Source organism: Diadema setosum, chromosome 4 (assembly GCF_964275005.1).
Source record: "Diadema setosum chromosome 4, eeDiaSeto1, whole genome shotgun sequence".
NCBI classification, from domain to species: domain Eukaryota; kingdom Metazoa; phylum Echinodermata; class Echinoidea; order Diadematoida; family Diadematidae; genus Diadema; species Diadema setosum.
This window is the reverse complement of record NC_092688.1, coordinates 46,071,328-46,202,488: the sequence shown is the minus strand read 5'-3', so window position 1 is coordinate 46,202,488 and position 131,161 is coordinate 46,071,328. Positions and strand designations below refer to the sequence as shown.

General features: G+C 38.8%; 4 protein-coding genes and 4 long non-coding RNA genes across 9 annotated transcripts in view; 5 read left to right on the top strand and 3 right to left on the bottom strand.

Annotated features, from left to right (window-relative positions):
* Positions 1-5,188, bottom strand: part of LOC140227353 (uncharacterized) — a 6,483-nt gene extending 1,295 nt beyond the window's left edge. Inside the window, exons 1-3 of the long non-coding RNA XR_011901044.1 lie at positions 5,153-5,188; positions 2,256-2,403; positions 1-744 (exon numbers count right to left, since the gene is read on the bottom strand). The exon at positions 1-744 is cut by the window's left edge and continues 1,295 nt beyond it. This is a non-coding gene — a long non-coding RNA (uncharacterized lncRNA). The remainder of the gene's footprint in view (positions 745-2,255; positions 2,404-5,152) is intronic.
* Positions 5,189-14,950: 9,762 nt separating this feature from the next.
* LOC140227352 (uncharacterized) lies at positions 14,951-21,243 on the top strand. Of its 2 annotated transcripts, XR_011901043.1 has the most exons (4): positions 14,951-15,162; positions 17,327-17,461; positions 18,535-18,683; positions 20,653-21,243. It is a non-coding gene; the product is annotated as an uncharacterized lncRNA (long non-coding RNA). The 2 variants fall into 2 exon arrangements; XR_011901042.1 differs by lacking the exon at positions 14,951-15,162 and having other exon boundaries at positions 17,241-17,461.
* A 4,256-nt stretch (positions 21,244-25,499) lies between these two features.
* LOC140227351 (uncharacterized) lies at positions 25,500-31,929 on the top strand. Its single transcript, XR_011901041.1, has 4 exons — positions 25,500-25,556; positions 27,872-28,003; positions 29,060-29,207; positions 30,708-31,929. It is a non-coding gene; the product is annotated as an uncharacterized lncRNA (long non-coding RNA).
* Positions 31,930-34,385: 2,456 nt separating this feature from the next.
* On the top strand, positions 34,386-53,250 carry LOC140227349 (vacuolar protein sorting-associated protein 33A-like). The gene is made up of 15 exons (XM_072307766.1): positions 34,386-34,528; positions 39,734-39,799; positions 40,841-41,080; positions 41,848-41,952; positions 42,781-42,897; positions 44,952-45,126; positions 45,862-46,070; positions 46,767-46,857; positions 47,298-47,372; positions 48,320-48,399; positions 49,243-49,329; positions 49,927-50,058; positions 50,514-50,682; positions 51,517-51,633; positions 52,718-53,250. Exons 1-15 carry the CDS (start codon positions 34,427-34,429, stop codon positions 52,837-52,839), a joined length of 1,887 nt encoding a protein of 628 aa, XP_072163867.1. The 5' UTR covers positions 34,386-34,426; the 3' UTR covers positions 52,840-53,250.
* Positions 53,251-59,762: 6,512 nt separating this feature from the next.
* LOC140227348 (bleomycin hydrolase-like) lies at positions 59,763-72,681 on the bottom strand. Its single transcript, XM_072307765.1, has 11 exons — positions 72,582-72,681; positions 70,076-70,230; positions 69,390-69,539; positions 68,341-68,571; positions 66,314-66,406; positions 64,607-64,762; positions 63,685-63,843; positions 63,046-63,113; positions 61,352-61,475; positions 61,116-61,191; positions 59,763-60,443 (listed from the first exon to the last, which is right to left on the bottom strand). Exons 1-11 carry the CDS (start codon positions 72,586-72,588, stop codon positions 60,274-60,276), a joined length of 1,389 nt encoding a protein of 462 aa, XP_072163866.1. The 5' UTR covers positions 72,589-72,681; the 3' UTR covers positions 59,763-60,273.
* A 443-nt stretch (positions 72,682-73,124) lies between these two features.
* LOC140227937 (beta-1,3-glucosyltransferase-like) lies at positions 73,125-87,060 on the top strand. Its single transcript, XM_072308321.1, has 14 exons — positions 73,125-73,200; positions 74,613-74,653; positions 75,754-75,879; positions 76,359-76,435; positions 77,332-77,440; positions 78,356-78,486; positions 79,327-79,390; positions 80,569-80,766; positions 81,606-81,675; positions 82,186-82,299; positions 83,286-83,388; positions 84,231-84,353; positions 85,080-85,224; positions 86,439-87,060. Exons 1-14 carry the CDS (start codon positions 73,125-73,127, stop codon positions 86,589-86,591), a joined length of 1,530 nt encoding a protein of 509 aa, XP_072164422.1. The 3' UTR covers positions 86,592-87,060.
* Positions 87,061-92,072: 5,012 nt separating this feature from the next.
* LOC140228047 (uncharacterized) lies at positions 92,073-114,144 on the bottom strand. The gene is made up of 15 exons (XM_072308447.1): positions 114,007-114,144; positions 111,506-111,607; positions 110,581-110,851; positions 107,063-109,449; positions 104,327-105,196; positions 103,585-103,731; positions 102,731-102,887; positions 101,832-102,230; positions 100,850-100,985; positions 99,768-100,149; positions 97,179-97,684; positions 96,032-96,218; positions 95,327-95,452; positions 94,221-94,478; positions 92,073-92,553 (listed from the first exon to the last, which is right to left on the bottom strand). The coding sequence occupies exons 1-15, from the start codon at positions 114,142-114,144 to the stop codon at positions 92,380-92,382; spliced, it is 6,240 nt and encodes a 2,079-aa protein (XP_072164548.1). The 3' UTR covers positions 92,073-92,379.
* A 2,078-nt stretch (positions 114,145-116,222) lies between these two features.
* On the top strand, positions 116,223-119,609 carry LOC140227527 (uncharacterized). The gene is made up of 3 exons (XR_011901057.1): positions 116,223-116,409; positions 117,936-118,099; positions 119,502-119,609. It is a non-coding gene; the product is annotated as an uncharacterized lncRNA (long non-coding RNA).
* The last annotated feature ends 11,552 nt before the right edge of the window (positions 119,610-131,161 follow it).

Genomic DNA, 131,161 nt, shown 5'->3' with positions numbered 1-131,161 from the left:
ATAACATGAAAGAGTTGTTCAATGTAAAATAGCAGAGCATGTGAATAAGTGCTAAAAATAAAATCATTTGCAAGACCTCCAGGACAGTTGGACTTTCAGAACTGTAGTATACAATTTCACTTGTAGAGACAAACAACAACAACAGAAATCGATATTGACCTGCTATTGTGATTAGTTGCATGGTCAGACTATTCAATGTAAGGAGCCATTACTGTCACTAAACTCTCAAGAAATGTTGAAACTAAGGCTCCCATTTCTGTGCATCAACATACCCTGGACATAGGGCACAGTTAAGTGATGAGATCATTTCTTGCCACAGAAATGACCAAAGCATGGAGCTGTAACATATGTTCTATGTGGATGCTCCACACCATTCCTTGACTACTGGCTTAACCACACAAAGAATGACATTGTGCCTCATCATCTGTGTACTATACAAAGAATGAGCTCTTTCAGAAGGGAAATATCCACAAGATTCTTTGAAATCATAGTCAACCAATACTTCGATGAGTTGTGATGAATTTGGAGTGTTGCAGCCTCTGACCACCGTCTGCTCATGACTTTCTTCCCTTGCTTACAGAGAGTGACGACCCCAGCCTGATGAAATGTGTTCAGAAAGATTACTGCCTTCTTTTATCTCCACTGACTGTCGACAGCGAGCTACTCATCCTTTGCGTGCTTAAATAGTACCACCTTCCAAGTTCAAGCTTGCCGAGTATGATGATTGAGTCAACTGAGTTATACCTTCAAAAGAGACAAGAAATTTCGGAAAAAGAAAGTGGAAAAAGAGAATGAGATTATACTTCACACATAAAACATCTCCCAAGAATCTAACACATGCCTTGTGTTAAGATATATGCACTCAGATGTTAACCTCCCCATATTAAAGAAAAAAAAAGACAAACAAATAAACAGGAAGATTCGACATAGCAAATATGAAGACTCTTGTGAAGGCCTATTTCATGCATTACAATAGGCCGAAAGACATCTGAATTATGTAGACTGCTGTAGTTGATCATTATCAGAAAATGAAGAACATTTTCATCTTTTAAGCAAAGTGAGACTTAATATGAGATGATGTCTCACCTCTTTATACACAGAATATGCAATAGATTTAAAAGAATGTCCTTTCAATGGAGTAAATTATTATTTATAGTCAAACTGCATTGCAAAATTCCTGCATATGAACTGCCATAAAGTTTTATTGTCTCATCATTATGTTATGCATTATTATTCTTATGTATTGTAAATATGTCTGTGCAGCTCTGCATTCATTTGTAGACACGTGTGCATTTCTGCCACCATATATCTGAAATTAAAATTTGCTTGCCGGTAATTTATACCTATTGTGAGAATACCAATTGGGAAGTAAAAATCGGTATACACATGTTCTTGTGAGTTAGTTTGTGTGTGAATTCATTAAAATTGTGATACATTTCCATTAAGCGTTGTACAATCATTCAATCATATTTCAACAGTTTAATGTATATGGCTTTCTCAATATCTTTAGATCAATAATAGATAATTACCAAGTGGCTAAATTCTTGTACGCAAGACAAATCCAATGCTCCAATAACATAATGTTGCTATCAGTGCAAGTTTTTTTTTTTTCTTACCTTATTGGTTAAGACACCAATAGCTCCTTTCAAAAAAAATAATAACTTCAAATGCCAAACTGACACTAGCTCGCGTTCTTGCATGACACAGGTAAGAACCCAGAATATGATATAAAGCATTGGTTTTAACCCTCACTATAAACTGTCGAGGAGGGGGCTAGAAGGTCCCCCTCGGCGTTCCTAGCAATGTCGTCTTCGCAGAAAAACTATGGCTGTGATGTTTCACAACTTCTTCATTTCAAGTGTCTGCCGCATTCTCCCTTTAGAGACCAAATTTTAGATACCCAGGAGGAAATTGCATATAAAATATGTACATGCATGTCAGACCAAGATATGCTCAAAAACGTGATACAGTTGGAAAGAAATTTGTGCTTTCAGTCAAATTTCACAACAGCATGATTATTTTTGCTTTTCTCGATTAAAATCAATGAATAACATCTTTTCATGCTCCGAATACTGTCAACTACATATTGCAATCACACTGTTGAGATCTGGAGGGGGGGGGGGGGGGGGGGCTGGGAGGAGCCTAACTAAGATTACCCCCATCCCTCCCTTCCCCCTCTTTTATCTTCCTAAACAGTTGAGGTTAACACAATGATAGTAGTTTGGATGAGTTCACGTACTCAATGAAACACTCACCACATAACTCCTTGTTTTTCCAGCTACAGAAGAGCAAATGCACGTCAAGGAGATTGGCACTGTCTTGTTGAAGTATGGCTTGGCAATGGGTGGACTGATAGTCTCCCTCTGAATGTCGATCAATTCCCCAGCTGATGCATTTCTTGAGCTAATTCATGGTAATAAACACAAGAGTCAACCTTTCATAACTTGATTACACTCAACTTCAGCACAGTGGCAGGTGACAGATCACACCCCCCCCCCCCCACAACAACAACAAATAAAATACTAAACCCAGGACAATGATATTCCCTGAAAGTATGAAATAGTCAACATCCCCAAGCATCTGTGACTTGAAAGCCTGAAATTCATCAAACAAATCATATTTGTAGGGGTTTTAGTGCCCTCAAGCACTCAATAAAGGAGCCTGAAGATAGAGTAATGTCTTAACCTCATTCACACACTTTGAGTCATTTCTATCAAGAATATTATTTTCAATGAGGTAATATTCAGTAAACATCACTTCACAAAATGTCTGCATATGAAATTTCATAGAGTTCATATGCTGTTCATTAAGCACTATACATGTGCATGAGTACATGAGAATGTAATGTGCATTACATTCTCACGTACTGCAACTATGCCTTAAACCCATAAACTGCACACATGAAATTTGTAAACATGTGTGCATTTCTGTCACAAGATTTGCAAATTGATATTTGCTTGATTCGTGCCTACTGCGAGATTACCAACTGGAAAGTGAAAACTTAATGTAAGCATACTTGTGTATTTCTTATTATTTTTTATATATTTTAATTTATTATCGTTCATACAACATAAAGTTTTGACTGAATCTTAACACAAGTAATAAACAATACCGAGTGGCTAACTCTCCAACACAAGACAAATCTTAGAATGAAAGTATGAAATTGTCAACATCCTCAGACAGCAATAACTTGACGTCCAAAAAATCATCAAGGCAAAGGATGTTGAGGAGTTAAGTGATTTAGAATAAGGGTAAAAGATCTAGATTAACCTTACAAAGTAGTATTCAAGGTTTATTGGCTTTGACTTGTGCCTACTGACTTAAGGATCACACACTACTCAGTCAACCTGAATGAAAAAGAAAAGCTTGTTTACTTGCCCATAACCGTCTATGATCACCTGTCATATGACATTTTTGTGTGAGTGGGAGAGGGTTGTGGGGAGAAGGAATGATCACATATTGTTTTGTTACGAGAAATAGGAATGGGAAAGTGAAATGTGATGACCAAGAGGAGTATGATATTAGTTACTGACCAATGATAAACTTCCAATTGGGACACACATACATAATACCTCTACATTCATATCCACATTAGATATTCTGCAGACACAACATACTGTTTATAGTTTAAGAACTGATTCAGCCAGCAAAGTGAAGAAAAATAAAACATGTTACAAATATGCCACCTGACAGAAATTTGAACACCTCAAGATCCAATTTCATCATCTTGTGAGTAAATGCAGTTCACTGTATATTTTGATTTTCTGATTTTTCCTTTTTAATGGCATACATATTGGTAATACACTAATAACTGTTGTCAGCCCAAGATATCGTTACATTTATCTTATCTTTTCTGACATGACGTACTGCTGCTATGGTTCAGGCTAACATCACAATCTTTCTTTGACTTTATTACAGCAAAGTGGTTCCCAACCCTTTCTAATGTATTGATTTTAACTTCACATTTTTCTAATGTGATCATACACAGCCATGTCGCTGTAAATGAAGTTGCGATGCCATATATGCTTTGCACGGCGTCTGTTCAGGCTAGTGATCAGTAAAATAGTCTAGTCTAGGAAGATTACAGTACTTATCAATACATATTCTTTGCCTAAGAATTCAAAACATAAGTGAACTGGGGGGGGGGGGGGGAAGTAACGTGCCCCATGTGCATTGTATGTCATTATGTGAAGATAAGCAATGTGTGAAGAATTAAAAAAAGCAAAATATTATGCCTTTGCTAGTAATATGCTGGGGAAATACTCCATGTCTATTAGTTGATAAGTAAAACTGCTCTGCTGTTCCACGAATCTCCAACGTACTGATCAACATACCTATATCATACATATTTACATATATTGGATTCCATGATCATGGAAACTACAAAAAAAGAGACAAAAATATTACAGAATGACTATCCCAGTGACCTGTTATTAGTCAATTTTCCATGTCCAACCATAGATACAGCCAACATAATTTGTACTGGTGCCTCTGTTCCTTTCCATCATTGTTTGGCCTTGCATTAACTATAATTTTCAAGTCTCACCTTAAATATGCACTTTACAAATTTGATAATTTTCAGAATTATGAGGGTAAATACTACGTATAGATTCTACTGTACTGTCTAATTAGTCTTTTGTATACTGTAAGTGTAACGTTAAACAGAATAGACTCTAACAATATTTAGGCATATTCCTACTTGTTCACAATAAGTACAATAATAACATGTAGGTCTAGGTCTACTACTACTAGTCTATTTATAGGAGCCTACTACTAGTACAAAATAAGGCGCTGATGTAGTTTGGTTCTGTGTAATTATTGAGATTTGGTCATGGATACGACGGTACATCATCAGCGCCTATAGTATAACCCACAAGGCCACATATTCATTCATGGCAATCACGACGGCCGCGCTCCCCCAGAGCTTCGGCGGGCCACACCGTCAGGAAAAGTGAAAGTACAAATACTAAGGCTGGAACTTGGAAGACGGACAAGTCGAGTAATTTTGGAGTGCATTTTCTAATCGTGTACCTACAGTTTTCGTATTAACTGCAATTCTGTATGACATGAGACACATTAGTGTAATAGACAAATAGTTTGTATTGCTATTAATCAATATCATGGGCGAAAAAAAAAAATCAAATGAACTTACTGTCACAGAGGGGTGCAATGTCGAGTACATTCAGAGTAGGCCTAGGTCCGTTACTTCGCGTGCGGTGCGGTACATAGGGTACGTCTACATGTCTTCAATGGGCATGCAGTCTGCCACAGGACAGCCAACGTTAGCTTATACTGTATATCATATGAAAGGTAATTTATTGTCAATGGTGATAAAAATGATAAAAAGGCACGATTTGTAACATGAATAGATAAAAGAAAATGATAATGTACTGTTGTCTGTAGACTGACTACTAAAGTATAGACCTGTATTACAATTTTTATTATATTATTTTTTAAAGGATATAAAGCCTTGCGCACGGCTAACTTTCCAGTAGCCTGGCGGGGCGTTAGGGTACACTTGACTACACCAGACGTTACGTGTGCCTACACCTCGCGTAACGCGTGGTGGACTACGTGTAGTGCCAGGTACAACCACACGTTACGCCAGGGTACACGTCGCGTAACGTGTACCCACACGTCGCGTAACGCGTGCCTCACCACACGTAACGTGTGGTATGGGTACGCGTAACGCCAGGTCGGGCTCGCCTATGGGTTTTGCACAGTGAAGCCTGACCTGGCGTTACGCGTGCCCCCACCACACGTTACGTGTGGTGAGGCACGCGTTACGCGACGTGTGGGTACACGTTACGCGACGTGTACCCTGGCGTAACGTGTGGTTGTACCTGGCGCTACACGTAGTCCACCACGCGTTACGCGAGGTGTAGGAACACGTAACGTCAGGTTAACTACACGTAGTTAAGTGTACATTAACGCCACGCCAGGTTACTGGAAAGTTAGCCTTGTTTCAGGCTAAAAGTCTCAGTGCATGTCTATTTAAAATAATGTTTTGACCAGAGCAGATATTCTGTCGGATAGGGGTGATATGATTGCTGGAAATCTGTTCATTTCGATTATGACATGGTAACGGCAGGCCTCAGGGGCATAAAAGAAAGGATGGGGGCCGGGGTGCTTTTATTATGAAAATCTGTTGATCCATGATCTAGGAAAAGTTAAAAACAGTTTAACAAAAGCAATGCCAGTTTGCCATGGTGACTTGTAAATTGTCATTTAATTGTTTTAACAGACTGCAATTCTCCCACAGTAGTAATTACAAAGTAAATGAGAAATAATTCTGCCACAAACATTTATTGATAAAAGTATCATACTTTACAAAGCTTCCTGAATTCCCATGCACAATAAATATGACAAGTCGTTTTTGTTATAGGCCCTATATACCTCCTTGCTTTATATATGACAAAGTAGTGCCTACCACTAGCCCTTTGCTATCACAGTGTGATTGTAGTTCCTTTATTGAAGTGAGTAAAAAGATGGAAATTAACATAAAATGACATAATATTAAATGAAAAGTAAGAATTTGGGCCTTATGCCCGCGGTCTATACAATCGGGATCGGAAATCATACAGGAATGAAAGGGGGAAACTAGATAATCAGACATATAGGCCATGACAATGTAAAGGGCTCGTGCTTATTACACCATGATCAGGGCGTGGACAGAAGGCTTGCTGGCACTCAAACATACACTAGGCAGGGATGCCAAGTTCAAAAAAAAAAAAAATATGAGTGAGATATTCATTAATCGGCATCTCGGCATGCGAATCAATGCGCGCGAGCAAGGGTGTGGGAGGGGTTTCCCCCCCCTGTGGCCCGAGTCCCACGGTAGGGAGCTTTTTCAATTTCATCAGCTAGGTGCATACTTATAAGTGACTATTTTTTACTTATTTTGAAAGACAAAAGGGAAATATACCTTCATTTGCAACTATCACTTTAATCTTTTGAGCTATACTCATTATTATAGGCCCAAGTTCCAGACTTGGCCCGATGCGTGAGAAAAAATGGGTGCCATGCGTGAGATTGTGAGATTGCCCCTAAGTGATTGAGTCTCACGCAGAATGCGTGAGACTTGGTAGCTCGGCATATAGGCCTAACATAACCGCATTATTCAAGATGGCACAACCAAAGAGTTTAGTCAGGAGAGATTACACATTACATTCATATATGGAATCAGAGTGTTTTTATATTCTTTGGGCACAATTTAAGACACTGATTCCATATACGAATGCAATGTGTATGTGTAAGACCTGACTATATAGCAGATCACAATACAGTAATACAATATACAACGTAACGTACGGCACTGGTAACGTCTTGTGAATAGCACCCTCTTGTGGCCACAGACGTATCTCTTTGTACGCATATACGGACTGTTACGGGGCCGGCGCAGCCGTGGGGGCTCGGGCCCCCACGCTTTTTGTGCACGTACCATACAACGGCGTAAATCAGTGCTGAGGAGTGGGGGGGGGGGGGGGATGATCGGCGATAGTCACCATCACCACGATTACAAGCCCATAACCGGACCGGCGCAGCCTTTGGGGGGGGGGGGGAAGCTTGGTACCCCCCACCCCACCCCACCCCCCCCACACACACACACACACTTTACAAGGATCGGATATCCCACGCTTTTGCATGAAATAAAAGTGGGAGGAAAGCAGGAAAGTGGCAGCAAAAATATGAAGACTTTTGGTTCTTGTTTTTGCTTTTTTTTTTGCTTGTCAGATGACTTTCGGCGGAAAATCAGACCTTAAAAGTATGAAGACATTTCTTTTTGAAATATCTGTGAGAGGGAGCGGAGCGACCGAACGGGGGGAGGGTGTGTGTGTGGGGGGGGGGGGGGTATCCCTCTCCCACACGAGGAAGATTTTGCATTTTGAGACCTGAAATTCAGCGATCTGGGGGGCATTTTCATGAAGCGTTTTGGTCGGATATTTTTCTGACAAACTATTACAAGCTATCGAAATCCTTGCATCTGATTGGCTAAGAGCAAATTTGTCCGACAACTTTGTCGGCCAAAATGCTTTATGAAATGCCCCCCTGGCGCACACTTTTGGTGACATTTTTTTTTCATTAAAAAAACAATAAGAAAATGAAATATACACAATATATTATTGAATGACTAAATCGTGGTATTTCAGCTCTTGCTCCGCCTGTGCGACATCACTGTGAAGACCTACTAAATACTGGGGCCTATCACCAGCGTATAGACAGGATTTGATACGGAAGCGGTGTTAAATGCGAGGGAGCGAAGCAAGCGAGGGGGGGGGGGAGGGTATGGTACTGGGGTTTTACCCTCCCACGGCGAAATGTTTTTGCATTGAAAATTCTGACATTTTACAGTCCAAAAACTGTCGTTTGTAGCTTGTATATTCTTCGCCTTGGAAATTAAGGGGCGGGGCGGGCGCAACTGCTGTAAATCACTGGCAGCAACATCACGAGAATGGCACAGCGATTAAATGCGAGCGAGTGGAGCGAGCGGAGCTTGAAAATTTTGACATTTTACAGTCTAAAAACTGAAGTTTTTAATCATACTTTTTCGCTTTGGAAATCAAGGGGGTCGCACCGGGCGATACTGCTGTCAATCACTAGCAGCAACATCAGGAGAATGGCATATCGATTAAATGCGAGCGAGCGCAGCGAGCGAGCTTGAAAATTTTGACATTTCACAGTCTAAAAACTGCCGTTTATAGCTATAATTTCTCGCTTTGGAAATTAAGGGGGGGGGCCACACCGGGCGCAACTGCTGTCAATCACTGGCAGCAACATCAGGAGATGGCACAGCGATTAAATGCAAGCGAGCGAAGCGAGTGAGCTTGAAAATTTGGACATTTTACAGTCCGAAAACTGCCGTTTTTGGCTGTATTTTTTCGCTTTGGAAATTAAGGGGGCGCACCGGGCGCAACTGCTGGCAGTTACTGGCAGCAACATCAGGAGAATGGCATAACGATTAAATGCGAGCGAGCGAAGCGAGTGAGCTTGAAAATGTTGACATTTTACAGTCCCAAAACTGCCATTGTTTTGTAGCTATACTTTTTCGCTTTGGAAATTAAGGGGGGCCTCACCGGGCGCAACTGGTGTCAATCACTGGCAGCAACATCAGGAGAATGGCATAGCGATTAAATGCGAGCGAGCGAAGCGAGTGAGCTTGAAAATTTGGACATTTTACAGTCCTAAAACTGCCGTTTTTGGCTGTATTTTTTCGCTTTGGAAATTAAGGGGGCGCACCGGGCGCAACTGCTGGCAGTTACTGGCAGCAACATCAGGAGAATGGCATAACAATTAAATGCGAGCGGGCGAGCGAAGCGAATGAGCTTGAAAATGTTGACATTTTACAGTCCCAAAACTGCCGTTTGTAGCTATACTTTTTCGCTTTGGAAGTTAAGGGGGGGGGGGGGCTGCACCGGGCGCAACTGGTGTCAATCACTGGCAGCAACATCAGGAGAATGGCATAGCGATTAAATGCGAGCGAGCGGAGCGAGTGACCTTGAAAATTTGACATTTTACAGTCTAAAAACTGCCGTTTGTAGCTATACTTTTTCGCTTTGGAAATTAGGGGGGGGGGGGCGCACCGGGGGCAACTGCTGTCAATCACTGGCAACAACATTAGGAGAATGGCATAGCGATTAAATGCGAGCGAGCTTGAAAATTTTGACATTTTACACTCCAAAAACTGCCGTTTGTAGCTATATTTTTCGCTTTTGTTTGTCCCACTTTATTTGGGAACCATCCCCCCCCCCATCGACGCCTCTGCATATGAGGGAGCTTTTGTTAAGTGAAAGATCTGCTGCACACTCTTTGATGAATCAGGGAAATATATACGTCAATCTCAAAAGGGTACAAAGTCTATCGAAAGGGATCCAGTATAGCGGCAGCGGAGCTTTTGCATGTTTATGATTGCAATTCAACGATATGGTGCATAGTTCTGGCGGTATTTGGACAATTTTTCATTAAGAAAGTTCGAGATTTGTCCTCATCTCGGGAATTGTCATCACTCACTGTCGTTTCTAACGAATGATTCAGGAAATGGAGGGGGTTCAATAATGGCGATATAGTTTTTGTTATTGTTTGTTTGTTTTCGTACATATTTGGTAGATGGTCCCCACTTACTCGCGTTATAGCATGTTTACATGTAGGCCTATACTTTTTAACGTTGTCAACGTCTGAGCCATACCTTACAGTGTATTTCGATGTTACTCTCTTCGCGAGCGAGCGAAGCGAGCGAGCGCTTGAGAAAATTATGTAATTATGTATGCATTTTCCTACAAGAAAGAATACTGTTCAGCTCTGTTACCTGTCTGAAGGCCGGCGTACAAACGTCATGCAATATGCCATAATTGATACAATCGCATTTCTGCTTCCTCCATTTTTTTTCCCCAAAATTCAGGGGGGGATGAGTGTACAGGCCATCCCCCCCTCCTCCATTTCAGGGGGGATATATCCCCCCCATCCCCCCCGGGATTTACGCCCATGGTACCATACAAAGGAATATATAAGGTGTCATCACTTTGTTATAGCTCATGAAACCCGGAAGTGGGCCCCCACACTATGAAAACACTGCGCCGTTCCCGTGTTATGCCATGAACCAGACACAGGCAGTGCAGTATAGGATATGCATAACCTTTCCAAAACATCACATTCTGGACACATGGACAATTGCACAACATCCACTATTGACCTGGACATACACATACAACTTTACACAAAAATTGCTTTATTCCTATATACTTTCACCACCAGTTGTGGGTATATTAAATCACTAATTGGGGAATTCATCAGAATAATATGCCTGTATTCGAAATTCTCCCTCTCATCTATACCTCACGCTTAGATTATCCGAACTGGGATGTAATAAATCACCATAATCCCGTGCATCATAATTATATCAGTAGCTATCTGTCTTTTTTCTTCTTTTTTTTTTTGCAATCACATCCGCTCACAGCAAACAACAGTAAAACGAAAGAATTTTGTCTCTCAACACTGACAACGTATAGTTTTGCTTTGACAGCGTTTATGTGTGAGAATGTACTTGAGAAATGCAATATGTGCATGGTCATATCACGTCCTAAAAATAGAGTAATGCAATAATTACCTGAAAGCTAAATGCTAAATGACAGTGGTTGCATGCTGGAGCCCATCCTTAAATTGCAGTCTAACTATTGTTGGTCCAACTTTATCTATTTTATTCTTCTAGACTGGTGCAACGCATCATACAAGGCTGGACATTACATTTTCGCCGTGGCCCGAGGACAACAGAGAAAGGTGATCGGGTCACAGAAATCTGTATTTGCACATCTTTCTTGCAAAGAAAAAATGAAGAAAAACACACAGGTCACATACTGCATGCATTCCAGCTAGATGCTTCTCGACAAGACCAATGTTACCAGAGCACCATTAGTCTCCCATGGCCATAAACCTCGGTCTGTTGTGATACAGCCAAACCCGCTATTCCTTTTTTTCTCTAATGGCCAAATTGGACAATAAAATTTATCTATCAATGACAAAATTTGACGTATGTATACCCCCAACGTTAATAATTTTCATGAACATAATGTGTCATGGGGAAAAAACAAAACCTGTTTATATCTCAGTTCATCATTCATTGATGTGGTATGACTTTATGAACTTTGTCAAAGTGCATGCTATTCGAATTATGTTAATGACGCCATTTAAGCACTTTTTCATAGTAATATCCTTATACCATTATACCGTACCTGCCAAAATTGACATTATTATCGTGGTCCATAAATTGCATTATTTCTTCATGAATTTCACTTCGTAGGTATGGCTTTCTTTCTATCTTCAAACTCACAAACCATTTATGAAACCCTTTGCTATACCTGCAGTCTCTTCACGTAATTTCATGACTTTTGACTGTTTTGATATTTGATGACATTTTGTTTTCTTCCTGATTTTTCGTCATGTTTAGGGGCATTCAAAATATTAAATTTGATGCAACAAGAAACATTTATGTTCAGCCTTCCCTAATGGACGCAGGTACACTGCAGTCATTGTGTACTGTCTACTTGTAGAAAATAAATGTGACCGTGCATCACAAAACCAACAAAAGGTCGCAACCCTTAATTTTACATCAGGACTCACTGAAACGCTCATCTGTTTCACCATTCAGTGCTGAAACAGGCAAACCAGATCAATCTTAAGTCTTTCACATCTATTCTTCTTCACTACACTATTTCTCATAAGTTTGGGGTCATTATACATGCATGGTAAAGTGTGTTTTCAGCAGTTTTTCTACAACCTCTTTTTTGTTGTAAAGTGAGGGAGATCAAGTATATTATGTTTCAGCATGGAAATCCCATATCATCTTCCAAACCCTTAGACACACTCTTCACTTTGAAGTAACAAGCAATGCTACTGCTTGTAAAGTTGGCATCATAGCCTGGACAGAATATGTTACTAGAGCATGCTCTATTTCAGCTTAATCTGATAATCCCTTCGTTGCTGTTGATCCTGTGGTTTAGATCCCGTTTTTGTCCCATACACGGCACAGCTATGTATACTGTTTGGTGAAGATTTAAAAAGCGCATGAATACACCCAGTACTTCAGATCCTCTTTCCTCAGTTCACACTTTTCAACAATGTGTGATTTCTTTCCAATAGTTAGATTAGTTACGAGAGTCCATTTGAATTGAATACATCATTTAAAGCTCAGAGTGTGTTCTTTTAGAATTTGCCCTAAACCTAAGAAATTCATGTCTTGTGACTTTTTGTCGGTTTTGAGATTCAGGGTCTCAAAAAGATAAATGAAAGAGAAACACAAAAGAAAACCGATATCATTACCTATGTCTCGTATTTATCGCATTTGAATTGTGCTTCGATCGTATATCATTCCTGCTTAATGAAAATAAAGAATATGTCATTGTTTTTCTTCGATGGATAGATTCATGTTTGGTAGACATGCCGATATCAATGTACACAGGAGCGGATCCAAGAATTCCATAAAAAGGGGGGTCCATTGGCTGACGTTGTCTTTTTATTTCTATCGTTTTAACAAAAACAAAATAAAAGAGGCGGGACACGCTCGGTGCGCCCACCTCTGCTGGATCCCTAACAGGTACATTAATGTAGATTGAATTGATGAAAATGTTCGGTTCTTTCCAAGTGCTAGTAGAAAACCTGCAAGGGCTTCAATCTCTTGGGCCTGTTTTTACAAAGCTAAAGCCCTCACTATGATAATACAACTGCTATACAGATGACATAAGCAGATGCCACTGTCGGCATCTAATGACAAGAATTCGCCATGATAGGATGGAGTGGTATGAAAGAAGCTTTCTGAATAGCCAGCATCAACGCAGACTCTGTTATGGTGCGTGTGTTAAAAACGGAAGACTGAGTGATTTTTCAGCACCATCGTCGAAGTTATGGATTGTTTTGACCACTTTTTTTTTTCGTATATATACGGAGCCCAGGGAGAGACATGTGAAAAAATATTTCTATTTCATCAAAGCAAGATATAATTATCTCTTATCAGATGAGATATTGTGTCATTTTGATGAGATATTTTCTTAATTTCATGAGAGTAGCAAGTCAGTTCTTTTTAAATGCGATTATTGACAATACAGGTATTAAGCTACACAGAAATTGAGTAGTTCCATGACATGGGTCCAAAAAGAAAGAATTTCGACCTTCTGCCGGAATTAAACTGACCTGAAAGAAAAACAACAATAACTAGCAATCTGCCAAATAGAGATTCAAATTGGCAAGTGTTTATTATGTTAGTTATGATTAGGACGTATACAGAAAACTTCAGTTGATTGTTGTTCACATGTATACCACATAATACATGTACATGACGGCACAACTCAAAATTATTACCAAAAAATATACACAAAAATGAACGAATGCAAATCATAATCTCTGCAGGCAGCACATGCAGCATACATAATAGTATTACAACTTGAATTTCTACAGTGCATTTAGAATAAAACTTTCATGTTATCATTTTCATCAACAAATATTTGTGGAAGAAGAATTTGTAAACGGCTTTATAATTATTATTGTGCGTGAATTACAATCCAAAAATACTGAATGATAGACGTGCCACTCCATGGTACCGTTTCATGAAAGTTGTCAGAGCTGACAAGTTGTCAAGGCTAACTAAATTGATGAAACATCCCCCAGGAACCCATACCATAGTTATGTTTTTTTTTTTTCTTTATCATCCAATTAGAAACAATAATAGAAAATTAAATGGTTCAAAGAATCTCCCGCATCACATCACCTACACAGGATATCTCAGCTCATGAAAAATAATTAGACACGTATAGGCTATAGCAAATAAAAAAAAAAGACATGTCCTGAAACAAGGCTAATTTTTCAGGAGCCTGGCGTGGCGAAGCGTACACTTGACTACGTGTAGTCAACTTGACGTTACGTGTGCCTACACCTCGCGTAACGCGTGGTGGACTACGTGTAGTGCCAGGTACAACCACACGTTACGCCAGGGTACACGTCGCGTAACGTGTACCCACACGTCGCGTAACGCGTACCCACAACACACGTAACGTGTGGTGTGGGTACGCGTAACGCCAGGTCGGGCTCGCCTATGGGTTTTGCACAGTGAAGCCTGACCTGGCGTTACGCGTACCCACACCACACGTTACGTGTGGTGTGGGCACGCGTTACGCGACGTGTGGGTACACGTTACGCGACGTGTACCCTGGCGTAACGTGTGGTTGTACCTGGCGCTACACGTAGTCCACCGCGCGTTACGCGAGGTGCAGGCACACGTAACGTCAGGTTAACTACACGTAGTCAAGTGTACACGACGCCACGCCAGGCTACTGGAAAGTTAGCCTTGCGTAAGGCTTATAGCCTTTTAAAAAATAATTAAATGAAAATTGTAATACAGGTTTATACTTCAGTAGTCAGTCTACAGACAACAGTACATTATCATAATCTTTTATCTATCATTCTTACAAATCGTGCCTTATTATCATTTTTATCACCATTGACAAATTACCTTTCATATGAAATAAGCTAACGTTGGCTGTGGCGGACTAGACTGCCGATTGAAGACACGTATAACGTAACTACAGACAGACGTATGGCAGGATTGTACCGCACGAATTGCGAAGTAACGGATCTAGGCCCCTACTCTGAGTGTACTCGACATTGCACCCTTCTGTGACAGTAAGTTCATTTGATTATTTTTCGCCCATGATATTGATTAATAGCAATACAAACTATTGGTCTACCACACTAATGTGTCTCATGTCATACAGAATTGCAGTTAATACGAAAACTGTAGGTACACGATTAGAAAATGCACTCCAAAATTGCTCGACTTGTCCGTCTTCCAGCCCTGTACTTTCACTTTTCCTGACTGTGTAGCCCGCCGAAGCTCTGGGGGAGCACGCCCGTCGTGATTGCCATGAATGGATATGTGGCCTTGTGGGTTGTGTATAGGTATAGGCGCTGATGATGTACCGTCGTATCCATGACCAAATCTCAATAATTACACAGAACCAAACTACATCAGCGCCTTATTTTGTACTAGTACTGTAGTAGGCTCCTATATAAATAGACCTAGACCTACTTATTGTGAACAAGTAGGAATGGGCCTAAATATTGTTATTCTATTTTCAGCAAGTGTAATACAATGTAACGTTAGATCTACATGTTTGACGTACGACAGTATGCAAAAGACAAATTAGACAGTACAGTAGAATCTATACCTAGTATTTACCCTCATAATTCTCAAAATTATCAAATTTGTAAAGTGCATATTAAGGTGAGACTTGAAAATTATAGTCAATGCAAGGCCAAACAATGATGAAAAGGAACAGAGGCACCGGTACACATTATGTTGGCCATCTATGGTTGGACATGGAAAATTGACAGGTCATTGGGATAGTCATTCTGTGATTTTTTTTTTCTTTTTTGCTAATTTCCATGATCATGGAATCCATGCATATATATGTAAATATGTATGATATAGGTATGTTGATCAGTACGTTGGGGATTCTTGGAACAGCAGAACAATTTACTTATCAACTGATAGACATGGAGTATTTCCCCAGCATACTAGCAAAGGCATAATATTTTGCTTTTTTTTTTTTAATTCTTCACACATTGCTTATCTTCACATAATGACATACAATGCACATGGGGCATGTTACTTTTTCCCCCCAGTTCACTTATGTTTTGAATTCTTAGGCAAAGAATATCTATTGATAAGTACTGTAATCTTCCTAGACTTATTTTACTGATCACTAGCCTGAACAGACGCCGTGCAAAAATGTAAAGCATATGGCATCGCAACTTCATTTACAGCGACATGGCTGTGTATGATCACATTAAAAAAATGTGAAGTTAAAATCAATACATTAGAAAGGGTTGGGAACCACTTTGCTGTAATAAAGTCAAAGAAAGATTGTGATGTCAGCCTGGACCATAGCAGCAGTATATCATTTCAGAAAAGATAAGATAAATACAATGATATCTTGGGCTGACAACAGTTATTAGTGTATTACCAATATGTATGCCATAAAAAAGGAAAAATCAAAAAATTAAAATATACAGTGAACTTCATTTACTCAAAGATGAGGAAATTTGATCTTGAGGTGTTCAAATTTCTGTCAGGTGGCATATATGTAACATGTTTTATTTTTCTTCACTTTGCTGACTGAATCAGTTCTTAAACTATAAACAGTATGTTGTGTCTGCAGAATATCTAATGTGGATATGAATGTAGAGGTATTATGTATGTGTGTCCCAATTGGAAGTTTATCATTGGTCAGTAACTAATATCATACTCCTCTTGGTCACCACATTTCACTTTCCCATTCCTATTTCTCGTAACAAAACAATATGTGATCATTCCTTCTCCCCACAACCCTCTCCCACTCACACAAAAATGTCATATGACAGGTGATCATAGACGGTTATGGGCAAGTAAACAAGCTTTTCTTTTTCATTCAGGTTGACTGAGGAGTGTGTGATCCTTAAGTCAGTGGGCACAAGTCAAAGCCAATAAACCTTGAATGTTACTTTGTAAGGTTAATCTAGATCTTTTACCCTTATTCTAAATCACTTAACTCCTCAAAATCCTTTGCCTTGATGAATTTTTTGGACGTCAAGTTATTGCTGTCTGAGGATCTTGACTTTTTCATATTTTCATTGAATTTCAGTTTCCACAGTGATTGTTGTTGTTGTTGTTGTTGTTTTGTTTTTGTTTTGTTTTTTTTTTTGGGGGGGGGGGGCAAAGGGTTGTGATCTGCCATTTACCACTGTCCTGAAGTTGTGTACAATCAAATTATCAAAGTTACTGTTGTGTCTTATCACCATGATGTAGCTCAAGAAGTGACTGGGACTGTATTGACATGAATTGAGAGGAAGACTGTCAGTCCATGCTTCACCCAGACAGTGCCAATCTTACCGATGTGTGTTTTGCTCATTAAAATCTGGAAAAGCAAGTGATAGCTTAGTGGTGAGTATATCATCAAGTACATCAACCGCTATAATGTATCATGAATCACAATTTCTAATGAAGTTATACAGTAGGTAAAACTGTATTTTTACGAGGTTCAGGGTTCTTGTACATGGAATATGGGAGGATGTTTCTGTTCAGAGCAAACAGCTACAGTGTAAGAATCAGTTTAACATTTGAGATAATTTTTTTTTAATTTCTTTTTTTTTAGCACCTTTTGGTGCCTTTACCAAAGAAATGGATCAAAAGCCAAGCCTGCAATACTGAGTCCCACCTCCCTGGAAATGTCAACTGTAAGTTGTTACACCATGAGATTTGTCTTGTGTGGGAGAGTTAGCCACTCAGTATTGTTTGTGACTTGTGTAAGGATTCAGTCAAAACTTTATATTGTAGGAATAATAATAAATTAAAATATAAGAAATAATAAGGAATACACAAGTATATGCCTACATTAAGTTTTCACTTTCCAGTTGGTAATCTCGCAGTAGGCATGAATTAAAGCAAATATCAATTTGCAAATCTGGTGACAGAAATGCACACATGTTTACAAATTTCATGTGCGCAGTTTAAATGGGTTTAAGGCATAGTTGCAGTACATGAGAATGAAATGCACATTACATTCTCATGTACTCATGCACATGCATTGTGTGGAATGAATCAGCATATGAACTTTATGAAAGTTCATACGCAGACATTTTGTGATGTGATGTTTACTGAATATCAACTTACCTCGTTTAAAATGATATTCTTGACAGTAATGAATCATAGTGTGTGAATGAGGTTGAGACATTACTACATCTTCAGGCTCCTTTTCATGTTCAGGCTCCTTTATTGAGTGCTTGAGTGCACTAAAACCCCTACAAATATGATTTGTTTGATGAATTTCAGGCCTTCAAGTCATAGATGCTTGGGGATGTTGACTATTTCATACTTTCAGGGAATTTCATTGTCCTGGGTTTAGTGTTTTATTTGTTGTTGCTGTGGGGGGGGGGGGGGAGGGGGTTGATCTGTCACCTGCCACTGTACAATCAAGTTATGAAAGGTTGACTCTTCTGTTTATTACCATGAATTAGCTGAAGAAATGCATCAGCTGGGGAATTGATCGACATTAAGAGGGAGACTATCAGTCCACCCATTGCCAAGCTACGCTGCAACAAGACAGTGCCAATCTTCTTGACATGCATTTTGCTCTTCTGTAGCTGGAAAAACAAGGAGTTATGTGGTGAGTGTTTCACTGAGTACGTGAACTCATCCAAACTACTATCATTGTATTAACCTCAACTGTTTAGGAAGATAAAAGAGGGGGAAGGGAGGGATGGAGGTAATCTTAGTTAGGCTCCTCCCAGGCCCCCTCCCCCTTCCAGATCTCAACAGTGCGATTGCAATTTGTAGTTGACAGTATTCGGAGCATGAAAAGATGTTATTCATTGATTTTAATCAAGAAAAGAAAAAATAATCATGCTGTTGTGAAATTTGACTGAAAGCACAAATTTCATTGCAACTGTACCACGTTTTCGAGCATATCTTGGTCTGACATGCATGTACATATATTTTATATGCAATTTCCTCCTGGGTGTCTAAAATTTGGTCTCTATAGGGAGAATGCGGCAGACACTTGAAATGAAGAAGTTGTGAAACATCACAGCCACAGTTTTTCTGCAAAGACGACATTGCTAGGAATGCCGAGGGGGACCTTCCAGCCCCCTCCTCGACAGCTTATAGTGAGGGTTAAAAGCAATGCTTTATATCATATTCTGGGTTCTTGTGTATGTCATGCAAGAACACCAGCTAGTGTCAGTTTGACATTTGAAATTATTATTTTTTTAAAAGCAGCTATTGGTGTCTTAACCAATTAAGAAATAAAAAACTTGCACTGATATCAACATTATGTTATTGGAGCACTGGACATGTCTTGCAGACAAGAATTTAGCCACTTAGTAATTGTTTATTATTGATCGTAAGATATTGTGAAAGCCATATACATGTACATTAAACTGTTGAAATATGATTGAATGATTGTACAACGCTTAATAGAAATGTATCACACAATTTTAATGAATTCACACACAAACAAACTCACAAGAACATGTGTATGCCAATTTTTACTTCCCAATTGGTATTCTCACAATAGGTATTGGTAAGCAAATATTAATTACAGATATATGGTGGCAGAAATGCACACGTGTCTACAAATGAATGCAGAGCTGCACAGACATATTTACAATACATAAGAATAATACTGCATAACATAATGATGAGAACATAAAACTTTATGGCAGTTCATAGGCAGGAATTTTGCAATGCAGTTTGATTATAGATAATAATTCACTCCATTGAAAGGACATTTTTTTTTAAATTTCATATTCTGTGTATAAAGAGGTCAGACATCATCTCATATTAAAGGGGCATTCCGGACGATTTTCATAATTTCACATCATGAAGTACATAAATCAACAGCTCCATGTATAGATTCGTGGAATTTATTGTGGTCCTTGAGCAGAGAAACCAATAAATTGAAAATCTTAAACAAATTACACTGAACAGTGTTGATGACATCAGAGCCTCATATATTTCATAAATGTAGCAGTGTAATTCCATTACAATACCACTTGCTCAACAAGTTCACCTGTGAAAAATCTATGCATGCCTTCTTCTTTTGTTCTGCTTCCTTGAGCCCCAACTCATGCATTCTTATCATGCTTATGGTGAGGCTGGCATGTCATCATCCTTGTTCATTGCAATTTGTTATAAATTTTGAAAACATTCTCATTCCTTATCCCAATCACTATAAATTCTGAAATTCTGTACTCAGTTTAACTGATTTATAGCTGTTCAAATGTAAAAGTCTGAAAATCATCCGGAGGTCCCCTTTAAGTCTCACTTTCCTTAAAAAATGGAAATTTTCTTCATTTTCTGATAATGATCGACTACAGCAGTCTACATAATTCAGATGTCTTTTGGCGTATTGTAATGCATGAAATAGACCTTCACAAGAGTCTTCATGTTTGCTATGTCAAATCTTCCTGTTTGTTTGTTTGTTTGTTTTCTTTAATATGGGGAGGTTAACATCTCAGTGCATATATCTTAACACAAGACACATGTTAGATTCTTGGGAGATGTTTTATGTGTGAAGTATAATCTCATTTTCTTTGTCCACTTTCTTTTTCTGAAATTTCTTGTCTCTTATGAAGGTATAACTCAGTTGACTCAATCATCATACTCGGCAAGCTTGAAGTTGGAAGGTGGTACTATTTAAGCACGCAAAGGATGAGTAGCTCGCTGTCGACAGTCAGTGGAGATAAAAGAAGGCAGTAATCTTTCTGAAGACATTTCATCAGGCTGCCGGGGTCATCACTCTCTGCAAGCAAGGGAAGAAAGTCATGAGCAGACAGTGGTCAGAGGCTGCAACACTCACAAATTCATCACAACTCATCGAAGTATTGGTGCTTGACTATGATTTCAATTAGAAACTTGTGGATATTTCCCTTCTGGAAGAGCTCATTCTTTGTACAGTACACAGATGATGAGGCACAATGTCATTCTTTGTGTGGTTAAGCCAGTAGTCAAGCACTGGTGTGGAGCATCCACATAGAATATATGTTACAGAGCCATGCTTTGTTCATTTCTGTGGCAAGAAATGATCTCATCACTTAACCGTGCCCTATGTCCACGGCATCTTGATGCACAGAAATGGGAGCCTTAGTTTCAACATTTCTTGAGAGTTTAGTGACAGTAATGGCTCCTTATATTGAATAATCTGACCATGCAACTCATCACAATAGCAGGTCAATATCGATTTCTGTTGTTGTTGTTGTTGTTGTTGGTCTCTGCAACTGAAATCGTGTACTGCAGTTCTGAAATTCCAACTGTCCTAGAGGGATTGCAAATAATCTCATTTTTAGCACTTATTCACATGCTCTGCTATTTTACATTAAACAACTCTTTCATGTTATCTCTGAGGAGTAAGATCAGATGACTGGCTCTTCAAAACTCAGCAAGGCATGCATTTTCAATATCTGCCTTTTCAAATTTACAATGTGCTTTCATTCTGGAATTTACTCTTTAACATAACTCAAAACTGACAATTTCTTTCACTTTGAGAGCATTAACTAAAGGGACGGTGTATAAAATGGTGATTGTGCACGGAGCTTTGTTCTTGGTCTACAGTGTAAAATGTATACAAGCATTCAGTATGAAAAGGACAAGATGATTGTTTTGCAACAAGTAGATTTTAGTGGGGCATAATGCATTTCTCATATAGTATATGAAATCATGTGCTTTTATGATTAATGGTGTGACCGCATCAAATATGCAGACCGTGAAAGTGTTTTTTACATGGTGAAAGCCACAGATAACAAATGACATATGTGAATAAGAATGTTTACTAGTATATGTGCGTGTATGTATGTGTCAATATACATATCAGGGGTGGATCCAGAAATTCTGTAAAGGGGGGGGGGGCAACTAATATTCCTGGTGCCACTTCCAGGTTTCATTTCATTTTTTTTCTTTTTATATCTTTTGTTTTTAACCTAAAATAAAGGGGGGGGGGGGTGGTGTGGGCCATTTGCGCCCCCCTAGATCCGCCACTGCATATCTATATTTCGTGTACATATATATATTCTATATATATATATATATATATATATATATATATATGTGTGTGTGTGTGTGTATATAGATAGCTTATGTCGGATACATTCAAACTTTAAAAGAAAAGTAAACAACCACTGCACAAATACTAGTAAAAAGATTTTCAATGCAGAAGTATACACTGTAAAAACATGGGTGTTAGATTTAACACCACGGGTGTTAAATCTAACACCGATCAAACTTCAATAAAGGACCACACCCACAGGTGTTAAAAATGCACTGTGATGGTGTTGAAAAGTGTTCACCTGACACTTCGTGGTGTTAATTTGACACTGTACCTGGTGTTATTTTGACACTGTACTGGTGTTAATTAAAAAATGACACCACATGGTGTTGATTTGATACTTGTTGGTGTTAATATCAATGGTTTAACACCCGTCCAGCTTCAATAAGGGACCACACCAGCTGGTGTTACTTTGGTGTAAAATTATTTTCAAATTTTTTCAAAAATCTAGTATTTTAATGTAAAATTCTTGATCGTCTTGTTTAAATCAAAAATCAACAAGAAGTGCAGTTACTAAGAAACTCTTCAAAAAACAGTTTAAAATTTGGAAATGACACCCGGGGGTGTTAATTTAACACCATAAATGAGCACCGAAAATTTAACACCAGCTCGGTGTTCACTATTTAACACCGGACTTTTTGCAGTGTAGCAGTTTGATTAATGAGTAAAATTTGTCGCAGATATGGACATTTGTCGCAAGGTTAAGAGCTGTGACAAAATTTCACCAGATTTTGTTTGGTGGTGCTAATGAATACTTTCATTCTCAAAATATGTTTGTTTTCATTGTTTCCAATTGGATGATTTTGGGGAACAATGCAATGGTATGCCAGGTTCCTTGAGTGATATGTTTATCCTTCACTGTTTACAGACTGCAATATGCACACAATGACTGTAACAAAGCAATTTAGAAATAACTTTCAATAGCTGTGAAGAGTAATGGTGATCTGCCATCACGTGACGATAGCTCAAATACATGCAATTAGTGAGCCGTGAGATCTTCCATTTTCTAGGCAAGGAAGACATATAGGAACAATGGAAATGCTCACAAATTTTCAGTGACCCGTTTATCTCTTACTGTTGTCCCTAGACCAAGGATAATGTTCAGCCTTGTATTAGGTTATTGCAACAAAACCAACATTTCAAGTACACACTGTAATACATATAACTGAAATTGGGCCAAGAAGCAGAAGCATGTTCATTGGTACATACTAGAAGTGGCATGAGCATATGAAGAGTTTGTTTGCAAAAACCGATAAGTCCATTTTTGAAGATTTTGAAGTACGGTCTCTGCCATAAAGTACAAAATAATACCTTTTAAATGATATATTGGTCATTACATATAAAGGTACATTTTTGAAGTTATGGTCAAAAGAAGCAAAAATTTTGTTATCATTCTCTTTATTTTTCTTGACCTTTAATCGCAAATATCTCCATTCGACAAATATGGACTTATCGGTTTTTGCAAACAAACTCTTCATATGGACCATGGCGGCAATTGCATTACTGTATTTTATTGATATGTGCATTACATAATTAAAATTGTGATTTCATTGAAAATATGATTCTCAAAACAAAAAATTGTAAAATTTGATGGGAAAACAATTGTTTTGTTGTTGTGAGCCGAAATGATTGCATGAATGACAGATGATGGTTATCTGATGCTTGTGATTGTGATAAAGAGCAAGGTAGATAAAAGGGGGAATCTTTGGAAACTGGCAAATTATTCTGATAAATTCCATATTCCATAGATCCACAAGTTAAAAGTGAAAGTAGTAATAAAGTTATAGAAAAAACTGAATTGTATGTATGTGATCGTTTGTGTGTGTGTGTGTGTGTGTGTGTTTATGTGTGTATGTAAGGTGTGAGTGACTGTGTCCATCAGTGTTTAGCAGCTCAAATTTTCTCTGCCTTTTTCTGCTCCACAAGCTCTCTTCTCTCCACTCCTCTCCTTTCCGATCTCCCTCTCCCTTTCTTTTTCCTGTTTTTTTTTTCTCTCTCTCTCTGTGGCTAAACTGACCCTCTCCGGTTGTTTCATTTTCTCCTCAAACAATCAGTTTCCAGTTGTGGTTGAAAAGGAAGAATTTAATTGCTCAGCCAACGACCTAAATTAAACAATAACGTAACTGGCATCTATGTTCATCACTATTATGTGGACCAAATACTGTACAGGTACTGTAATGATCAGTGCAAAGTGATACTGAAGAACAGTATACTGAAGAAGCGGTAAAAACAAATGAAAGTAACATGAAACAAATGCCTACACATATAGGATATATAACATAAGAAAAAATAAGAAACAATCACAAAAATCATAATCCGTGAAATTAACGCCATAGGCCTATTCATTAAAAGTCAACAGACTACACTAAAAAGTATCGATTTCATTTTAGCAGACACAAAGTAAAAAAACAAAACACTCTCATTAAAAATGAAATAATGAACTCATAATTCCGTAACTTAGATATTCTTCCCCTACACAAGATATCTCAGCTCATCAAAATTATTTAGACACGTATTTTTCCCCTACACAAGATATCTCAGCTCATTAAAAATATTTAGACACGGATCGACTATAGCAGATTAAAAAACAAAAACATATCCTGAAACAAGGCTAATTTTTCAGGAGCCTGGCGTGGCGTCGTGTACACTTGACTACGTGTAGTCAACCTGACGTTACGTGTGCCTACCCCACGCGTAACGCGTGGTGGACTACGTGTAGCGCCAGGTACAACCACGCGTTACGCCAGGGTACACGTCGCGTAACGTGTACCCACACGTCGCGTAACGCGTGCCTCACCACACGTAACGTGTGGTATGGGTACGCGTAACGCCAGGTCGGGCTCGCCTATGGGTTTTGCACAGTGAAGCCTGACCTGACGTTACGCGTACCCACACCACACGTTACGTGTGGTGAACCACGCGTTACGCGACGTGTGGGTACACGTTACGCGACGTGTACCCTGGCGTAACGTGTGGTTGTACCTGGCGCTACACGTAGTCCACCACGCGTTACGCGAGGTGTAGGAACACGTAACGTCAGGTTAACTACACGTAGTCAAGTGCACACTAACGCCCCGCCAGGCTACTGGAAAGTTAGCCGTGCGCAAGGCTTTATGCATATCCTTTTAAAAAAATAATAAAATAAAAATTGTAATACAGGTCTATACTTTAGTAGTCAGTCTACAGACAACAGTACATTATCATTATCTTTTATCTATCATTGTTACAAATCGTGCGTTTTTATCATTTTTATCACCATTGACAATAAATTACCTTTCATAATTATGATATACAGTAAGCTAACGTTGGCTGTGGCAGACTGCATGCCCATTGAAGGCATGTAGACGTACCCTGTACCGACCGCACGTTTGCACCGCACGCGAAGTAACGGACCTAGGCCTACTCTGAATGTACTCGACATTGCACCCCTCTGTGACAGTAAGTTCATTTGTTTTTTTTTTTTCGCCCATGATATTGATTAATAGCAATACAAATTATTTGTCTACTACACTAATGTGTCTCATGTCATACAGAATTGCAGTTAATACGAAAACTGTAGGTACACGATTAAAAAATGCACTCCAAAATTACTCGACTTGTCCGTCTTCCAGCCTTGTAGTAGTTGTACTTTCACTTTTCCTGACGGTGTGGCCCGCCGAAGCTCTGGGGGAGCGCGCCCGTCGTGATTGCCATGAATGGATATGTGGCCTTGTGGGTTATACTATAGGCGCTGATGATGTACCGTCGTATCCATGACCAAATCTCAATAATTACACAGAACCAAACTACATCAGCGCCTTATTTTGTACTAGTAGTAGGCTCCTATGAATAGACAAGTAGACCTAGACCTACTTATTGTGAACAAGTAGGAATAGGCCTAAATATTGTTAGAGTCTATTCTGTTTAATGTTACAGTATGCAAAAGACTAATTAGACAGTACAGTAGAATCTATACCTAGTATTTACCCTCATAATTCTGAAAATTATCAAATTTGTAAAGTGCATATTTAAGGTGAGACTTGAAAATTAGAGTCAATGCAAGGCCAAACAATGATGAAAAGGAACAGAGGCACCGGTACAGATTATGTTGGCCGTATCTATGGTTGGACATGGAAAATTGACAGGTCACTGGGATAGTCATTCTGTAATATTTTTGTTTCTTTTTTGGTAGTCTCCATGATCATGGAATCCATGCATATATATGTAAATATGTATGATATAGGTATGTTGATCAGTACGTTGGGGATTCGTGGAACAGCAGAGCAGTTCTACTTATCAACTAATAGACCTGGGCCCCGTTGCTAGAAACTTTGCGTTTAAACGCAACTTGCAACTGATTGTCACTGGCCAATCAAAATCATTGTTGCATGCATGTCTTCTTAATAGGGCAGACCCTGAGCCAATCAGAATGGTCAGTGACAATCAGTTGCAAGTTGCGTTTAAACGCAAAGTTTCTAGCAACGGGGCCTTGGAGTATTTCCCCAGCATATTACTAGCAAAGGCATAATATTTTGCTTTTTTTTTTTTAATTCTTCACACATTGCTTATCTTGACATAATGACATACAATGCACATGGGGCACGTTACTTACCCCCCCCCCCCCCCGTTTACTTATGTTTTGAATTCTTAGGCAAAGAATATGGTATTGATAAGCACTGTAATCTTCCTAGACTAGACTATTTTACTGATCACTAGCCTGAACAGACGCCGTGCAAAACATATATGGCATCGCAACTTCATTTACAGCGACATGGCTGTGTATGATCACATAAAAAAAAAAATGTGAAGTTAAAATCAATACAGTAGAAAGGGTTGAGAACCACTTTGCTGTAATAAAGTCAAAGAAAGATTGTGATGTTAGCCTGGACCATAGCAGCAGTACGTCATGTCAGAAAAGATAAGATAAATGTAAAGATATCTTGGGCTGACAACAGTTGTTAGTGTATTACCAATATGTATGCCATTAAAAAGGAAAAATCAGAAAATCAAAATATACAGTGAACTGCATTTACTCACATGATGATGAAATTGGATCTTGAGGTGTTCAAATTTCTGTCAGGTGGCATATTTGTAACATGTTTTGTTTTTCTTCACTTTGCTGGCTGAATCAGGTCTTAAACTATTAATAGTATGTTGTGTCTGCAGAATATCTAATGTGGATATGAATGTAGAGGTATTATGTATGTGTATCCCAATTGGAAGTTTATTATTTGTCAGTAACTAATATCATACTCCTCTTGTCCATCACATTTCACTTTCCCATTCCTATTTCTCGTAACAAAACAATATGTGATCATTCCTTCTCCCCACAACCCTTTCCCACTCACTCAAAAAGGTTGTGCTGGTAAGTAGACACTATGACCGGTGATCATAGGCGGTTATGGGCAATTAAACAAGCTTTTGTTTTTCATTCAGGTTGACTGAGTAGTGTGTGATCCTTAAGTCAGTAGGCACAAGTCAAAGCCAATAAACCTTGAATGCTACTTTGTGAGGTTAATCTAGATCTTTTACCCTTATTCTAAATCACTTAACTCTTCAAAATCCTTTGCCTTGATGATTTTTTTGGACGTCAGTCAAGTTATTGCTGTCTGAGGATGTTGACTATTTCATACTTTCATGGAATTTCAGTTTCCACAGTGATTGTTATTTTTTTGTTTTTGGCAAAGGGTTGTGATCTGTCATTTACCAGTGTCCTGAAGTTGTGTCCAATCGAATTTTTAAAGTTTCTATTGTGTCTTATCACCATGATGTAGCTCAAGAAGTGCCTGGGACTGTATTGACATGACTTGAGAGGAAGACTGTCAGTCCATGCTTCACCAAGACAGTGCCAATCTTCCTGATGTGTGTTTTGCTCATTAAAATCTGGAAAAGCAAGTAGCTAAGTGGTGAGTATGTCATCAAGTACATCAACTGATATAATGTATTATGAGTCACAATTTGGAATGAATTTATACAGTAAGTAAAACTGTAAATTTACACGAGGTTCAGGGTTCTTGTGCATGGAATATGGGAGGATATTTCTGTTCAGAGCAAACAGCTACAATGTAAGAAACAATTTAACATTTGAGATAACATTTTTTTTCTTCTTTTGTTTTTACCACCTTTTGGCGCCTTTACCAAAGAAATAGGTCAAAAGTCAAGCCTGCAATACTGAGTCCCACCTCCCTGGAAATATCAACTGTAGGTTGTTACACCATGAGATTTGTCTTGTGTGGGAGAGTTAGCCACTCAGTATTGTTTATTACTTGTGTTAAGATTCAGTCAAAACTTTATGTTGTATGAATGATAATAAATTAAAATATAAAAAATAATAAGAAATATACAAGTACATGCTTACATTAAGTTTTCACTTTCCAGTTGGTAATCTTTCAGTAGACATGAATTAAGCAAATATCAATTTCCAAATCTTGTGACAGAAATGCACACATGTTTACAAATTTCATGTGTGCAGTTTATGGGTTTAAGGCATAGCTGCAGTACATGAGAATGTAATGCACATTACATTCTCATGTACTCATGCACATGTATTGTGTTTAATGAATCAGCATATGAACTCTATGAAATTTCATATGCAGACATTTTGTGATGTGATGTTTACTGAATATTACCTCATTGAAAATAATATTCTTGACAGTAATGACTCAAAGTGTGTGAATGAGGTTAAGACATTACTCTATCTTCAGGCTCCTTTATTGAGTGCTTGAGGGCACTAAAACCCCTACAAATATGATTTGTTTGATGAATTTCAGGCTTTCAAGTCATAGATGCTTGGGGATGTTGACTATTTCATACTTTCAGGGAATATCATTGTCCTGGGTTTAGTATTTTATTTGTTGTTGTTGTGGGGGGGGGGGGGTGTGATCTGTCACCTGCCACTGTGCTGATGTTGAGTTTAATCAAGTTATGAAAGATTGACTCTTGTGTTTATTAACATGAATTAGCTCAAGAAATGCATCAGCTGGGGAATTGATCGACATTAAGAGAGAGACTATCAGTCCACCCATTGCCAAGCCATGCTTGAACAAGACAGTGCCAATCTCCTTGACGTGCATTTGCTCTTCTGTAGCTGGAAAAACAAGGAGTTATGTGGTGAGTGTTTCATTGAGTACGTGAACTCATCCAAACTACTATCATTGTGTTAACCTCAACTGTTTAGGAAGATAAAAGAGGGGGAAGGGAGGGATGGGGGTAATCTTAGTTAGGCTCCTCCCAGCCCCCCCCCCCCCCAGATCTCAACAGTGTGATTGCAATTTGTAGTTGACAGTATTCAGAGCATGAAAAGACGTTATTCGTTGATTTTAATCAAGAAAAGCAAAAATAATCATGCTGTTGTGAAATTTGACTGAAAGCACAAATTTCTTTCCAACTGTACCACGTTTTTGAGCATATCTTGGTGTGACATGCTTGTACATATTTTATATGCAATTTCCTCCTGGGTATCTAAAATTTGGTCTCTAAAGGGAGAATGCGGCAGACACTTGAAATGAAGAAGTTGTGAAACATCACAGCCGTAGTTTTTCTGCAAAGACGACATTGCTAGGAATGCCGAGGGGGACCTTCAAGCCCCCTCCTCGACAGTTTATAGTGAGGGTTAAAAGCAATGCTTTATATCATATTCTGGTTTCTTGCGTATGTCATGCAAGAACACCAGCTAGTGTCAGTTTGGCATTTGAAGTCATTATTTTTTTGAAAGCAGCTATTGGTGTCTTAACCAATTAAGTAAGAAAAAAGAACTTGCGTTGATATCAACATTATGTTATTGGAGCATTGGATTTGTCTTGCGTACAAGAATTTAGTCACTTGGTAATTAGTTATTATTGATCTAAACATATTGAGAAAGCCATATACATTAAACTGTTGAAATATGATTGAATGATTGTACAACGCTTAATGGAAATGTATCACACAATTTTAATGAATTCACACACAAACCAACTCACAAGAACTTGTGTATACCGATTTTTACTTCCCAATTTGTATTCTCACAATAGGTATAAATTACCGGTAAGCAAATTTTAATTTCAGATATATGGTAGCAGAAAAGCACACGTGTCTACAAATGAATGCAGAGCTGCACAGACATATTTACAATACATAAGAATAATAATGCAAAACATAATGATGAGAAAATAAAACTTTATGGCAGTTCATATGCAGGAATTTTGCAATGCAGTTTGACTATAAATGATAATTTACTCCATTGAAAGGACATTTTTTTTTTTATTTATTGCATATTCTGTGTATAAAGAGGTGAGACATCATCTCATATTAAGTCTCACTTTGCTTAAAAGATGAAAATGTTCTTCATTTTCTGATAATGATCAACTACAGCAGTCTACATAATTCAGATGTCTTTTGGCCTATTGTAATGCATGAAATAGGCCTTCAAAAGAGTCTTCATATTTGCTATGTCAAATTTTCCTATTTATTTGTTTGTTTGTTTTCTTTAATATGGGGAGGTTAACATTTCAGTGCATATATCTTAACACAAGACATATGTTAGATTCTTGGGAGATGTTTTATGTGTGAAGTATAATCTCATTCTTTTTTTCCACTTTCTTTTTCTGAAATTTCTTGTCTCTTTTGAAGGTATAACTCAGTTGACTCAATCATCATACTCGGCAAGCTTGAACTTGGAAGGTGGTACTATTTTAGCACGCAAAGGATGAGTAGCTCGCTGTCGACAGTCAGTGGAGATAAAAGAAGGCAGTAATCTTTCTGAACACATTTCATCAGGCTGGGGTCATCACTCTCTGTAAGCAAGGGAAGAAAGTCATGAGCAGACGGTGGTCAGAGGCTGCAACACTCACAAATTCATTACAACTCATCGAAGTATTGGTTGACTATGATTTCAAAGAATCTTGTGGATATTTCCCTTCTGGAAGAGCTCATTCTTTGTATAGTACACAGATGATGAGGCACAATGTCATTCTTTGTGTGGTTAAGCCAGTAGTCAAGGACTGGTGTGGAGCATCCACATAGAACATATGTTACAGCGCCATGCTTTGTTCATTTCTGTGGCAAGAAATGATCTCATCACTTAACTGTGCCCGATGTCCAGGGTATGTTGATGCACAGAAATGGGAGCCTTAGTTTCAACATTTCTTGAGAGTTTAGTGACAGTAATGGCTCCTTATATTGAATAATCTGACCTTGCAACTCATCACAATAGCAGGTCAATATCGATTTTTGTTTTTGTTGTTGTTTGTCTCTGCAACTGAAATCGTATACTGCAGTTCTGAAACTCCAACTGTCCTAGAGGTATTGCAAATAATTTCATTTTTAGCACTTATTCACATGCTCTGCTATTTTACATTAAACAACTCTTTCATGTTATCTCTGAGGAGTAACATAAGATGACTGGCTCTTCAAAACTCAGCAAGGCATGCAATTTCATTATCTGCCTTTTCAAATTTACGATGTGCTTTCATTCTGGAATGTACTCTTTAATATAACTCAAAACTGACAATTTCTTTCACTTTGAGAGCATTAACTAAAGGGACGGTGTATAAAATGGTGATTGTGCACGGAGCTTTGTTCTTGGTCTACAGTGTAAAATGTGTGCAAGCATTCAGTATGAAAAGGACAAGATGATTGTTTGGCAACAAGTAGATTTTAGTGGGGCATGATGCATTTCTCATATACTAGTAGTATAATGAAATCATGTGCTTTTATGACTAATGGTGTGACTGCATCAAATGTGCAGACTGTGAATGTGCTTTTTACATGGTGAAAGCCACAGATAACAAATGACATCTTGATGTGAATAAGAATGTTTATATGTGCATGTATGTATGTGTCAATATACATATCAGGGGTGGATCCAGGAATTCTGTAAAAGGGGGGGGGGGGGCACAACTAATATTCCTGGTGCCAATTCCAGGTTTCATTTAATTTTTTTCTTTTTATATCTTTTGTTTTAAACGAAAATTAAAGGGGGGGGGGTGGTGTAGGCCAGTTGCGCCCCCTAGATCCGCCACTGCATATACATGTATCTATATTTTGTGTACATGTATTATACATATATATACATGTATATATATATATATATATATATATATATATATATATATATATATGTGTGTGTGTGTGTGTGTGTGTGTGTGTGTAGATAGCTTATGTCGGATACATTCAAACTTTAAAAGAAAAGTAAACAATCACTGCAAAAATACTAGTAAAAAGATTTTCAATGCAGAAGTACAGCAGTTTGATTAATGAGTAAAAGTTGTCGCAGATATGGACATTTGTCGCAAGGTTAAGAGCTGTGACAAAATTTCACCAGATTTTGTTTGGTGGTGCTAATGAATACTTTCATTCTCAAAATCTGTTTGTTTTCATTGTTTCAAATTGGATGATTTTGGGGAACAATGCAATGATATGCCAGGTTACTTGAGTGACATGTTTATCCTTCACTGTTTACAGACTGCAATATGCACACAATGACTGTAACAAAGCAATTTAGAAATAACTTTCAATAACTGTGAAGAGTAATGGTGATCTGCCAACACTTGACGATAGCTCAAATATATGCAATTAGTGAGCCGTGAGATCTTCTTCCATTTTCTAGGCAAGGAAGACATGTAAGAACAATGGAAATGCTCACAAATCTTCAATGACCCGTTCATGTATTACTGTTGTCCCTAGACCAAGGATAATGTTCAGCCTTGTATTAGGTTATTGCAACAAAACCAACATTTCAAGTACACATTGTAATACATATAACTGAAATTGAACCAAGAATCAGAAGCATGTTCATTGGTACATACTAGAAGTGGCATGAGTATATGGACCATGGCAGTAATTGCATTACTGTATTTTATTGATATGTGCATTACATAATTAAAATGGCGATTTCATTGAAAATATGATTCTCAAAACAAAACATTGTAAAATTTGATGGGAGAACAATTGTTTTGTTGTTGTGAGTCGAAATGATTGCATGAAAGACAGATGATGGTTATCTGATGCATGTGATTGTGATAAAAGGGGGAATCTTGGAAACTGGCAAATTTTTCTCATAGATTCCATATTCCATAGATCCACAAGTTAAAGTGAAAGTAGTAATAAAGTAACATAAAAAACTGAATTGTATGTATGTGATCGTTTGTGTGTGTGTGTGTGTGTTTATGTGTGTATGTAAGGTGTGAGTGACTGTGTCCATCAGTGTTTAGCAGCTCAAATTTTCTCTGCCTTTCTCTGCTCCTCTCCTCTCCTTTCCGATCTCCCTCTCCCTTTCTTTTTCCTGTTTTTTTTTTCTCTCTCTCTGTGGCTAAACTTATCCTCTCCGGTTGTTTCATTTTCTCCTCAAACAATCAGTTTCCAGTTGTGGTTAAAAAGGAAGAATTTAATTGCTCAGCCAACGACCTAAATTAAACAACGTAACTGGCATCTATGCTCATCACCATTATGTAGACCAAATACTGTACAGGTACTGTAATGATCAGTGCAAAGTAATACTGAAGAACAGTATACTGAAGAAGCGGTAAAAACAAATGAAAGTAACATGAAACAAATGTCTACACATATAGGATATATAACATAAAAAAATAAGAAACAATCACAAAAATCATAATATGTGAAATCAACGCCATAGGCCTATTCATTAAAAGTCAACAGACTACACTAAAAAGTATTGATTTCATTTTAGCAGACGCAAAGTAAAAAAACAAAACACTCTCATTCCAAATGAAATAATGAAATCATAATTCCATAACTTAGATATTCATCCCCTACACAAGATATCTCAGCTCATCAAAATTATTTAGACACGTATTGTTCCCCTACACAAGATATCTCAGCTCATCAAAAATATTTAGACTCGTATCGACTATAGCAGATTAAAAAACAAAAACATATCCTGAAACAAGGCTAATTTTTCAGGAGCCTGGCGTGGCGTCGTGTACACTTGACTACGTGTAGTCAACCTGACGTTACGTGTGCCTACCCCACGCGTAACGCGTGGTGGACTACGTGTAGCGCCAGGTACAACCACGCGTTACGCCAGGGTACACGTCGCGTAACGTGTACCCACACGTCGCGTAACGCGTGCTTAAGCACACGTTACGTGACGTGTGGGTACACGTAACGTGACGTGTACCCACGCGTTACGTGTGGTCAGGCACGTGTAGGTGTTTCGAGGTACGTGTAGTTACCTGACGCATTGACCCGAACGGCTTGCCATAGATGCGGGCGGCTTCATGCGAGACCAGCTAGAGCCATAGAGCTGTATTTACAGCTAGCTATGGCTAGATAGCGCCGAGATCGCGAGAGCGAGGGACCGCCTACCTACCCACCAAGCAAGCAGCGAGATGGCAACTCATCTTGTCAGTGGACGTGTAAATTTAGCGTTTTGGAGGGAAGTAGCAAGAAGGGAGCTTCTGGATTGTCTTGACAAATGTAGCGGGAGCAAGGTATTGTAAGCCCGACTGGGAAGCTGGCTTTCCAGATAGTAATTATGACCAATTTCGCCCACACAGTCCCACTAACTTATGTTGATGTGTGTTGGCTCTTTATAACCATGTCCATGGCTTATGCAGCTGTCATTTGTATGACGCACCTCTTGACCCCCGGGAAATGTGCGTCATGGTCGCGTCAAGTACCACCAATTTGATGACGCGTGGTGCCGTCACGGGAGCAAAATGTCCGTCACAATACTGACCCATTATGTGCGTCATAGTCGGTCATTTAACCAGAGTGTGTCAAAAGGTTCGTTAATGGGACCGTCATGGTATAATTTTGCGAGGCTTCTTGCATGGGGCATGGTATCCCTCCGTAACATCTAAAACAAACTCGCGATCGCGAGTCGGCCGAATTCACCGGCTCCTGGAAACGCGAAAATGACACAATTTTCAATCAGTTTTATTATAACATACTGATACTCACTTCATTCTCGTATGTCTTCTTTTTCTATCTGATGTCAGACTAAAGGTCTTTTCAGAAAGTTTGAGTACAAATTTGCTCCAAAACCACACTACCAAACACGATTTGTGATTAAAATCATCACATACAGCCCGCGGCATCGCGAAGCTCGCTATCCTTCAATCGCATTCACTGTAGTGTAGCATCGACCGTCGACCGTGGAACATGCAGCAAAACCACGTGCGTGATGTCGACCATGTGGTACATGTATACATACAGTACACGCGTACATACGTATGCAGAAGGCGAGGCATGGCAGAGGCCAGGCCCCAAAACACATACAAACGATTATGGAACTAACATTACTGAGAGTCTGTTAAAACCTGCATTAACTTAAAATAGTAAATTCTAGCCATTCACTAGCCATATAAACCATGTACCTAACTTGGGTTTAATAAGGTTCGTGTTTAAATAGGCAGGGGCTTCAATCAAGCTGTTTTCGAATCGGGGAAGGGGAGGCGGGAGGTTACGGAAAATATTACTGTGGCCAGGCCGTAGTTTCGCGAAACTAGATAGTTTGCCATAGCAACGTGTATATCAAAACACGCGTTTCTATGGGATGTCCATGAACTAGGGAACGGTTTAGAGAAATTCGAAGTCATTCGAGGTTGAAGTGGTTTTTTCCTACGCATTTTTTTTTTTTGTTGTTGTTCATATCTAAAAAATTCGATTTCTTATTTTTTTTCAACTGGTATTTGGGAGTCTTGTAATATATTTAAAATGTTGATAGAAATTTCTGAATATATTCAGAAAGTACGCCTAGGCGCCTACTGTTTGGATAAACGATAAACATGCAGTCTACGTTCGATACGAAGAAATCATTACGTCTTTCACGAGGAAAAACATACAAAACAAACAAAAAACACCTACGAACGAATGTTGATAGCCAAAACTTTGATAAGTAATAAGCAGTTATCATGAGCGTGAACTGAAATTAATTGTCATGATTTTGTTGTCTAACCAGGTGATGACTGCATCTCATTGAACCTACTCGTAGTGAATTTCTCTGGGCATACGAGACCTTTTAAGTATTTCTGGCTCAGTTGCATTTTTAATTGACTGATTAATCGATCTTTTTTTTTTATTGTTCAGGGAACATAAGATATTCGGTCAAGTACATTATATTCGACTGTTTGATGTTTCCTACTATGCGCCAAAAGAAAGGCTATAGAATCACGATATCTTTGCAATGATTCCTTTAATTCAACTAATGAGCTGGTTCTTCGATCGATATTTCCATGATATTTACACGCTGTTTATTCCAGTGCGCGCATTCTTCCGTCTGGCACGCACCTGGGTGTGGCACCTGCTTTTGTGGAAATTTCCACAAGGGGAGAGGGGTGGGGTGTCAAGTTTCTTCGAGCCGAAGAGACTGCATGTAAAACAATCTCTTCGCTCTAATTTATTGTCATTCGTGCTTTCCCCTTATTCTTTGCTGATATTGAACATTTAGATTTAACTTTACGAAGGTTGGTAGCACGTGGTTCTATTTTGTTGTGAGGTGTATGTAATTTCTTTTTTTTTATCATTCTTGGAAAGGAAAAGAAGAGTAAGGGGGAAAGAATAAGAGGGAAAGTAAAATGGAACGAACGGCACGTACGCTCAGCATTCACAGTAAGCCGTCTTTTTACACCAGCATAGTATCATCACCATCAGACATCACTCAGACCATTTTAGCCTTTTCCTATCAACATTAAGAAAAATAAATAACAAATACAAAGTATCAACACCTCCCAACAACACAAATATTTAGAAAAGACAACACACGGCACACTACAGCGGCTGGTATCAAACTTCGTCGCTTCGATTCGAAAAAGTATTGCAGCAAAGCGGAGAAATCGCCGTTACGAAAATAGCAGTGCGAGACACTTGAAAGAATTACGTCAAATACTTCAAAGTATAAAGGGAACGGATAAAGTGATATAAAATGGAAGAAATCGTACCAAACGATGTGTGAGAAACGACAGTGAAAAACGTTAAGTTTAGTAGTAGGCTTAGGCCCTAGCAACAGTTTACAGCACCGAAAGCTACGCGAAAATAAGGTGAAAATAAATACACATTGGAAACTCGGTATTGCGACAAGATCCTTAGGATCAAGTCAATAAACGATACAAAACAAAGGAAATCAATTCATTTTGACCGGAAAATAGTTTGTTATAAGTATTCTGTTGTATGAGATCTCCTTTGATAGGCCGAGAAATACATCGAGCTTCCACGATACTCGGGAAAGACAGTTCGAACGCTTTTCACCTGCACATACTGCAGTGCACATCAATACACGAACAGAAACTCACCTCTTCCTTGCAGAAAAATGATGCAATAACGTTACAAAAAACACACACAACACTCTAAAAATCATTTCATACTTGGGAGGCAAGGGACAAGCGGATGAAGAAGAAGAGAAAAAGAAGCAGACATTGCACAACGGAACGCTTCTACCCCGATTCGAATCGAAACAGGGTACTGTCGTGGCAGCTGGCTACAGTGTGCAGCTAAGCTACTATACTAACGCTCCCCAGCCGCCCACAGCATGGGGATACAGTACCACGGCGATCGAAGTAAACATCCAGGGTCCGTAGGCGACAGGGATTCACGCGGGCGAAGTTCCGTTCGGTGTACACAGTTCGCAGGCAGCGAATTGCGTGAGCGCACACAGAGCTCTGCAGCATTCCAGTCTGGCACGTACTGCGAATAACATGTGCGTCAAGGGTCAGTCATTTTCACGAAGAGGTGCGTCACCATTTTGACTGGTTAATGCGTCAATGTCTCATAGAGGTGGGTCACTTTTTGTGACGGAGGGTACGTCATGGTACCTAAAAGGTATGACGCACATTGGTACTTTGACGCACCTATCCCGGGGGTCAAGAGGTGCGTCATACAAATGACAGCTGCATTAGGTTAACCGCAGCAGCGACCCCATACAGACAAATACGTACCGTAAAGGTTACTGTTACTGTGTTACAGCGCCCCGCGACGGGGTTAGGCTTAGCCTTTAGGTTAGCTAACTGCGCTGCGACCAGCCCGAACGCTCCCACAGTATAACTGTATGAAGGAGCGCCCCGGGATTAAACCATGTCATGAACTTAAGTATCCTGAAGAAGGCAGGCCAAGGGGCAAGAAATACTATTATTAACAGTAGTAGCTGGTAACATAGAGCTCTACTATCTGATTTATAACCAAATAATTACTTAAATTAGATGGTCTACGTGTTTGAGTTAAATGAATAGGACGTTGCTCGTAGGATAGGAGTGGTCATTTTTAGATGTTGAAGGAACGAGAATTAATGTTGCTCTGATTCACAACATGATTTCTATAATTTCACATCATGTAGTGCATAAATCGACAGTTCCATGTACTATACATTATTGGAATTTATCGTTGTCCATGTCCATTGGGCATGAGCAAAGAAATCAATCACTCTTGAAAAATCTTATCATAGTAAATTATACTGAACAGTGTAGACGACATAGGGTAGGAGCCACACATATTTCAGAAATATAGGAGTGTAGTTCCATTACAATACTGCTCGCTTTAACAAGTTCACCTGTGTATAATCTAATCATGCCTTCTTCTTTTATTCTGTTTCCTTGAGCCCCAACTCGTGCGTTCTTATGGTGAGACTCCCATGTCATCATCCTTGTTCATTGCAATTGTTAACCTCCAGTTAAGACTCCAGTATGAGTATTCAGGAGGATCCCAACCAAGTACCAAGTATAAATTTTGAAAACATTAAAATTCCTCATCCCAATCACCATAAATTCTGAAACTCTGAAATTCCATACTCAGTATAATTAATTTATAGTTGTTGAAATGTTAAAGTCTTAAAATCATCCAGAGGTCTCCTTGAAGTAGCTAGACACCCCCCCCCCCCCCCCCCCCCCGATTGCGATTGATTGACAGATTACACTGGACCAGACAAGACAAGACAAGATTCATATTCAGATACAGATTTTACTCATATCTGTAGATCTAGAAATCTAGAACTAGAGAGTGATCTCTAACTCAGCTGTGTAAGTGTACAATTTTTCAATCAGAGCTAGTTATGACTTATAATACAGCAACCCATGACCAAGATGTAAACTTTTAATGATTCCATGTGTTTTCAAATTTACAATATCCAATTGGTCAATTAACTACTTAGGAAGTAATTCCTGCTGCTTCTACTGGAACATTCTGAAGTGTGTGATGATGTTCCTCTCCCCTGAATATCTTTTTTTTTTAAGATTTTTTTTTAATGTCTCATTGTGAATGATAATGTCAGTGATAGAGTTTTTGCAGGGTGTGGATTTTGTTTTGTCTCTCTCTTTTTTCTTTTTTTTTTAACACAGCTGTTGAAGAAGCAAAGGCTTAAATGAGCAACCATGGGACTGACTTAAGTCCCCTTGGCAGGACTTGGCAATAAGTATGAAATGGCTTGCCCAGAGGCACAAACCTGCTATTATTTATTATAATTATTAAAATATTATTATTATTTTGTTGCTTAAGTTAAAGGCATGTCATTCAAGGTTGGACTTAAGCTTCTGCTACCTATGGACTCAAATATATAATGTCTTATCCACTGACTACATAATTGGGCCAGAACTAGAACTGCCCCTTGCCTCTAAATAGATCCAAAGTGACAATTAGACCACCTAGAATTGTAAAATATCTTTATGAATCTATTTTGCTTTTCTGCTATGAATATTTGTCCTATGCAGGCAGTTGTCTGGGATGACTTCCTGACTGGTCCAATTGGCCTTATTGCAGAATACTCCTTGTTAAAGGTATGTCATTTGTTTGTTTGTTTGTTTGTTTGTTTTTTGTGTGTGTATTTTTTATTCAGATTGCTGTTAGATATAATTCCTTCCAAGTACTGTAGATAAATGACTGAGATGATCTGTCTTTTTTGTGGATGAGTCATTTTATAATCTGTTGATTTTATATGCCTGTGTATATCAACTATTTTACTAGAATTCCAGGATTGTTGTAGACAGAATCCTAATGAGTTTGCATTTCATTTCTTTTTGGTTTCCCCACTATCGATCATAGTAGTGGTACTTAAGTACTAGCGTTAAATGCATTGATGTTGTGTGTGTTGTAGCACCTGCACTTACTTCTTATCACCGCAATTACTTGATAACTACAGGAGGTACTTCCATAAAAGTATGTCACATGAAAGAAAGCGAATATTAATGCAGAAGGGAGAAACTAAGCTGTAACAGCTTATCAAATGTTGCCCTCTGGTATTTTTAAGATTGCAACTGCTGATCTACAATTTTAACAAATGTATTAGGGGGAAAAAAAACATGAAACCAGTGGGATATGCCACATGTTGGCATCACAGTACAGAGATGACTGAAATCAAAATTTGGTCACATGGCTGAAGTGAGGTCAGTGGAGTGAGTTCAAAGGTCAAAGCTTTGCACTTTAAATGTACATGCTCATGAAGCATTTAATGAAATTCATTTACACTTCTTTACATTCATAATGATAGGGTTATCCTCTTGATCAGATAATTAGTATATCCTGTGCATTTCAGTGATCAAGATCATAAATCTATGAAAGTTACCTTTATGAACTTAAGCAATCTACAAATGACGCTTTATGATCACTAGAAGAATGTCATTTATATAATGAATATAAATATTCTTAGATCTTGAATTCATGTTTGATGTTGTAGATACATATTAAAAGTTCATTCATTGTTGGAAATGCCGTAGGAGGAAAGACGAGATATGATAATGCAAACGGCCCATAGAGAATAGTCTAAAAAAGTAGACTGTAAATGGCAAAATTTAAATGTGACCGTTGAACCCTGTTGCCAGGAACATGAAGTTGACAAGATGTTCCCGCTACGCATGGGGCGTCTCCCCCTCACGGCCACCTCCAGTGGAGTGGGCGGGGCCATCCAGAATGTCATTTTCATCGTGCGTCCCAAGCTGGATCTGATGACCATTGTAGCGGACAACATCCACAAAGCGCAGGAGATGCAGGGGCGTTTCAGGAAGGAGTTCCACATCTTTTTTGTTCCCAGGAAGAGTCTGCTCTGCGAGCGGAAACTCACAGTGAGTTATTGGACAATAATTTTGTTGGGGAATAAAGAAATTTGAATAGATAGCAATCATTTCTTGAAGAGTTAGAAAAGGAGTAAGTGATCTGTGATATGATTTTGAAACATTTTGTAATGTCTGGGCATAATGCTCAAGTTTTTCTTAATGACCCATCGAGTGTTGATTTCAGTAAGAACTCCATCAAACAATGTATTTTGTCAGCCTAGATTTGATGCCACTCATTCTACATTGGGTATTGAGATTCTCTTCTAGACTTTGTATAATTATGTAGGTGATGGACACAAATATGACATCACTGCATCAAAACAGGGAGAGAAGAAGACGTAAGTTTTTTCCCTATGAGGAAGTGCATCTGAAGAAAAACAAAAAGTGATTTCTGCAGTTGTATGTAGTGATTACTAAATGAAACATGTTCTGGTACTTCATCACCCCGATTTGACATGATGCAAAGAGGAACAAATCATAGAAAAAGATGTTAAACCATAACTTAGAAGTCAATTTTATGACATTTCCATGAACATTTACACATCATTACTCAACCTAAGTTGTTGCAGAATAGGTACCTGGTATGTCAGCTGCAGAGAAGGCATGATTAAAACCACTTTTTAAATAACAGAATCATCAAAAGAAATGATGGCATCACATTAAGAAACATGTACAATATTTTTTTTTTTTTTTATGCTGTTTCCCTATTGGTTTGAAAGGAAAAGTTCCCACTGAAAATACCTTTACATTATCACCCCCTCCCCACACCCCTACAGGAGCTTGGTGTATATGGTGACTTGACCACTGTAGGAGAATACGGACTTGATCTCTTACCCATGGATAGTGATGTCCTGTCAATGGAATCTGACTTGGCATTCAAAGTGAGTTCTGGGAAACCTTGAAGTGCTATGATTCCTGTGATGTGGTTTCATCTATAGAGGAAGGCTTTCCCTGTCATCCAAACGTTACTTACATTAGCTTGGAATATTGAAGTTTAGTTGAAGTTGCGTACACGTATCTGGCTCTTGTTTTGTGTGTGGGAAAGTTTAAGTGTGAGAGTGTTAAAGGTCTATGAGTATGTTTGTGAGTATACAGTATGTGTGTGTATGTGTTTGAAGCCTCCAAAGGACAACCAGTGCAAAGATGTTCACCATTCTAACTTTCACCATTTCTCCACTGAGTTTGTCCAACAGATGTCAAATCATGAAAAATGATCATGCATTTGTTTTCAATCAATGTGTGTTACTATGCAGGGGACACATATTTTATTTATTCATTTTTAACTAATGCGGGTTGTAGAGCAGAACTGATGATGATATTGATAAGTTCCTTTTCTATGGGATAATTGGTCTGACTTAAATTGATTTACTTTACTGAGGACAGGAATATCTTACGAATATACAAGTCGTAGCCCAATACAAACAATGAAAAGTACTGTTAAATGATTGAAGTGCACCTATGATACAATTTATTAGTGAAAAATTGATCAAAGAATATGGAATTCCAACAGGATTTGAATCCGAGACCTCTGGATTGGTAGACATGTGCTCTACTGACTGAGCTATAGAAAGCCATAGTACAGTGTTCATCCCAGAAACCCCTTATTCTCAATGCTCATATGGTCAGAAGCTACAATGTATTGTAGTGTGTGTGTGTACACTTACTAAACACTCGGTTTGACATGAATGGCGTGTTGTAATGTTTTGCAGGAGTGCTATCTCCAAGGTGACCCGACGGCCCTGTTTCACGTTGCCAAATCCTTGATGAAGGTCCAAGCCCTCTATGGCATCATTCCTCACGTCTACGGCAAAGGAGAAGCCGCCAGGGTTAGTCAAATTTTGATGGTAGTCTCTTACAGGTTGGCAGACCCAGAGGAAGAGAGTCGTAGGTACTGATTTCGCAGGATTCATCATTTGATACATCTATGCCCCTCTGCATTGAATAATTGCCTCAATAAGGAATTCCATCATAGCAACATCCATTGAGGCATGAGAATATTTCTTGGTGCCATGGCAATTGTTGTTACCCACTATGTTTTTGAGTCACCAGTTTGACAGTGGTTACATTACTTTTTTGTATAATGGCCATTGCTATTTATGTACTGTCTTGAAAGTAACTTTGTAACTTAAAATGTTGACATATTCCACATGTCATTGCTACTTTCAAAATGGACAATTTGAAAAAGATGATTGATAGTAGAGAAAGATGTCGACAAAGTTGATGGAAGAAGAGGAAGAGATGGAGGTTGTGGTAGAAACAAAATATTATTTGGTGAAAACCAGAAGGGCGCTACTGCTTTTTAAGATTTGAGCATATATTGAAATGAAATAAAAAGCTTATTAGGTAAGAAGTGGATAGATGTATAACATTGTTCCAAATGTCAGGTGAAATAACTCCCTTTTTAACATATTTTGAGAGTGAAAAACAGTTCAAAATTGACACCATCATGTAGAGGAGATCAACTTTACAATATGATGCCAATAATTCATTGCGATAACCCCCTTCTGGTTCTTAGCCGATGATATATACCATTGGCAGATGTTAGTTCAACCCAGGTCAAGACTTATTACCTGATGGGACGTTTTTGTCCCCGCTGAACGAGTTCGAGCAGGGGACTATGAAACGGGCTCCGTACGTGTGTGTGTCCGTCCGTGTGTCCGTCCGTCCGTCCGTCCGTCCGTGTGTCCATCCGTGTGTGCGTCCGTGTGTGATCAAAATCTTCAATTTGCTACTTCTCTGTCATTTAGGAGCCAATTTTGATTCTGTTTGCTTTATATGATAGCACTACATGGGAGCTTTGAAACTTCTACACAGAATTTCAGTCGTGACCTTTGACCTTGACCTTTGACCTATATTGTACATTTTGCTACAAAATGCTACTCCTTCGCCATTTCTAACCCGATTTCGATTCCGTTTGCTTTATATGATGGCACTAGGTGAGGGCTTCAAAACTTCGACACAGAATTTTGACCTTTGACCTTGATTTTTGACCTGTATTGTACATTTTGCTACAAAATGCTACTCCTTCGCAATTTCTAACCCGATTTCGATTCCGTTTGCTTTATGTGATGGCACTAGGTGAGGGCTTCAAAACTTCTACACAGAATTTTGACCTTTGACTTCTTTGACCTTTGACCTTGATTTTTTGACCTATATTGTACATTTTGCTACAAAATGCTACTCCTTCGCCATTTCTAACCCGATTTCGATTCCGTTTGCTTTATGTGATGGCACTAGGTGAGGGCTTCAACACTTCTACACGGAATTTTGACCTTTGACTTCTTTGACCTTTGACCTTGATTTTTTGACCTGTATTGTACATTTTGCTACAAAATGCTACTCCTTCGCCATTTGTAACCCGATTTCGATTCCGTTTGCTTTATGTGACGGCACTAGGTGAGGGCTTCAACACTTCTACACAGAATTTTGACCTTTGACTTATTTGACCTTTGACCTTGATTTTTTGACCTGTATTGTACACTTTGCTACAAAATGCTACTCCTTCGCCATTTCTAACCCGATTTCGATTCCGTTTTCTTTATGTGATGGCACTAGGTGAGAGCTTCAAAACTTCTACACAGAATTTTGACCTTTGACTTCTTTGACCTTTGACCTTGATTTTTGACCTATATTGTACATTGGCTACAAAATGCTACTCCTTCGCCATTTCTAACCCGATTTTGATTCCGTTTGCTTTTTGTGATGGCACTAGGTGAGGGCTTCAAAACTTCTACACAGAATTTTGACCTTTGACTTCTTTGACCTTTGACCTTGATTTTTTACCGATATTGTACATTTTGCTACTAAATGCTACTTCCGGCGGGGACATATTTTACGCACCGCGTAATTTCTACTTTTCCTTGTTCTGTTCGATTCACAGCAAGTGACTGAGATGCTTCTGCGCATGCGGAGAGAGACGGCGAGCACGGAGCGTCCAATCACCCCCCAAATAGACTGTCTCCTCCTCCTCGACCGCAACGTTGACCTCTTGACCCCACTGGCGACGCAGCTCACCTACGAGGGCCTCATCGACGAGATTTACGGCATCGTGAACAGTAAGGACGGTGTTAACACTTTCTGTGCCAGGGACTTTGGACAGTGTGTCAACCTTATGGGGTTTTTTTGTGCCAATCAGCACTCAAAAAACACAAAGGCTTAGATATTTTGTGTGGTAGTAGCTGCACCAAGAAGGGATTCTAGGCCTGGCCTTCTAGCATCAAGGCAACATGATGAAACAAGTTTAACCATACAATGACATATTTTGATGAAGATAAAAGAGAGTTAATGACTGCAAATTATAAATAAAATTACCTTTTCTCTTTCTCTGTCAAGATCTTTAAAGGTCTGTGCATCTTTAGGAATATCCGTGAAACAAAGTGAACTCATTTCTGAATATGGATTTGAGAACAAAATTTGACACAGTTGCTTGAGGTAGGCATTCAATGGAAGAAAATATATGTTGAAAATGATCTTACTGAACACCTAGAATATGGAACTAATGCTCAACGGTCCACATCAGGGGCCTGTGGACACAGATCAGTGGATTTTAAGTGTCTGAGATAGAAGAGTAACTATTGATATCTGTTCCCTGTGAGTGCAGTTGTGCTTAAAAGCAGATGTTTCTAATGAATGTTGAATGATTTCAAGCTATTTGAGTTGGAGAATCGGCAGCATCTCTTGGACCATTCAACTCACAGACCAGAGAAATACATATTCAGAGCATGAAGTTTGGCCCTTAGTGCTTGGTCTAGTTATGTTGAAATCTCACTGGCGTCGCATTCAACCCTCAGCCACAGTCAAATTGCCGCCAGAGAAGTTTGCCAAGAAAGACGAGGACCCAAAGCAGCAAGAGAAGCCTGCCCCGGACCTCCCCACGGAACCGAAGAAGATCCAGCTCAACTCGGCCGACGAGCTCTTCTCCGTGATCAGGGACAGGAACTTTCACGCAGTGGGACCAGAACTGAGTCGTCGAGCCAAGATCCTTTCAGCTCAGTATGAGGTCAGACATAGAATTATCTCCTTTTGGACTTGCAGGTTTTGAACTCCTTGGTACTTCTCTGTGCTTTGTCATGTCTTTTTGTTTTGTTTTGCTATGTTTTCTTTGTTATTACTTTCAGTTTTAATGTCAGCTGTATTCTTTATTTCTGTGACCATGATTATTTTTGCTGAAACTAATGATACCATTTGTAGTTGGCAAATTTGAATTGACTGTGATGTAAGATAGCAAGATGAAATGAGTAAGTATACTCTCTTTGACTAAAGAATTTTGTAAACAGAATTTCATAAATTAATCGAGAAGTGTCAGAACAGAAAATATGTTTAGACGTGAGATTTGCTGTTTTTATTAGTCTGAACACATACCTAACAAAATCCCTGTTCAGAATTCCCATCATATTAATGAACATGACCAGCACAAAAGCTAGTCTACATTCAGCCACAACAGTTACACAGGTCTGAGAGATTTTCTGTTTGTGGGTATATACAGACAGTGAGGTGATGTGGCCTCGACGTACAAACCATGTACTGTTTGCATTATGGGGATCCTTTGTTTCACTATTTCAGTGCTATCTAGGCAGACAAATATGGTATTTGCTAGTCCAGGCTTCAAGAAACCTTTTCAGACCTTTTTTTTTAAAGCCATTTCTATTTGCCATTTCACTTCTTTACTGCTGATTGTTGTTTTTCTGCTATACAGGAAAGGAAAGATGCAAAGTCTGTTTCTGCAATCAGACAGTTTGTCTCCAAACTCCATCACATCCAGGCAGCGAAGATGTCTCTTGCAACACGTGAGTCCAATGTTAGACCTCCTAGTGAAATCTCCATCTAACTCTTGTCATTTGTTAGAAAGGCAGTCATTGACTATCATGCCATGCAATGTGATGTGGTTATGACGCTGTCTGAAGCATGAAGGGTTATCGTAAATGCTGATTTTTGTGGGTTTGTTTTAGTTTTGTTTGCAATGTTTTTGCACACTCCTGATGCTGTTTCCATGATCTGTGGATATAAATTCAGTGCAATACTTTCGGTGCATGGTGACCACTGCTGGGTGGGTACTCCATGCTGTGTTTCTTGGCACATTATTGTAACAAAGCGGTCACAAATTATCATGACATTATTATTTTGCACACTCTACTGGTATTTATGTAATTGATCTTTACATAATCTGTGAACACTATTTTTTTTTTAACCTCTGCGAATTTCATTCCACTCTTTGTGTTTCCTACAGATACATCGATAGCAGAGTTGATCAAGGAAAGGACGGATAAAGAAACGTTCATGGATTCTCTGCAAGCCCAGCAAGGTGGGTGAGACCCAGCTCTACATTTCTGATATTTAAAACCCTTTCGGTGCCAGGGACTTTGGACAGTGTGTGTAACACTGTGGGGTTTCCTGTGCCAATCAGTGCCTCAAAGCACACAAAGGGTTGAGCTGCTTTGTTTGTTGTGAGTTTTGTTCAGGCTGTCAAATAGGTAATGTAAGGAACTACTATTCTTTCCACTTTTCTTTTAGGGTCCTGTATGACATATAACGTCATTGCATTGACATGTCTTTTTTGTCAAAGTAGACATCATGCCTTCAAATCCTTCAAACAAGCTAGGTCAGACCATTCATTATATTAAGTTGATGGTGTTTATCTTTCTCATAAATTTCCCAGTTGGATGTAGATATACAGTCTACAAGCATTTGTGATTTTTCCCCTCTGTGTATGCATGTGTTTGTCAAATATGTCAGTTAACTCTTTAAAAAAAAACACCAAAAAAAAAAAAAAAGCTATTTTTTGTTAGCTCGTGACTAGTTGTCATTATAAATCTTTCAGAATGATATTTTGCATCAAAGCCATGTTCTTAGCAAAGAACGTCTGCTTGTGTTGGCAGTTTTACCCATTACTTATGGGAACCTGATGGCCTGTATATTAAGTCTGTGGAAATCTCAGAATTTAGTATGGAATGGGTTAAGAGTGAAAGGGAATTTTGTTGTCCTAAATTGTGTTGCATCTTTATGGATATATTATGAATCCACCCATGAAGAAACATATGAAAGTTCTGCAAATGAAACAATTTTATATGAAGAACAAAAACCTTACCTGAAAGATCATACTACCTTGTGAAACACTACCAATGAATAGTAAAATTGTAATAAACAACCATGATACAGCACTGAACCTTGCCAAAGTGGTGTCTTGGACTACAAGGATGTAGACTTACAGTGTCCCCATCATCTTCTCAATCTTTTCTTCCTTCCTTCAAGAATTCATGAATGGCATTGATACGGACAAAGTCAATGCATACATCGAGGATTGCATCGCCAGGAAGGAACCACTGATCAAGGTGAGGTCTTGTCCTATCCATTATTCAGAAATTTCTATCTTGATGGCATTTGGAGTCAACAACGCACCCTTCATTTTTCGTTTTTCAATTTTCCTTCATATTGTTATTGTTTTTCAGTCATGCAGTATTTGTATTAAAAAATCGACAACTCAAGAAATCAGTGGAACAAAAGAAATTTTAATTTAATTTTAAATAATGCAGGATGTCTTGATGATGTATTACTCTAATACTCTACAAAATTAGAAACTAAGCAACCATCGAACACTTTTAAATAAAAATCAGATATGTATCTTTTTAACTCTCTTTCTCTATAAATAATTATCTGTAGTTTTCAGCAAGTACGTTGGACCCCATTTCATAAAAAGTCCCTAAGATAGCAACCCTTGCAGCAATGGCAAGTGTCATGGTAATGACGAGGATCCCCTTTCCTGATTGGCTGTTACTAGAAGAAGTTGTCATTCTATAGAGCAAAAAGTACTATCATAACGTATTTTACAAAATAAGACCCAGGTGCTCCTCCATCAACACAGTAGAATACATCTATGTAGTTCCTGCACTTTAGAAATGTTTGTTTCATGATGATGATGACGATGATGATGATGATGATGATGATGGTGGTGATAATGATTTCTTTTTTTAAGTGTATGAAGGGTCATTCTACTGTAGTAGCAGCATTATTATTATTGAACCGTTTTGAATGTATATTTCATCAATTTTGACAGAATTAAAACATGTCAAGAAGAAAATGATTGCTCTGATTTTGTACTATTGAGTTATTATTTTCTTTTTTTTATCTTTTCTGTTTTTTTCTCTGTTTTGTTTTTGTTTTTTGGTCTGTTACAGGTTTTGAGACTTCTTTGCATGCAGTCTGTAACAAACAACGGTTTCAAGCCCAAAGTCTACGACTTCTACAGGCGAGAAATACTTCAGGTAAGCTTCATTTGCGATGCGTTTACTAATTAGGAATTGAAAATGTGATTTAGATCGGGAATACACAAATGCATTTCCTGGTGCATGGTGACACAGTGTTTCTTATCTTTCTGTGAGAAAAACAAGCTTACAAATTAAGCTAATATGAAGCGACCTTTGATATTCGAATCTGTGTGAATTATCAGTTTGAAGAGCAGGCATTTGAATTAGTTTGCTGTCAGTATTAATTCTAACTATAGATTCCATGTTGTTGATCATACTCATAGTAGACTTTGCTGCATTTGTAAGGTGTACCATGCTTTATAATCTTGTTAACAGTTAAGGAAATAAGTGGCTGAAAACACTGGAAAAATGTACATGAATGAGTCTAATATTTTTGACTTATTCTGGCACTTAAATAAACATTTAGAATATTGCATGCAACATGCTGAATAACTTGATTTTGTTACTTCTTGATACTGACGTGGTGTAAATGTTTTGTATACAGCTGGACAAGAGATTGTCAACTACTGAAACTTTATGTCTTTTGTGCATTATAAAACAAATGAATTGTCATTGCAGTTGTGTTTGCATTGATATCAAATGTCCCACCCCCAGACCTATGGCTACGATCACCTGCTGACACTACAGCAGTTAGAGAGGGCGCACTTGATGAAGGTTCAGGAGCAGAAGACATTCCCCACCATTAGGAAGACGCTCAAGCTCGTCAAAGAGGATGTTAATGAACAGGTATGTGGGGGAAAAAAAAATTGGGGGGGGGGGGTCTTTTCATGTCATTATTAATATTGGCATGGTATCGGTATTGTGGAGCAGCATTGCATATGATTCTGAGGAAGAGGAAAAATGGTATGAATATCCCTGAAAAGTTATCATCTAGCCTGAGAACAATGTTGAATATACAACTCAGTTGAAAACTGGAATAAACTCTCTTGATGCATATTCTATATTAAAGTCACATGTTGTGAGATATCTAGTTAACCAACAACTCTGTTCACTGCAAATGACACCAGATTTTTATATCATTCACTCAACCCTCAGATATAGTGTGGTATGAAAATCCACTCAATGCCCCCCATAAAGGATTGTATTGCTGTGTGTATGTAGCGTTTCTTCATTGAGGAACCAGCGCATGTTGTGCAATATGGATGGTGTAGGATTTTTTTTTTTCCGTTCTCGGTTCATAGAATCCAACAGACATCTCATACGTGTACAGCGGCTACGCGCCTCTCTCTGTCCGTCTGGCCCAGTTCCTCGCTGGATCCGGCTGGCGAAGCATTGATGAGGTCCTCCGCCTCATCCCAGGTTCTACAATCGAGGAGGTCCAGGCCCTGCCCCCTGGACTCAAGAAAAAGAGTGAGTATTTTGCCCCCTAATTTAATATCTTGCAGCTACCAGGATTGTAACTCAAGGTCGGGTATCATTTAACCCATTGAGGACAGTTTGACTTTGTTACAACACACATTTCTCATAGACACCTGCCTGATACAAGTATACTCGGGACTTGTCCTCGACGGGTTAATGGCCTACAGACTTTCCAATCCCATGCATTTGGCTTGAGACACAGACCTCAGGGGTCTTTCTCAAACTTTCACTCCTGATAAGCTTTTACTCACATCTCATAAGATAAAGTCCAAAACAACAACAACAACAAACATATAAAAGCACTGATTTCCAACCATCAAACTAGTCACATGTTGGAACAATCCCTATTTATCAGAATGAGTCAAACTATTATATTCACTATGCACCAGATCGCATGATTTACAGCTTAAAAACGCTATAGCTTTTGTGTTGACCAGTTTTCAACACTGCAATGAATAAATGAATGAATAATGAATAATGAATAATGAATAATAAATAATGATATATAATGAATAATGATTAATGAATAATGACAAATAAAAAAATGAATAATGAATAATGAATAATGAATAATAAATAATGAATAATGAATGAATAATGAGTAACAAGCTACATGAAGAAATGCCAAGATGAGCTCTTTAGCATAACATTGTGCTGCCTAGGTGCCTGAATTTTGTGTATTAAACACATGCAAACAAATTTCATTATATATTATTTAAAGTGTATGTTATGTGGGCCGAAATGGCATATCCTGGGCATGGAATTTCATTCGTCCCTTGACTCCGCCTCCTTCCTCATCACCCCTCCCCTCATCTCTGTCACCAGGACCAATGATCGGGGACAGCCAGGGGGATTCCCCCAAGGTCACCCTCGTCTTCTTCCTGGGAGGCGTCACTTACGCCGAGATCGCAGCGCTTCGCTTCCTCTCACAGCAAGAAGACGGTAAGCCAAAACCAGTATTTGCAACGGGAGTGATAAAGACCTCAAAAGAGAGCTGTTCATTACCTCCGCCAAGGGAGGAGGTTATGTTTTCTTTACTGTTGGTTTGTTTGTTTGCTTGTCTGTGTGCAAAATAACTCAAAAAGTTGCGCACAGATTGGGATGAAGCTTGCAGGAAAGGTTGGGAATGACACAAGGAACAGATGATTAAATTTTGGTAGTGGTTCGGAAATTTTTGTGGATTTTATGAAGGATTTTCGATATTTTTGCAGGTAGGGTCAATGAACTTGCGAGTCCAAGCTGCGCATTTTTGAGGTTTTCTTATGCGCACTAAAGTGAGTGCTTTAGTTTCTGCTAGGGCGAGGTGCGCCACGCAGCTGAGTGTTTATGACTTAACAAAGGCTTCTATATTGGGAAATCGGGCGATTTTTCAGCATGCATACCTATCACTGATCTTTACGGAAGACCAAGATCATCAGTGGAAATAAGCTGCTTGGCGTAGGTCTGCGCTCTCAGAGTGCTTTTCTAGTTTACAAGGTCTCTACCCAAATCACTCCTCCCCCTCACACACGTACATTCTCTTTCATGCCATCTATTCAAAGCCTGTGTACCATTGCAATTACTTGCTGTGAGTGCATTATGAGCTGTATATAATTTCTCCCGGGATTGCCAAGTTACTTGATTGAAGTAAGTGTTGACATTTGTTTGCCTTGATGAACCAAGAGTTTGTCTTGTAACAAGTGTACTCTCTGTTGAATACCCCTTTTATTCCCCACCCTTCTCCCCCCCCCCCCATGCAGATAATATTTCTAATTATTTTGACAAGTCTTGAATAGGTTTAGCTATTTGAGCTCTGAGGGCTTGCTGTCTTAATTTTTCCTAAAATGTAGTGCTTGCTGCATTTTAAAAGGGCATGTGATTTGCATAATAGCACCAGGACATACATATATTTATATATTTTTTCCTTTTTTTCCCTCTTTTTTTTTTTTTTTTTTTGCGCCAGAAGTAGAAAATCAGGGCACTGTGCAAAACATGTCAATGCAGAAAATCTCTTCAACGGTTGGTTTCCTTTCATTTGTCTCGGCAGCTCCTACAGAGTATGTGATAGCAACGACGAAGATCATCAACGGTCATAGCTGGCTCAAGAGCATGATGGATGGACCGGACATTGCCCCTCCGGACTCCTCTACTGCCGCTAGGTCAAGCTAAGGGTCACTGCAGCTGGACTTTATGCAGAATTGGCTCTCGGAACTTTGTTTCATTCATAGCCTGGCACAGCTTGTGGAGAACCCGAGTTTGATACAAACATTGGCAGTTTTTTCCTCCCACTGGATTACAAGCTACTTCTGTCTACCACTGGAATGGTGGATTGGGCGTATGTAATCCCTGTCATAGTCTATTTCCAGACTCCAGCAAGTTTTTATTGAGTTTCTGGAGCAGGAATTCTCAGTATTACATTAAGGATGGGGGGGGGGGGGGCTGTTGGAGAGAGAAATAATTCATAGCTTAGGCTTAGGCCATGGAAAACTATCCATGCCTAAATGAAAAAATGTAAAATCTAGACCTAATTTTCACAAATTATTTTACATTTTATGTGAAAATGTTTCGGAGAGGAGAGTGTATTATATGATAGATAGGATCTTGCCTATTTGTCCTCATGTATTAAACAGGCTTCAATACTGTAATAATTTCTTACTTTTTCCTTTAATCTTCAAATGCTGTTTAGCCATTCACAAGTAATACCTCAGTTGAGCAGAAACGATCGAACAGACTTGCTTGCCAACTATTTGTTGCAGGAAAGTGAGTGTTTATGAATGGAGAACTCCTTTCTTTCTTGGCAAAATTGTAGGAAGTTGTAACTTCATATGAAAAGAATATATAGTAATGTCACATATGAGTAGCGTAGGGTAGTCACATATAGAATTTGTATGTTTGGGGGACATCTTTTAGTTCATTTAGAGCTCTGCTCTTTCGTCCTAATTTTGAAAGCAGCCCCACAGGCATTTGTCAGGACAGTTTTATACTGGATATGTGTTGATGAACAACTACATCAGAAGCATCAGGATGTATTTTAAACAATCTTTTTTTAAGCCAATAAATTTGTTTTGAAAAATAAATTAGTTTGGAGAATTCAGAGAGCCAGCAAAACAGAATGAAGTTTGTGGTCATATGTCAGAGTTGTAATATGAAATTTACTGTGTGAGCAAAAACTCTAAAGGTCCTAGTGGACATGAGGTCATCAAACCAGGTACTTGTGGTCACAGTTTGACAGGATATTAAACTCAACTTGCTGATTAGATTTGGCGGTCATGAAGATGAAGGTTGGGATCAACTTTGGGAGTTTGACTTTCTTGACATAGATTTATTTAGAATTCAATGCCAGTACCTCCGATTTGGTACATCAATGAATAATTATAAGAGACATAAATGTTTATATTTGAGAGCAAAATATGGCGCAGGTTGCTGTGTTTGTACAACTACATATATGTGGCTAGGACATGCCACTGTTAATAGGAGGCATATCTGTTAACATTTTGACATAACATCTATAGATATGTGGAAGATTGTTGATATTGCATATGGGGTAGGATCATCGTACATACTGGTACAGGTCTGCCAGAGTACACTCTGTTCTTTAGTGTATGGGATACTTTATTATTATTGTAACTTTTGCATATGAAGCAGCACTCCAGAGTCATATAGAAACTTTCCACACTGTGAGGTGCATGTCTTTTGTTACGTAATAGTTGTCTCAATGCCATTTCTGAAGGGGCAAAGGAATTTTATCCTCATCCAAATGTGAATTTTGATTTTCCTACTTCTCCCACATCCTCCTCCCCCCCCCAAAAAAAAAAGAACAACTCATTTTAATTGGTAGATATTCCTCTTATAGATTGATGTTATGCTGTAAGTCTTAATTGCAAACATAATCAGTGCCATTATCATCCGAACTAAACGCAATGGCAACAACAGTAACAAAAAGTAGATGGAAAGATGTTACTTCATTTTGATGATTGTTATCAAACTCAGCCATTGACAGAACATTTTACCCATTGAGGACGGGCCGATTTTGCTACAACATGCATTTCCCATAGACACCTTGCCTAATATACTCGGGACTAGTCTTCAACAGGTTTTAATGAAATGATTGCATACCTGCCAACTGTTCAGATTTAATCTGAATATTCAGATTTTTCACTGTTCAAATGCATTAATTTAAGTGTGTTCTGATTTTTTGAAAATATCTGTTAATAGGTACAGTAAGTATATGAAATTTATAAAAGTTCAGATTTTTAAATAATTTTTCTTTGTTTGTTCAGATTTATTCAGTCTCGAGGTTGGCAGGTATGTGATTGTATCAGAGTGATTTCGGGACAAATATCAGAGTGGAGAGAACAGTAAAATCAGGGGATTGGTTGAATTATAAGAAATGTGATATTCACTTCAAATTCTGAAGTCTTCATTCATTTCTACGTCCAGTTTATATCTCAAGTCTAAGGATGTTGTGCAGTTTAAGACTTTAGAATTTCATTTGAATTGTGCTGAATGTCAAATTTTCTGCAAACATGCACTTAAATTGATATAAATTTTTGAAAAATTGTTACATAGTTAATGCCATTTTCATCAATTTTGTAGTAGGGTTTTTTTTCCTTTTCTTTTTTTTTAAAATATACTGAGGCAAATTATATCAAAATTGCAAGCTTGGAGTCTTTGGATGCCAAAAATTTGGAAATTGATGTTGAGTAACTTTGTGAAACTTAAATGGGTAAAAGTCATACATTGTGATACAAGTGTTATTAATATCACCGACACACATTACGTACATCCATGCCTGGCATGTATGAGCTATTTTTCAGTTCTTATTTCTATTGAAGCTGTAGAATAGATGGCAGTGGCAAACTGTATGCCACTCATGCTGTATTGAAAATTATGTAATTTTTGTATGTAAAAAAAGACTTGTACAGTGCAATATGCCACATACATGTATTAAAGTCAGATATTTCAGCTATGTTGCCTTCATTTTGTCAATTTGGTGATCATCATTTAGTCTAGGTTGTGTGTGAAAAGGTGGAGACATTTTTCTTAACCACAGACATAGACAGACACACACACATATATCTATATCTATATCTATATCTATATATATATATCTATATATATATATATATATATATATATATATATATATATATATATATATATATATATATATATATATATATATATAATATATATCTATCTATAATATATATATATATATTATATATATATATATATATATATATATATATATATATATATATATGTATATATTTATATATATATATTTATATATATATATATTTATATATATATATATATATGAAGAGTTTGTTTGCAAAAACCGATAAGTCCATATTTGCCAAATGGAGATATTTGCGATTAAAGGTCAAGAAAAATAAAGAGAATAATAAGAAAATTTGTGCTTCTTTTGACCATAACTTCAAAAATATACCTTTACATGTAGTGACCAATATATCATTAAAAGGTATTATTTTGTACTTTATGACAAAGATCGTACTTCAAAATCTTCAAAAATGGACTTATCGGTTTTTGCAAACAAACCCTTCATATACATTCCATTTCAAATCCAAAGGGACCAGTGAAAATTCTTCAACCTATGTGAAATTTACGTTACAAAACAGGATTTTTCTTTTGCTTGGTCAACATTTTGACCTGTGTGAGCTGACTTAGTGAAGTTGACTGTAATTCTATTTGTATATCTAGTATCAAACCTTCTGCAAAAATAATATGCTTTCCGGGTAAGCATTTGAACAAAAGACAATGAGCGTATTGATTCGTATTCGAGTATATTTGTCCATGTAAAACATACTTGAGAATCGTATTATTAAAATGATCTGTCTTGCAGTCTCATGAAATTAAATTCTATGCACACATTTACCGTATACAAACATCCAATTTCGATATCCTCGCATCAGATATATAGTTTTATGAAGAGTATTTTCTCACGCATCAACACAAGCCGACGGAATGCATCTACATTGAGGCAAAAGACACAGACTTTCAGTATGTAACATTTACATGACCATATGCAGGCCTTGAGGGGAATATAAGAAAATATGGCCCCGGCTGGTGCAATATCTTCTGGCATATCCTTCACACTGACACTATGGTCACTCACTACATATACCAGGAACAGTTCATATATGCTCTTCCATGGTCTTTTTATGGTACAACAAAAAGCCTGACATGAATAACAATCATTGATAATGACCATTTAAGGCATTAACAGTCTGAGTATTGTGACAGAAAAAGAAAACTTACATATTGAAGATGGATAATATGCTAAAGGAGTTACAATTGCTTATGCACATATTTTTATGCCAAAGAAATAATGCTAGAATATGTAATGTTCTCCTGCAGCATTGCAGTGGGTAATAAAAATCGCAAACGAAACCTTGGCTGAATTAATGATGCAATGAAATTCTTTACCATCAGCAAGGACGAAAAAATGACAACATGTTCATATAATGCACGTCAGTGCGCCAAAAAGTCTGAGTAATAGTAGTATAACAAAACTTACAAGCTCAACATATTTGTGAAGCATGACTTGAGATCAAACCACCTATTACAACCCAAAAGGTCTGCAGTTTTGTAGACCTGTATGATACAAACACTGGTTTGATGTTGATATTTCTCACTTCAGAATCTGCACTAATTAGAAATGTAGTTATCTACGGTATTTTCTTTGTCTCCATGAGAGCATTACAGAAAAATAAATGCGTCAATTGTATTTTTTTTACATATTTATTTGCTGAAAAACGAAAAGTCAAATATAGTATGGAGAGAAACAGATCCTTATAGAGTTATATGACAGATGTAGTGTATTGTACGAAACATGCTAGAAATTAGAAACTGAGAGAGAAAAAAAAAACCCAATAAGCTCTTACATACAAACAGAGCTAACAAATGCTACTTATACTTTGCAGAATAGCCATGAGTACATTGCCAAATCACAGACACATAAATTATTACCGACAGCAAACACTTCTTAATACAAAAATACTTTAATCAAACAATGCATAATGATGGTTCTTGTTTAGCTTGCATCCGTAATCAAACACGATGCATTGCACACACAAGCACCAAAATGCAGTAAGCCTGTATTAAAGTATTGCTGCCCTTAAATTTTGAAGTGTGCTTCAATTTACAGATTCAACATTTCTGGCAGATTTGCTATCGTTTGAGCTGGTGCAGCAAACCATAATGCAGCACGCCAGTAACATGATTGGTATGCATTTATATTGGAGAATTGTTCACTTTAAAGAGAGAAGATTTCTAGCAGTTTTTTTTGCCCACAATTTCTACAAACTCAAATATTACACATGGCAGCCCCCCCCCCCCCATTCACAAATTGGCATGGATTACCCAGTAAGCATACTAGAACAATCCAGCTATAGTCACCTGTAAATACACCTACACTCACAACATGTCTCTTCATTCCCAGGCAAGAGGAAGCTCATAAAACATGATAATCACATTACCAGTAAATCCTAGCAAAATAGCTTCATCTCTTGTTACCTTTGTGTGAAGCAAATGCTTAAATCAAATTTGATACAATGTTCACATTCTAGGTCACCTGGGGAAAAAAATCTTATGGAAGATGAGCATGCTTTTACTTGAGCTTCCCAATCTTTCAAACTTCCACCAACATATATATATATTTTTTTTTTAATTCTTGACACCGCTGACTCAGAATAGGTTTGGAGCAAGTTGCCATGTGAGTGACAAATGTATGTATGCCGACTAAGATGACACTGGTATGTACGTCACATACCGGTAGTTTTGAAAATCTAGAGCCTTTACCTCCCTTCATATCAGTCAAATCCAAACCCACATCTGATCTTCACTCCTGGAGGCTTCAGAAGAAAAGAGGACAAAGTCTCCATGCCAACTCTCTGAACCTTCGACACTTATCATTCAACAGGTGTTCAAATGAAGGCCCATGTAAAATCACTATAAAAACACAGATAGCTGAAGAACAACAATGCACGCTGGCTACATACACTCGGGAAGTAAAACTGTGCAATTAAATTGGACTACAGAATGATCATTTGCCGCACATTGTCAAAAATAAGCCCACTACTGTTACATCACTCGTACTTCCAGCATCGCACAATGGGGTTCAGTAATACAAAAATTAATACGAGTTCATTGTCTGCAGTCATACTGCTAAAAACTGAACAATAAAAAGATGCAAAGAGAATGATTTATCAAATGCTGCCTGATGGAGGGGGATAAAATTTCAGAGTTTGCAGAAAAAAAATCTTTTAATTTTCCACACTTCATGAAGTTTTATACACACTGGTAATTACTCTGACTAAACCACAACTGAAGGTTTGATAGCACTTTTGGCAATTGCTTGTAAAAACAGAGATTCATGGTGAGAAGATTGCATGGGTAAGCGGCCTTCTCTGGCATTGTGGGAAAAATAATCCATGAGAATAATCAGACGCCAAAATCTATGGTTGGGACTGTTGTCCATAAAATTATTACGAAGGTATCAAGGTATGTGTGTATGTGTGTGTGTGTGTGTGTGTGTGTTGTGTTAAACACTGTCGTAAAATACTATGTTTCGTCTATTCATTTTGTATCTATATATTAACCAATGAAATCAAAATAAAGATTTGGAGAAAAATAATCCTAGACATAGGAGTTCTTTAGTCTTCTCATATGACACATAAATGTGTAAAATGCTCCATAACATTTCATAAGGTGAGGCAAGTACCATTTTAAGAAAAAGAGAGGAAAATGAATCTTACGCTGGCTTCCCAGTACCATGCAGGCTGGGTTGAGGAGTTAATTCTCAAACAACATTTTCACTGAGCCTATCAAGTCTTGGGGTTATTTTCTGCAGCAGGAATTAGTCTTCACTGTCTTCATGAAATTGGCAACACCGAATTTCACTGCTTAACTTATTCTGAAGAAAGAGTAGCTGGAACTGGTTACATACATCAAATCTGCACAAAATCAGAGGGGGAAAAAAATCACCAATTTGAGATAAAAACATTCGCTTGGATAGTCTAAACTGTGTTGCCAATTTGAGAATCCAGTATAAAGTAGCATTGGGTTATTCCACAGATGAAGTTATCAGTTTCATATGAAAATATAGTTATATGAAAATATAGCTCAAGTTAAAGAAAAGTTCTTATTCCACCATGTGAAATACTGGCAATAAATGATAAAATAATGAAAAAAAAAAAAAAAAGAGCATCAAACCTCAAAAACATGGTTTCCTGGACTAGATAGGTTAATCCCTGGGAATGTAAAAGATCAACAAGAAAGGATTCTGATATTCTCGCACTAGCCTAATGTTTAGGAAAATCTGGGCAGTTTTTGGAAATCACTAATGTTCTCTACGTACATTGATGCAAAACACACAAGCCAGTACTGTAGAGTCCATTCATGTGGATGTGCACTTCTGGCACTTTACATCATAAAAAGTGATTATCAAAAAATACCATTCTCTCTACAGATATTGATAGTCCTACCTTAAGTATATTATCATGAGTTTTCTAGCTATCTAGGAGTCTCCCTCGTCAAGAGTTCCTCTTCTCAATCGCCTTATATTGCGGAGGGTGGCTATAATTTAGAAGGCAGCGGCCCGGCTAGCGCCCCCATGGGGTCCCACGGTGGCAACACGATGGGCTCTTTGCTCTGAACTTCAAGGACCTCTGGCGGAATGTGGGCCTTGTCGACCACCACCTCGAAGACGAACTCCTCGAACCAGCGGTCCGTCATTAGAAAGTAGCCTGCCAAAACACAAACCCCCAATTCAAGTGAGAGTCATCATGGGTAAACACAGATCAATGCAGAGTATCTATCTCCCATCATATCTGATAAAGGTATCCTTACTAATGACCAATATCCATTCGCCCTCAGTTTCCATTAAAATCACATATGAAATCATAGGGAAAATATTACCACTTAAAAAAAGACTTTATGCTAACTTCATGAAAGTGTTTCAGACAAATAAATGTATGTCTTGTGTGCATGCATGTCTGTCCATACTGAAATAGTGCAGATACATCTCTACATGATATGGCTTTTAAAATATTAATATTATGACTTTCAGAGCTAATGCTCTTAAACTTCTTTGAAAATCATAAACTGAAAATCTGATGACAGCATTTATAAAAAATTGCTCACAACTGCACCACTGAAGTGATTTATTTAATTGTTTTTAAAAGGTAGACAATGAAATGTTAACTTGCAAATGCATTAAATCTCTCATAATACTTTAGAACTCTTTTATAGTTTAGAAGAGAAAGGAAGAGACAGCAGAAGAGAGAGGGAGAGAAAGAGAAAAAGAGATCAGAAGGTGAGGAGTGTTTAATACTGAGAGAGAAAGGTGGAGTTAGGTTCGGAGGAAAGAGATATGGATGCATGAATTCTGAAAGAGATTCATCCCCTGCTCTACTTACCCTTCTCTCCAACATCCTCCCCCCAGGAGTTCTCCACCCTCCATCTCTGTATGGCCTCCGACTCACTATCCGACTCCTGTCATAAAAACACATCACAGAGATATCAATCGGTCAGACTTTTCCATTACTGTACGAGTGGAAATTTTCATTTACTCATTCTGCGCGAATTGAAACAAGCATGAAAGTAAAAGAATGAGAATTTTAAAAGAATAGTGCTGCCTGTAATCACAACCTACCGGCGTTGTCGCTGCGACACCGGTGAAGACCATCGCATGGGTCATCATGGATTCCCCGAAGCGGAGTCGGTCAGACTTGTTCAGCTGCAGGGATTTGATGCCAAACACTAGCTCATAGTCCACCCTAAGATGGAAGTAAATAGGAAAGAGCATGCAAACAAACTCATCCAATATTACAAAGTTAGATAGACAGAAATTTTAAAAAAAGATTGGGTGTCACTTTTGATTTTTCCTTTGTTTCAGATGACAGGTGAAAATTTTCCGGAAGTGAGACAGAGCTCAACGTTGTGCATGACTAAAAATGTCTCAATATTCAACATTACATTGCTGATAAATGAGCATTAAACCACTCTCACTTTCACAGAGTTGTGCGGCAGTTGTGACTGTTAATCAATGGCTTGCTCCTGCATTGAATGAAATATGTCGTGAAGAAATGCAATCTTCACTAATGAGTAATACACTCGCGGCGACCAACAAAGATAAATTGTTTTGAAAGTACTTTCGCTACTTCAAAAACTGTGTTGTTTTTCCTCTACAAGGCTGCACCCTTGTCTGCAGTTTAGTCATGTGACATTGTGCATACGATTCACACTATAGACCTTAAATCTTGACCCCTTGACCTCTGACATGGAAATCTTGGGTTAATTTCCATCAGTTGCTCAAACATGTTTAATACCCATGTCAAGTTTGCATGAATTCAAAGAAACAGCACACACTCCTGGCTTTCCGAAGTCACCTTGTGACCTTTAAACTCTATTTTTCAACTTTGACCTCTAATCACTGAGACCAGACTTGATCATCACTAGTAGGATCATCTTGATAAAGTTAGGACACACATGTCCTCTTCCAATAAAGGTGTTCCTAGCTTCTCTAGAGGGATTTGTGAATGGAAATTCATAGAGTTTAGCTATATTGTATGATCCCCTAAGAATACATGTTAGACAGAAAGACATCTTTCGTGGTGGGCTGATCTTTATACAAATAGTGAATGGTCACGAGTGCGATGGTACAAGATTTTGCACAAGGTGAAAGATAGAGGCGCTCTATTCAACGAGGCGAAGCTGAGTTGAATAGTGCGCTTCATCTTTCACCGAGTGCGAAATCTTGTTCCATTGCATGAGTGAAGACCATACACTATTTGTTTTATACAACACCTGGAACGTCAACAGATGTGGTCCACACAGATTCTTGAATTTAGCACAGAAATGGCAACCATTTTCTGTGAAAGACGAATGAGTAGCCACTCAGTCACAGTGTACGTACTACATGAAGCCGATTGGTTGAAGTTGTTTACAAAAATGAGTACCAAAAGTACACGCTCGTAAGCGCGCTTGTAATAGTTGAGTGCGCGCAGCAAATGTTTGTTTATTGTGACATCAGAGCCCTGCGATGAAACAAAAACTTCAAGTCAATCGTGAGTTTAACAGTGGAAATGGGTGACGTCAGCCATGCGCTATCCATTTTTGCTCAAACAAAATTGCACGGCTGACAGCCACAACGTGCGATGGAACTTTTAACTAGATGTCACGTGATGGGCAATCGACCAATCGGATAGCTACATTCTAATCAGGTGTTGTATGATATGACATGATGATGACAGGCAGGAATGTTGTGGAAAACAGGTGACATAACATCACTTCAAACGATCATCAAATGTGAGAAATGAAATAAGAGAAGAATGACATGCAACATACGCTTGTGGGTCCAGGATTCCTGTCTTCTTTGTTGAACACTGTCCCACATCACAGCCAAACCAGACAGCCTGTGTCATTGGGGGGGGGGGGGGGATAGGGAAGGAAAGTGAGCATACAAGATGCATGATTTCAGAGGAATGGGAAATGAGGCAAGAGGGCAACCTTCTCACATTTATTTTTTGTGAGTTAACTGACTGAATTCCGTCAGTAGCACTGTGTATCTGCATGCCTCATAGCCAATCAAACTAACAGTCCATCAAACCTAATATTTCTTTAACTTGCATCACCACATTTTCTTTTTAGCCTGTATCGATTGAAATTCATATGTATTCATTTCACAAACTACACCTGTTAAAATCACTCCCCCTACTTTTATCTCATGTATAGTTTGCCAGTTTCTCCATAATAGTAATAATAATTCCTCCATAATTCTTTTCAGAAGAAAAGAGCTAATACTAAATTTCTATCATGTGACCAAAACCCTATGAAAAGGATAATCAGACAAAAAAGATACATTTAAAAACTAACAAACTATATTCAATCTGCAAGCCTTGCAAAACTAATGAAAAAGATAATTTACATATAATGATTACAAAAGACACCGAAAATGATAATTATAGAATAAAAGCATGAACTCACTTCTCCATTTTTGATGGATTTTAGAGAGACCGATTTGATGACTTCAATCGGCTGGTTGTTGTATAAGGTCTTCTGCCCACCAATCATGTTGCCGAGGTACTGCACTGTGTACATCTCTCCGTATTTGTTCTGCGGTCTGGGATCGTTGACAAGACAGACCTGACACAAACAAACAAACAAACAGACAAACAAACAATCCTTCTCCATCATTCTGAAACATCAACAAGATTACCAGGTTAGTAAACTCCTGAAAAGTTGCCTGTCATTACAACTCTCCCATATATGGTATGAGATGTTTTGATACTATCAGAACAAGATTAAAATAGTCAAAAGTAAAATAGTAAAAAGAATGCAAATCTATTTACTAGATCTCACCTGCACTGCCATCACTCACAACAAAACTGACTGAAACAACAAACTCAACAAATTACTCTGTAACTGTTGATAGGAATTATTTTAAGAATGACAATCAAAATTATGGCTGGGAATAGCAAGATATTGAGTGATAATGCTAGATATGAACTCTACTGTCGTAGTAATGAATTAGTCATTGAAATGTATCCATGCAATGTATCCAGTAAATTTTCCATCAGGTTACACGATCAAAAAAAAAAAGAAGAAGATTTCTGTCCAAAAATTTGTTCCTGTTATAAAACAGATGATGTACATGTCCTTTTTGCGCATCAATAGGAATAGTGTGCATGCGGTAACAAGAGACTTTAGGCTATCAACTAATTAACCTTAGACCTAACCCACTAACTCTAACGAGAGACTTCAGGCTATCAACTAACCCTAACCCTAACCTTAATCCACTCAGCTTTGCCGCATGGTTTAAGCATTGCATAGTTACCTTATGCACACAATTACTTAGACCTATGCATCATTTGTAAACTAATTACTCTGCAGGAGGATATATCATCACCTTGTCTTCCATGTTGAAGGCTGGCTTGATATGCTGGTGATAGAAGTCCTTGGGGGAGATGGGTCCCACCTTCTTGTAGGTCTTGGTCTTGTCATAGTACTCCCAGGTGAAGGTCGCCGGTGGCGTTCCAAGGCATATACACGTGATACGGAAAATCTGGGGCGTGATGTGAACGATAAGAATAAGCAACTGTCACTTCTAGATTTACAAGTGAATATTAAAAATAACAACCTACTCATTCTGCTCGTCAACTGCCTCCAGATGCCTTGAACACTGATCAATATTATGCAATAGTTCAATGCAACTGCAAACTCGCAATCATGTCAGACTCAATCATAGTCACCTATCTAAAAGTTTACCCCATAAAACTGAGTCATTTGCATTGAAGATGGATGAAAAAACAACAACAAAAGGGTGAGAAAGAGAGCGAGAAGAAAGAAACAAAAGAGGTCATGCATAAAACAAGGGAGTGTGAAAAAAAAAAATAAGTGAGTAGGGATAAAATCTTAACCCTTTATATGTCAGAGATTTTGGACAGTGTATACAATGCTATGGGGTTTTCTGTATCAATCGGTACTCAAAGTACACAAAGGGTGAAATCTGGTTTGACAAAAATCAAGACAACAAAATGATGGCAAACCATAGAAAAAAAAGGAAAAATCGCATCAGAATGAAAATATGTGCCATTGTGACAAAAGATGATCTCTTCCACATGTGAGTTTAACTTCATTCATCTTTTTTTTTAATTTTAAGTCAATGTGTAAGACACAGATAAAAAATCAAGCTCAGAAGATTTGTCAACGATTCCTCACAGCCTGCTGTAACATTTATCTTTCTTTACTCACCAGTCATTAATGTTGCAAGCAGTATTACTGTAGGTACTCCACAACTCAGTGCAAGCCAAGAACATACATCAGAACACTAAGGCCCTAATTCGCGAAGGTGGTACAATCTTTGTCCATGGCTTAAACCATGAATAAAGAATGTAGTTTTGAACGGGGTGTCAAGTGTCGCATGGCCCATTTTGTTACGAAATTAGTCATTTCTTTGATGAAATGACAATTTAATTAATGAAATTAACATTTTGTCGACAGGTGGACAAAATGACCTCGACGAAATGACTGATTTAAAAACAAAATAGGCCATGCGACACTTGGCACCCCATACAAAACTACGGTCTTTGTCCATGGTTTACAAAGATTGTACCACTTTCATGAATTCAAGCCTCACTGTACCAAGCACTAAAGACTTAAAGGTACAGTTTACCACTTGGAGCAGTGATTTTTAAAATGCATATGTGTAGGTCAGTTGTATTACAAAACATCCTACCATATAAAAATTTTGCAATAAAACCTAAAATATAAGGAGATATCACTATTTTTCTCAATTAACCATAGCTGTAGACAGTTTAGTCTAAAAACAATTTTATCATAACAATTGTTCAACGTTTTGTAAATTTAACAGTATGTGACATTGATTATCACATTACAGATTTTTACATTGATTCTTTCTATCCTTAACTCACATTTTAGAACAATTTAAAGCACTAAAGCTGGGTTTTTGTTTCATCTGCAAATGGTAAATAATGCCTTCAAAATTGACTACCAGTGCTGACAAGTTGAAAGTTTATGAAAGGAAAACTAACCCCACCCCATGAATGCATATGCAAATGAGTGATGAATCACATGACCCTACACTACTACTGACCTCCGACATCTGCTGTGTAATTCTGGTCTGGATCTCTTCGTCAGTCGCCTTCTTCTCCACCATCGACTGCAACACGTGAGCGTACTCTCTCAGCTGTAACGGCAACAGTCACACAGCAATTTCTTTAAAGGGATTGTACAGTTTCGGTTAAGACCTAACTTCAGGTTTCTCACATTTTGGGGTGAGATAATGAGAAACCTCTACTAAAATATGAAAGAGCATGTAATTTCAAGAGGAAATCAATGTTTACTTGATAAAAAATTGGTTTTTAAATGGCTGAGATACCCAAAACAGAGCAATCCAAACTAGAAATGTCGCTACAGCGACTGGTTATACCCCCGCCAAACAACATTTCATAAGCTTTGGTCAAAACAACATTTCATAAGCTTTGGTCAAAAAACTGAGGAAGTAGTTAAATCTGCAAGATCTTTCCTTGATCTTCTGCCATTAATATGCCGTTACCATGGCAACGTACTTTCGGGTACTGTCGAAAAATGCGTATTGCACATCTACAACCAAAGGCACACATCTGTACCAAGTTTCATGGAAATTGGGCAAAAACTGAGAAAGTAGTTTGCAACACAAAATTTTCCATCATTTTGGCTCATAATATGTGAGCTGTTACCATGGCAACATACTTTTTGTCACTGTCAAGAAATGTGTCATGCTGACCTATATCCTAAGACAAACATTCAATATGAATTCCATGAGAATTGGAAGAACACTGATGAAGCAGTTTTGCCATGAAGCATTTTGCCCTATATTTTACCAATAACATGCCGTTACCATGGTAACGCACTTTTTGCCACTGCGGAAATATGTGTCTTGCACATTAACATATTCAGATGAACATCTGTACCTAATTTCATAAAAATTGATCAAAAACTGTGGGAGGAGTTCGCGACGCAAGATTTGTACCCATTTTTGCCCATAATATGCCGTTACCATGGCAACGTATTTTTGGGTACTGTCAAAAATTACGTCTTGCACATCTACAACCCAAGGCACACATCTGTGCCAAGTTTTATGGGAATCGGTTGAAAACTGAGGAAGTAGTTCGCGACGCAAGATTTGCAACGGACCGACCGCCCAACTGCCCGACCGACCGCCCGACCGACTGTCCGCTGATTCCTATATACCCCCTTCAAACTTCGTTTGGCGGGGGTATAATAAAAGGTGGGACCCATTTTTTATTACGACAACTTTGTTGTACTTTGTTTTTGGATATCTCAGCCATTCCAAAACCGATTATCATCAAATAAACTTTTGAATTCCCCTTAGAATGGTATGCTCTGTACTATTTTACAAGTGTCTCCCAAAAAGTAAAAAGCCCTATCCTCATCTCAACCAATAGGGCCTACTCTAACATCCCTTTAAATCTCATCTTTTTAATGTACTCTCTTCCTCTTCCCCCCTTTGTTTTGACATAATTATAATAAAGTTGTGAAGAATCATAGACCGAGTAATTTACCAGCAGGTAAACCATAAGTTCACTGCTGCATGGAAATTTATGTAAAAATATGATAAAATGCTACATATACTTGTGGAAGTCGTTGATTTTACACAGGTACCACATACCACTCTTTGCACAGAGGTTGGCATTACTCCTCATCCACTTGATAGGGAGGGTATATCAAGTATTTTACACAAACATCTCCTTGTCTAGACATAACAAACATATCACAGAAATATCAACACATGAATACTGACAGAACAGTGTCTAATTTGCCCTGGACTGGAAGCAATGCTTGTTGCATAAATTATGTCTGCACACTTATGTGTAACATCTCCTCTTTCCAGAGTATATTCCCTACATGTCTACATGGTTATAAGTCAAGCCTATCATTCACATTTCCGAAAGGTTACCAAAAATGCCTGGGTAGACAGAAATAATGCATCTGTACGACTGTCTGTATCATAGGACGCTACTATCACGGCATGGACTTGAACCTATGATCTACTAATTGTGAGTCCAGTGAACAGACCACTGGGCCATGAAAGCTCTGCATGTGCAGCTTCAGCCATACCTTGGAGGTGAGTGTGATGTTGAGGCGGCGAGAGGCACCGGAGCTGTGGACGTCCGGGAAACACTTCTTGGGGATGACGCCATACTTCTTGACCAGGTTGACAATCATGTCCCACTGGCCACCATCATTGGTTGGACAGGTCAACATGAAGCTGACCAGTCGCCCCTCCACTGGCTCGTTTTGCCGGAAGATCTCCACCATGGAGTGCAAGAAGTAGTTGGATCTCTCTATCTTCAAGGTTAATGAAAAAAAAAAAAGAGGTATGAAAGTTATCACATCTTCTTCCGCCTTTCCTTTGATGAATCACATCCAAAGAACGACAAGCGATTTGCATTTCTCCAATTTTCATTTTGCTGTTACGAATACAAAGTGTGTAATTGCTAGAAGGAACAAATCATTGCTCTGAATTTCGTTAACAGAAAATCCTAACATTCGCTGTATTACATACAATGCTATACCCTTTGTGAAGGCAAGAAGCATTTTTATCAGCATATAAATATCTACAGAAAAATGTATCTTTGTATAGGGTCTAAGGAAGAAAAACATTATACCGGTACACACTGATATTTTCATGTACACACATTTTAACATACACTAATGGCAGTTGATTATACATTTCATGGGTTATTTTGTGGTTTTTGCATTATCATGATAATTGCAACAACAACAAAAATGTTTAGAAGAAATTTGACTATTTTGTTAAAATCTTGCTGGAAATGAGATCAAATATCTCAGAAAAAAAGGAATAGTGATCCAAGGATTTGTGAAGGGGGCTTGATACCATGACTCCATGGGCTCTACTACTCGTAGACACTTGATACTGTAACATCAATGTGCAGGCATGGGACAGTGCATGTGGGGCAAATTTTTGTTTTACTTTTTTCCCCCACATTTTCACAATTGAGAGCCTATTCACAACATTGGCAACAATCAAACCACTGTTAAAATTTCAGTACGTATGGAGTAAGCACAAACTAGTGCTCAGCAACGCTGATCCTATTCCGGTCAGTAAGCAGGAACACAGCTAGTGTATTGAATCCTTTTCTCACCTTGTCCCAGAAGAAGAGGTAGTTCTGACTGAACTCAAACTCCTCCAAGTTGAACTTTCGAATGAATGGAATGCGCATGGTGTTGAGGGCAGCAAAAATCCAGCATCTTCCAGAGTTGCGTTGATTGGTCATGGGTTTGGCCTCTGTGACCTGCGAAGTGAAACATGGGAAACCATCCACAGTATAATGAAAGTTAAAACCCTACTCTAAGTTCAAGTTCACTTTGGAAAAAAAAAAATAGTTATTAATGGTCAAATGACTAGAATAGTGAAAGTTTTGTTGAAATAGAAATAGCAGTTACTACCGTGGCTGTATAAAATATTAGAATAACTGTGAACAACTACCCATTGACTTGGGGGAAAAAGACATTGTAAATACTTACACAGAATGGGTAACTTTACTCTCTCATCTTTATTATACATTTGGGGGGGGGGAAGGGGGTGTCATTGTACATATATTCACTTTGAAAAAAATATGCAAGGGCTAGAAGATTTGTTTATAGAAGTTTCCATTGCCAATACAATTGAGTTAAAAGCTTACAAGTAAGTTCCTTTGAGAAAAGTGAAATAGCAGGGAATTAGATTTCTCTTTCTAAGCATTTTGGAAGAGTTCCGATGATTAAAGGTGAGAGAGTTTTCAATGATAATAACATTATTGGCCTCTAACAAACAGACAAGTGAACTAACCCTGTGTGTGTAGAGGTGTTGGTTGCTGGGCACAACACTGGGAGCGATGGAGAACTCCAGAGGGTCATACTTGGTGGCGCTGTTCTGAGCCAGGATGTTCTTGGGGTCGGCATTGAAGGCCTCCCGCAGGGAGCTGATCTGTGCTTCAGTGATTTCTAGCAAAATATACAAAACACATTCAGCATGGCAGAACACACAAGTAAACAATGACAGATATGCTCTTGACTTAGTATTTGCTTCACATCAGCACAATGCAGGGCAAATGACCTTTTGTTGAATTTGCATAATGAAAGGTCATTGTTATACATGTATAATTATATGGAAATGCTTTTTTATCAAATTAATGAATTCCTTCATTACTTTCTGCTCTTTTTTCTTTCCAATTGCAGAGTTTACTGTGTTTCATATCTTTTTAAAAATGGCATTCAAGAAAATTCACATATTGCTGATGATCCCAAGTGTTGTTTGTGACAACGTATCACACACAATCAAAAATAAAGGTAGACCTGACACTAGCACTTTAACCTTGCTGCCCTGTTTTATTCATGACTGATTCTTGTGCTCATTAATGCATTTAATATTTTCTGTACGAGGGACTACGGACAGTGCTTACAGAGTTATGAATTGTGCTGTGTCAATCGCCACACAAGGAACACAAAGGGTTAAATAAAATTGTAAATTTGGAACTCAGCAATAGGCATCATTTATATGGGGGCAGCAAGGCTGAGGATACCTGGGGTAATGCATAAGCTGTTATTTTCGCGTACAGATATTTTCACGAATTAGAAGTTCACAGACATTTTTGCGAGATGTTGTTTTCGCGAAATGGCACTTGCGCTATCTTGCATGCATTGTTACTCTAGTGTATGGCAACATTTTTGCATGTTGTAAAATTCGCGATCCAACTGTGATTTGCGAAATTCACGAAAATTAAACCCTCACGAAAATATCCACTTATACAGTAATACTTTCCATATGTAGGATAATAAAGACTTTCAATGTGGCTAAATGCACTTTATTGCAATCATATCAAGTCTGTAGTATTCACCACTTACTGTACAATACCTTCCCTAGAAACATACTAGTTCTACATCTACTTCAGATGAGAGAATTTCTGAATTCTCTTTCCATTTAAGAAAAAAAAAAAACAAACAAGATTTTTACCTGCCCAGATATCACGGAAGACATTTTTAGTGGTGACTGAGTAACTAAGTTAAGAAAATCCATTTTGCTAAGAGTGAAAAGGGCAGGTAATGAGCGATACAATTTAGGCGATTGCATTTCATAATTCCAGTAGTAAAGCCACCCTAACGGCTTGACTAATATTAATAGGTAGGTAGACAGACATGATTTTACTGGACACTACATGGTCACTCCAAACGCGTATGTATCTCTGATCTGCGAGTAATATGATGGTATTCTGTGCGCATGGGACTTTGCATAAGATGAATAAGATGTGAAAGACGTCGATTAATCCATTATGAAAATCATGTTTGGAATTATGATGTGTGTTTGCACTGCACGAAAAGATAACTTTTTGTGTGGAGGAGTTAACTTAGAAATATATTTTTCAAAAATCAGAGGAAATAATTCACATAATTTGGTGAATTTGTAATTTTTAGGACTTTGTGAATAGCTAGGCCTGTAAAAGATCAAGTGCTAATTTCACTTTTGTTTGAAATTTCATCCTCTGAGGACGGAATTCAGAGCAATTAAAAATAAATGTTTGATAACACAATAGTCAATACACTCTCCTAATTATCAGTTACGTATGTGTGTACTTTTCAGATACCTCATCTTTAACTTTGTGGTAGAGTAGTAACCTTAGTGAACTTGTAATTCTATATGTTCTATAGCTTTTGACATTGTCATTACATAGGTATCTAGCTAAACAATACATGTATTTCAAACTTGTATTCTGTTGGCATTGTTTACTCTGGTTTGTTTTAGTTCTTGTTTTTTTTTTTTTTTTTTGGGGGGGGGGGGGCTTTTTTTTTTTTACTGATTAGATCAACCATCAAACTCCCCCACCACAAAAAAGTAGATAGATTATTTTATCAGTAATATATCCTCGAAGACTCATTTTAAATCTAAATTTATGACATGTTTATACAACTCACACATGTAGATATATATCGAGATTCTAAATGTTTTAATGATAAGATAATTTCAGTACGATTTTGGCTGCACTCTCAGACCCCAAAAGGGAATCCAAAAGAGTCTCTAAAGGACTCAAGGTTGGCAGACCCGGAGTTTGGAAATTCCCAGAGGTTAACAGTTTTGAACAGTCCCATGCTATCATTTCTGTGTTTGAGAGATCACTACATGAGTATGCAATATTACACGCTTCTCTTCTTCGACATGTTCGACAATCGGCGACCAAGACCAACAGCAACACGACCATCCAACGACAACGTCTCACACTCGCATCAAAAAAATCCCACCATTGGCATTATTGGCAAGACTTCAACAATCAATGACCATGATTGCAATCGTAAATACATACCAGCCATTTGCTTCGATTTTTTGAGGTCGGCGTCGATCTTTTCACGGGTAAAGTAACCAGTCTCAACTCCTCCTTCCTCCTCAATGTTTCTTGCGTAAACTCCAATAGGCCTAACGTTACTCGTTATTGTTTTGATGCTATCAAGTGTGCAAAACTGAAGGTACTACCTAAAAGTATTTCCGAAGCCGCTCCTAGTATGCGCAGTGCGCACCCACCCGCGAGAATAAATGAAGGAGCGCAGGAGTGCCGGTGCAAAGGTCAACAATTTAGCGTTTATTTCAATTGTGTACACGTCCCACTCGCTCCGTGTGGTTTATTAGTAGACATACAGGCGAAAAAGCGAGAGTGAGGCCGTTGTCTGTCTGGCTAACCGGAATTCCCGGAAATCGTCGTAATATTCAAAGATTTAAACGAAATTGTAAGTTTTGACAGTGGCAGATATCTGGCATGCTCTGAATGTTGCTGAGCCTTCTTTGTGAGAGTAGGATTGCCGCAAGTTAACGGTATAGCAGCTGAGATCGTATGTGAGGGATTGTCGTCAAGATGCATCGAAATTTACTAACTATCGCTGCCCTGACCGTCGGGCTGGCGGTGTGTTGTGTTCCCGCTGTTGCCGCAGGTAAGCATGCTTGCTTGATGAATGTACACGTGTCTACGCCAGTCTCTTTCTACTCCTCCAAAGAAACTAAAAAGCAATGTTATTTATCCAAGAAAGAAGAAATAAGCTGAATTGCAGCTAGTTTTTTACACTCGATCAATGAAAGTAGAGTCTACATGTATGATAACCTGACATAGTGAGTGACAATGCCAATTTGCAACAATAATAAACTTGAAGACGGTTTGACGTTGGTGAAGTAAGATGACAATCACCATAGTAACACAACAGATCAGACTTTTTCTGAATCGTATAGAACACTAAATCATTCATGTTTACTACCACTTTGTAGGTAAATGTGGAGAGTAATAAATTATGAAATTTTGATGAATTTTGGTACCGTACAACATTCACATCCCGTCTTAACTCCAGTACTACTACTAGTACTAGGCAATGCGGTCGCATCCTGAATTGCCATCAGTCCTGGGATATTAAAACAAATTCACTTGAAAAGATGACTTCATGTTATAGAGCTGATAATCATATGAGACGGCTACCACTCATGAATGAGTCTCGGCATAGAGGCAGATGAAGCGAGCATATAGTCTTTATTAGTACGGTATAAAAGAGGCTTCTCTTTTTCAAGTTTTTTTTTTTATTTTTTATTTCATGATATCAAACAGTATCTATGAATTTAAAGACATTTTAGCAGAAAATTCAAAAAGTTTAGAATTAACAACCCGTTGAGGATGGTTTGATTTTGCTACAACACGCATTTCCCATCGATGCCTGTGCGAGTATACTCGGGACTCGTCCTCAAAGGGTTAAACTATTCTAGTTAGGAGTAATAAAAATGATAAAGCAAATGAGATTGGCTGTTGCAACACTTTTCTGCAATATTCCTGGAAACAGCAGCTATGAAATGTCTAACTAGTGCACAGGCATGTATTTTTTCATGCTGGTTTCATTTTACAGACTTCACTCTATACTGGCCAACAATTTGTTACATGCTTGCTTTTGAAGGGGGTTTACTAGCTTCAGTATGAATTTACCAACTCCCTGATGGTGTGTCACTTTTTGGAGATGGCAAAATCGCAGAGAATGCATTAAAAAAACTTTTTAAAAAAAGAGAAAAATGACGTGCTAGAAATGTATATATGATATAGATATTTTAGAAATATGAGCAAAGAAAATCATGACAGAATCCTATTTCTTTGTTCATTTTTCATTGGGAAACAAAGGCCCAACAAACTATGACAGACAAAAGACCAATGCGAAGCACTTTCGAGCATCAGTTTTGTTTTGTTTGTTTTTTCACTCTATTCACGAACCAATGTGAATTTGGTATTAAATATTATGCCTACTTCAGCATGTCTTTGCAATGAATAATTTGCTTTCAACTTGTAAATGTTTTTTTTTTTTTCAACTTTTCCCAGGTACATTCAATCCCTATCAGGATTTTTCAAGTAAACCACATGTAAGTTGTTGGACTTGCATTTCTTTCTTCTTCTTCTTCTTCTTCTTCTTTTTTTTCTTTTGGGGGGGGGGGATGTATTATTGATATTACTGTTTATTCAATACCTGTTCATATGCATTTTAAAAGTTTGTTAGGTGGTGCAAAACCAGTCTAGACAACATGCTTGTGTTTTTCCAAGTTATTTATGTTTTTATAGAATATGTTTTTGTTTCCAGTATTCAAATTACACTTATGTTTTTAAATTTGAAATGCAAAGTCTGGCCATGTCAGACACAGCATTTATGCAACAATCATAATGAAATATATGATATACCAGTATGTGCTGCTTGGACACTGTGTTGAGTTCCCCTCGTTACTCTTCAAGTTTGCTTCAAGATTTGTGTTCCAGTCAGTGAAGAAAATGTAACACATAGACTAGGCTAAAAGTAGTAATTGGGAGAAGTATTGACTCTTTCCAAAAAAGTTTTTTTTTTTTTTTCCATAAATGCAGTATTACCAATATCAATCATTTTCAGTTACTCCCTTCATTTCTCATTTGTTTGAAGCTACTGTCTACCTTTGGGAGCAGTGATTTAATTTTTTTTTTTTGAGTTATCACATGTGATGCATATTATGTGTAGGTCAGTTTTATCACAAAACATCGTACGGCATAAAGAATTTTGCAGTAAAGCCTAAAATATAACCTGGAGATACCACTATGTTTCTCAGGAAACCATAAATGTAGACAGTTTAGTCTAGAGATAATTTTGTTATAACTATTGTTCACATTTTGTTTATGTAACAATACTTAAAATTGATTATACTGATTAACTTTTTTACTCTGGTTGTTTTTATCCCTAACTCACATCTTGGAACTATTTTTAAGAACTAAATATGAGTTATTGTTTCATCTGCAAATGGTAAATTATGCCTTTAACTGGTATGTCAATGCATAGTTTTGATGTTGAAGAAACCATAGAATTTGTTGATATTTCACTTTCACCACACAATGTCTATCCTCTCAGTGCAAAGAATAGGCAGCTTTGCTGGATCATGGGTTGATAATTGCCAGTATGTAAATGTATGACACGGGATTCTTTTTTGCGACCATTTTTCTTCAGGGTGCTTTCAATGTGACGGTAGATGATGTCCTGTTTGTCATTAGAAGCCAAGCCGCCTTGCCCCACCGACAATGGGCCCAGCAGGTCAGAGACGACATCATTCAGCAGACCAGGGTGCAAGAGTTGGTGAGCATTACAACAAACAAACAAACAAACAAACAAAAACCAAACAAACAAACAAACAAACAAACAAACAAGCAAGCAAACAACTAACTGTGTCAGTGGCCATTTTTGCAAACCTTTCAGGTTTCCCCCCAAAGAATTACACGGTCTTAAGTTGTGACTATCTGTCTATTTACTTGTTTTTTGTTTATTTTTTGTTGTTTGTTTGTTTATTTGTTTATTTGTTTATTTATTTATTCATTCATTCATTCATTCATTCATTTATTCTTTCATTCATTTATATATTCATTTCTGCTCATCCATTTACTTAGGTACTTTTATGTCTATCTAAGTAAATATTTGTTTTAAGAATATGACTTGCATAGAGAAGCGATGAGATTATCTGTCAACTTGATTATGGTATCAATTTAGGACAAACTGATATGTTTAAATGTATTTACATTCATTGTGTCTTTGATCCTCTATTATGAATGTCCATCCAGGGTCAAGCAGAAGTAATTTTGTTGCACGAAAAATATGGAAGCCATGGCCAGTGGACAATGCTGCCCGTCCTCCCCAAGTAAGTATTAAATGCCAGAAACGATTGTGATGTTTGTTTTCATCTTAACCTCTTGAGGACGAGTCCCAAGTATACTCGGGCAGGTGTCTATGGGGACAGCGTGTTGCACTAAAATCAGCCCGTCCTCAATGGGTTAATGTCATTACCAATAGATGAATTTTGTATCTTTACATACATTTCTTGTTATACCATGTTTGTCTGTCTGTCTGTCTCACTGTGTGATTTGTATGTGTTTAAAGAATTGTCTGGAAGGGTTTCATCAAACTTTCCATGATGCTGGCACCAACTTTGTCAATCCACTGAGTAGATGGCAGGAAAAATTTCAGTGAAAGTCTTAAGTACATAGCTGCATAGCTCATGATTGTATTCTAAAACATCTCTGTTTGTGAGCATACTTATTCTGGGATGTGATATAATGAGGCTTTTCTCAGATTAGATTTATGGTACATTTTGGTTAGCAAACAAAGCAAGCTAGTCTCCTTATACCTTAGCTTACACATACCCATATTTGTCTTGGTAACTTTGTTGTCTAAGTAATTGTTTTGTTGTATTTTGTATTGCTTCCATTCTCTTTTCTTTTCACTTGATACAGATCTATTTCAAAACAATGATGAAAAAGAATTGTTACCTTGTTTTGACCAGTTTAAACGGAAGTTTGACAGTTTTCATAAATAATTGATTATCACCCATACTTCCAATATAAAGGAGCATATAATGTTCCTCTGTCTCAAAAGTAGTTAGTACATGTACTGTAATACATTCAAGTCCAGTGATTATCATTTGTAACTCAGTGTGCATAATCACGTACATCCTATGTGCTATTTGTGCATCTGTGATAAGCCCCTACTACTGCTGGGAACTAAATTCGCAACCTTCTCTGGTTCACACCTATACAGGATTTTCAGGGAATACAGCAACAAGAAATGGTTCTTTTTCTGCGAGGAAGATACAAGGGTCAGCGTGACAGGGCTGCTTGTCCTACTGAGCAGATTTAGCTCTGACGAGGTAAAAAAGACAACACAAAAGCTGTATATGACCTGTTTTTATAGTTTGTTGTAGCTGAATGCCATTCCATACTTGGTAGTGACTGACTTCATTCAAGCAAAGATTGTTCTTAATCCTTGTATTGACGTTGTTGTGCAATGTAAACAATATCATTACTTCTTCAACTTTCATTCATTTCCTCTTTAATTTCTATGGAAAAAAGATTATGGATATCTTGGCAAGAGCTGCATTTTTTGTTGTTTTTGGGGGAGACTGTGAAGTGAGTGTAATGATAATAAGAGTGATAATGATATTGAAGTCCATTTTTTTTTTTTTTGCTAAAGCTGAGCAACAGTGGAAAATGGAAAATGGAATGTTGTAGGATGACATAATTTTCAAATTTATGTATGCAGGAATCATGTATTGTTTGTACCTATCTTTGTACCTTTCTTATTGATACATAAAAGACTTTTTTGGCATCATCTGCAAACTTTTGCTTTAACCTTTAGTGTGCGTTGAGTGCTGATTGGCGCAGCAAATCCCATAGCATTGTAAATAAAGCCCAAAGTCCCTAGCCAACGCTACACACTGGCAGAGATCCGATGGTCCAGCCCGGTAAAAATCAGTGTCAGACCAGTTTAAAAAAAAATTGAAAAACTGGATACCTAGACACTGGCACTGGTCCGATGGTCCAGGACCAGTAAAAATCACAGTCCAACCAGTAACTTTTTTCGGAATGAACCAGTAAAAAAATGGACAAACTTGGTACCTACTGGTCCAACAGACAGGTTGGACCAGTAGAAAAAATGGGTTAGTGTGCAGCCCTGCCCTAGTGCAGATAGGGTTTATGTTCATCAGGGTGTATGTGTAAGAAAGAATCACCTTCTCCACCAGTGTTGACTTAATGCAACCGATTATTTCCCCCTTCTCATCCAGGAATGGTTCTTTGGGAAGACACTTTACGACCAGGAAGCCACAATCATCCATCACTTTCACAATCCCCAATCGGAATTCATCTTCCCGGACTTCGATGCGGGATGGATCCTGAGTGCCACGCTACTCAGCAGGTGAGGCTCTGGGTATTTTTGATGGAAGATTTTGCCCAGTGGAATCTCAGATGGATGTAATTATCATAGAAGTCTCTTGAGATTGTTTTATTTTCATATTTTAATCTTCAAATTTTAAGTTTCAAGTTTCTTTATTTCACCGAGGCAAAGAAGACATTAAAAACAAATGCATACATCAACATTAGAATACAATTACAAACATATCAGTTAAACAGTGTAAAAAAAAAATGCTATGGTAGGCAGCAGCCAGAAAGGAAATGTCCCTTATTTTTCCTGACCTAAAAATATTAATTAGATTTCTGTTACCAATGTGTTCGAAGCAAGTGAAACATAAGAACAGGGCAAGACAAAGACAAAACAATCAACATACAATGCAAATAACAAAATGATGTCTCATAACATAAGGGATAAGAAATGATACTCTTGACTTTGGTGAGTTTTAATTTCACTTTGCTTCACTCTGTTGAGCCTTTTTTTTTTTTGGTGGGGGGAGGAAGGGGGTTAAACTCATGAAGGAAAAAAGCAAAGTTAGAAATGGAAGTGAAAACAAAGAAATCAAACATATAATGTTACAATTGATTTTTTAGAAAAGAGCATAAAGGAAGAAGTTCCTTTCATGATAGCTCTCTCTTGGAAATCATTGTAAGTCATTCCCTTACATTGACATTTGTTATGTGTTTTTGGACCTTTGTCAAATTCTTCCTGCTGACTCTCAGAGGGAATCTAGTTTTTTCTCGTTCTTTTAATTTCATTTATTGTATCATGTCTTCAGGTACTACTCTTTATGATTTATTGTTTACGTGATTTACGTATTGTGGTTCGTCTACTCTAAACGAAAAGCGTCGCTGCAAGGATACAGAAGGAGACACCGAAAGTGGACTTCAGCATTGACGTAAAGCACGAGGTATGACCATGTAGTCAGCTCAGAGAATTGTACTCATCACTCTCCGGTAACCTCAAAACCAAAATGTGTGATGGTAGCTGGACTATGAGTAGATGTGTTCATTACTGTCAAGTTTAAAGTGAAAAATTTGTTTGTTTTGTTTTCATCGACAATGCATGTTGCCAGTGTAATGTGTGTGTAGAAAGAAGAGAAAGTTTCAGTAAGGTTGTAGACACCAGTAATCAAATAAGATATCAAAATAAATCATTGACTCAAATTTGAAAAATATGCTTCGAGCTTGTGAAAACTAATTCCAAAGCAGCAAAAAAAAAAAAAAAAAAAAAATCATTCTGCCCATTTGTTGTTGATGAACAGGTTTAGAAGGATTTGTGGTTTTATGTGAGTATGATCTGAAGTTAAAGGGATCGTATAGTTTCGGTTGAGACCTAATTTCAGGTTTCTAACATTTTTTTGGTGAGATAATGAGAAACCTCTTATGAAATATAAAAGAACATGTAATTCTATGAGGAATTCAACATTTATTTGATGAAAATTGGTTTTGAAATGGCTGAGATATCCAAAAAAGAGCGATTCTAATAAAGTGTGGGACCCACACTTTATTACGATCGCTTTGTTTTACTTTGTTTTTGGATGTTTCAAACATTCCAAACCCGATTTTCATCAAATAAACTTTGAATTCCTCTTAAAATGGTATGCTCTGTACTATACCATAAGTGTTTTCTTGGTATCTCGCAAAAAGTTAAAAGCCCAATTCTCATCTCCACCAATACTGTACCATCCCTTTAAATTCCTGCAATTATACAAAGAATTTGTGTAGTAAAAATGCTTGTGTATTTGGAGAACTTGCAATACCTGGTAGTTGATGATGTGATGCTGAGTTTGTCTAGAATATTCAAGATTTCAAGCTCCATAGTGTTGACATGACATTGTCATAAAGAGGAGGAAAATAATGTGACCAGAACTTTATAATTATGTCTCTTATGAAAATTACAATCAATTGCAAATCTTCCCTTTTCCCCACTTTGTATTGCTCTACAGCATGTACCATTTTGTGTTATCCAGAAATGGTTAAAAAGAGTACTCAAAGAATTAATGTATGGATTCATCCCTGTGTAGTTCTTAGTTTACCATGTTTTTTTAACAGTATTTTTCGTTTTTACAAATCATGTCAAACATAGCTTGCTCTCTACATCTGGAATGAAGAAGGCGGGCTCCACCTGACCGGCCTCCCCCAGATGTGCGCAGGAAACATTGACCACAGTCCCCTGCCGCTGACCGCTGACCAGGTCCGGCAGAGGGTGGAGGAGGGCAAGACGAAGCGGTCCAAGTCAGACTCCATCTGTGTCACCGCCTACCCCAAGTCTCTGCCCAGATGTGTGAGTCCCTTTTTTTCTTTTCCCACCCACGCTTGCTCCGGCACATTCTTCTAACTCTATGAGATGTCTGAAGTCAAATATCGTCAGTTTTTTCTTTTCACACCCATGCTTGCCCTGGCACATTCTTCAAACACTATGAGATGTCTGAAGTCAAATATCAGAGGGTTTTTCTTTTCACACCCATGCTTGCATCAGCAAATTCTTCAAACTCTATGAGATGTCTGAAGTCAAATATCATCAGTTTTTCAAGAAAGATTATATTGTATGCCTTGTCTTGGTTCAAGCAACATGCTGTAGGCTGAAATGTCACACTTACACAAAAGACACTTGGGAGAATAGGGTGGACAGAAAGAAAATTGTAATAGGATGATGGTGAGATAGGTGTTAAAGAAGAGATACATCAGTGGGTGTAAAAAGCTCCTCCCTCCCCTATAGCCATAGAAATAACAGAAATCATCAAATGGTATGAAACATGAAATATTATTTATCAAGTCATTCATATGGTGACTCAGATTGATGGTATGACAAGAAGAGAAGAGTCACTATTTAAGGCAGCTGGTGGTAAGATAGTAGTCAGCTTGTAGTAAGCTGGTAGTAAGTTTGTAGTAAGCTGGTGGTAAGCTGTCAGTAAGCTGTGGTAAGCTGGTAGTAAGCTGGTAGTAAGTTGGTTATAAGCTGGTTGTAAGTTTGTAGTAAGCTGGTGGTAAGCTAGTAATCTAGTGTAAGCTGGCAAGGTATTTGATGCTACATTAACAAAACAAAGTTACCGTTATGGCAATGAAGGAGCTGTTATTCGTAATTTGTTCTTAATGTGTTGTTTGTTTGTTTTTTGTTTTCAGGGAAGTGCTGTTCCAGGAGATGATGTTCTGTTTGCGGTGAAAACTTGTGAAAAGTTTCATAAAGACAGAGGTATTGCACCCCTGCACAGATATTCCTTTATATGCCACTACATGTAATGGCATATTTTGATAATGATTTTAATACAATGAAACCAAACATAAAAGAAAGAAAGAGGATAAGTACAGGTTTTCACAGTTGTGGTTAGCAATCACAATCCTGGTCACAGTCTTTCTGTCACATCAATGGTATTAGAAAAAAAGATATAGTTTATAACTATATAAGACTATGAAAGTCATAAACGAACATGCAAGGTGTACAAGAAACATGCAATATGCTTTCTATGAACGTTTGATATTTCATGATGTGGACATTTATTTTATTTTTGTACAAACTTTGTGCTCAACTAAATAATTGCAATATAATAAAGCATAAATATTAGTAGATATATCAGTTAGTGCACAGGAATACTCTCATATGCAGATTTCATAGAATTCATTGAAATGGTCCACTCTGACAGTTATTGTTCTGTTGATTTTGACTCCATACTAAATTCATGCCATGCTCTCCTCAATACCCCAGTGCCCGTGGTAAGGAAGACGTGGGGAAACTTTGCAAAGCATTTAGTGTATTTCAGCGACAAAGAAGACAAATCCATACCAACTGTGGAATGTGGCGTGCCAAACACAGAGCGAGGTATTTCAATGAACTTTGACCTTCGTGACAAGATTAGATTGATATTTCTTCCAGTGTATGATAATGATCTGTGTCTGTTCTGTAATAGAAAAGTGAACAACAGAAATGTTATGAATGTCAAAAGTTGGTGATTAGCTGTGAATCTCACTTTATGATGTGCAACCTTTAACCCATTGAGGACGTGTCCCAAGTATACTAGGGCAGGTGTCTATGAGAAATGCGTGTTGTAGCAAAATCAGTCCGTCCTCAATGGGTTAAAGTGTACACAGTGCTAATACTTAGATTTGTGCCTAAACTTTGATGATACAAGCATATGATGGAAGTACCTGAGGTACTTTTTCTGTGAGTGAGTTTCTTTCCAGTTAGAATTGCAATGTCTTGACTAAAGAAAACTGGACATGCCTGTGGCCAAATTACCTAAAAACACTCAGCTGATATTTGCAGTTTTATCAAAATGATCTGTATACTTTAAAAGGATAATATAGTATTAGTTGAGATGAGGATTCAGCTTTCAACTTTTTGAGAGGTACTTCGAAGCCACTTTATGAAGTGTTAGAAAGCATACAATTCTAAGGGGAATTCAATATTTATTTGATATAAATCGGTTTTGAAATGGCTGAGATATCCAAAAACAAAAAACAAAAACAAAGCAATCCTAATGAAAGGTGGGTCTCGCCTTTTATTAGGATCGCTTTGCTGTGGATATCTCAGCCATTTCAAAACCAGTTTTCATCAAATAAACTTTGAATTCCTCTTAGAATTGCATGCTTTTTCATATTTCATAAGAGGTTTCTCATCTCAAAGAATTATCATCAAGAAGTCAGAAATCTGAAGCCCCATCCCAACCAAAACTGTTCCATCCCTTTAACCATTGGGTAATTTCTGTATTCATGTTCAAACCTGAAAGAATATTGTTTTTTTTTTTTAAATGGAAGTTTCACAAAGCTTTGAAGGAATATATCTTGGATATCATTCTTCCCACTTAGGACACTGCGCTAAGACATTTGTCATCATGGAGAAATTTCTAAGTGAAAAGGAGTATGAGAAATTCAAGTGGCTCGTTATAGCGGATGATGACACAATTCTCAGGTGAGTGATGATATTCCACGTCAGATTAAAGAGATTGTCTATATTTCAATGACACACACATTGTCAAAATACAGAATGGTACAGAATGTTGATGCATTAAAAAAAAGGGGGGGATAAATATGAGAACAAAACAACTTCAAGCTTTTGAAATGATTTGTTCAAACTAAAGTTGTCATAAGTCATTGTATCCATGATCCAGATTCAACAATTGCAAATGATTCCAACAAGTATTAGACCTTTAAGTGTGTTGTTTAGATAAGCTTTCTTGATATCATTCTTTTTTCTTAATTTGCTAAATTTCATGTTAATGTACTGATTGTGATAGACTGCAGCCATTCCGATAATTCCACAATTTTGATCACCTCATTCCTGTTTCTCAGTGATTCTGTTTTCAGAATAAGAGTTTGCAAGTGCTGTGATTTCAAATGTTGCTATGTTAGCACGACAGGATTTCGCAGATAAGATAATGTCACCCTTTTGAGAGTTAGACATACTCCTGGTATAGGTTTCCTACTTTCTGAACTCTCATGTGAAAATTGCTAGGATACAGTTCCCACATAAAGATATGTGAATTCTTTTCTGTGATGTCATAGACGAAATGGCGCCACCCTTTTAGAAAAGTTGGTTATAAAGATCATACTTGTGTGGGCTTTTTGTACTTTCAAATTGCTAGTGCTTGCCAAGAGTTACCATGACACAATTATTAAGAGAAGATATGCAATATCTTTTTAAAGTTAAATATACAACTCCAATTTAGCCCTTATCAATCAGTGCCAACCAGGCAATCCCTAGATGAGTAGAACTGCAGCTTTCATCTGCTCCTTTGAATATTTTCTCCTCAGTGTGGCGCATTTGGAGCAGCTGCTGTCGTGTTACAAAGCCGAAAATCCAGTAATAGTTGGTGAGCGGTATGGATACGGGCATGTAAAGGGACACGGCTACGATTACGTCACTGGTGGAGGAGGGTAAGACGAACATTTCAGGCAAAGAGATTCAATGACAATTAGATACTGTAAAGGTGCACGTTTGTGCACAGGTATTTTTTCTTGCTGAAGCTCAGCAGGGTAGGATGAATATCGCATGTTTTTAATTTTGTGGATGGTTATGACAACTGAACAAGCACTTCAAACACTCTCCACTGTCATTGCATTAAGGGCTTTTGCAGCACATACTGCAGTGAAAGGTAACTGATCCACATGATCTGCAGATTCATTCATGCTACAGGAATAGCAAATGTGAAGAAAACAACAAATATCAAAAAATTAAAACAAAAAGCAATTTTTTCGCATTTTCTCTTTGCACCAGTTTCATGTTACACAAAGTCTGTGAAATTGTCCACTTTTACAGTGAATACTGTGATACATATACCATACTTTCCTTTGTGAGGATGTGAAGAAAGTTTGCAGCAAGTATCTGTGATGAAACTTCAGCAGAAAATACAAACTACCGGTATATGTAACATCATTAAAAAGAGAATCAGTGTTAACTCACTATCGCTGCTTTTCTTTGTCTGCTGTGTTTCATAATGTTCTAAATACTTGTGTATGTAAACCACTTCCCCAGTATATTTTTTACCCTTTTATTAATGAAATGTGTGGAACAATTGTAAAGCAGCCATTCTCTACAGGCCAACCTCACTGTTTTTAATGAAAAGAAGACTTGAAAAATTTGTTTGACCATTATTCTGACAGAATGGTCTTCAGCCGGTCGGCTGTGGAGACGCTGATCTCAAACGGATGCAAGTGCAGCAAAATTGACGACCCTGATGATATGATCATTGGGATGTGCGCCAAGAGATACGATGTACCCATCGCCCACTCTCCCCTCTTTCACCAGGTGAGGGCGTGACTCGCATTGTGTCAAAGGTCACCACTTCTGTATCATGTGACTTGGCCTTTCTCCAAGATGCATGGTCATGTCTTCTTTGGCATGCCCCTGCCTACAAAGATATTTTGTTTGATTCTGATTACCTGGTAGTGGGTAGAAAACGGTTCCTATGTAACCAGCTGCAAAAATTGTCAATTTTTGTTCTAAAAAGGAGATATATGCACAAGAAATGTGTGAAATAATGCTGTGATAATGTGATTTCAATTGGCTATTGACAAAAATGCAAACTGTTACCCAAAATGGTCTGCCAGTATTGCAATCTCAGAACATGCTCGACTCCGGTTGCTATGTGACGATTTATGATTGATTACATCAATTGCAATATACCGTATTGGAACATTGTAGCAGCAGCAGCAGCATCCATCATGTGAGAGCGAATAGCATTTGCAGCTTGTTAGCTAGCTGCATGCAATTCAATGCTATTGCTAGGGCATGTTTTGGAACAGTAACATTATTCCTACCCACTACAACACCGTCTTTTATTAGTTCACACTTGTGATTTGGAAATATTCCAAAACTACTCATCATCCTGGCAAATCGTGTTAACCAGACAATTTTTCATGGTAGAGCATTTTGTTGTAGTGCAGGCAAAGTCTAAATGGTGGAAGATGAAATTTGAGCCGTACTGAGAATTGTGATTTAGCCTTTTTAAATGTAATGTGTGTAGAAAGACCACTTGTCTCCAGAGGCTACTTTGTGTTTGACTCTTCTGATTGGTGATGATATATTTGATATATTGTACCATTTAACCATTTTTCTGGTGTCTTCATGTGCATTTGTAGCTGATTATGGACTTTAACACTTATAGGTTCCAAATTTCTACCTCATTAACCTCACTACTAGGGTTTTTATCTCACTTCATTTACCGAACTTCTCATTTGTTGTTCTCACAAAATTGTGAAAATCATCAAGCAAATATTTATAGAGTTTGTATGCATAGTTCTTCTTTTTAATCATGGCTTAACAACCATGCTTTATTCAAATGCACTCATAAATCAGTGTGTGGTTTTGGTTGTTATGTTTGTTTGTTTGTTTGTAAGGATAAGCAGAGGAGTGTTGAGCATTGGGAGGAGAACTTTCATGTAAAAGAATTGATTTCAAGAATCAAAATTAAACATGAAATAAGAAGCTTTAATAACTTTGACCACTGCCTATCCCTCCAGGCCCGACCAGATGACTACGCCAAGGGTTTACTGGCCCACCAGACACCGGTCTCCTTCCACAAGCACTGGAACGTGGATCCCGTCCGGGTCTACGGGGAGTGGTTCCGGCAGAGTGACGAGCAGAGCAGAAATGAGTCCCACGATGAGTTATAGCGCCCTCTATCATCATGTACCCCTCCTTCCCCCACCCATTTGTCCGTCCAAGCTGTGGTATTTATTGCTTTCCCCCCACACTTCCAGACCAGCAAAATCATTTGGAATGACTGCCAATATATAGATGTTTCTTCTTTCTAAAATAACAAAGACTACATTCATGAAACTATCTATGCAAACTGTGTTTAGATCTTATGTTAAAGATTAAAAGAATTTTGCATTTAATTCAACGGCGTCTCTTAAGAAATATCTGGTAGATGTATACTGTATACATCATATATTTCGCGAGTCCAATCTTTTGCGAACCGGGGCTTCCCGACGATTTCGCAAGTGATTAAATTTGCTATAGTGGAGTGCGGTACTGAATGGAGTAATGTATGCATGCATGTCATATTCATTATTGACTTCAAATATGTTAAAGTAGAGTTAATGGTTGTCCTGTATGGAGTACCACCCTAAATTTTGCATACAGAAGGGGGGGGGGGGGGTGGGGAAGGGACTCACGTGGTGCTATATTATCTTCACTGATTCAGTTCATTGACTATATACTGACATAAAGGCTGAATGTTAAGTTGTTGAAATCTATGCAATACTGAATTTTTAGTTTTGTCTGTTATGTGTATTACGTTTGCTTTACAAGCTCTAAATTTTTGTGAGGACATCCTCCGATATTAGATCGTGTGGGAATATGAACTGAAGACTGTTGATAGGCATGTTATGTATTATGAAATACCAGTAAGTTTCTGTCTCCAAGATATGATGTTGTACCGTGAAAGTGGAAATTTTTGCAGCGTTGGAAATTTTTTGCACATTTTGCACCAAGTGCAACTAACGCGAAAATAAAAGCATCCAAAAATTTGAGCTTCCTCTATTTAATACCAGTTCATATCTTAATTCCTCGGAAATAAAAAAACATGCAAAATTCACCTTACACTGCTGAGCAGAAAATTATCTATGGGAAAATTTCCACTTTTACAGTTTATTGTACCTGCCTTTCTTGTTTTTTAAAGTGTAAGCTGTAAGTACATAAATACAAAATGGGACATGTTTTTGCTATGCATTGTGTATATTGCATGGCATTGCTGCTTAGGCAGATATTCAAATGATATTCTTGTTTTCCTAAATAAAGTTTACCCTTATTCTATTGGGGCTAATGAAGGATGATATTATATTCAGCATGTTTTACATGAAGCATTTTTGTTGTTATTGTTGTTTCAGTGTATGGTAGATGATAAGTGTGACGAAGATGTATGTGTGTGCATGTGTGTCTGTTTGTGTGTGAAAATGTTTTTTCAGTGCAGACTGCAGAACAAACACCCACTAGCAAGCTAAATTTGTTGGCCCGTCAACTGGGGCATTCATATTTGTTAAATGCATTGAGATGAATAGATCGCATTTACATGCATTTGGTTGTTGTCGTTGTCGTTGTTGAGTATTGCAGTGATGTGAAACTAAGAAGAAAATTTGAAAAAAAAATGTCCTTGCATAGCAGAGGCAAGTCATAACTCAAGGGTAAGGAACATACACAATCGTGGTGACTCTCCCCCCCCCCCCCCCCCCAATTTTCTTGGGGGTCAAAGGGTCTCGGTGTCTTCTGGTGGCAGTTAGATGCAATGAGTACAATTTCTTTCTTTGGTAGCAATTACATCTCAAAACTGTGACTGAATGTGTTTCACAAGCGCAGTTTACAAATTCTTTGAATGCCGCTATAATGAGCCAAGAAATATTTCCCCAAATACATACGTTACCCGGGATTTTGACCTTCATCTCTCTCTCTCTTTCTCTTTCTTTCTTCCTTGCATGATCTCTTTCAAATGAAATATAATACATAAAATACAAGGGAAGACTAAGATCTTGTTTTTGGCAATGTATTATTGTACATTCTGTACACAACATATTCTGATAATAAAAAAGAAACAAGCTATACCTTTTTTGTCATATTTACATCACGGTCATAGTCAAACACCTATACAGAAGTATCAACAGATTGTCAACTTCTCATGTTGACAAAAACAAGAGAGATGTACTATCTTTACAGTGTAGAAACGCTATTTACAAAATAGATTCACCGAAACTGGACAAACAATAACATTTTGTGCTTTTCTTGATTTTTTTCCCCCCAATATTCCTTCAAATATCCACAATATTTGTATATTACAGTCCTGCCTTCAAGGACATATTTAGAATATTTCCATATCTTCCAATTGTTTGCAGCAATTTCTTCTTTTTTTCTTTTTTTTTTACACACTTACCCACACCATCAAGATGCTGCTCACGACATTTGTGTGAAAAGGCACACGTGTCTTTACATTGAGAAAGTTTAGCTAACTCGAGGAACGCTAGATACTTCATAAACGACCCCCACCCCCACCCCGCAGTCCATACAGCGGATAAGGTCACACAGATATAAACGTTTGCGCTGAAACTGGAGGTGCTAGTGGGATTTGTGCGCATACGGATACAGTCTCCACACTATTTTGATAATCCCCACTAGCTTACCTGCTGAATAATGACCCATGTTGTGCAGGCATAATGTGACAGATGACAAAATAAGCAACTGAAACAACAAATGCTTGTTTTCGGGATCCACATTCTGTAAACTGGGAGAAAAAAAAATTCTGAATAAGCTGGTAGTGTTGACTGCATGATAGCGAGATATCTCCCCTTCGATATCACTGTCTGGTTAACCCTTGGCAAGTATATTGACTGGTCAACATTAGCCAGTATGTTACCTCTACATCAACAGTGGATCATGGATGTTACATTTGCACAATATTCATCAGCTCATTCTCATTTTTCTGCAAAAAAATGAGGTAAAACAAGCACAAACGACATGCTAAATCCACAGCTGATGTGTGTTGTGAGCTCTGGCATTTTCGTCAAAGAAGTCTCACAGCCAAATCAACAACCCACAACTGCTGTAACTGAGCACCAATGAGTTTCTGACAATTATTTGTATACAAGTCCAAAACACTTGAAATCACCAGTATTTCCTATTGTTTTTTACACACTAAATGAAATAGAAAAGAACAGGCCACCACAGTGTACGCTACTACATCATTGAATGCATAATGGCCACACACAGACACACAACATACAATGTAAACACTGCACATGCACAAAATGCCTGAAGCAAGGTGTGAAATACAGAACTAAACCTAGATTGCAAAGCAAATGACATACGTAAACTGGGATTCTGTCTATGTTGCACAGCAAGAGGTACTACAATTTTACTTCGCAAGTGCTATCCCACTGCTATGCTCCTGTAATTGGTTGTGATGGCAATAGAGACAGTTTGCTTTTTGTTTCAACCATATCTATACTCAAAACATTCTAAACAAGCGCCATAATATATCAAACGATCTCTGACCTGCACGAAGGGTGAAAAGATTTCAAGATTGAAAACGACAACAGAATTAACTATTGACTGTATCGACTACAAAATGCTCTCTCTCTCTTTCTCTGTGCTGATAACAGTACTCAACTGATCATCTGCTACCGTTAAATCAATCCTACAAGATCACAGGCATCTCAACACCAAAGCGAACGAGAACATAACAAACTTCTGAAAAACTGTTGTTCAACAACTCTGAAGAGAGAATAAATAGCAACGGGTACAGTCGGCGACGGGTAGAATCAACCAGCCACTAACTGACCTTTCGACAAACAGAAGGGTGTTCATTTCCACACGCTTCTGAAAGAGTTCGCCCCCTTCTCCTTTTCACGACAAAACAATAAACTTCTCATCTTGTGAATCTACCACAACCATCACCAAAAAACAAAACAAAACAATTGGAATGAAGTGCCTCAAACCTAGCACTAGGATTCCTTGGTTTATATCCCTTGAAATATGGCAGTAGTTTGGATACGGGGAGGTTGCATTTTTATCCATTGCATTTTGCAAAGTTTGCAAATCCCCAAAGACGATTTCTCCTCTCTGTGTTATCACACCTACTTTCACTTTAAACAGGACTGAGATTAGCTCAGTACAGCCACAACTTCATACAAATGACCAATTTGCTGTTGCTGCTTTTAGATAACTGAAAGCAGGTGGAGAAATGTGCATGGTTTGTTTGTTTTTTGGTTTCACAAACATATTCCCATGCAGAAAAACTCCATCATTTAAACTTTCAATGCTATTGGCATAGTACAGCATCCTCAAGTTAGCTTTTCAGTAATTATCTCAAAGCTAAACACACACACACATACAGACACAATACCAATTCTTGAAATGTTTATGCCGCTGTTAGAGTTTCAAAATTGTTCTAGAAATACAGGGACTCACAAACACACCCCAATGATGCACATTTCATTCATGGAAGTCATAATGAATGCATCACTCTCTCTTTGACTTTTGCTAAGACAGGTGGAAGTTGCAGACCGCTGTGACAAAATATGTCTTGATTTTTAGGAACAAAAATTAACTGAGCATCGGAATCATGTTTTCTGACTATGCAAGATTTGGGAGCTTTTGGTCTTCGATAAACCTTGCGCACAGATCATCATTGAGGGGTACTGAAGACCTTTTTCACCTCGCTGCAGTGAGTTCATACAAAACACTACAACATAAGGGACTAACACTCCCAAGCCATTACACAACACCATCATTTTTTCCCCCCATTTGATTTTCAAAAATGATTGGTATTAGCACATACACCATTTACAGTTCAAAGATTCACGGAAAACATAGCTTGCAATAATGTCAAGCACTACTTGCAACAATTGCTCTGTAAGTGGTTGTTGCCATGGTAATTTCAATTGCTAAACATTTGAGATTAGGAATGCATTGAATGCCCTTTGTTGGTTAGCTTGCTTCTTTACATCAGTCATTTTTTTTTTTTCATCAAATTGTATTCAAGAGAATCTGAAAAAAGATAGTTGTTGAAGGGGCAAAAACAGGTGAAGTTCACACGTAGCTAAAAGCTAAGAAAAAAAATAATCGCCACCATAGCCAAAACTCTAAACTTCCCAGAACTATAGAGCTACGCCCACGTCTAAGGGTCTATGAGAGACTGGCTCAAGCTATGTCTAGAGCAAACTACAGTGATGTATTGCCAAATCTGGAAGAGGAACTGGACTGTGGACTGGACAGCGGACTGACCGGCGTTATTTAGAAATATGGAAGATGAGTACAGGACAGACTTCTTGTCCAACATGAGCAAAGCAAGAAAAAATGAACATATCCTTAGAAAACAACAAAAGAACATGGGAGAATTTCAAAAAAGTGTAACCTTACTTCAAAATTTCCCTATGCAGCAGACCTCTGCAAACTGACAACAGTGACTGACCAATGTATCAAAACCTACACAACTTCATGTAACATTCATGCACACACGAAAACATGTTTTGTTCCACACCAATTTCCCTCCCCATAAAAAAAAAAGGAAAAGAAGAGAAAGAAGAAAAATAAACAAACAAAAGAGAAAGAAGAAAAGACAAATAGGAAAAAGGCAAGAAGAGAACAGAAAGGAAAGGAGGATGAGAAGAAGCAGAGGAGAAGAAGAAGAAGAAAAAGAGGAAAGTATCATAGCAGCACTCTTGGCACTTTATCACAATGAAACATTATACGCTAGTAGAAATACTGTGAGGGCATTGAATGTTTCAACATTTCAGAACATCTCCCACTCCCTCCTTCCTCGTGGATGCTTTCACATCGATGCTCTCGGATGGCGACCAAGATGAGCCATCCATCCGTATTGCATTTAGACAACATTTCCACAAGCACAAGTTAGACTTGGACCCAGAGGTACGGCATTCTTTCTCCGACTCGCCGAGCCGACGTCCATCCTCAGTTGAGCGTCCCGCGGCACTGGGAGGCGCCACACAGACACGGGATCTTCTCCTCCTCGATGGGGAACTTGTAGTCGTACGTGATCTCGTCGCCGATGTTGATGGCCTGCTTCGAGTAGATCACAATCTTCTTCTGCGCCTCCACCGAGATGATCTTGGCATAGCAGTTGGGCTGCAGAATGAATCCAGGCAGAGTGTTAGAGATAAATGAGGACGAATTTGCACTGTGTGTCAGTGAGACACAGCTGTCACTCTTAACTCTTTGTGTGCTTTGAATAAAGAGTATCACAGAAACCCCATAATACTGTAAACACCGTCCAAAGTCCCTAGCAAAGAAAGGGTGAAGCTACCTTTACCCTAGAACTCTTGCACAGTAAGATTTCATCTCAGAAAAATATCAGAGTACAGCCATCCTACATTGACAAATGAGCACACACTAGATAAAACCTAAATTGTAAAATACAACTCCTCGAAGTAATACTTTGGGAGATAATCTTCAATCCTTCTCACTGGCATGCCATATTCTGCTTAACCTTCACTGTTGGGTCAACACAGCGTATTCTTGTCTCAACTTCTCTCAACTTTTCCCTATCCGGGTATCCCCTTCTTTGTCCATCAAATTTGTTTCTGTCTTGCTACAGTCCCCTTGTGTTGTCCTCCTCGGCCAAATGATCTGTGCGTATACATGTGTTTTATTCCATCTGTTTATAACTAGAAATGTCGCTACAGCGACTGGTTATACCCCTGCCAAACAACATTTCATAAGCTTTGGTCAAAACAACATTTCATAAGCTTTGGTCAAAAAACTGAGGAAGTAGTTAAATCCGCAAGATCTTTCCTTGATCTTCTGCCATTAATATGCCATTACCATGGCAACGTACTTTCGGGTACTGGCAAAAAATGTGTCTTGCACATCTACAACCAAAGGCACACATCTGTACCAAGTTTCATGGAAATTGGGCAAAAACTGAGGAAGTAGTTTGCAACACAAAATTTTCCATCATTTTGGCTCATAATATGTGAGCTGTTACCATGGCAACATACTTTTTGTCACTGTCAAGAAATGTGTCATGCTCACCTATATCCTAAGACATACATTCAATATGAATTCCATGAGAATTGGAAGAACACTGATGAAGCAGTTTTGCCATGAAGCATTTTGCCCTATATTTTACCAATAACATGCCGTTACTATGGCAACGCACTTTTTGCCACTGCGGAAATATGTGTCTTGCACATTAACATATTCAGATGAACATCTGCACCTAATTTCATAAAAATTGATCAAAAACTGTGGGAGGAGATTTGTACCCATTTTTGCCCATAATATGCCGTTACCATGGCAACGTACTTTTGGGTACTGTCAAAAAATATGTCTTGCACATCTACAGCCCAAGGCACACATCTGTGCCAAGTTTTATGGGAATCGGTTGAAAACTGAGGAAGTAGTTCGCGACGCAAGATTTGCAACGGACCGACCGCCCGCCCGACCGACCGACCGCCCGCCCGCCCGACCGACCGTCCGCTGATTCCTATATACCCCCTTCAAACTTCGTTTGGCGGGGGTATAAAAATAAGGGAGAACTGTAAGAAACCATATTGCCCAGAGGCTATTATCCCTGTCAAGCGAATTGCTTTATTGATGACACTTTTCTCCGCCTGTATACCTTGAGATACGAAGAAATGTATATACATGCATATTATGTGCATAATTATATGTATTTCTTTTGAGTACTCCTGTTTATATTATGATGTGAAAATTGTTGAATTTGTCATAATGATTTCATTTGCACTAGTGGAGAAATAAAACAACTGAAACTGAAAATCCCTAGTACTCACATTGCAGCTGTGGTTGATAAATCTGGCCAGGTTCCCTGACTTGGTTGCATCAATGATGGCCTCTGCGTCGATTCGGAACAGGTAGCTGCTGCCGATCCCCATGCGCTCGTAGTTCTTCTCGCGCAGGTCGGCGATGCTCTGCCGAATGGACTCGCCCACGTACTCGATGACCATCTCGTCGGCGGCGATCGGCTCCATGGCGTACAGGCCCCAGCCGTGGATGGAACTCTTGCAGAATTTCAGATCTTTCTTGCGGAACTGCAAAGGAGGGAAACATTCAAGCGTTGGGAGATGAACGGGCGTGTTCTTTGTATTTAGTTCGTTTGAACGTTTAATCCCATGCATTAGTTTGCAATGGGTGTAACTGTTAGTCTTTGCTTCTGTGCAGAAGCGGTCTGTTAGGAAGTTGTAGCACTTGATGTATGTTTGTAACGATATTTCATAGATATTTGTCCATGCTAAGTATCTTAACTTGTCTTTTTTTTCAAACTTTTAATCAAATTTCAGTTTCTTTGATACAAATTAGAAGTATAGCAAGAGACAACACAGAGTAGGTGATCTGTAGACATACCCTGCATATGAATTACAATGAAAGCATCATTGCGACTGAGTATCATACATGTAATTTGACGAAGCATGATAATCTTGGCTGGATCAATCCACTTTGTACATTCTTTTAATTCACAATCAGTCTTTGACTGGAAATTCTGGGCTGAAACCAAGCACAATATTGTGCTTATCCATGCAATACTATAAAAACAATCTGTATTTGCTGTATTTGAATTGGTGCCAAAATCTGAACCTTTCTATGGGGGAGGGGGATATTTGAAAAAACAAACAAACAAACAACCAACCAACAAACAAAAAAAAATCAAATTGGTGTGTAAAATGTTCAGCAGTGGCAGATTGATCAAGGACTTGATAGTAGAGGGATTGCAAATGGCAAATGTTAAAGTAGAGGGGAGGCAGAGGACAATTTCTTTATATTTAGCTATATTAATGTGTATGTTCAAAGCGTGATTCTCAAAAAAAAAAAAGAGGGGGCATGTGTCTCCTGTGGCCCCGCTTGGATCCGCCACTGGTCAGGGTGTTGGTGAGAGACTCACTTTCAGTTGGTTGAATTTGAGGAGGTCTGAGACTGGTCCCTCTTGCTGCTGTAGGGCGGCGATGAATCGGCGCTGGTCGGACCGGACGTCCCTGGACGTATCCAGCCGCTTCTTGGAGACAGATTCCTGGGGAGTCAAAGGAGCCGACAGATTTATGTTACGATTCGTCTAGGAAGTGCCACCAATGACATAAAACATAGGAAAAATAGACAAATTACCAAACACAAATAACACTTTGCGAAGACTTTCTTCTTCAGTTTCCATGGAATAAAGGTTTGCAAATGTATTCAGATTCTACACATAACTTGTGAGGGATGTTCCTCAGCAACCAGAAAGCTTGCCCTACCTAGCAACAACTAACACATACAAAATCTATTACAAGCATTGAAATCGAGTATCCACGGTTGCATGGAATAGCTTGCTACTAGGCGTTTGCATGAAAAACTTCCATACATCATCAGGCGAGAACGAGAGGGGCGTTAAGGTGCCTCAAACGCTATGGCTTTAGTGGCAACTTAACGCCTTTATCATTCCTATCCGACGATATTTGAATAGACTACTACGCTGGCCCATTGAAACATTTTCATAAACATTCATGTAGCAACAAAATCTATTTCAATCATAACATATACTTGATATCCACAAATTTGCATGGAAAATATGAAATCATCCAGAAGTGGCAGTCTCCAACATTCAGTGACTTACATCGAGGGCGCTGCTGTCTGTCACGCTCTCCTGGACGTAGGTCCGAGCCTTGGTCAGGTACTTGACCTTCTCCTTGCTGGAGATCTTGTAGTAGCCCTCCGTCCTAGCCGTGCCCGTCACGTGAACCCTCGTCTCCTCGTCGGTCTTCCGCCTCTTGGGCTGCGGTGGGTCGGCGTGGGCCGTCAGTGAGGGGAATACGAGTCAAGGAAGATGTATGACGTGATGTTACACAGCAGTGTACTCACAATCAATGTCCAAAACACACTCCTATACATACACACACACACACACACACACACACACACATACAAACCGAAACTCACATAAACAAACGTACAACCATAAAAGAGGACCCCTGAAAAACAAATGCACTCACACTCGTGTGCACATAACACACATTCAAACAAATGTTGAATGCACATACGCCCATGCTACCGTAAAAGTGGAAATTTCTGGAAATTTGCGTGACATGAAACTAGCACCAAAATAACAGCCCACAAATACTGCTTTTGTTTTCATATGTAAGACTATATCGTGTTTTGATTCCAGGGAATTAATAAAAGAGAAATTCATCTGACCCAGGAAAGCAAAAAAAATTACTCATGTGAAATTTCTGCTTTTGAAGTAACTGCCCACACTCTTTCCATTACACAATTTTTTATTTTTTTAAAGTATAAATTTTTCCATTTATCTTAATATTCAGTGACCTTTTTTTTTTTTTTTGCTGTCAGGATATGATTATGCCAATGTTTTTATATCACTTTGCACTTCATTGTGAATGTATGTATGCCTAAAGATAAATTTCATTCGTATGCATTTTAGCTGAAAATGTTGTATTTTCCTAATAAGATGAGCCTCACATGATTAGTGGGTGACAAGGGGTATAAATGAACAGAGGTTGAAATCATATCAGGTACTAAATTATTTTGGGTCTAGGGCAATTACCCCCTGGACAATTACCCCAGACCCTTCTCCAGGGCTAATTGCCCTAGTATGCAATTCATCACCCCAGATGAAGAGTGGAAACATGGATAAAATGTCTTACTAGAAGGATAACAGTGAGAGCAACTGAACAAAAATGGCATTTACAGAAATCCAGTTTCGTGCGCTCTCGTAATATGAAATCTGTGCCTTGAAAAGGATATGTCCATGGGGCACCCAGTGGGTGTAGCTTAGCCAGTGGATCTTGCCTGCCTCAAGGAGGGCCTCGTAACTCTTTCTGATGAAGAAGGCATCCTCGTGGTCAATTCCTGTCCGCAGGAACTCGTAGAGCAGCTTCCACTCCTCGTAGTAGATGCGGGGCACGAACTCGGGGGCCTTGGGCTCCGGCACTGCCACCTTCTCCTCCAGGATCTGCGCCAACTCATTCTTCCGCTTCCGGGCCTTCTTCTTCTTCTCCTCCTTCTGCCGCTGCTTCTCCTCCTTGACTCGTTCTTTCTCCTTCTCTTTCTCCTCCTTCTCCTTCTCCTTCGCCTTGGCGATGTCCGCGGCGATGATGTTGGTCGTCTTCTCCGACAGGACGCTAGCGTTGGCGACCTCCTGCCTGAGTTCACTAGAAGCCTCCGAGGTGTCTGGAACGAGGGGAGTCTTCGCCACCTTCTGGCAGTAGGTGTGGTCTAGAATGGCCAGTGGCTCCAGGACTACAACTGCTTTCTGTTTTTAAAGATGAAACAGTCAGGAAGCGGTAATCATTGCAGCTTTGATAAGCCAGACACAAATATCATATAAATACTGTGATCAGAGCTACTTTCTTGAGAAATTTGCATCAAGCTAAATATCTGACAAACACAAATAAATGACTGTGTTTTAAGACCAGAAACCACACTCGTAAAAGTCTGGTCTAATATTCCTATTAAAACTAGAAATGTCGCTACGGCGACTGGTATGCCTCCGCCATAATGCACGGTTCTCCTAATAGGTCTACAGTACAATGTCTTGACAATGTGTGATGACAGTTTCACACAATTGGCAAAATATTAAAATGACAGGTTTGCCACAAATGTGCTGAATGTTCACTTTCCTAGAACTAGGTTCAATTGGATAAATGATTAAAACGTCTGAGTGCAGGTATTTGGGGAACTGATGATTTTTACTTGACTTTTGACCCTTTTATAAGTTTATGCATTGAGTAATTTTCAAGGTACTGAGAAAAAGTATAATTTCAGTATCAAATGGTAAAATAGTATGATCTAAACCTGGCCTTTGACCTTTGACCTCACAGTTCCAAAGAGAATCACTGTTCGGTAGAACATGCATAAATATGTAAGTTTCATGATGATACCTTGAGTTACTTTCGAGATATGGAGCTGTGACCTTTGACCTTTGACCTTTGACCCTGTGACCCTAAAATCCAAACAAAGTATTATCCCCCCAGGATATACCCTCATACCAAGTTTGATGTAAAACCACCACACGGTTCTTGAGATATCGACAACAAGAGACCCGCGGGTCTAGCGCTCACCTGAGTATCGCAAGTTCACCTTCAACACAGTCACTAATCTAAATCATTCACAGCTCTACCAAAATTTGACCAGGCATTCTCAAGTAGAAGATGAAAATGTACAATAAGGGCCCCAATTTTTTAAGATTCCTTAATTATTGGGGATTGGGGCCCCCTGGGGCCCTCTGGGTGGGGCATGGTGCCCATTTTGATAAATTTAGATCCTGACCCCCTAGGGATGCTACCTGCCAAGTTTGACGAAAATCCATCATGAGGTTTTCAGGAAGAAGATGAAAATGTACAATTCAGGCCCCCATTTGGACCTTCCCAACCACCCCCCCCCCCCCCACCCCTGCCCCCAAGAGGGGCATCCCTGGATCTCCTATGAACAAACTCAAAACTACAGTCATTAATGTACTCACTCATAGTATTATCTTAGCTCTATAACTTCTGATTCTAGAGAAGATTTTTAAAGATTCCTTCATTTTGGGGGTTTGGGCCCCCCTGGGGGCCCCCTGGGTGGGGCATGGTGCCCATTTTAACAAATTGAGATCCTAACCCCTTAGGGATGCTACCTGCCAAGTTTGGTGAAAATGGGTCATGGGTTCTAAAGAAGAAGATACAAATGTACAATTTAGGCCCCATTAGGACCCCTCCTCACCCCCCTCCCCTGGGTCCCAAGGGGGGCACCCCTGATTCTGCCATGAACAAACTTGAAACTACAGTCATCAATGTACTAACTTTAACTTAGCTCCATCACTTCTGGTTCTAGAGAAGAACATTTTTAAAGATTCCTTACTTTTGGGGGGTTTTGCCCCCCTGGGGGCCCCCTAGGTGGGGCATGGTGCCCATTTTAACAAATTGAGTTCCTAACCCCCTAGGGATGCTACCTGCCAAGTTTGGTGAAAATGGGTCATGGGGTTCTCAAGAAGAAGATGAAAATGTAAAATTTAGGCCCCATTAGAACCCCTCCCCTGGGTCCCAAGGGGGGCACCCCTGATCCTGCCATGAACAAACTTGAAACTACAGTCATCAATGTACTAACTCATAGTATTAACTTAGCTCTATCACTTCTGGTTTTAGAGAAGAAGATTTTTACAGACTGGACTCAAATAGTCCTTGAGTCCAGTTGAGCATTGCCACAATATACACTATCGAGAAATATTCCTCCATTTGGTAAAAGATTCTACTGAAAATTGGCACAGGAGTAATAGCACTTCAACATCCACTCCCAAGCATCACAAATCCATCAAGAATTCCACTCTGATTGCCTTTTACTCAAACCTGTGAGCTCACCTGCATATTCTTGTAGTCTCCCACGTCGACGATGTCCGCCTCGCCCTCCGACCCCGACAGTGTCTTCTCCGACGTGTCCTCGCGGACATCGCCCTTGAAGGCAGTCATCTCGCCCACCTCGGCCGCGTCACTGCTGAGCTGGCGCAGGGCAGTGAGCGACTGGGCGGCCTGGATGTCCGTCATCTCCAGGTCGTCCAGCGACCGGTCAGCGTCCGAGGACTCTTCCATCTTGTTCTTCTCCTTGGTGGCCATCTCCACCAGGATCTCAAAGGCTCCCAGGCGGTCGCCGTTGGTGTCCCTGAAGTCTGTTCTCCCCTTTGCTTCCGTGGCAGTTTTTTCCTCTGCCTTCTTTGACTCGGGTAAAACAGCTGGCGACGGTTTCCTGAGCAGACACCGACAAAAGGAAAACAAAACACAGAATTACAAACCTTTTTATCAAACCAGTCTGTCATTTGAGAAATTCAAATCTGTTGTCCTAAAATAAAGAGATGCAGGAGATGGATCAGGCAGTACTCTACTTCACAAAGAATGTCATTTGTTTTTACTTGCATATTGATTTCGTTCCCGGGAAAATGCAATTTCATTAAGCTTTTCCTTACCTTGTGATGTTTGGCATATAATTCATACACTGCAATTTAGTTATCGATTCAGTGATATGAAGTGAATTTGGAATTCCCACTGTAGGAAGACTATGTATGTACCTTAATGACAATTCTATTTGTTGAACATTCTGCAGACCCATGAGAAATATTTTCTCCCTTCAAGATCTGTTTCTCTACACTCAATTCATGCTGTCAAAAAATCCATAACAGAACGAGATATCAAGTGGATCCAGCGCTTCCTTCCAGCGCTTGCTCTTGACAGATCCCGGGCTAATCCCACGGGGCCTCAGGTCCATTTGTTTAAATGGGTGGCAAATTGAGGTCCTTTCCACCAAGAGATGCTTCCTGCCAAGATTAAAGGAACCAATCTGTCATGGTGTTTTCATCAAGAAGAAGCTGAAAATGTTTTTTTAAAAAGTTAAATACATAATGCCCTGCTAGGGGTAGACGATGCGAGTCTACCACACTATTTGGCCTCACCCTTCGGTGTCCTCCGTTTCCTCATCTGACTCCTCCGTCTCCGAGTCTGAGCTGGAGGACTCCGTCTCGGAGCTGGATGAGCTGCTCCAGTCTTCATCCGATTCATCCTCCGAGCTCTCCGACCCACTTTCCTTGTCTGAAGCCAGCCAGGCAGCCAGGCAGGTAGGGGGAGAAATCATGGCATGAATCATTATATGTCCTCTTTCTTTAACATAATTTTTGATAAATCAATCTTGTCATTATACATCCTCTTTATATCCTTTAATCTGTATCTGCCTATCACACCTATGTCATATTATTATTCAATGCATTCTACACTTGTTACAGCACATATTCATGTCACTGTGTCTTTTATCTGAAGTATTTGTCTCATAAATCATTTTGTAATGACCTGTGTCACTGGTTTTTATTCTTTAGTGTTATCCTTGTCTTCGGGTCAGTATCAAAATGAAAATGCTTTGAATACTTGTGAACGTTTAGTACAGGATGTTTTTATCCATTTAAACACATTGGCTTTATCAAAAACATGAGGTTTAAAAGAGGGATCGTGTTGCTGGTAATGGGTCTATTAAAGAAGTGCTCTCAAGTAACAACCAACTTCTCATTGTCATTTACCAGCCAGATATATTTTAACAGTTGATGATGATGATGATGATCCACAGCATTTGTATAGCACCATCTATCTACTTCAGAGACATTCAAAGGCACAGTTGATTGGCTATCATTTTGCTATATATCGCAACTTAACATGTATGCATTATAATAAAATAACTATTCTGGGCACCTGTTTGCATATAACGTTTAACCTGAGAAAAACTCTGGTAAGATCTGAAAACTCAGGCGAGTATGATACCACCATTGACTTTGCACAGGAAAAATTCAGTTCAAAATCAACATGAGTTTTTCTCAGGTAAAAAGTTTTATGCAACAGACCTCTGGTTTTAAAATGGCAGTTATGGTAGATGTCATCCCCAAAAATTACCTTCTTTTTCTGGTTTGCTGGGTGCCTTGGAAACACTAGGTTCTAGTCCTTCCTTCTCATCTTTGGTTTCAACTGCCAGCTCTTCTTTCGTGAGAGGTTCAGCCTCCGCCGCTTCCTTCTCCACATCTTCCGCGGTGTCCTCGTCAACATCCTCCACCTCCTCTGCATCCTCCTCCTCTTCCTCTTCCTCCTCATCTCCTTCTTCCTCCTCCTCCTCTTCCTCCATCTCCCCCTTTTCAGCTTCATCCTCCTCTTCCTCCTCCTCCTCTTCTTCTTCCTCCTCCTCCTCCTCCTCCTCACTGCTGGATGAGTAGATGAGGTCCCTTGCTCTCCTCGCCTGCTCCGCCCGGTCGATCACAATCTCTGACGTGTGACTCGTTGTCTCGTCTCTCTCTGTGTCTGCTTAGTTTGAAATCAAGATGGATACAACAAACCTCAAAGAAAATTGGGTACAGAGACATTGAGCATATACTAGAAACAGTACAGGAGAAACAATATTAGGTACTTGGAGTGATTGCTATATGTCGTTTAAGCAAGACATTTTGACAGAAATTCCAAAGTCTGCAGATATCAGTCTCTAAGCCATTTTTTTTTTTACTTCAGGATCTTTAAGGCAGGTACAATTTCCTTTCCTATGATGGCAAAAGTAAATCATAATTCTCATGGTGTCTTGGTAGCAATCTTGTAAATCTTTACATCGGTGTAAACCTGAACATTTGAAGCTATCTTTCATGGTGTATTCTGTAAGCCATCTGATTATAATACAGTGGCTCACAATACAACAGTCTCTCAATATATTTACTGAATTCAGATTATTTTCACAAATTGTCCTTCCTATTTCTCTCTAATTTTTTTTTTTTTTTTTTTTCAGCAGACTGCTAAAGCAAAGTCCATCTTACCCGACATGATTTCATCTTCATCATCCTCCTCATCATCGTCGATCAGTGGTGGAGTGACTGGTCTCTTCCTCGATGGCTTGCCATCCTCCGTCTCAACATCATCATCTTCGTCTTCTATCTCATCTTGTGGAGGCGGGGACGGAGGTTTCCTCTTCACCTATATATTCCCCAAACAAACAGCACTTGATGAGTGGAGAGACTGGAGGAACAAACTGCTTTCTCAAACTCAGCAATTTTCAGTGGTACTCTTTGGCCACATTGAAACATAGATCTATTGAGTAGCCCATCTTGATATAGACACAGCTTACTTAGGCTGCAAAACTTGACTATATACCAGTTTAGAGTCAGTGCATACCCAAATAGACCCAATAAGCCTAGCAGCTTCAAAGCAGGGATGATTTGTTTGTCATCCAAATTCTTATTTCTTCTACAGGATATGAAGATCCAATAAGGAACACAATATGGATGCTCACTTTAGAAAGCAATATTTCTATCAACCCTATTACACACATAAACAATGTAATTGCAAACTCCCAACCAGACTATTGTAGCATATCTGAGAAATGGCATTGTGCACATGCTCTAAGTCACATTTATCCGCTCATAAGTAAAGCGTTACTACAAATGAACATTGACAGCAATAGAGTTCTGGCCAAACACTATCGTCTTCAGTACAGTATACTAACGTAAAGATGAACATCTGCAGAGACAATGACAATACTTAAACAATGGAGGTAGAGAATTTGAGAAGGTAACAAGCTGCAACCTCTTTTTCATCAGAGTACATCCTAGCTTCAACCCCAACCCCCCTCTCCAGTCCCCCACCCAGCCCCCCAAGAGAGGGCACACTGTACCTTGAAGGAAGGCATGCGAGGCATGTTGGCCCGGAGTCCCAGGCCCTCCATTCCGAAGTCCTTGGACCATGACGTATCCAGCAGGCTCGGGATAGCTGGAGGGGGCTTCTTGTGTACCTTCTCCTCCTCCTTAGGTTGCATCATCTCCTACAGGTGATGGAAAAATTTGTCACACAAAATGTCAATCGATGAGTGAACTGTTATGTGTTCTTTAATGGCAAATCTATGCTGATAGCCAAATCTTGACAACAATAAAGGGGCATGTGTGGGGAAAATGGGGGATGGGGAAAGGGTTTTCTACCATTCTCAGGGAATATCATTCTTTTCAAAGAGCCACATTAGCATCTTACCAACAACACAAGGGTAACCAATTTTCACCTTTCTCATTTACAAAAAGAACCTCTGCTCCCAATTCAGGTCTATCCTAAGCAAGTGCTCTGTCGGACTCAATGACAGCTCAAAGCTGTAACAAGAGGGACAGCAATTTACCTATTACATACAATAGCATAATTATGTCACGTTATTCTATCTAATGTAATTCCTGGGGTTGATTAAGAAAATCATAAATAAAAAGAATGATTCATTTGTTGGCAGACAAGTTTCTTTCTCTGTCACTTACTCCAGATGATAGTAAAACAGAAGTGAAATTGTTACAACATCTAGGGTATGATACTAAAGAATTAGATATACATCACAATAATTTAGCTTGGCACAGCCATTTTAATCCATTTCTAATACTGACCTTTGCTTTGGCCTTGAGTTGGCAGGTGTCCCACCAGTTTTCCAGGGACTTGAAGGCCGATGACTCCACCATCTTCCTGTTCAGGTCTTTCTTCATGATCTGCTTCAGCTCTTGGATGACGGTCTTTAGCACCTCGTTGACCAGCTCCTTCTCCGGGTCACGCTTGGGTCTCTCCTGGACGGGGTAAAGAGACTCCTGGAAGGGTGGGATGTACGGCATGGATGGCCACGATGGCACAGACGTGTTGTGGAGACCTGGAGGCGTGCCTGGGTACATGGCAGGGGCGTTGGTGCTGCCCCACTCCGGTGGGAAGCTGGGCATCTCCCGGGCCAGGAAGTCAGGCATGCCTTCGGGCGGGGACGGCGGTGTTATGCCCATACTCAGCATCATGTGCATCATCTGCGGTATGGAGGGCATCGCCTCGTTCTGGTTGGCAGTGGAGGAAGGCGGCCGCACGCTGGCAAAGAAGGCCTCCATGGCGGCAGGAGGCATGGGCGATCCCATCGGGGGCATGCCAGGTAGCGAGAAGGGTGATCCCGGTGGGAACATAGCGTTGGGGGCAAACCGAGATGGGGATTCCTGAAGATGGGCACTAGAGGTACTCGCTGAGGATGTCTGCGGCATCATCTGTGCTGCCCACGCATTGACCACACTGGTGCTACTCTGGTTCATGGTAGAGTTCCACGACCCGGAGTGCATGGGGTACGACATATTGTTCATGGGTGCAGTGGGCTTTTTCTCTGGGATGGGTGCGTTCACTACGATCTTGGTGTCCTCACCGCTACTCAATGATGACAGGCTCATCTTGTCGTCATCGTCGTCATCATCCCCTGTCACTACATCCATTGGAGTTGCGAAGGGCGGATGGCTCTGCAGAACGAAGAGAGTTCAATCATGGGTGAAATTAAAGGCATAAATTACCTTTTGCGGATGAAACAAAAACCCAGCATTAGTTCTTTAAAATAGTTCTAAAATGTGAGTTAGGGATGTGAACAGTAGTTATAATACAAATATTTCCAGACTACATTGTCTACAGTTATGGTTTATTGAGAAAAATACTGATATCTCCTTATATTTTAGGCTTCATTGCAAAAATGTTATATGGTAGGATGTTTTGCGATACAACAGACCTACATATATGCATCAAATGTGATATCTTGAAAATCTTTTAAATCACTGCTCCCAAAGGTAGACAGGACCTTTAAGGTCAACTTTACTTATGTCCCCTAACCTAACAAACATTACACTCAAGTTGAGAAATATAATGCTTGAAAGAGTTAAAGTCAAGCTTCTTCACAAAACAAGGACAAAGGGCAACACAGAAGAGGAAGAACAATTTTCCTTTTTCCTCTTTCTGATATCACTTTATGGGTACAGGTGAAGTACAATCCTATCCCTTCTTGTTCATTACTTCACCAGTTCCCCCTCCTTGATCAGCGGGGTGCATGAAAGCTTGCAAGAGGAATAAATATAGTGAATTGTACTGATATCTCAGCAAGTAGGTTTCTGATAAATTCAAGCTCTATAATACTTGGAGAAAGGTAAATGGAGTTGTTGCAACTAGGTAACAAAGCAGAGAAGAAAAAAAAAATGAGACTGAACAGGGCAGGAAAAACACAATCTGCAAACTACTCTGAACAGCTATTTTAGACAGCTATTTTAATGTAGAGTAAAACCTAAAGGCCCGTCACACTACAGCGAATGCCCAATGAATGCCCACCAAATTCTTTAAATTTGAAAACGTGTTCACATCCGTTGTTAACACTAGAATACTCTAGTTCTCTACTGAGCATTAGACATTCTTAGTACTGTATACGCCACATATTTAGTGAGTCTGAATTTTTGTGAATCTGTAGTTCCCAGCAATTTTGCGAGTGGTTAAATTTGCAATCGTGGAGTACTGGTCTGAACGAAGAAATGTAAACGTGTGCGTCACATTCATGAATATCGGGATCAGTCAGTATTTTCGTGCATCTTTAATTTTGCGAATAGCACGTGACTCGCAAAATTCGCGAAAATAAAAACTTTGCAAAATATCTGGCATGTGATGTATTCATTAGTTATTCAAAGGGATTTGCAAAGACATGCTGGAGCCGATTTTCTTATTTTGAATGTCCAAAATATCTAGCATATCTCTGCGAACCTGTCTGTCATCAACCTCTGGGGTCAGCTAAGGTTATGTATGAGTCTGCACTTCCCCCAAGAGAGTGAAGGAGAGAGAAGGGGGGGGGGGGAGGGAGATGGAAGCTATTTTTGGAAACAGTGTTAAGAGCAACCTCCTATTGTTCACTTTTTCTCTGTTTTCGCTGACGACCAATCCGATGTCCATCATGAGAACAGGGTTGTCATTCCCTTCATCACCCGAACTTACAGCATTACACAACATGCTCCTCCAAAGCAAGGCCTGAAGTCAACATTTGCATAAGTCACTTTGTTTATTTTATCAAGTCTCACATTTGATAAGGGAATGAATCCACAGCTAAATAATACATACAGCCAAACTGTCTATCACTTTAACTTCAATACAACAATGCATCGTTTTATAGATCACTGTCTTCTTCTTTGAAGTTCAGTAAGAGCTCCCATTGAGTGCCCAATAAACATTCCACTTTTGCATTGCAAAATTTTGTTGAAGTCCACATTTTTATCAAGCTTATTTCAAGAAAGTGACTAATGCAAGTTAAACTGTACACATTTCACTAGTAACTTGAATTCCAAAAGAACCGAGTGTCTTACCCGATGCATGCCGTGATGTTCATCAACCCCTGGTGTGGATGTCTGACTTCGGTCTCTCAGGTCTGAGACTGGTGACGTTCCTCGGCTGGCGATTTGTTGATCATAACTCCGCAGATTTGCCAGTTGTTTACTGATCAACAGTTCCACACCCTGCGGCGTTTTCTGCTCCAGGGAAGGCGTGGAGGATCCCGTCTGCAGACTCGGAGGAGTCGCTGCATGTCTAGGCAGGGGAGGGTAAGGTTCACTATTGACTGGACCCGCCGTGAGCATGTCCACACGGGGATGGGCGATAGAGTCTATGTGCGGAGTGTGGGACACATGTGGGGAGGACCACTGATGATCCCTCTGGTCTAACCTGTCGTGGTGCTCGGGTCTGAACCCACTCCAGGACGCCTCTGCATTGGTATAAACAGGCTGAGGTGCAGGAGTAACCGTTCCCACCGGTATCTCGCTCTTAGCGAATGCAGCCTCTTCCGTGCCAGGAGGCAGCAATGTTTTGTCCGTAGTACTGTTATTTTTGCCTGCATTGCCAGAATCCTCGAGTCCAAACCCAGCAAACCCAGCCATGGGACCCTGAGAGCTTTTGAGGAGCTTTTCAATTCTGGTATCAAGACTCTGACCACACTCGTCCGTTTCCTCTGCAGACTCTGCAGACGGAAGGTCTTCCTTGCCCCTGTCCTCCTGGGTGCCTGGTGGGAACGGCTGGCCGGGCAGCACCAAGGGCATGGTTCCTGGGGGTGGTTCCTCACCGGGCGGACACTGCCATTGCTCATATGGCAATGGGTCCTCGGGCGATTCTGGACGATGCTCTTCGGCAGTGGAGCTAGGCCACAGTTCACGTTTCACTGGTTCCACCGATGGTTCAGAATTTAGTGGTTGGTCCCCACCAGGACACCGCCACTTTTCAAACTCTGTTGATTCCTCCTTGACTTTCGCTGAGAAAGGCCCTTCAGTAGGACATTGCCACTTGTCAAAGTGATAATCCGTGTCCTCCTGCTCACGGTCTCTCGACTTTGACTTGTCTCTGTGGTAATCTCTATGTGACCTTGAGTGAGATCTCTTATCCCAGTCTTTTGATTTTGATGAATAACCATGACCGCGACTATCCTTTCGCTCATCATTATCATCATCATACCCACGGCGGTGCCTGCGTTGGTAAGAGTCGTCAGAGCGTTTGGGGCCACGGCCGAAATCTTTTGACCTGTAGTGGTCGGAGCCATGCGCATATCGGTGTGAGTCTTTATGACGATGGCCACTTCCATCCTGGCTGTCATCATCACTGTAGTCTTGGCTCCTGTATCTACTCCTTGAATGTCCCTTACTCGCTCGGTAGTCCTGCCTATCTTTCCTATCCCACTTCCTGTTTCTATCGTCATGGTAATCATGTCTCGACCTGCCCCTGTCGTCGTCATTTTTCTTTGAACCAGACTGGTTGAAATGTCTCTGGCCTTTCCCAGAATACGACTGGGAGGAGCGACCTGCAAATGCTTGGCGGTCCTCTGCCTGAGAATGATACACTTCGCCCCGGCTGTCGTAGCCCTGCTTCTTGGAGCTGTGACCTTGATGCTGCTGATGGTCTGCCTTTGAAAATATTTGCGGCTCACCTGCCGACGGCGTGAAACTTTGATCGTGCGTGGGGTACATGTTAACGTTCTCCACTTGACCGTGGAATGCATGGTCCTGAGGCATGAATCCCTGGCCGTCATAGGGTTGGCTATTCTGGTAGCCAGCTCCTGTAGGCATGTCAGCTGCATTCACAAAGTCCTGTGGTCCAGCAATATTTGGCTGTTGGTGTCCAAACACAGCCTGCGGTTCAGGCGCAATGGGCGTTTGGGGAACATTGGGAGTGTGGGGTACAGCGAACCCATCAGAAATTGGTGTCTGGGATTGCGCGTACACCTCTGTCGAGTATGCCTCTGTCACGTTAACCTGAGGGGTCTCTACACTTTCAACACTCTGCACGGGGTATCCAGGTGCCTGCCCTCCGTACACATTACCGAGGTGTTCATACCCTTGCATATGCATCGAATTCACACTACTTGACAGCATGTCAGGATTACTGTGTTCAGGGATTTGATACTGATTCGCAGAAGGGTCAGTTCCTTGAAACGTTGTCATGGGGTGTTCAGCAAAGGCGGGAAAAGAGCTCTGGGCTTCGGGCTGCCCATAACCAGACCGTGATGAAGAGATGGATGCAGGTGTGCTGTCTCCAATGGTCGAGCTTGTCCGTTCGGTCGACAGTCGCCTTGGGTCATGATGAATGCGGGGTGTGTCCGGAGCAGGCGTTGGAGTTCCATTGCGTGGATCTCGTGGCGTGGAACCAATACTGCTGGGTGTATTTGCCTTGTTGTTGACCAGACAGTCATAGATGCGCTGGCATTCAGCCCCTAGCATGAACACAGGCAGTAGACAGAAAAGAGAGAAAATTATTGTAAACCATTTCATAGAATCGGTGTCTCACTAAAAAAAAGGCTGATATCTACCAATCCCATCAAAAGAGGCTAAAGGTGAACCTGATATTGGTCCTCAGGACCAGTGTTTTCTTTCATTTTATTGAAACAAATTCCAAATATTCATATTTTATATATAAAAACAATATCGCCTTCTTTTTGGATGAAGCAAAAAACATCAGATTTGCTAAGGACATGCTTGATTGAAGCTCTGGTGCATGAAATAGGTAATTTCCATGATGTTACAATACAGGAAATGGAGCTGCAGGAATGGTTAAAAAAAAAAAAAAGAAGTCACCTACTCTGATCAACAGTAGAACTGAGAATGCAACCGATCATTCTAAATGTAGTCTCATCTAAGCATACACTTGTATGATCTATGCTTTTTTTTTAGTTCAAAACTGCAAGTTACACTGCAGAAATGTTAGATATCCATGATGTTGCACAATCAAATTTGTTTTAAAAAGTTGCACAGGCTTCCTTAACGCTCCCACTATCTGGTAACATAATTTTCCATAATAAATGCTATGATTATTGTTATCAATATAGGTCTGTTTGAGGTTTATTCAGGATTTTTCCTATGCAAGCCATTCATTTGTTTTGGCTGCTGCTAATCATTGTAATATCTATTGACTTGACAGCAGCATTAGCATTTGATTTTTTTTCCATGACACAACTATGCAAGAGGGCTTCCACTTAGAATGTTGTAAGAAACATCGGAATATGAGTAAGGATGTGGTACATTCAGGGCCCTGTGCATGTTCGTAAACCATGAAAACTTGTAAAAGTATAAGTGGCATAGTACTCACCTCAAGATTCAGATTAGGATGCAAAGCATCAAATATTTAGAGAATAAAAAGTTACATGATTCTCTGCTACTAAATTCCAACAACTAAATCAATGTTTTCATGTCTATATCAATAATATCCTCAATTTTTTGCAACACCAGAAATTTGTTATAATGTCACTGGTAATGTATATGGCCCTAAATGTACTACATCCTCACTCATATTTTGATGTTTCTCACAACATTCTAAAAGTGGCAGCCCTCATGTGATCTAAACATACCTCCGGCATCGATCTGGACAATGATGATCTTTCCCATTACTGATGTGCGGTTCATGTCCAGGGCAGCCTGCTTTGCCGCCCTCGTGCTGGTGTAGACGACGGTGGCAAGTCCCAGGTGTTTTCCCGTCTTTGGGTGGCGGTGTATGATGCTGTCTTCCACCTTGCCGTACTTTTCACACATGTTGCGCAGGAAGGACTCCCGCACGTTGTCGTTCAGGTTGGTGAAGGTTATCTGCTTAGGTGGCAGCTCCCCGACGTAGTATTTGTCGAACTGTGTGGGGGTTGAAAAGGTGCAAAAGTGTTATTAAGAAAATGAGATGTTTGGCTGCATGTGCTGCAAGCATTATGACTGTGGAATACTAGACAAAAACATCACTCTCTTATTTTGAAATCATCAAAATTAAAGGGACAAAAAGGTACCATTACCATACCTATTTGACAAGTAATTTTCCTAAACAAGAGAAGACAGAACTATCATTATGATTAAACCCTTCATTTACATTTTTCCTTTCTGAATATCATACTGGACACCTGCTTTATGAGGGATGAGCAGAGCTTTTGGCAATCACACAAGTATTACAACACTAACCTTCAATTCAAGACCAAATGAAACAGTATAGTCACTAACATATGAACAAGCAATGCTCACACACAAAATAACTTCTTGGGACTGGAATTTCAACCACATTGAATAGTTTTCCAGTATCTGTTTTCTCCCAAGGAATATCCCTGGGCTTCAACAATGCACTAAGGAGAATTCAAAGGAAAAACAAAACAAAACGAACATTCAAACAAACAAACACTGAAACACTCTGGGAGGAGTTTCGACGTAAACAAAACATTTAGGCTCTGCTGACAAATGTACATGAAACAGTTTGGGAAATCAGTCCTGCAATATATGCAGAGAAGATTTAGGAAGACAAACCTTAAATTTGGGAATGGGCAAGTCTGCCACCTCTGTGTGTTTCCATAGTCTGGTCAGTCTTGACCGCGGATCCTTGACCATCTTGACGGAAAGCTGTGCTCCCTACAAAAACAAACATACGTGTACAATCAATCAAATAATTCTATTACAATACTGGTACAGCTTTTGTTATCCTTTGTTTAATGATTACAACATGAATACACATACATTGTATATTGTAGTAGATGCCAAACAGTAAATGATGGCAGGGGCGGATCCAGGATTTCTGTAAAGGGGAGGCACCTTTACAAAATTAAAGGGAGACACAAGAGCACCCCCCACTATTTTTTTCTTTTTATTTCTTTTGTTTTAACAAAAAAATAAAAAGGGGGCACGTGCCTGGTGCGCCCCCCTCTGGATTCGCCACTGGATGGTACAGTAATCTCTGCATATTGCATTATATGTAAGAGGAGATTAGGCATTCCATTGCAAGAGGTGAAACATTCCATTACACTCACATCAAATGTTTATTTAAATCCTACCCATTTGACTGCAGTACCCCCATTAACTGGTACCCTATTTTGCCTTCTGCACAGGCAGTAATCTTTTATATTACTATACCTATAATTACCATGATTATCATCACATTTAAATAGAACCAACTATAAACAAAGCTAAGAATTGCAAAAAAAACAACAACAAACAAACATACATGTAAAGTATTGCCTCTGCTGCATGCCATATAAAACTACATGTACATGTAACATACATAGGGCCTATAGTGTTTTGATGTCTGTCAAACTCAGTTCATTCATTGTGCAAAGCCAAAAGCATTTTGTGTGTGTAATATTCAGAAACTGTTCTGCCATTCAGTGATTGACAACGGGCACTTCTGATACTGGGACGAATCTCTTTAGTCCCACGTATCTAAAAAATATGTGCAAGCTCCACAAGTTTGCTTTTTAGTAGGTTCCTTCATATTTCTTTACCATTCATTCCCATATTCCAACCTTTTTAGATCGACCACTATGTTTTGTATGTTTGCAGTATTCTATGTACAGTATGTCTCCTAGCTGGATATTTATATGTATAGGCCCCATTTCATTTTGTAATATTATGCCTCCTAGCTGGATATCATGTATTATTATCCATACAGAGGATTTTTAGAGCCCAAATACAAGTGTTATTTTGTCGACGCACCTCATAACCTCCAACCCACTTAAAAAGTTTGTTGAACTCGACCAATATTTTTTGCCGAGGCGACCAATATTTAAAATATTGGACGGCAAGAGGGGGATTCCCCAAAGTTTTTATAAACTGCACCGTGATTGGCTGAGATATATACGAGATGACCTGAAATATGAAGTAAAAACGTCTGTGATTGGTCAATCACGAATTAACTAAAATATCGTTTCTTCTAAAATTCTATGTTTATACAAACAAATTTCATATATCAATTAGTTGAAATTGTTTTGCATACAATTTTTCAAAATATCACTTTCATACCAGGAAATTAAATTTAGGTTTGATGAAAACACGTTGCATTTTTTGTGCAGGCGACGATTGATCAGCTCAGCGCTAGTATACTGCTAGATAGCTCGCGCGCGATATACAAATACATGTAGCCGGCCGCCGCTTGCATTTACATGCATAATGTGTAAGTACAGTAGGCCATAGGACTACAGTACTACTGAAGTAAATCTTTCACGATCTACGGTAGATGTGACGTGTATTGTGTCTCAGATCTCGGGTACAAGAACATCTAATTCTGGTCTAAATTAGCTAGATCTCTGCCTGACAGTAACATGACGGCTACCATGGATACATAAATCACTGTTTTATCAGGGAATGAAGTAGATTAACTTGCATTGAAGAGTGTACCGGTACCATACCCCATGTCAGGATCAAGTACAGTAGTCAGTAGGAGACCATACAGCACTCAGAGACAGAAAGGGTAAGTGAAAATATTCTTTGCTAATTGCTAAAATCCTCTGTAGGATAATAATGATAATATTGGATGTCGTATTTTCGATTAATACAAGAAAATATTGGACTCGCTAAGCAAAATATTGGACTCGTCTTTGACTCGTCCAATATTTGTGCATAGCTCGTCCAATATTTCCTTGTATTAATCTCAAGGCCATCCAATATTATATAATTATTCAATTTTGTTACATTTGATGTATTTTTTTTTATTATTGAGAAATATGAAAATAAATAAATTGAATGAAATAAAATTTGTTACATGCTTATTTTGCACACACACACAGGTCTGCATATGTAATACTCTTCAGTATTACACTAGAAAGCAGGGAATAATTTTCCTGGTATCTCATCGCAATTTGCTATGCACTTTTACACCACTGCTACACAAACTATCTTTTGTGTAGCAGTTTTCTTCCATAGAAGTGTACAGGATACCATGTGAAATATAGTTCATCAGCTGAAATTGCTAATCAAATTTGAGTTGGAAAATCATTCCCTGGAAAGACCCATCCCACACTGTTTGGGATAAATCTTACCATTGGCCCTGGAACAACACCATCATATCTGTAGAGCTTCTGCGGCTGGCCCTTCTTGATGGCTGGGTCAGATAGGAGCTTGTAGCTTGTGCATTTTTTGCCAGCCTGGCTGGCACCTCCTGATGTCATCCCATTCATGTTTGCTTCGAGACTGGAGTTTGCAAAGGATAGAGGGGTATACATAAAAATACAGAGAGAGAGAGTGAGAGAGAAAATATCGCTTTTACTTGAGCTTGACGATCGCATATTTACTGTCCTGCTCACCACCAACTGCATTTAGTGATACTCCTGATAGCTTTGTCCACCTATCATCCCAGCAGTAGATCTACTGTATAGCTTCCTGAGTAAGCTACCAAAGGGATACCTCATCAAGTATCAAGAATCAAAAAGAATACAGACTAGGTACCTCAGTGAGAATGTGCATGACAACTTGAAAAACTGATAATGTGAGAGAATTCTCTCAAATGAAACTGAAGAGAGTAGTGGTAAAGCTGTTTATTCTGAAATTGACTTTGCTCATGGATGCTCAAGGTGTTTTCAATGATGATGTTGATGCCGTCATGTCTACCTGAATTGCACAATAATGCAGAGCTCCTTCAAATGTTACCAAATTAGTGCGAGTTTGCAAACATGTCATTATTGTATGTAAATTTAGAGTAGTTGCTCAAAGTCTTACAAGTAACTTCTATGCACTGCCAGTGTCAAAGCCTTATCCATGTTGAGCTTTTGCAATTTGTAAGATCAAAGCTCCAAAACTTTTCTGTGCACAATACTTAAAAGCATCAGGTATCATCTAGATTATATCTGTATCACACATTTGCTTGATCATCATGTTAGTTGAGGATTAAAAATAAAAAATAAATATGAAAAAATCACACAAAGTCCTGCCCGCTGGTCTCAAACCAACACTCCAACAAAGTGGTTTGACACCCACCACACAACTTAAACTGTATTTTCCTTCTTGTAAAGTTTATGGCCTACCTCGTGGGAATCAAACGTGGCACATGTAAATTACAATTTTATCCAGTTGGTATGAAAACATCAACAGAGTCACCTGTCATTACATATTGTATTGTTTATCCTGCGTAGCGTCGATCATCAGCTGATCATTGATGTACAACTGTGCTACTGCAGTGAATGACACAAAAATGTTGCTGTTACTGGAGAACTTGAGTAAAATGTTTCAGTTTCAGTTCTATTAAATCCTTCTTATGAATGAGAACATGGCTGATGGAGATAAACATCTTAAACCTCTCTCACTAGTCTCAGCATTCTCACTCTAACATTTGTAACAAATTCATCTTTGCACTGCCACTGGTTTGTGAAATTATGTTTGAACTTTATGAGTTCCTAAATTTACTCACCCAACATTAGCTTTGGAAAAGAGAGCCTAGCTCAGATCTGTGAGCTAAGGTCTAGCTTCGAGACAAAATGCCCGTTGCAGCAGACGCTTTGGGAGCTCTGTGTAGTTCGAGCGAGGGATGTACCAACAACCTCACTCCTCTGTCTCCCTAGGTCCTGGCCGAAAAGTTGTTGAACCTAGTTTCGACCAACGGCGGTGAAATGCCCCTCCGCGGGCATCAGAAATGCACGTCAGGGGCAATCTTGCGCTAATGAATCTTCTACCTCTCCAGCTCGACGTCAAGTTCGTTTGTCACTGCCATTTTCCCGACAAACTGGAGAAGACAACTGGTCTTTTTAGACCTAGTTGCGTTCCTTAAAGACCGGACACATCACAGCGTTTATTCTACTGTCTGTCTCGCAGGAACGTTCAGCTCCGATAAGGTGATTTGTATGCGACAAGATGATTGAACCAATGTACAGAAAGGAAGGCACACAGTTCTGTTTTAGTGCACGGTGTGTGTTGTAGATTTTACAAGATCGCTCGCTACATACACGCAATGTTACCCACAATGCATTTCACGTTGTTACAACTTAGCCTCATCTCCGCTGTTTTCCTCCATCATTTCACAAGAAAACAGCGTCAATTACCGTAACTCCAGCAATACCCAACTTAAATGTCCCTGTAAAACGTTGATCTACCATGCAAGAGTCACCTTTTAGACACAATCAAGATGTTCCTTTTGATAACTTGCTGATATCGATATAAAAATAAAGAGTGAGACTGATACAAAGCTAAATCTCAAGCTGACCTCCAACCAACTCCACTAGCACTGTACTGCATCATGAAAAGGCAGTGTCAAAGCTAGTGGTGATAAAGAGCTGCAGCTGTACTTTTTATTGGGAATTCCCATATTATTCTTCTCCAAGTGACAATGTTTCTGTAGCCAGAATCAATGCTGCTCTGTTTTCTCCATGATATCTACCAGTGTTGGCCTAAAATCTTCGTGTTTTCAACATTTTGGAACCATCAGACTCAAACCTGGGGCCAGAGCTTAGCATGTGAGCAAGAAAATAAAAGGACCAACAGACCTTTAAATTTTAAATACTGGTTTTTTCATGGTACCTTCTTCAGAAAAGCACCTGCCTTATTATTGGTTAGCTATGTTCTGTTTGGTAGATTATCTGAGTTCTAAGAGCTAAAGTTCAGATTGGATGAATGCAAACAAAATAGGGCAGTATTAAAGTATTCCACACAAACAAAAGTGATGTGGCTTGGGACATAAAAAAATATTTTTGTGTTCTAATATTTTTGTGTTCTAATATTTGTCTGTTTGAGTGCCTTTGTCCAAGCTCCTTAGTCCAGTAATGCAATTCCTGTTAATGAGTGTTATTGTGTACCAGTTGATGAAATTTAATTTTGATGGCTACCAGTAGTAGACCCTACTCTCTAAAATCAGTTTTCATATGCTAGATTTAATAGTAACGTGTTACACTGGAAATTGCCTCCCTGATGTTACCAGGGAGGTCTCACCTCCCTGATGTTACCAAGGTCAAGGTTCTACACATTGTTCTCCCAGCTATTTGAATTTTCTATAGAGTAATTTAAGACCCTATTGATTGAGTGTATATCATTTTAGAAGTGGCTGTGAGAATTAACTTTTAGTGTGAAATTGCAATGACATTCTACTAACTCAATCAAGATACTGTGACACTAATTGGGTATGGTAGTGGAGTTTCATAGATTCAGTTCCATGTAATGGTTTGGATTCTGATAGGCCTATCTATATGAAACCCATTATTTTTAATTTCATTTCACACTGAATTAAGATAGGAGTAACAGGATAGAGCAAATGTAGCATAAATGTAATTTCTCTAATTGGTACCAGGGATACCCAAATCACAAATGAAGAGCATGTATTGCATTGAGTAGTTATGCATGATTATATATGACCACATTAGGGTTTGTAGATAATGCTTTTGAAGATATAAAATATCTAGCTTCTTCTCTGCTTTGTGTTATTTCCAGTAGATTCATATGTTTTTTTTTAGCTGTTTCCAGTTATTCAGTATCATGACATGTGTTATATTCAGTATGCATTCCTCATAACCATTACTGTATTCTTTGTCATTTATATTTGTCACAAATGGAGAGATATACCGAATTGTAAAATCAGAGGGCATACAACACTGTCATAATTTTGTTGAGTTAAAAACTTGCAAACTTTAGAATCATAAAAGCTGTGTTCCCTCATCAGCACCAATACATACTATTCTTGTAGAATTGTAGATTAGAAACGGAAAGTGTTTACCAGTACTTTTAGCTGATGTTACATTATGAGTGACCCCTAGCTGTTATGGTAAGTGTCAAATTTTGTTTTGAATGTTTTGTTTTGTTTTGCTGCTCATTTACTGTTTAATATCTTGACCAGCTGATTAATTGTCATAAGCTGAATATGATTCAATGGAAATTGTTATTGTTATTATTACTATTATTATTATTATTATTATTATTATTATTATTATTATTGTTATTATTATTATTATTATTGTTATTACTAGTGTTATTATTGTCTTTTATTATTCAGGGACAAGATGGCTCAGCATATATATTCACATTATGGAGCTTTGCAGATATGATACTGTGACTCTCACGGACCTTGTTCAGACGTCACTGCAGCAATGTCAAGGCACCGGAAAGCTGTCCGCTTCGTTTCCTTGCTGGCAAAGCGTTTGATAGAAGAAGGGAAGGGTGAGGTTAAAGTTCAAACTTGCTGTGTACATCTCCTCCCAGCAGATTAATCATCAAATATACAGATCATATGTTTTGTTTTGCTTTGTTTTGGGTTCTAAAGATGCATAGAATCTGAATGCAATATATGTTTACATCTCTTGACAGGGGCAGTTCCAGGAATTCCATAAAGGGAAGCTAGGCCCCTTTACAAAATTGAAGGGGTGCCGCACACCCCCCTTTTTCTTTTTTATTCATTTTGTTGTAACAAAAAATAAAGAGGAGGCGCACGCCCGATGTGCCCGCTTCTGGATCCGCCACTGCTAGAGCTTCTTAAGTGAGCTGGTATTGATTCAAAGTGATCATGTCTTGAGTGAACATATAAAGTACAGTCAGTGTCACCTAGACAGAGAAAATTCAATTCAATTTAATTCAATTCAATTCAATTCGATATTATTGTCCGTTTCTGGATATTTGTTTTGTTTGCATGCATACCCAGTTACATCGATACATTATACTTTATATATTATAGGCCTACTATTATGAAGAGTTTGTTTACAAAAACAGATAAGTCCATATTTGTCAAATGGAGATATTTGCGATTAAAGGTCAAGAAAAATAAAGAGAATAATAAGAAAATTTTTGAGTGAGCTGGTATTGATTCAAAGTGATCATGTCTTGAGTGAACATATAAAGTACAGTCAGTGTCACCTAGACAGAGAAAATTCAATTCAATTTAATTCAATTCAATTCAATTCGATATTATTGTCCATTTCTGGAAATTTGTTTTGTTTGCATGCATACCCAGTTACATCGATACATTATACATTATATCTTATAGGCCTACATATGAAGAGTTTGTTTGCAAAAACCGATAAGTCCATATTTGTCAAATGGAGATATTTGCGATTAAAGGTCAAGAAAAATAAAGAGAATAATAAGAAAATTTTTGCTTCTTTTGAACATAATTTCAAAAATACACCTTTATATGTAGTGACCAATATATCATTTAAAAGGTATTATTTTGTACTTTATGACAGAGACCGTACTTCAAAATCTTCAAAAATGGACTTATCGGTTTTTTGCAAACAAACTCTTCATATACAAATGTACACATATAACATAGATACATAGACATGATAGACATACAAGAAATATACAGCAAAGAGAAATATAAACTTGAGAGATCTGATTCAGTGAAACACCTCCATATAAGGTATTCTATTATGTATACAAAATTCCACAAGTGAAAAAAGGAGATAAACTTGTGAAAAAATCATGTTACTATTCTTGCTTGTTTCTTCCACTTCACCAGTGATTATATGCAGACATAAGGACCTAAAGTCAATTAATATTACCAAATTAGCCTGGAGATATATTGAATCTAACCAATTTTTGCTGATATGTTTGATCTTCCCATCAGAACCTAGGACCAGTGTGGATAAGAGGGCTATACTCAAGGCAGCTGTGTGTTCTCTGCCCCCAGGAAAACTGAAGAAACAGCTCCAGAAATATTGCCCCATTTATTGTCGGAAGTTCCAGAGGTGTGTCTTCTGTAGAGTCTTGTCCACCAGTTTGCTTGAACATACTCGGTCTGCATTGCAGTGAGCACAAAATTAGCGATAACTTTATATGAGTGTAATGTTTGTCAAGATATTTTCCTTATTAATGAGATATATTTTTATTATTTTTTTTTAATGTGTTCTTTGTGTTCTTACTGCAAGAAATTTAATGATATTTATTTGAATTTATTCATATACTGTATTGTCCAATCAAAATATTGTCTATTAAGTGTTAATGTGGGAGTATATGCTGGTATATCAAAAAGATAGGCTTAACCCATTGAGGACAAGCTTTAAAATATCTTGCCATAGCACACTTTTCCAATACATATTTGCCCAATTGTACTAAGGACTAGTATTTAGTGGGTTAAATGGGCACTGTCATATCGTGTCCATGGATGATGATGTCTCCCCCCCCCAAAAAAAAAAAAAAAAAATAATAATAATAATAATAATGATAATGAATAATTAAATAAATAAATAGATTAAATCAACAAAATGAAAATAAAAGAAATAAGAAATAAGTAAAATAAAACAGTGACAGTATACATGAAATGTCAAATTTTCAATTCATCTACAGATGCACTAACCCATAGATCAATAATCCATGGTAAAAAGTGATTTAAATGATCAGATATTTTATTCAAGCGGCCAGTGCTTCTGTCTGTCATCACAGTAACACTAATGGTACATCTTTGGGACCATGTCATCTTTATTTTATGTAGCTTTATCGAACTAATGCTGCCATTCTATAAAATTTCAAACTGTCTGGATGCATGATTTGAAGAATACATTGAAGGTGTATACATAAGAAGTTCAAGTAATACACACAAGCTCTAAAATGTTATTTGTCTTCAATGTGCAACAAGTTTTCTGATACTGGTAGGTGGTTTCATTGGACAGACAAAGTGAAATTGTGACAAAAAAAAAGAATCACAGTTTATGAATCATTCAGGAACAGTAGCTCTTGTAACTGAGGACTAAAAGTTGATTGAAAGAAGGCACAAAGTTTTCTTTATGTTTGAAACAATACTAGATGTTTAAAGGAGGCAAGAGAGCAGTGTGGCATGGGCAGAAAGTTTAGCCGTGCAACCCCAGACTCCCCTCACAACCTCTACACCACAGGTGGCAGCTTGCAAGATATCCAGAGTGGCATACAATTGTCGGCAACTCAGCAGAAACAGCAGCAGTCAGGCAAGTGTAGGGTTGGATAAACTTTGTTGTAGCAAGTTGGAAGAGCTGTTCTGTTTTTTGCTGCCACAAAGACTATAGCTTATTATCCATGGGGTGACAAGACCTTGTATCTCAATTGGCATACTATCTATAATACTTCTGAACTCAATTTTGAATATAAAAAATGCTAATATGAGTTTTAAAACAACAGTTATCGATGTAACCCAAAACAATGCATCGACGTCATTTGACGGGAATGCTCATGCTATTATGCAAACATGTTGCGAAAACGAAATAGATTTTTTGCTCTCATATAAATTCATGATTTTGAGATACAAGATACATATATTGTCACCGCATGGACATTATGCTAAGCATTCACTTTCTTATCATATTGACTTTGCAGTCTCATCTGACTTTACTTTTTGTGCTTTTCCCTTATTTGTATTTTGAAGAAAGACTTTTGTAGCATCATTTTCCCCATTTTTCTTATACATAGTATGTTTCTTCCCTGTGTAGCTTCAGCTTTGTGGCATATTACTGTATACGCCATATATTTCGCTAGTCTAAATTTTCGCGAATCGGGACTTCCCGACAATTTCGCGAGTGGTTAAATTCGCGATCGTGGAGTCCTGAGCTGAACGGAGAAGTGTACACGTGTACCTCCCTTTCACATCGGGATCAGAGTCAATGCTTTCGCGAGTCTTAAATTTTGCGAATAGCACGCGACTCGCAAAATTCGCGAAAATAAAAACCTCGCGAAAGTTGATCATAATTTGTCCACGTTTTATGTATATTTTACTTTATTAGAATAGATTCTCCAAGATGTAGCAGATTTACCAGTTTCTATCCCAGTGGCATTAACTTGTTTCACTTCTCCCATTCTCTTCTGTCATCCAGCATCAAATCTCATGGCTGTTACATACAATGCCAGTAAATACAAGGATATCACTGAATTACAGCGCTGGTGGAAAAATGCAGTGGTATGTATGTTGTCTCACTCTGCTTGTCCAAATTGGTCAGCTTGTGTTACTCATGGAGATATTGGGTGCGTTCGAGCGCTTGAACGTTCCTAAAGTGTACCGTACCGTACTGTACCGAGCCAAAAGTGGACCACTTCCTGATGTGCTCCAAAAGCGTACCAAAAGTTTGCTGTAAAGCATGCGCGTATCATGCGCATACGTCACAATGCAAAGACATCATTTTCTTTGTTCAGGACAGTTGTAAGTAGTTCAAGCGCCAGGTGGATGACATTCTTGCTACAAAAATGTGTGACCTTTTCTAAAAATAACTCATGAGGTATGCTTTCTCAACAGAGCGCTCGAACACTTCAAATCTGGCACAGTTCGGTACGGCACGCTTTGGTTCAGTTCGCTTTGGTTCGCTTTATAGCGCTCGCACCCACCCATTGTCTGTAGGCCCTATGTGGAAGAATATATGGAGAACTAGAATATAACCTTCTATAGGAATGGCTCTGTCATCCAGTGGGTTGGTTTGCTATATACTGCTGCTGGTTTTTCTTTCTTTCTTTCTTTTTTGAGTAAGTAAAATTATGTTTTCAGTCAAACCATAGGTCTTTGCCAAAATTTGGCCCATTATATGGAATTTGTCATTTTTTTAGCCTTCTCCCATGGAAAAGTTTCAAGGTCAGATCTGAAGGGATGAGGTGTCAGTGAATTCTTAAGTCTTGTGTGGGTTCAGTTTGTATTGCTTTCCTTTTATTTTCTGAAGGAGATTGGAAATGTAGCACAGCCATTTTTTTTTTTCTGAGATCACTTTTCGCCAAGTTATGAAATATAAGTCTACAACAGATTGAACAGAAAAAGTGAAAGCCTAGCTTTAATCATACATTGAACATTTAAAATCCCAATGTTGATTTGTATTCTAACACCAGAGGGAATTTATAACAATGAGTGGCAATTTGATATTTCAGTCGTAGATACATTTACAATAGTGAAGTCTAGATTTTTCTGTACTGTTCATGATGTGTTGTATACATTACTTAAAGGTACTGTTTGCCTTGGGAGCAGTGATATAAACAATGTTAAAGATATCACTCTTTATGTATATGTGTAGGTCAGTTGTATCACAAAACATCCTACCATATAAGATTTTGGCAATAAAGTGTAAAATACAAGGAGATATCACTATTTTTCTCATTAAACCATAACTATAGACTGTTTAGTCTGGAAACATTTTTATTATAACTATTGTTCACATTTTGACAATACTTAACAATGATTATACTGGTTCAAATTTTTACATGGGTTGTTTCTATCCCTAACTCACATATTAGAATTGTTTTGAAGCACTGATGCTGAGTTTTTGTTTCAAAAATGGTAAATTATGCGTTTAATGAGCCATTGTCTTCTATTCGTGAACAGACTAAAAGGGACAAAGGAAGTGACGCTGCAGAGTTGTGTAGGAGAGAGTCAACGTTTCTGTACCATTGTAATGATGTTGGCTCCTTGCACAGACTGATGAAGCATTCTCTACAGTAAGTTGATGATGGATAGTTGTCTTTATTTGATTTTTTAAAGCAATAACTGAAGACTCAAAGTAACACAACACACCTAATTTACACTTCAAAAGTCCAAGTCAGTCCATTTCAGCCCTCTTTGCATTGAACCCCATTTTTTAAAAGTAATGTTACTCATCAAAAGTGCATGCTAGATCTTGTTCAGATAACATAGAGCACAACTGCAAATTGCAGAAATTCAGTAACTACTAGTATGGCATTAGCCAGGCAACACAGCCAGCCAGCTGTGAATATCTGAGTTCCAAACATTTTAGTATTAGTCAATGTAACTCCAATTATTGCTACTTCTATAGATGGCAAACCTTGTGTATCCCCAGTCTGAGAGGTCCTTGTTTTAGTACACCCCTTGATGGCCAAACTCACACAAAGTAAGCTGAAGATACTCTTAAGGGAAGGAGAAATAGAAGGTTGTCAACACACATTTATTTGTTAGTCTACTTACATATATCTTGTGAGCAAAGTATGAGAATGTGAAGTTGCAGTTTATGTCCATACACTTGAAGAATGCTTTTACTGGATTCTGAAAACAAGGAGAGAGAAAGGGGGAAGGGGCTGGGAAAAGGGTGAAAGAACAACCTGAAGATGGATGTTAAAATAACTGACTTTTAATTTACTTGAGCTTCATAGATCAAGCAATAATTTTCCAGTGTGAAAACATCATTATACACATGTATGCATATATATTTTCTTATAATGGATGCAATATTTGTTCCCATAATGTACAGGAGATTGTCAAGAGATGCGTACAGAGTTCTACAAAGTGGAGATACCCAGAGGTATGTGAGCTCTTGATGGTGCTGGCTGGGGAAAGTGGTTTGCTGTTAGAAGTGGAAAGTGTGTCAAGGAGAAGCCTGTTAGACCCTCTTAGAAAAGGAGGAGAAAGCTATACTCCGCTGAAACCTTCAGTGAACACAATCTATCAGAAGGTAGAAATTGTAGAGGCTCATTGGCCATTGTTTGCAGTAGTTATTAAGATTGTGATTGGCTATTTAAGTCATTTTATGGTGTGCAGTGAGGCACAGAGTAAATTTCTGAAGGGAAAGGTATAGGAAGAGGAAAGGGAACCTGTGAGCCAGATTTCGTGTTGTCGTGAGCATCCAGTCCCCTTTGTGCTGAGAAAAAAAAAACCCAACAACAACAACACATCTCCAGTATGATCAAGATGCTCAGTTTATTATGGTCAAAGATCAGGATAAAAACGGAGTGAAGTAATCAGCAAAATGACATCTGGGCCAACACCCCATACCACATCTTGCTTCACCCACATCTCTGCCCCACCCCAATTTTCCACCCCTCCCCAGACGAAATTGCATACCCCCTTTGTATTTATTAGTAATGTGACAAACTCTTACCATCTTTTAATCCCAGGGCTTCAGAGCTAGGAAGGCATATCTTCAGCCTGCTTCTGTACTTCCACTTCAAATCCGACCTGATGCAGAGCGGAGTGGTAAGGGCATCTTCCATCTAAATGAGGATGTGAAGAACTAATTGCTGTATACGCCTTATATTCTGCAAATCTAATTTCTTATGATAAGGGATTTCCCAACAATTTTGTGAGTGGTTGAATGCATGATTGTAGAGTACAGAAAAGGGCAGAGAAAATGTATGCATGCATGTCACATTCATGTCGGGATCAAAGTTAATACTTGCGCATGTTGTAAAATTCATGAATAGCACTCGACTTGTGAAATTTGTGAAAATAAAAACCTGTGAAATATGGCGTATATAGTAGTTAGTTATGTATGTGTCATTTTCTGCTAGATTTACTTTCAGACTTCTGTTTGATTGTGCTCAAATTCTTTCAGATTATTTGCTTTTATTCAAAAAGAAATTCTTCTTATTGTTGTTAAAGGGAGCGTATAGTTATGGTTGAGACCTAATTTCAGGTTTCTAACATTTTTGGGTGAGATAATGAGAAACCTCTTGTGAAATATGAAAGAGCATGTAATTCCACGAGGAATTCAACGTTTATTTGATGAAAATTGGTTTTGAAATGGCTGAGATATCCAAAACAGAGTGATTCTAATAAAGTGTGGGACCCATACTTTATTACGATCGCTTTGTTTTACTTTGTTTGTGGATGTTTCTGTCATTTCAAACCCGATTTTTATCGAATAAACTTTGAATTCCTCCTAAAATGGTATGCACTATACTATTTCGTAAGTGTTATCATGGTATCTTGCAAAAAGTTAAAAGCCCAATTCTCATCTCCACCAGCACTGTACCATCCCTTTAATATCTCCTGTAATAGATCTTTATTGCCAGAACATAACTCATTAAGATGATGGTGATTGTAAAAGCATATGCAAATGTTTTATTTGTTTTGTCCTTTCTGCAATCCCTCTTTAAACAAACTTTTCAAAGTTCCAATTAAAGAAATATGGAGAAACAAATTCTGAATAAGACTACCTTTGATATATTTCAATCTGTGCTGAAAGTGCTCTTCAGATTTCTAATTTTTTTCAAATTCATTTCAGGTATTGATGCATTCTTTATTCAGATTGAGCATGTCATTTTTCATGCAAGCATGAACTGCAGCTTCCAATCCAGTTTGATTGTGATGTGCTTAAAAAGTGAATTTGTCTATCAGATTCAATGTCCCCTTGTCTTTGGACCCTTTTCTGTTTAGTATCCAGTATAATAGAGGGCAAAGTGATTAATGACTTGGTTTTTTTTAGTTTGACAGGAGACTGTCACACTTATTCTTTCTTTTGCTTTTTCTGTTGCTCCCTCCCTCCATTTAAGTTAACCATCCCTCTCTCTCTATCTTTCATATTCAGGAGAGTATCAAAGAGGGCGATGTTTACAGAAGTCACATGACTGCCCTGCTGTCTATCTACATCAGTCTAAATGCTCTTGTGGCAAGGTAAGCATGCAATGTTCATACATTTATTCATGTATTAATTTGAATGTGTGATTAAGTCAACTTAAATGGCATGTCCGAAGCATATTTGTTGTTGCCAATCTATTTGTAAAGCATTTGCTGTAATTACATGTGAATAAGAACTTACTGAAGGATAATAAAGAATAATTGTAAAAGACATAAACCAACTGTTTTAATTGTGATAGCAAGTGATGAGGACTTTTTGTTAAAAATATGTGGTACCAAAATGTCTCTTCCTTATCCAGGAAGGGAGGAGATGTGGAACAGATATCAAAACATCTGCTGTCCAGGATCTCTTTATTGGTAGATGGTGATGGCGCCCTCATGGACGTGGTGCTCCAGCTGCGGAATCCCGCACAGGGCGACCCCGACTTCCTGCTCCCTGTACTCCGGTGAGTAGGCGATGGGCCGCATGCATAAAAACAAGCAATTGCTTACGAGCAAAAGCTTCTGCTAGCAAACACAAGCACTTGCTTAATGCCCGCGAGAAGTTGCTTAGAGACCAAGCATTTGCTTTAAAATGTATGCATAAAACAGACCTTTTGCTTGTTCTTGCTAGCAATTGCTTACGATTTTCCAAGCTCTGTAAAATGAGCTTGAGCTTTTGCTCAACTGGGACATTCCTCTTAAGTATAATTTTCATATTCATAAAAGAAAGACCAAACTTGTGCAGGAGTGGTGTAAATCTACAAGAAATTCCTTCTGAGTTGTGTAAGAAACTTTTTTGTTTCACCAAAAGGAATGTCCAGTGGTTAGCACGCAAAATGTGATGAGAAACAGGTAGGATGTCTGACATCTGTGGAGAGCAAGGAGACCTCTCTCCATGTGCGACCTGACAGATCCGGGCTACTATAAGCAATGATGGGAATCGGCCAGTACATGTGTGTGTGTGTTTGTGTATAGATGTGTATGTGCGTCTCTGTGTGTGCATTTATGAGTGTCATTTCATAGCTCTTCTGCTATGTCAGGAAATTTTTCTGCACACACACGCCCTTTCATGCTGTCACACCTGCCTTTGTTGTGTTCACACAGGCATGACGAGCACGGGAGAACAGGAAAGATTTTCCAGTTCTTATTTCATTTTGTGGATATTGTGTATGTTTCATTTCACTTTTCTAACCTTTCGTCGTGCAACATTCAAGTTTGTGTTGTAAAGAGGACAAAGACACAGATTACAAAAGCCATTTTTGGATGACGTTTGATCACTCGCTTTCAAGTCTCTGAGCACAATGTGTGAACAATGTTGATAAGTGTTTGATAGATGCTGATAACTGAACCCAACCCCTTCCCTACAGCCATGTGATTCAGACTCACTCATCTCCATGGACGCCCACATCTTACCTCAAGTACATGTGTCTCTGTCGGATAGCCAGGTCTGTTCTCCACTCCACTCATGTGGAAGAACTTGCCGCTCTCATCCAGGTCAGTTTCTATCTTTCTCTCCCTCTTTCCCTGCCATCTTTCATATTTTATACAAATTGGATGACAGCCATTAAGGATTCAACTCTGCTGTCCTTTTCTTCTGTCCTACAAGCCATCATTTTTTTATCCACTTGATAAATTTCAAGGGTGATCAAATTGCAAGTTGGATCAAGAAATGATAATGATGTTGTGTCTTCCATCATCGTGTGTTTGTTTTGTTTAATTTTTGATGCCATTGTTATGAATGTTATAATGGTTGAATTTTTTAATGACTGAAAGAGAGTTAGATGATATTTTGTTTGAGAGTCATCCACACTGTCGTTGTCTTTATGTGAATATCTGATAGTCATCCTAACTTTCCACCTTTGGATTCCTCTGTGTCCCTCACATGAGGAGATAGACACATCTCGTTGAAACTGTAAAAGTGGAAATTTTTGTGGTGCTGAAATTTTCGCGTATTTCGCGCAACCAGAAACTAACATGAAAATAAAAGCACACAAATATTTTTGCATGCCATATGCTCCAGTGGTTGATGTCTTGATTCTGCGGAATTAAAAACACACGAAACTCTTCTCACCCGGCCAAGCGCGAAAAAATTAGTCGCGCGAAAATATCCGCTTTTACAGTAGTTGATAGTATGTGAAATGAAAGATAGACTGAAGTGGTATGGGTGTGGGGCAAGGAGAAATAAAACCACTGGTTACAGAAGGCTACAAACCTCTGAGGGTCTGATTCAAAGCCACGGGGCAGATCCTGCAAGACCTAAAAAGAGACGCTTGCAAAGGACATTAGAGACTCTTACCCCAGTGGATGTCAGAGACTGGGCAGCCTTGAGAAAGGATATATTTATAGGAAGTGAAACCTCCAACCCCACAGATGATGATGATGTTAATGATGGTGATGATGGTAGTTGTGGTGGTGGTGATTGTGATGATGATGGTGGTGGTTGTGGTGGTAATGATGATGATGATGGTGATAATGGTGATGTAGTGGTGGTGGTGGTGGTTGGTCTTGGTGGTGGTTATGATGGTAGTAATGGTGGTGATGATGATGGTGTTGTTGATGAGGATGATGGTAATGCAGTGGTGGTGATGGTGATGATTGTGAGATGATGGTGATGATGGTGATGGTGATGATGATGATGATGATGATGAGGAGGATGATGTCGATGATGATGATGATGGTGATGGTGGTGATGGTGGTGATCATGTGATGATGGCAGTGGAGGCAGTGGTGGTGGTGGTGGTGGTGATGATGATGATTATGACCTCTGACCATATCTATCCTTACCAGGTCATGCTGGGTGTGTCTCCTCCAGAGGACATCAGAACCTGGTTGACTGACCACTGCCCAGACTTGATGCAGAGAATCCCACAAGAGGCAGTCCCTGGTCAACTGACTAATTATCTGCTACAGGTGGCCTCCCATGAACTGCTTGACCAACTGCAGGAGGTGAGTGAACCACACACACAGTGGAACGGGAGCTACCAGAATTGTGGTCTGGATAAGAGGGAATACTGTGGTATAATGAAATATGCTCTGTATGTGACAAGATACCACATCTACCATATCTGTTTCTAAAGCTTTACACACAGCACTCTGCCGTAACTGGACTTCAAACTTGCCTCTTCTTGCTGTGGCATTTCACAACATGGTATGGGAATGCATTTCTCAGATTGAATGGTATTGACCATGCATAATGCTGTACAGATATGAAGTATATACTTGTAATATTAGATTTTCATAGTAATGTGTCCTGTGCTCACAATTTTACCTCTGGAAAAATCTGGGAGGAAAAAGTGGAAAAAAAATTATTTCCTAGATAGAGGAAAATCACTTTGAGTGAAAGTTGGTGTATATGCTAGAATGTATCAAAATTCATCAAATTTAGGAAAAAATGTCATTATCTTAGGGTTATGGCTAGATCATATTACAAGTTGTCATGTACTACAAACTCCAATGATCAGAGGAAAAATTCTGAAACTGTTCCAAGATGCATGTGCTATTCTCTCTCATTAAGAAAAAAAAAAAGGAAGATAAGAAATGAAATAATCTAATCATATTAAATCCTATCTTTGCAGCTTGTTACAAGTCAGCTGAGCACCATATGGGATACAGGAACTTGGAGTGAGTCCAGTGAAAGTGATCCGGATGATGAAGACAACGAGGCAGCGATTGTGGTAGCCTCCGACAAAGAGGTAAGGCACAGCACGGTTGCAAGACTTGTGTCAGTACTGGCTCGGTGGAGAGCGTGTCTGTCTCAGACCATTGCAGGTTCCGGGTTCAAACCCCAACAGGACCAGCTGGTCCAATATTTGTGTGTATTTGAATCCTGTCATTCCCTGTACTTTCCTGTACTTCCATATACTTGCTCAGTGTTGTTCTCTTTGTAACTTTGATGATGCTCCTGCTTTGTCCCTTCAATCACAACATGCAGTCAGACTTTAATTTTAGGTTTTCGTCCAGAAAATTTTACAGCTTTTATTGAAATGATTTTGTGGTTATGAGGGTGATGCCCAAGTTGGATCAACGATCAGAAAGTGGCTCCACTGGCTTGTATATTACATCATATTTGTGACCGGCGACAACAGTTTCAGGCAAAAGTCGGGAATTTTTAAAATTCATTTTTTCACTGAATCACATTGCCCATTTCCTAAGCTTTGCATTGATATAAAACACTTGTATTCTTCGGCACCATAAGTGGGCATAGAAAGAGAAATAAAATGCACTGTTAGCCTTACAAAATTGCGAGAAAACAGGCTTTGAAGATTCACCTCTTTCTCAAAGACAATGTCCGAGCGGCGATGCGAGGGGAGAATCACCCATCCGTACGATGGTGCCAATCGACGTTAAGCTCCGCCTCTAGCAACCACATCGCCTTCTGATTGGCTCACTGAGAGAGTCAAATTTCCCGGGCACCTTCCTCGGAGATCAGCGTATGGAGCCGAAAAACAATGCGTTTCGCTCGGGTTTGTTTACAGTACGTCTTTCAAGATGGCGAATACGATAATTGCACGTATGGACACAGGTGTACATGTACATGTGTATGGTGCACGCATTACGCAATGGCATCCACACGCCATGACCGTGTGCATGTAACAGGAGCGGTGGCAAATCCACACATTGTGGTTGATTTGTCTTTATCATTGGCGACCCTTTTGAAGGCAGAAAATTGCTAGTGCTGGCAAGGGTCACGCTTCCTGTTTGTTTTGCTTTTTAGACATGCATATGTTGCTTTGTTCGGTGGTGCTAATTAAATTAAAACAAACAAACCAACAAACACGACTCGTTAGTTTGGTGCGATCTTGACGTGTAGTATTTGAATATAATTAGTCACATGTGACCGCTCCTTTCCTCTCATCTACCTTCCATTGAGTCAGTCTACTGTCATAATTTTTACTACATGTACAAGTAGACAAATTTGAGAATATCTAGTTTTCTTTTCACACGATTATGTCATGCTACAAGATTTTTTTGTTTTTTTTTTTTTGTTTTGTTTCACT

Bases quoted from the DNA above. Each gene is read 5' to 3' on its own strand.
- LOC140227349 (XM_072307766.1), top strand. From the start codon at position 34,427: ATGGCAACTCATCTTGTCAGTGGACGTGTAAATTTAGCGTTTTGGAGG. The intron at 34,529-39,733 runs GTATTGTAAGCC...TGTCCTATGCAG, and splicing joins ACAAATGTAGCGGGAGCAAG to GCAGTTGTCTGGGATGACTT. The intron at 50,059-50,513 runs GTATGTGGGGGA...CTCGGTTCATAG, and splicing joins AAGAGGATGTTAATGAACAG to AATCCAACAGACATCTCATA.
- LOC140227348 (XM_072307765.1), bottom strand. The intron at 66,407-68,340 runs GTATGGCTGAAG...TTGCCGTTACAG, and splicing joins ACATCACACTCACCTCCAAG to CTGAGAGAGTACGCTCACGT. The intron at 63,844-64,606 runs GTGATGATATAT...TGTTTGTGTCAG, and splicing joins CCTTCAACATGGAAGACAAG to GTCTGTCTTGTCAACGATCC.
- LOC140227937 (XM_072308321.1), top strand. From the start codon at position 73,125: ATGCATCGAAATTTACTAACTATCGCTGCCCTGACCGTCGGGCTGGCG. The intron at 78,487-79,326 runs GTGAGGCTCTGG...CTAAACGAAAAG, and splicing joins AGTGCCACGCTACTCAGCAG to CGTCGCTGCAAGGATACAGA. The intron at 80,767-81,605 runs GTGAGTCCCTTT...TTTTGTTTTCAG, and splicing joins CCAAGTCTCTGCCCAGATGT to GGAAGTGCTGTTCCAGGAGA.
- LOC140228047 (XM_072308447.1), bottom strand. From the start codon at position 114,144: ATGAATGGGATGACATCAGGAGGTGCCAGCCAGGCTGGCAAAAAATGC. The intron at 110,852-111,505 runs GTTTGTCTTCCT...ACCCCCACACAG, and splicing joins TGCCCATTCCCAAATTTAAG to TTCGACAAATACTACGTCGG. The intron at 100,986-101,831 runs GTAATTTTTGGG...GGCTGGCTTCAG, and splicing joins CAGCAAACCAGAAAAAGAAG to ACAAGGAAAGTGGGTCGGAG.